Raw genomic sequence first — 144,179 nt, 5'->3', positions numbered from 1 at the left:
GAGCCTGACAGATGGGAAAATGTTATTGACCCACAAGCTGAAGCTCGGATCTCCTGATCTGATATTGGTTAATCGTATTGCTCCTGTCTACATTGCAACTTACTAGATTCTAAACTTTGTATACATGTCTTGCTTATGTCTTGAAAACATTACTCTGTTATCTGGCCTGCGAGCCAGCTCTATGCTATTTACTCTCCCTTAATAAACAGATTTACAAAAAAAAAAAGACCTGATCCTCTGTTCGTACTCCCACCTCTGATGCTCGCATTCAAGATTTCTCTAGGGCTGCACCGTTCATGTGGAACTTCCCTTCTCTGTTAGATGCTCACCTAGTCTCCACTCAAAAAAATCATTAAAAATTAACCTGTTAGCGTCTTTTTTTCATTTTTTTTTTTATTATTCTTTTTTTTTCACTCAATAGACATAGCAAGTGTACATCAACCTTTGGGCATTCGCAGAAGCCAACTTGAATACAATTCTTGGAAACATAATGCAGTTCAACAAATACAATACATGCCCATTCCTTAAAAACCATTGACACCTGCCGTCTACTGAGGGTTTTTATATTTTTATAAGGACAGGCATTTAGGCGGTATGAGTAGCCCATTCTATTCAATAACTAATCTTACTCATGAGCTACCTTGTTCCTCCGACAGTATGATCATGCCTGGAAAGAGAAAAAAGGCCTAATTCCCGAGAAAAACCAGGGAAGGACCAAAAAACTAGATGACACAGGAAAAGTATGAAATTCTAAGGAAAAGAAGAGCTGTTAGTGTATTTTATTTTGGAGCCAGTAAGTCTTCATTGAGTACTATTCTACCAATCTACTTCCTTAATACTTCCCTTACCTTTTGTGTCACCATACCACACTCCCTCTAGCATGTAAGCTCATTGTGCATCTGTTTCTGTGCATCAAACTTGTCTGGTTAGAATTACGTTTGTTAGTCCACCCATTGTAAATCGCTATGGAATTTATTAAAAGGAGGCTCCATACTCAAGGTCTCTAGTCAGTGACAAGGTCTACAGTAGGTAAACAGAGAAACATTAATGGGTGGGTAGTATATGCTGCCATAAATAATAGCCAGGAAAAAAAAATTACGGTAAGTATGAATACATTTTCTGTTTTCCTGGCTAATCATGGCAGTCTATACTATATGGGAATACCCAAGCTGTAAAGAGGGAGAGACCTGAAATAACATGCAAAATATGTTTTTTTAATGTCAAACAAATAAATCTTAATAAGCAGATTAACAGGCTTGAAGGACATGACGTCTGAATTGAGCTTCATTGGCAGCCCTAACATCCAGTCTGTATGTAAAGGTATTTTGTGATGACCCAGTGCCAGCCTTACAAATAGTGTCAGAAGAAATATTTGCCACCAAAGCCCAAGATGCTGCCACTGCACAAATGCAATGTGCCATTATACCCTTCGGTACTGACAGGGATTGGTATTAGTAGGCCTTGAAGATAATTGTCACCATCCATTGATGTAACATGGAAGTAGAGTCTGCTTCACCTCTTCTGGAGGTGAATACAAAGAGTCTGGAGGATTTTCTGTCCTTTTGATATAGAAAGATAGAGCTCTAACCACGTCAATGGTATGTATTTTTATCAGGGGATGAAGGTAAAGGATCAAATGAGGGTAATATCACTTCTTGGTTTAGGTGGAACTTTGATTCCACTATATCAAGAACTCCAGTACAGGATGGAGTAGAACCTTATTCTGTTGGAAAGTGGTTTGCAAGACAAAGCCTGGAACTCACACATCCTCTTTGCTAAGGAGATAGCCACCAGTAAGGGCACATTCTATGTAAGAAGTGTCAATGAAGCTTTATCCAGTGGTTCAAAGAGTGGCCTCATCAAGACCTGTAATACCAAGGGAAGATCCCATGCTGGCATGAACACCTTCGATGTGGGTTGCATCATAATTATAGCCTTCATGAATCTGATCACTAAAGGCTCTAATGCCCAACGAGTACCAGTCAGTGCTGATAATGGAGAGATCTGAACTTTCAGTAAACAGTATTCAGATGAATAATAAGGCATAATTAGCTCACATTTGTCACCAGAAGCATCAAACCATGCTTTCTGATGCCTTAAATTTGGATTTGTGAACCTGACATTCATGTCATTTTGTTCGGGCCGGACTAGTGTCGAAGACCGTGAGGCAGTACTTTTGAGATGGGGCCTTCCTACACTGTCAGAGTGGCGAAGCAAGGAGCTCCAACATTCTTCCTTATGTGGTTTAACCCCTTAAGGACACATGACGTGTGTGACACGTCATGATTCCCTTTTATTCCAGAAGTTTGGTCCTTAAGGGGTTAAGGAATAAAAAAACATGCAGTTTTAGAATATATATTTTTTCTGGTTATTTTACTAATTAGACTTATTATGTAAATGTAATTAAGGGGACACTCCAGTCACCCTAACTACTTCATCTAAGTGAAGCTATCCTTAGTTCCCCCAGGCGGCTTTCTGCTTCTGAATCACAGTTACAGGAAGCGTGGAGTGCCGCCGGACATGTGCGCCGCTAATTGGCTAGAGGTATCAAACTGACTCTCTAAGTCAATCAGTAGTTCCCTATTTATAGAAAAAGAAAAAAAAGAAAGAAACGTAACCTAGATTAAAATCTAAACTAGTCAGCTTCCCCTATCACAAATTATATTGCTCACTGATTGTATGTAATGGAAAGTAATGATGGGCCATGCATGCATCAACGCAGATGAAACTTGCATCTCATTAATTAAAAAATTAATGTGAATTGAAAAGTGAAAGTGAATGATTTGTGAATACATATGGATACAGATTAAAAATTAGTAAACAGATCTATGCTCACTAAGGTTCCCACAGTATGAATTGGAAGAATCTATTTGGATATCTCAGTCAAGAAGCAGATCAGATTCCTGGAAAAACCTTCAGATCAAGGTTATAATTATATTTGAAGTAGATTCAATAAGATTTCATTATTTGATATATACATATATATATATATATATATATATATAGAAAAGGCAATAAAGGGAGCACACTAGGTCTTCATTCAAATGAAACAGAAGTATTTACTGCAGTCCAAAAGAATACATAAACTGTGGTTAACAGAAATCAACGTTTCGACCCTCCTGGGTCTTTATCAAGATCGTATATACAATAATCCAAGTTCCTTGCACACTGACTGTAGCTTTAAAATCCGGGTGCTTGAAATCCAGGGCAGGTTTAAATATCAAAGATGTACAGTATGACCAGCACTCACGGTTTGTGTAGAGTAGATAAAAAGTATAGACTTTATTTAAACATGGTTAAAATGGCAGCTCGACGTTTCAGTCCTCTTCTAGGACTTTCATCAGGAACACTAGCCATATAAACAAACAAACTAAATATAAAGAGGATACAATCATGGAATAATTGGCTTACCCCAGGTGTACTCACTCTCTCCGGTCCCGCCGGCGTTCTGTGGTGCCCCGCGCGCATGCGTGTGCGTGCTCCGCCCATTAGTAACGTGACCACGTGATACAGGTTGCCGTGACAGTAGGACGCGAGTCAAGTCACCATGGCAACCAATACGAAACATAGTGCTAAACAAGCATAGGAATTGTGCATATCATACTGTGTACTAAAGAGTGAAGCACTGATCATTATTGAGACATATAACGTGATAATTAAAGTATATAGCAAACACAATTATTAGATCTAAATTCCTAAAGGATTTGCATATCGATATAGGTGAAATGCTATCAAAGTGCTATTGAAAGTGCCAGTGTCAATAAAGTGTAAAGAGGGTGCAAAAGTAATATCACTAAATATCTGAATATATATGATATATTATCCTGTGCAACTAAAGGTGCATATATAATGAGGTAGATAATATAATATTGCATTTAAGCTCCAAATAGTGCAAATGGTGTAGAGATATCCACTCAAAGTGCTTTCCTAAATGTCTAAATATATTATCCTGTGCAAATGAAGGTGCATGCATGATCAGGTACTTAGTATAACAATTCATTTAAACTCCACATGGTGTAGAAATATCCACACAAAGTGCATAGATAGATTTATATTAAAGTGCATAATGGTAAAATAATAGCACCAGATTTCAAATTGATTAAAACCATAGTACCACTATTTCTGGTATATTCTAAATAAATGGGGCAAAAGGAACATACCGACTATGGGCACAGGGGCAAGATATTTGTAGAACAGCATATAAAGAAAAAAACATATAGAAGACAAAAACATACTACAGGACGTATAAAAAATAGGTACATTTTGTACTACATACAAACAATTAATTCATTATGATAATGAAAAAATTAAAAAAAAATATTTAAAAAGGTTCAAAAAATTAAAACCAATGTGGCAAGCGACTCATATGAATGAATGATATGAGATCATTTCATTCAGTCCTTTGGGGGCTAAAGTGTCCAGTGTAAATATCCAGAATGTCTCTCGGTTCAGAAGAAGTTTGCCTCTATCTCCTCCGCGTTTAGGCTGTGGAGTGTGATCAATTGCTAAAAACTTGAGTGCTGAGAGTGGATGTTGATGGGCAAGGAAGTGTTTAGCAACTGGCTGGTCAGATGTACCATCCCGAATAGGCGACTCGTATGCTTGATCTATGTCCCCTGATTCTTTCACACAGGGGTGTCTCGGTCTTGCAAATATAAAAAAGTCCGCATGGACAAGACAATTTATAAATCACAAATGGAGTCTTGCATGTTATGGTGTATCGGATCTTGAAAGTTTTATTCTTATGTGGGTGCTGAAAAGTGCGAGAAGGTGTCATATGCCCACACGTGACACAACCAAGACATCGGATGCTGCCCCGACTCTGTACTTCAGTATTGGTATCATAGCTCTTTACTGGATCCGTATGGACCAATAGGTCCCTCAAGTTCCTATTTCTACGATAACAGACAAGTGGAGGTTCTTGAAACACTTTAGGAAGTGTGTCATCACACGCCATCATTTTCCAATTGTCTTTGATAATTTTGGTGACATTTGGAGATGCATCATGGAAGGTCATCGGGAAGACTAGCCTTGGGGCTTCATTTTCAACTTTATTGGCCTTAGTGGAGCAGGCAATCTTTGCCTCTTTTTGTGCTCTAACTAGGTCGTTCCGTTGATAGCCACGTTCAAGGAATTTTTCCAGCATTTCCTCCAGTTGTCTTTCCATTATGGTACTTTCTGAGTTATTACGAATCACTCTCATAAATTGAGCTATGGGTAGTGATTTCCTTAGTGCCATTGGATGTGCACTTTTATTGTGTAGGATGGTATTCCGGTCCGTAGGTTTAGTATAGAGGCAGTAAGATAGTTGCTGTTCATTGATGGCTATCTCCAAATCCAAAAATTGGACAGACGTGGTGCTGATATTTGACGTAAACCTTAGCGGACTATCCACTTCATTAAGAAATCGTACCATTTCTTCAGCCTCCTCAGTACTCCCATTCCAGATTAGCAGCAAATCGTCAATATACCGAAAGTAGCCTTGAATATATGGCCCAAATTTGGATAAGATCCATTGTTGTTCGTATATATACATATATGCATTAGCATACATGGGGGCCATTGCCGCCCCCATGGATGTACCCGAGATCTGGAGATACCAACGGTCCTCGAACCTGAAATAATTGTTATTCAGGACAAGAGAGAGCAATTCAAGAACAAATTCAATGCATGGTTCCTTATATGTTAAAGATGAAACAAGGACTGATCTCATTGCCTTTATGCCTTGTTTGTGCGGGATAACGGTATAGAGGCTACCTACATCCATGGTGATAAGTGCTGTAGTATCCTTTACCTCAAGTTGTTTCATTTTTCTGATGAGGCTAGGGGTATCCTTGATACAGGTATTGAGTTCCGCTACAGGAGATTGGAATAGTGAATCAAGCCATTTAGCAATAGGTTCCAATAGTCCATCTATAGCTGATACAATTGGCCTTCCAGGTGGTCTAGCGGGGCCTTTATGAATCTTGGGGAGTGTATAGATAATTGGTGTACGGGGATGATTTTTTAAAAGATGATCAGCTTATTATACTGGCGCCTGCTGACGCCGTTGTGGCCATACAGGCACTGTTGTACTCACCTGCATACCAAAAATAAAGAATTTAAAATAAATAAATAAATAAATAAAAAATATATATATTCAGATATTTAGTGATATTACTTTTGCACCCTCTTTACACTTTATTGACACTGGCACTTTCAATAGCACTTTGATAGCATTTCACCTATATCGATATGCAAATCCTTTAGGAATTTAGATCTAATAATTGTGTTTGCTATATACTTTAATTATCACGTTATATGTCTCAATAATGATCAGTGCTTCACTCTTTAGTACACAGTATGATATGCACAATTCCTATGCTTGTTTTGCACTATGTTTCGTATCGGTTGCCATGGTGACTTGACTCGCGTCCTACTGTCACGGCAACCTGTATCACGTGGTCACGTTACTAATGGGCGGAGCACGCACATGCATGCGCACGGGGCACCACAGAACGCCGGCGGGACCGGATTGTATCCCCTATATATTTTGTTTGTTTGTTTATATGGCTAGTGTTCCTGATGAAAGTCCTAGAAGAGGACTGAAACGTCGAGCTGCCATTTTTAACCATGTTTAAATAAAGTCTATACTTTTTATCTACTCTACACAAACCGTGAGTGCTGGTCATACTGTACATCTTTTATATATATATATATATATATATATATATATATATATATATATGTGTGTGTGTGTGTGTGTGTGTTATTATTATTATTATTAGTTTTGTTTAAAATGTGTGGCAAACTTACCCTAGAGTGTCCCTTTAAGTGTTTTTGTTTTTTTCTTCTGTTAGAGCGCTTTTCTTCTGTATATAATATGCTAACGTTCTGACATTATGTTGAAATATCTTTACCTAAGGATAATCATCATTTGCTTATCTTGAACCTGTCACACTGTTTAATTTCTCTATAACCAAGTTCACCTTCTGGCAACTTACACCAGAGCTGTCAATCTGTCTTCACTTCTGAGTATTTGCTGTAAACTAAATTCAGGTGTGTTAAAGGTATGAAATACTTCTCAAATCTTTTATCACACTTACCTGTCCCTGATCTGCCCTTTCAACTTAAAAAGTTTATGAAGCAATTTGCAGCAAATTACACACAACTTGCCTCTTAGTTCGACTTTTAAAAATAATCTTGGGGTAAAAGTGACCTGTTATTATTCCTTTTTTTTTTTTTTTTAAATTCTTTATTTTTCAATGCATATATTGAAAACATAACATTCGTTCATGTCTTGCCCCAACGGCAGGGACATGGTAAGATGGAACAGCGCATAACAGTTGTGGCAAAATGAAAAAGTAAATGCACACTTTTTTTTTTAAAGGTAAACATCAGGCGTACTCAAAGTGGTAGTCAGAGATATGATAATAATGCAGGTAACATAACACAGGTTGTATTGGCTGGCTCTATGAGTGAGTAAATCAGTTAAAGAAACTAATGCAGTGTCCCTGTGGTACATTGGGCCATTGAGAGTCCTAACAGTTAGCTGATTAATCTTAGCTTGTGCTAGCTAAAATGCATGTAGTTAAATAGACATAATGTTTAATGTTATACATTTGTGTCCTAGCTTTTATAAAGATGCTATGCAGTGTCAAGAATTAACTAAGTCGGGGGGCGGAGCCTGACCTCGTAACTGCACAGACGTGCATGCCGCGAGCGCCTGCCGAGCGGGCGGAATTCGAGGCGAAATCAACGGCTACTGAACCCACAGCACAACCAGGGTGCTCTACCCACACGGAGGGAACACCGCTGAACAAAACGATGCCTCACAGATGCCCGTCGGAACCGGGTAGCCGGCATGCCGCGTGCGGCCTAATGGCGATGGAGCTGGGGGGAGGCGGCCGCTTTCCCCAGGGCCAGACCCAACAATCGACGCTGAGGGTCTCCTATCCCCCCCCCCCTTTGGACCGGTGGGGGTTATCCCGGTCTGCCCTGGAAGCCCAGCTCCCACCCGACCGCCACCGCATACCATGCACAGCGGACATGTGGCGGAGCCCAGACCACACAAGATGGCGGAGGCCCCTATACAGACATCTCAAAACCCCAGCCAAACGCATGAGACAAACCTCAACTACTTTGACTCCAGGCTAGAGGCAATCTTTCAAGCCTTCTGGGACAAGCTGCAGGCAAGTACCACAAGCACCCAACACATAGGAGGTATGAAGAGAGGCCCACTGGGGTTGGCGGGAAAACTTCCCACGCGAGGGACACTCACCCAGACGACACAATATGCCACCCACCGTACCCCCAGGCAGGGAACTCACCCGCCGCATAGACCGCAAAAGCAGAAGATTCCTCACCGCAAGCAGCGCCAAACACCCAAATCCCCACACCAGCAAGACCCCCCTCCTCTTCAGGGCACTACTAAGCTCCACGCTAATGACTCCCACAATATACGCCTTCCCGGGTCAAGAGCAACTGGGCACAATACCCAAAGGTGCCGGCCACACAGGCGGAGAGCGGCAAAACGACGACCCAGCTGGACGACCAAGACTCACCGCACCATCCCGAAAGGGACGACCCTGGACCAGAACGGATCCCAGGCTCGTGGCAGGAGGGCACCAGCTCTCATAAAGATCCGGGGCAAGAGAGGAGACCCGACACCTAGACGCCACGCACCCCCACAGCTGGGTTGGGATTCCGGCATACGACCCAAGCCTGGCGACCACCATGTCCATGGCAGGGTAGCGGCAACTCCGGTACACACTAAGGTCGGCAACTATCCCTGGCCCACCGGTCAAGCTTCCAGAGCCGGCATTGGCTGAGCAGAGTGGACTGAACCAGTAATGCTTGATACCTCACGTTCTCTGTGTGTTTTTTTTTTTTTTTTCTCTTTCTTTTTCTCTTCTTGCTCTATCTACTTTTCTCAATACTTTTACACCAATATGCATAGCTGGATGTTTGAATATTATAATTGTTTTCCGTGTTGCTTAACGCGCTCCTAATTTTAAGCAATAAGCCTCTACTTCACACATGATATACCAATGTAGTTGTCTTGCAATTTATACTTTGCTTGGAAATTTAATGTGCTTGTAAATTGAGACAAACCTACTTAGTAATTTTTATATTCCCCAATTGACATACACGGCCAACATGCTCTGCGACACCTAGAGGCCCGTAATAATTGATAACTATTTTGGCGTTAAGCATAAGCCTATGTTTTACGCGGATATCTCACATTACAGGGAAACTGGTACCCACAACACCTAAAGCCTGTACATCGCATAATGCAATCTAAGACTCAGCCTGTAATGAGCGACCATCATCCATATACTTTACAGCTTAAGCAGTGCTGACGTTGCCTACACAATGTTTCATAACGCTTTACAGCATAGCCAGTTGTTTTTGGTTTGACTAATTTGACTAGCCTGTTCACTGTATGCAAACTCGAGACTTATATACATACCTACCTAGCATGATCCTCTTGTACTTAAAAATATAAAATTGTGCACTGTTCCTACATACCCCATTGTTGCCTATGTTCTGACCTACGCAAGTGGAATGCCTTTGGGGTACCACATGCCTGTATATTATCCTAATATGCACTGCAAAAAAAAAATTAAAAAAAAAAAAAAGAATTAACTAAGTCTATTAGCTGATGTTTTTGGGCTGGTGGTCCATAGCTCTTCAGCATAATCAACGATTAACAAAAAAAAAAAAAAAAAGGAAAAACAGGAAACCAAAGGAAGAGGTAAAAAGACATACATGATACATCAGTTAGTCATGTGTTCGCTTTGTTAGGGTACGCAGATTTGCCTGTTCGGTTACTGTTATTGATGTCTTAGTAGAACAGGTATTAAACGCCTGGGTCATGTGGTTGGGCTACTGCTTAGCAGCTTAAGGTATGGGCTTAGATAAGGTAGTTAATACATAGACTATAAGAATTGGAACATCTGCAGTATCTACAAATTAGGTGAGTATGTCTAAACATTCGGCATTATTCACGTGAGTTATAAGCAGATTAGGTGATGTAAAAGTCATACTTAAGTCACTAGACTAGATCATTTCAGTTTAAACGATAACATAGTAAATTAGAAAAGAAAAACCTGTCATCTATGCCATTTAAGAATATATTAATACAAGTTTACCAAGCTCTCTGATGGGAGATGCGGCAGCTATGTCGATGACGAAAAGTAAGTAGCAAACATTAAAACAAAAAAAACAAACAAAAAAAAAAAAAAAACAGCAACGAAACAGCAAAAATATACACAGCTTGTGCCTATTCACTGTGGTGACCTGCCTGAGTCCGAGTCCGTATTTGTTTTAGTCTCTGCCGCTGCTTGGCTGCGGCTTCTGGAGGTCTGGGAGAGTAGCGGTCGCCCGTGGAGGATCCCACTTGGGGTGACGGACGCTGTGTGGGATGGCCTGATGTCGGTGGTCGTGTCCGCTTCTTGGTGTTGGGGTAGATCCCAGTGTGACTGTGGGTGTTGGGAGGCCCGGGAGCCTCCTTGGTTGTTGGGGATTCCAGCGGGGAAGTAGGGCGTTGAAGGCCGCTTCTGGCTGATCAGCAGGGTTTTTATTCCTTTTTATAGATAATGCATTTATAAATAACTCTAAATAAATGAAACTTAATAAAATAGAAAAATATACATACGTTAAAAGTTCCGTGCAGAAGCACTCTTTAGTGGGTTTGCCTGTAGATTCAAAATACATATATGCGCAGTCTGCGGCTCGGATCTCTCTCCATGTAGAGAGTGAGCTCTGTTGGACAAAATGAACTCAGACAAGTTGGGTCTACACTCCGCTGCCCAAATAGATGTATTTTTTTACATTTAAATCACTATTTAGTAAATATGCTCCAATGAAAACATGCATGAATTGAACCCCTTCAGGACGGAGTCAATAGTACACGTTTTGATCAAAACAAAACGTAAACAAAAACTGGAATTTGCGCTATATGTCTGTTCACCCGTAATTCACCTCTTTCATATTAAATGAACCCACACTTATTATATATCATTTTATTCAGGAGAAACAGGGCTTTAATTTATCATTAACTATTCATATATGAAACATAATTTATTATGAGTAAAATAAAAAAAAAACTGTGAGAAATTAAGATTTCTAAAAACAATTTGTAGTTGGCATACCATTTGCAAAAGTAGACAACCCAAGGTATTGCAATTTGGGTATGTCCATTTTTTTTCAGTAGCCACTTAGTCACAAACACTGGCCAAAGTTAGCGTTCATATTTGTTTTTGTGTGAAAAAAGCAAAAAAGAAATATTTGGCCAGTGTTTGTGACTAAGTGGCTACTAAAAAAGACTGGACGGGGGCGGGGCCTGACTGCCATGGTGGAGAGTCGCATCTTGCATGAGCTCCTCTCCTACTCGGGCAATACAAGCCATTATTAGCAAGTTTAAGCGGAGGAAAACACTAAGCCATCGACTCACCTGCACCCCGACCTGCTCGCAGCCCACAGCGGAGGTTGGAAACGGGACAGAAGCACACGGCCTTGATCGCAACGGACGGGAGATGCGCCCAATCTCCCAGACCAGAGCGGTACAACAGCCCTGATAATGCTGAGAGCGCCCCGACACCCCCCCCCCCCCGGACCGGCGGGGGTTATCCCGGTCCACCCGTGGGAGACTCACCTACTATACTGGACACAGAGAGCGAGACTACAGGACTTGCGGGGAAACCAAGCATGGCGGACGCCACGTGGCACCAAGAACCTGTTAATGAGCAAAGCGACATAACAGCCAGACTCGACAGGATCTTCAATACATTTTGGCAAGATCTGGAGAAAAGGAGGCATCACGCCACCTCCGAGCAGCCGAAAGTAAACTCACCTTCACAGCCAGCCATGCGCCCACAGCGGACAACCGCGGCCTCGGCAGAGGCCCCAAAATGGCGACGCAACAACCCTTCACTTCGCCGAAGAAAACCGAGACACAGAAGACACGTAACCCGAACCAAGGCTGGGTCTCCGAGAGCGTCTAATGTCCACATGCGGCTAACAGCGGGACGAGATACTGAACTGCTGACCGGGAAAGCATCAACCTTACACATCGAGAGATACAGCCGTGCTGGCCCGCGCACAGCCCTGAAGCATCGCAGCGTCCACAGCTGTACTGGGACTGGACTCTCTTCTGGGCTCATCCAGCTGAGTGGCTTCAGCCAACAAACCAACTTGACACAATTACTTCGACCACACTGGACCTTGCCCTAACCCCAGCGTCACTGATCTGGAGTATCCAGCTCCAGAGACAAGGCAGATCGGGCGTCAGCTGATCCTGGGGTCCTGCGGGTCATGGGGACGGATTCTGAACACCCACAACATTTCTGGGACTGGGTTCGTTACAAGCAAACACCCCCCATAGACACACAGACTTGCCTGGCTTATTCTGTTTTATATCATTTTCTATGTGCACACTGGGCATTGCTCTTCCCTGAGACAGTACCACAGTGACCAGTCTATCTAGCTACTCACTCCCACAGGCCAAGGGCCATGCTCTAAGCAAACACCAGATCTTAATAACAAACCAACACTGCATTCTCTACTCTAGATGACGCTACCATATACCTCCACACACTAGTGAGCGTGTCCCTCTGACCTGTCATTAGAGTCTCCCACCATTTATCATTTATCATACAATTACCAAGCATGCTTTCAAACATCTAAAACGCTGAATCTAGCCTGTTAAACCATCTTGTAGCTGTATTATAAAAATGTGCAATGTTCTCTCATGACATTTTCATCTATGCTGCGTCATAGACCGTTGAATATCCCTCATGAAATGTCTTACTAAACCTTTATGTCTCACAAAGAACGCAAAAATAAAGAATTAAAAAAAAAAAAAAAAGACTGGACATCCCCCACTTGCAATACCTTGGGTTCCCTACTTTTGCAAATGATAAGCCATCATGGGGGTAATTATCATTCCTGGGCTACTATACGGTCTCAAAGGCAACATTACCAAACCGGCAAATTTCAATGTGAAAAAAATTAAATGCAAGCCTTATATTTGACTCTCTAACTTTCCAAAACACCATAAAACCTGTACATGGGGAGTACTGTTATACTTGGGAGACTTCACTGAACACAAACATTAGTGTTTCAAAACAGTAGAATGTATTACAACAATAATATCGTCAGTAAAAGTGCCGTTCATGTGTGAAAAATGCAAAAAATTTCACTATTACTAAAAATATCATCGTTGTAATACAATTTACCATTTTGAAACACTAATATTTGTGTTCAATGAGGTCTCCCTCCCATACAGTCCCCCTGCTGGAAGATCCACAGCAAGCTATAGGGGCCATGTGATCGCTCTTTAAGAGCGATCACATAGCCCCCGGGGGCCTGATTTGCCATGGGAGGGCTGCCTAGGCTGTCAGGCAGTCCTCCCGAAGAGGATTGCGATGGAGGTAAGTCCACCGGAGCTCCAGGGGGCTTAAGCCGTTACGGTATTCTATGCCGCCGCAGCGGCTTTAAAGCCCATTATAATGGGGACGGCATAGAATGCCATAACGGCGTTAAGGGGCTAAATAGGTATTTTTTTGTTTGTTTACAGACTTTCTGTGGATGTCTAATTAAAGACCTCCCAGAAGTCTTTGCAAGGCAGGTGCACAGGGCAATTGCCTGTCTCTTGAGTTTAGCTCCATCGAGCTAAACTACCACGAAGTAACAGGACTGGTTGTCAGATTGACAGCCAGGAACACATAGCAAGGTTAATTTATAAAAGTGCCAATTTGTATTAAAACATTAACTTTTCGTAAACTGGGAAAAAGAAAAAATAGACTACAGACTCTTCACACATAAAGAACTTCAGGAACCTAAAGTAATTTAGATGTTTGGAGTTGTCAGACATCCTCAAGAGAGTATTAATTATTATTGTTATGGGCATCTATATAGCACCAACTCATTCCGCTGCGTTTTACAGAATTATAAAGAGGAAAATGTAACAATAAATGCGACAATTACAAAATGTTACAGGATAATATGTTGATGAGGACCCTGCTAAAATGAGTTTACAATCTAGATTTGTGGGTTGCCTGCTTGGCTGCATTAAAGGACCACTATAGTGCCAGGAAAACATACTAGTTTTCCTGGCACTATAGTTATAGTTTTCATGTAAACACTGCTTTTTCCCAATGGGAAAGCATTGGATTGTCTAAAAATCGGCCGTTTTGATGATGTCACAAAGGGGGTGGAGCCACGCCGGCTGACCTGCGCGACGCTAGAAATAATGTGAGTTTTTAACTTTTATAGTTGGACTAAGGAGGGGCAAGCCACCTAAATGGCGAGTCTAGCACTATAGGGTCAGGAATACTTGTTTGTGTTCGCACTATAGGGTCAGGAATGCATGTTTGTTTTCCTAACCCTATAGTGATCCGTTAACATTTAGACCAGTAACCTAATATTTAAACATTTTTCAATTTGACTAATCATGTCTGCAGATTCCTCTTTAAATAGAATACAATTAATAGTGTAATGGCTTATTCACTAAACAATTGAATGGGCTAAGATAGCTAATCTATAAATTAAAGAATTTGACCAAAATCAGACTTTCTGTTTATTAATTCAGTGAATTCTGGTTAAAAAGAAAGAAAGAACTCATGTTCCAATTGTTCAGTTTTTTTCATTATTTTGATTCCATAGTAAAGTTTTGAACTACACAGCACTATTGTATTTTGCTCACTGTGTTTTATTTACCCGATTTCTGGAGGTGCATTGCCTTTTCTCATTCTTTCTTGAAATACAGTTTTTATTATAATGTTGTACTAACGTCCAGTAATGCTGGTTGACATTCCAATGTAATTATTTATAGATAAAGTGTTACCTTGAGGCTTTAACAAGCACATTCTATCTTGAACATCAGCAAAACTGATATGCTGACAGTTACTTGACAGTGCTTGTGTGTAATGAATCTACAGTGTGTTATAACAATATTCTACAGCACTTAAATGTGCCCCCCAAGAAGACCTCTAGTGATATGTACTCGAAATGGGATTATGTCACTGGAAATATGTGCTCTTTCCCACTCTGACATACTCCCTAGGTTATTGCTCTCATTGAAAGCACAATTCCATGATTCCATGTAAGTCACATGACCACTGTATGTAAAGTTTGTCTGCACTCATAAGTTGCAAATAACCATAATCCCATTAGCAGTTTTTCATTTAGTGTCTAACCTAACAGCTCTGTCTAAGAAACCAGACAGATATTGGGAGCTTGTAAACCTATTTAAACAGAACCCTCATTACCCTTTTGTTCCTGATTGCTTAAAGGGACAACTTTAGCTTAATGAAGCAGTTTAGGTGTAGAGATCATACCTCTGAAGTCTCACTGCTCAATTATCTTTTAGGAGTTAAATCACTTTTGTTTCTGTTTATGCCAAACTAGCCACACCTCTGGCTGTGACACAAAGCGCTTGCATATACAAATGTTTTTTTTTTCTTCAATCAGATGTTAACTGACTTTACAAGTTTTTATCTCCTCCTCTGTAAATTAAACTGTAATCACATACAGGAGGCTCTTGCAGAGTCTGCAAGCTATTAACAGAGCAGAAGATAAGAAATTATAAATGAAATATAATTTACAGTAAAGTAAGTATAAACATTAGATCCCCCTTTACAAGACGTGTTTAGGAAGGCTGTGCACGTCACATGTAGGGAGGTCTGAGTAGGGTTGTATAAACAAAGTGATTTAAAGGGATACCATAGGCACCAAAACAATTTACGCTTAATGAAGCAGTTTTGGAGTATAAATCAGGCCCCTGCAGTGTCACTGCTCAATTCTTTGCCATTTAGGAGTTAAATCACGTTGTTTATGGAGCCTTAGTCACACCTCCATGCATGTGAGCTGCACAGACTTCCTAAACACTTCCTGTAAAGAGGCATTAATAGTTTAAAATTCCCTTATTGCACATCAGGTTTCATATATAATGTCTTATGCCCTGCTCTTTTGATAACCTTCAAAACCCCACAGGAGCCTCCTGTGTGTGATTACAGTATAATTTACAGAAAATGAAATGATAATTTTTTCATGCAGGCTGAGTGAGTCACAGTCTGGGGAGGTGTGGCTAGGGCTGCATAAACAGAAACAAAAAGGATTTAACTCCTAAATGGCAGATAACTTGGAAATGCTACTGCAGGGGCATGGTCTATACTCCAAAACTGCTTCATTAAACTAAAATTGTTTTGATGCCTATAGCGTCCCTTTAAAGAAACTTTATAGGCACCCAGACCACTTCATCTCAATAGAGATAAATCATTGTCTTTTTTGGCATGACCCACTTTCTGTTTAAAGGGCCATTTATTCATCCCATTTATATATTCATAACCGCAACAGCCTCCCACTTACATACCCATCCCGATACATCACCATGCAAATTATAACCCTCTATTCTAATATCCAAATTTCCCATAAATTCATATTCTCGCATTGCCACTCATCCAAAGAAGAAAAAAAAAAAGATCTGCTCACTTCACCCGTTTGCAAAATTACATCTCTTTCATGTATTCATCTAGATGTTCACTGGGTCTTTGACGGATTAGAACCTGTAGCAGGAAGTATGTACACTTGGCCCTCAGTTCAATTCATTTTAATCAGCATTAGAAATGATTCCAATATGTTACAAAAAAACCTTTTCAAACAATCTATCTACAATAATTCCCGTAGACGTTTATGGTGACTTCTGTAGAAAAATCTATTGAAAAGCTTTTCCAACAGATTGTGATCTTTTAAAAAAAATGTCCAAAGATATTAAATTGGGGTCTTAACTCAGTGCACACATCTCTCTCTGTTGTCTGAATGATACTGAGTGCTAACTATGCATCCTCTTCCATTCTGTTGCTTATCAAAGCTTTGAAAGAATTGTGTGCAGAAGGTAAGTACTCACTCCCTGGTCCCACAAGCAGCTGTACTGAGGGACTAGTTCAGAGGCCAGACCTGCCAATTAAAAAATAGAGAAAATTATTCAATTGAAAAGAAAAATTAAACCCAAGTTTTGTGTCATGCCCTCCGCCTCCCCCCACACACACACCCTTCCCAATGCAAAGGGTCCACTCCCTCCTGCCATTGTATATATTTTTTTTATTAATTATTATTGTCTTATAAAAAAAGGTCACGCGTTGCTGAGCCAGGTGGTCTTACCACTGAATAAGAACTGACTTCTGTGAAAGTCATTAGAGGTCTGATGCTGACAGATATTTCACCTCACCTCTACTGGTGAGAGATGCATCCATAGATGATTGAATCCATATTAACCATTTACACACCAGATAATCATGTACAACTCTGCATATTATTGTAGCAACATGGACACAATCCCACAATCCGTCTGTCAATCTACAGTATCTATCTATGGTTCAATATTTATGGTTATAGGATATTAAAGGAACACTATAGTCACCTAAATTACTTTAGCTAAATAAAGCAGTTTTAGTGTATAGATCATTCCCCTGCAATTGCACTGCTAAATTCACTGTCATTTAGGAGTTAAATCACTTTGTTTCTGTTTATGCAGCCCTAGCCACACCTCCCATGGCTATGATTGACAGAACCTGCATGGAAAAAAAAACTGGTTTCACTTTCAAACAGATGTGTTTGACCTTAAATAATTGTATCTCGGGGGGCGGGGCCGGACCGCCATGCTGACCGGTCGCATGGCGGATGGGCTCCCGAGAAACCCGATCTCTGAGCCACCATAGGCGACCATCCAAACTAGCAAACTGCAGGGGACTACTCACACAGCAGTGGGAAGGGTAGCGGACCCCGAGATCGGGAGTTTCGGATCCCCCCACGGGAAGCACGGGACTTCGGAGGCCGCGGCCTACTCTAGGGGGAGCGGGGTGGACGGCCGCTGCCCTGTCTCCCTCCTATACTGCCCCACGCTGGATAGTAGAATGCCTGCCGGCTCCTGTTCCCGGGGGTCATCCCGCTCCACGCTGGGGCGCACTCAAGCCGACCTGCAAGCAGACTTCAGGGCGCTGGACACACGAGGCCCAAACCCAAGATGGCGGCGGCTCAGAGCACCTGCATAACGGCTCCTGCGATATGGAGCCACAACAGCCGTCTGAACACAGATACAGCGACCGCACCAGACCCAGGACAGAGGGAAAGCTGCAGCCTCTCAGCAAGGCACTTGAGTGGGAGCAACACACAGCACACAAGCGAGATTGGGGATTGCGCCTAAGCGGAGACCTATACTGGCAAGCCACATGTTTACCCCCACATCCATGAGAGCGAAATCACTAGTCCAGTACGCCACACAAGCCACTCACCCGACCAGGGTATCAGGGGAAGGCACAGCTGGTGTACCCTCTCAAGCCACAGCCGCAAAGCAGGGAGCCGCAAAGCTACACACGCTGCAAACGCAGCCCCCATCCTGAGGGACAAAACGGGACTGAGCTCCAGCTGCCACGTTTCTCACAGAGCCATAGCCTCAAGACAGGGGGCCCGAGCAAGCAGCCTCACGAATTCGGTCACTGATCCGACCCAGAACTGGGTGACCTGTGTGCCAGACCCATATCCGGTAAGACTCCCACTACAGCTCCCACATCACCCTTACCCACCTCTGTGGACACCTTCTCAGAACACCCAGTGGCCCCCTTACAGAGTGGGAATTGGCTAAAGAGGACTGCCTGACCAATACCGACCCACACCTAGCCGGGCTTACAAATGGTGGACTCTCGTTGCACGTTTACCTGCACTCCGGACAGCCCTGCGTTTATGACCTCCATGGTACCCGGTCTTGCTGTGACCCGCAGCAACTGGGAACAGCGACCAGTACAGAAAGCACCTTCTGCTTGTTTTATATCTCTGCTTGTTTTATATCTCTCTTGTTCCCCACCTCTCATTCAAATGATAAATGCATCACCTGTGTTGCCTTATGAAGAAATGCCATTATTAATGTACAGGACTGCAATGCTATGTTAGAATTGTCCCAGGTCAGACCAGCACCACTGCATAATTACTCAGGGAGAGTCAGTCCACTTAGCGTATGCATTATGCATAGTATATGCAAGTGGCATGGCATAGTATGACACTAATAATACATTTTCGATCCTGTAAGCTTGCGCGCACATGCATCCACTAAGTAACATGTATAGCCTGCCAGCTCTGTGTATTTAGTCAGCTTTCTAGCAGCATGCTTGCCAGCATCTTGTAACTCATCTGTTGATCTTGGTAATACTCAAACCACTTAATAATGCACGGATGTGAATCTTAACAGGTCTCAGGGACCCACTGTTTGCTAATGTCTGTTAATCCTGATACATAACTCTACCTACTTATATCTTGTCTCAAGCGTTGAATACTCCCTTAAGCTACAGCTCATACAGCTGACCTCTCATAATAATATAAAAAAATGTGCAAACTTGCCTCTGTACCCCAATGTTATTTTTGTCATTAAAACGTGTGTGGAATGCCGTCGGGGTACCACATATGCACTGTTATACCTTTATGCACAACAAAATAAAGAATTTAAAAAAAAAAAATAATTGTATCTCAATCTCTAAATTGAACTTTAATCACATACAGGAGGCTCTTGCAGGGTCTAGCAAGCCATTAAGATAAGAAAATCTTAATTAAACAGAACTTGCAATAAAGAAAGCCTAAATAGGGCTCTCTTTACAGGAAGTGTTTATGGAAGGCTGTGCAAGTCACATGCAGGGAGGTGTGACTAGGGTTCATAAACAAAGGGATTTAAGCAGTGAGGCTGCAGGGGCATGTTCTATACACGAAAACTGCTTCATTAAGCTAAAGTTGTTCAGGTGACTATAGTGTCCATTTAATAAATATGGGTTTAAATTTCTTCATTCTTGTGATGTGCTAAATTTTAATGATATTGTTTTGAACTGTCAGCAAAATATAAACGTTGCAATATCGACTTCATAGTAACATTACTGCCTTTTTTATTTTTATTGACCTCTGATACATTCTACAGAGCAATACATTAAGGAACTAGAATCGCAACTTCTGTCAAACATATTATTAGATACCCAATAATAAACCTTGTTTCTACATTTATAGACAGGTGGGGCCTGGCAAAAGGGGCACCCACATCACTAGAATAGAGGGAATTGTGGGCTGTTGTCTAACAACATAATTCTAGAATTTATAACGTAACAGTATTTATTTATTTTTTTTACTATTATTGTATTCCAGTTTTTGCAGTATCCGTATAAAACGGATCATTAAATAAAGAAAGGATGTGGAGTGTGGTGGGACAATATGTTGGTTCAGTCTCAGATTGGGCTAACTGCATTTGCTTCCCAAACCAAATATCGCCAGCACTCCCCTGTTAATGGAATATATTGGAAATTGGGAAAAGCTCCTGGGAAGTGTGGGGAGTTAAATAATGTCATGTGTGAGTAAAGCAAAGCCATGCATTCCAGGAGCAGACAGAGCTAAGCCCTCCTGTGTTTTAGTGATATACTGTATATAGCCCCCAAGAGAGAGATTCTGGGATCTGTGCTTCTTGTTTTTGATTCTAACAAACAGGCATTCTTCCTCTGAACTGCAGCTCAAGAAAAATCCCAGAGCAGAAAACAACCATAAAGGAAAATAGACTGTACGAAGATCACTGAGAATGAACTACTGACAAAAATCCCACTTTAAGATTGTAAAGCATTTGGAAATAATGGGAATTACATTATCAAACCAAAAGTATATGTTACTTGAAATCTGACATCGATAATAGTTCAAGGCTGACTACACAATATACATTGGTATATATTCTCTTGTATTGTATTGTATTGTATTATATTATTGTATATTGGTGTTTAATAAATGTGAACACTGATCCTTTATGATATGAAGGATATAAATTAAAATTAGTGTATTGGGGCACACCAGAAATACACATTTCTCAGTAATGGTGCTGCCGCTGAGACCAAAAATGTATACAAAATACACTCAAAGACACAGTTCTAAATTTTACAAAGCTACTTAAAATCACCTGTTTCAACAAACAAATATGGGGATTCAGTTCCACCATATGACCTTATCGTGTGAAGTAGTGGCGGGCTTTACACAATATGTTAGCTGAGATAGGGGGTTTTAAGTAGCCTTGTAAAATGTAAGACTGTATTTTTGTGTGTGCTGTTCCTTAATTTGATATGCAGGATATAACAATAATATTTGGGGTATTATTAACAATAAAAAAATTTTTTTAACAATCAAGTGTAATCAGAATTTTTATTTGGTTTTTGTTCCGTTAATTCACAACTGAATACTTCCTTATTATATGGAATGTCAATGTAAGGTGATGCTCAAGATTCCGAAGGCTCTCACTCTTTAGCAGTACATCTCTCAGGACTATAGAAAGAAAACTGGTTGTGAGATGTTGAAGAGGAACTGTCACTTCCCTATATTTTTATCATTAAAGCAACACTATCATGTTAGGCATACAAAGCTGTATTCCTAACACTATAGTTTCCCTCTGCCCTTTACATTGTGCCTTCTATGGCAGTTAATGGATTAAAACCATTTCAAAGACTCACCTATTTCCAGCTCCAAAGTCCCTTGACGCTGGCTCCATCTATGCCTCCTCCAACGTTAGCACCAAGGAGGAACCTAATGTGCATGCGCCACATGCGCATTAGGTCTTTTCCATAGGAAAGCTTTGAGTCAATACTTTCCTCTGGGAGATTTTAAGACGCTGGATGTCTTCACACACAGCATGAGGACGTCCAACGTCGTTTCACAGGGTTAAACTCCGTGAAACAGAAGGAAGAGCCTCTAGTGGCCATCTGGTAGACAACTGCTAGACGCAGTATTAAACTTGCATTATAAACATTGCGGTTAAGGGGATAGGGACAGTGCACCTAGACAATGTCAATGAGATTAAGTGGTCTGGTTGCCAATAGTGTCACTTTAAATGTTCTGATACCCTATATTTAACAAATATTTATTTGTGAGATGTGAAAAATAAAATAAAATGTAGAAATGAACACCTTTTTCATCCTTCAACTGGGCTCCTCCTTCATAGCACCCTTTCAATCATTGTTATAAGATCTGTGCTCTGCACCTGGCACACAGCATAGAGAAAGCCTATAGAGAAGAAGAGAGGTTTAAAAAAGGGGTTTCTATTTCTCCTATTTATTTGCAAAGTATGCCCTGGCTGTGCCTGCATTGAACTGGATTATGATGCCTTTTGCTAAATCTTTAGAACGGAAAAGAAAACTGAGCATCAAATGAAAAAGGATTAATTAAGGATTATTATTTGTCTCTGTTATCCTCCTGACTGAGAACCTGAGCTCAGATGTGGCTGTTCACATCCAAATTAGTGTTGAAATTCTCCTGCATTCGTGAGCTAGGGACATACATAAATGCTCTAAAATGAACAAATAGAAGATGTTCCAGGAGGTTGCTGAGTTGTACGTATGAACGTCACTGACTTGACCCTAAGTAAATTTTAGTATTTTGGTATTGTGATTATCCAGGTTTTTTTTTATCCACCATATAATTATCACAGGTAATGAAGACTTAAAAAAAAGGGGGGGGGGGGCGCCAATTAAATAACCATAAAAATGTGCCTGACCTACCATGTACCTATGTGTTCAATTGTTTTAATGCGCTAGAGGACTGCCTTTGGGGTACCTCACATGCAAATGTTATCAACCTACGCACAACAAAAAAAAAGAATAAAAAAAAAAAGGGGGAATTGAATAAATGAACCATTAAAAAGTGCTGCGGAATATGTTGGCGCTATATAAATGCCAATAATAATAATAATAATAATAGAGGCTATGAAATGGGAAAATAAACCTCTTCAACATCCAACATGAGACTCCATTCTGCAATAAGATAGCCTTATTGCTATGGCAAAAAAAAGTATACAGGGGCGGGGCCTGGTAGCCATACTGGATGGTTGCAGATCAGTGGAGCTCCAGCCAGGAAAATAAATTAAAGCAACTTTAAGGGTGATCAAACCCCATTAACAGACGTACCTGCACTGGACCCGCGCTCGGTACACACTGGGCGACTCTGGAGTGAATTCCGGGTCTCCTCACATCAGCCGATCAACCATTGCGGCCTCCAGTCACTCAAGGCCTGTGGGCTCCCGGCGGGAGAGGCGGACGCTCTCCTGGCCTGAGGTGGCCCGGGCTATTTGAATTGTGGAACATCAGAGCCCCGAACTCCCCCCCCCCCCTTTGGACCGGCGGGGGATATCCCGGTCCCCACCGGGTCACTTTGGTGGCTAAAGCGACGGCACAGTAACACTACTGAAAAGCTGGAGGGTTGTGGCCTACTTCTTAAGATGGCCGCCACGCCGGGGTCTGATGCCTTCCCTCAGCCTCCTCCGACACACGTGGACCCGCTCCTATTTGCCCGATTCTGGAAGAAGCTATCTGCTCGAGAACATACCTTGCCTGCCACCTTTACAAGCCAAGCCAAGATCCCCCTGATAGGCATAAAAGACAGGGGATGCAGAGCTGGGCCTCCACCAAGCATCCCCCACTCGACACCATGGAGGCGAAGACGCAATCGGCTGGCGCCTAAACGCCAAAGACAAAGCACACAAACTTGCTCCCGCTCAATTAGATGGTGGAGCCTTTCTAGCCCACCCAGGCAAGGGCCCCTTGGAAAGCGAGACCGGCCACAGGAAACAAGAGGCTCGGGAGCGCAGCCCACGGCCATCAGACGTGGATCACAGATGAAAAGCCTCAAACTGCAGCGACTAGCAATTGGAGCCCAGCAGGGTCATCCCTCACATAGAGCAGTGGACAGACTTCAGCACCCACCTGCCATCAGCCTCCCGTCTCTCGGCATTGGTTGAACTGTTCCACCCTTGGACTGCACTCACGCACCACCGGTACACAGCGGCGCGGTCCATGCGGAATGATCTCCCGGCGCTGGCTGATGGAGATGGAGGCGATGTTTTATTACCTTTAGGCATCTGACAGGTGGACACTGAACTTTGCGGCAACCCGGCTGATCTTGTGAGGTTCCTGCGGGGCATGATGTCTGATAAGCTTTGTGGTTAAATATTTTAGTTTCCTTTTTCTTTCAGATATTATAGAACATCGGCTGGTTGCCATGTCCTGCAATTATGCTTGCCTATCGTTTATGTGCTGATACACACTAGTTCGACAATAGTATAACATTTAACAAGCAACATGTCAGGGAACTAAACCCAATATTTTAAGCATGAACAAAACTGTAATTTTGATATCTGTCTCACTACTACGTTTAATAATTACTGAAGTGTAATAATTACTAAAATGTGCCAAGCATAAAGCAACAACCACATGTTAATAAGCCTAACTTTTGAGCAACTTACATACTTTTAACATTGATCGCATGTATTCACCTATTAGTCCTCATTTCTACTTGTAAAAATGTGCAGCTTAATCCTGTCATGACAATGTTTACGTTTATAATCCTGTGACTGCTGTCGTGGCATAACGGGCATGTTTGTAGCTCATATTGCACAATAAAAATAAAGAATTTAAAAAAAAAAAGTATACAATCTCAAATGCTATCCAGTAATGAATAGGAATTAGTCAGATGATATATTCTTTTTTATAGTCAATCTTTCTTTATTAAGAAGTTTTCAAGGGGTACAGAATAAAAGAAAAAGGAGGAGGGGGGAATACATGAAATTTCACATTTTAAATTATGCTTGTTCAAATTCTACATAGTGAACAGGTAATTATGCAATCTCAATATACAACATGTTACACTGTATGCAACTATGATAATAATACTTTTGTACAGCCGTCATTCGTATCCTTTTCTATCACCGCTCGACATTACTAGCTGGAGTTGTGGCATCCCCACAAGAAAAGTCATACATCAATCCCCTAAGGTTCCAGTTTACCGGGCCCACTTCCCGTGTCCGTTCTCCCTCTCTGGGATAAGGTGTACATTCAGGGTATGTATCGTGATTCCCTGTCTTCGGTCAGCAGGCGTATCTACCTTTTGTGAGCTTGTTTCTATGTCTTATGTGTGTGCTGGAATGAGCCCATTACCCCTCAGTGTGGTGATATATTCTTTTTTTATTTATATTTCATGATTATTTTGAGATTTTTCATGGTTAACTAATTTGGGGGATTTTTGTGATGGGGCATTTTATCTGTTGAAATGTACCGTGTAGTAGCCACTATTCACAATTGTAGTGTAAGGAAGGAATCTGTTTAGTCTTTAAAGCATCAATGCTCAAGAAAATTACAACAATGCAGAAGGATTAATAAATATTGCCAAGCACGGAATGATATTAGTAGATGGGGGAATGAGCTGACAGCGAACCAATAATCAATACCCGATCTACTGTATATATAATTATTGCATTTCATTTACTTGTCATTGTTTTGTATTCTCACAGATCCATACCCATGCATAGATTGTTGGAGATCTTGAAATAAAAATGAAGATTGTTAAACAGTAAATAAACAGGAAGGAGGTGGGAGATGTTTCTCAGAAAAAAATGGTCCGTGCCTAAATAAAGTTATGGCATTTTAAAATCAGAACAAAATAGAACCTTCGTGATATCTAATGAACAGAATTACAATCCGAAACCTGAGATAATTCACATTGCTGGTGGTGCTTTGTGTAATTAAATGAAAACATAGCTTCAAGCCAATAAATTTACATTAGTATTATCTCAAAGTAGTAAACATTATTATATTTTAATGAATGAGTCAAGGAATATTTTATTAAAAGATATTATTCTTAAATAGTGCCACGCAGTATTCTGTAGTTGATTAATGAAATGTGACCCCCGCAAAGGGTAATAACAAGGAAACGCAGCGCTCATTGTCTTTTGTGGTGAACATCCCTGATTTTGTCATATATAAATTGTGAAATGCTCTAGTGATCATTTAAAATTAAACTATATCCAAACTGCCTATACCAGGACCATTCATAAAAATAAATTAAAGCTTCGTGTATATTTTGCCTTTCTGGTAAAAATCATGATAGATGAATAGTTAAGCAGTAAATTGAAAGGCACATGTACAAAACACCTAAAAATGCCTTCATTTAACTAATGAGAGATTAAACCCATATAAACATTTAAAAAAAACGCAATTAGATTTTACTTATAAATCTGTGTTATTACAATTAGTTATATACTTATAAAGTTGTAATTTCATATTTTATTTAAAATTGCTATAAGGAAGTCTGAAGGAACAGAATTACTTATATTGTTTTTTCTTTTTCATCATATTATCGTCATGTAAATGGTAGTTTTCTAATTCAGATTTAAAATTAAGACTCTTGCCTTTTAGTATGGGTAATATTCAGTATCTTTGAGATCAACCAAATCAAAGAAAATAAAATGAATTAAAAAAAAAACCAGAAAAAAATAGAAACAAACCCCTTATTTTCTACAATATTAGCAACAAATCCCAGAACCCCAAACAAATATATATATATTTTTTTTTTATTTGTATTTTATTGAATTTTATGACATAGGCAAACATTCACGTCAGAGTATTAATGCTAGGAAAGATTGCATGTCATAACAATACATATAGGGTACTCTGTGCATACTCCAGTGACTCTGAGTCCAGGTGGTGCTGCCCTCTATCATGTGCCAGGGGTATTGGCAAGTCTGTCGTACAGTGCCGGTGCTAGGTGAGCTTGTGTGTGGGTTAGGGTTCGGGGTGGTGACAGGGAATCAGAAGTCAGGGCAGTCCTAGGGAATGGGTCTATGTTAGTGGCTCGGGTTGCTCTCCTGGCATTCCGATGTTCACAGTCTGTGGCTGATAATCCTGAGGTGGGTTCGCAATTTGAACAATTTAGTTTTTACCCAATTCTCAATCTATTCATCAATTATTGAAAACAATTTTGACAGCATAGGCTGCTGGTATAAAAAAGAATGTGTTGTGGTCCACAGGACTCTTTATTAATTATGATCGAGCCAGTATTTACTCTACTTTTTTTTCATCTGATGTGTGTCATGAGGTTATTAAGTAAAATACATGGACACCCAGGAGCTCTCGTACAACATGAGGAAGCCATAACTAAAAGGGGTGGCAAGCCTTCCAAAAACAAATCAAGCTAGAGTTTCTACATCCCAATAGTAAAAGTAATGATATTGATATTAGATATTAATTCTCTTCATGTGCTGGGGGTGATGGGTAACTATTAGGAACATCATCCTCCCACATCCTTCTCCTCAAAATCACATGGTGGTATATCAGCATCCCACAGTCCAACCTACTTGGGATTTGTGGGCCTAAGTCTGTTACAAACTTTCTTATCCACATACACCTCTCCAATGATCCCAATCACAGGTAACCCAGATTTACCATGCTATTCATTCAGATAGCCCTCCAATGTGTCTCTGATTTAAGAACCAACTTCTTAACTCCTCTTGCTTAAATTGCTTAAATTGGGCAGATTAGATGGGCCAAACGGTTCTCATCTGCTGTTAAATTCTATGTTTCTTTATAGGACACCTTAAACATAAATTAATTCCCTGAAAAAAATCTAATTTTACACGTGACTCCTTTCTCCATCAACAGCTCACACGTTTTTCCCTCCTTCCCTTCATCTGAAGGCCTACATTCTACCCCAGGGGTAGTCCGCCTTTTAGTAGTATTGTGCCAAAACAAGATCTTGAAGTCCCTCTGTGTTTAGGTCCTATTTTTTCTAAATTGAGGTGTGTATGTTGCCATATTCTGCTTGTGTTATTTATGGGTGCTCCAGTTGCATTGCATTGTATTTGTGCGTATGTGGGCTGTTTTATTGTTCATGAGTAGTCTGTGGTATTATGTAAGTTATCTATGAATGTAGGCTGTGTATGGGGGCTGCTTGTGTAATTGTGTGTTTGGATGATATGTCACATTGTGTGTCTAGTGGGGTGTGTTTGTGTGAGGGTGCTTGTGGTATTGCATGTGAGAGGCTGCTTATGGGGTTGTGTGCGTGTATGTGGATTGTCAGTAGTGATGTGTTATTCTGCAGCTCTGTGTATATTTAGCAGTGTGGGTGGCTTCCTGGGGTCCAAGCTCATGCCTGGGACTTGGCTGACCAGGTACATGTTCCAGGCATGAGCTGTGGCAGCTGCTGTGGGCTGCCCTACTCCAGTGCAGATTCCTATTAACAAGTGCTGGGAGGAAGTGTTCTGAGATCACGTCCTCTCAGTGCTGCAATGTGTAAATTAAGGATTGTCCCTCACCACCTGCAATCACGGCTCAGGTAGCAGTTATCTGAAGTCCCACTAGAACGTCTGATAGGCCAGAGCCTGTTTGGCTCTGGCAGTCATGAGTGCTGTGCAAAGGCACATGCCATAGTTTGCAGGCCCCTGTTCTAACCATTTTCAAGGATACATACATGTCAAAATTCTGACAAAATAATGTACTGCTTTTACAATATTCTACTCTCTGTTCCTCAGTGGTAACTTCCTGACCATATTTTACCTGCAACTGGGAATCTGAACTTATCATCACCCCTTTCTACGGTTGTTTGTGTGTTGCTGCACGATGCTCAGTGGAACACTTCCACCACATACGCACTTCAGCTCATTGAACTTGTGATGAGGGCAAGAGTTGAACCCTGGCATTGGTCCCAGAGTCAGATACTTCTGCCCCCTGACTTCCTTCCTCTGGCCATCTCAGTATGCGAAAGGTTTTGACGGCTGGCCAGTGATAGACTGAAAGGGTACCACCATGGAGACTTGACATGTGCAATTTGTTTCGTTATGAATGTACATTCGGACGAATTTCATGCCATTCGGATATTCACATGCTTACGAATGTCCGAAGTGCCGAAGTGATTCGGATTTCTGAAATGTGGCAAAACAAGAGAGAGGGAGGGAAAATTACATGAATGATGACAGGAATCTTGACCAATAAGCTAATTCCTTTTGTGCAATGTAATGCTTGCTTGCCCAATCTGTTTCACTATTTGCTGTCCAATGAAATGAGCAATAGACATGTGCAATTAGTTTCGTTCTGAATGTACATTCATACGAATTTCATTCCATTTGGACATTTGGATGCTTACGAATGTGTGTAGTGCCGAAGTTCTGAAGTGACGACGTTCTGCAGTTCCGAAGTGCCAAACCAAAACAAATGCCATTGGTCCGAATCGCCAAAGCAGACAAATTTTTTTACTTACCCAAATTTATGAACCGAATTGAACCAAAATTTTTGCCAATGCACTTCCCTAATGGAGATTCTTGTGGGATAGACAAAGGGCAAGAAGAATTGATTGCCATACATTGATTCCACTTTGACTGTTTCCCGTAAATCCCCGAATTTTATATCCTTTTGGGAGATCAAGGCAAATTTAACCAATGCAGCAAAGACTCTTAGGCACCCAACCCCTTGCTTCCTCATGCCTGGTCTAGCATCATCCAATGATGTCACATAATGGTCATCACATTTGACCTTTGTGCTCTCTATATTGAATTCAGATACATGCTTGTTTAACCTTTTCCCCGTATGTTATACTATAGTGCAGCTGTTTACATTAAATTGTGACAATAATTAAACACAGTTTGGGCCACAGAAGACTATAGAAACGTTGATGGGTGTCCTTTTAATTTTAACAGTAAGATATTTTAAAGGGGTCCTCTCATGTCAATGTGACAGAGTCCAGTTTTGTAATGCTGCCAATTTCATCTTTACATTTTGCTATTAAAACAGCCAGCAAATACATATCAAAAATATATATTTTGAGCATTTTCTTTAAATCATATCCACTTTATTTAAACTGCAAGATACACATAGCTTTGTCAGATTTCAAGGAAACCCTGATGTGTAGCTCTTATTATTATCTAACCTAATGGTTTATTTCTAATCAATCATACAAGGAGGAACCTTCAACTCTGAGTTTGGACAGCTACTTACAATGCTACAGTTATGGTACTAACCACCGAAACATCAGAGATTAATTTTCAATACAAGTCAACCATTCACTGGTATAACAGTGTGCACATCAGCATAGTCCAAAAGATGTTAATATATTTGATCAAAATCAAGATATTAACAATCATACTTTTATGATTATATACCTATTGCAGAATATGGCCTAGATGTAAATGACAGACAATGCATAATAAATATACACTGCAGGATTCTATTCTTTTAATATCTGGGCCAGACAGGACAACGCCTGTAATCTGATTAAGACAAAGATAGTGGAGCACTAGGCTGTTCCCCAGAATTTGACTTCTCCTACTGGTTTGTGGGCCTCAGTCTGTTTCACGCCATGCTATATTTAGATTTTAACAAATGCAGATATTTTCTATGAGGTCTCTGTCTATTTCACCCCATGCTATATTTATATTTTAACCCGGTGAAGATATTTTCTTTTGGTAATGTATATACCGGTAATTAAATATTCTTTTTTCAAGCAAACATGTCTCTTCCTCTGCTTACCTTGCACATGTGAATATAACCCACTTCCTTTCGAATTTAGGTGGAAAGTAAAATCTTCATTAGATTCAGTTGGCTCTGAATGCAATACATGTACAAAGATGTCTTCAAAATAAAGTTAAAAGAAAGTCTTGTATAAGAATAACAGACACTAAAAGAGAGATCTAATATCACTGAGTTAAATCTTCAGAGATTTGGTGATCACAGCGTTTTCACACTGGCTATTCGTGGGCCCGTAGCCCCTCAATACGTGTGAATGCTACTATGTTTATTTAATATATCTTTGCAAAAAAGATTTCTATTTTGTTGTTACTGTCACACTCTTCATTACTGTAAATTAATGTCTATGGGTTCTTATATTTTCTGATCACCTACTGTTATGTCTCACAGTTTTTTTGTATATTTATTTTATCTATTGTACATCATTGCAGCATATGTTGGTAATATGGTCTAGAAATTATTTGGAACGTGCTGTGCATAACCTGCACAATTAGAAATATACGAGTTTCTGTTTTTTCCCCATCACACAGGCCAGAGTAACACAGCCATTAACAAAAAAAAAAAATGCATCAAAACACACTTTCTTTTCTCAAAATCACCAGGAAGCATTACATAGTCCCATTGATCTCATGTCCGATTACAGGCTTAAGTATCTCACCACCAGCTGAGCTCGGAGTCACACTAAGGTCATTCTGGTTTAAGATGGCTGTCACTGGACCACCAGCCCTGAGTCACAAATGCACTTCTCTTAAGGAATATACATAATTGCACAAAATCAGGCCTTTTACCCTCTCTTTTTCAGAGAGCTTATACCATCTATTTTTCACAGAGCCTTTACATCAGTTATCACTTTTTAAACAGGTGTGTTTAATATCTACCATAAACAATCCATGATTGGTAAAATACACAACATTCAATAAAACAACAAGAGTAATTGCTTTTAATATGGGCCTGGAACAGAGGGCTGAGCTACGTAATCGCTGTGTAATCCATATTAATGTATACTGCATGACCCCATTATCATACATAAGAAAGGCTGATGTTTATTGCAACTGTAAACAATGATTTAATATCAATATTATAACACGTGCGTATTGAGACCTTTGACCGCAATGCAATGACTTGTTAATTATTCCAATGTTTTTAAATTCCTAACCAGAAAATATAACTGTGTGCACCTTCTAGCACACATTTTTATATTTATATATATTTTTTTATTATTATTATTTTTATTCCCGAAGAATTGCAATGCTAACTTTGAATATGCCATTTATACATTGCAAACAAATATACCAGAGTGAGAATAATGTCTCTTCTATTCAATCAGGAAATATTCTCTCAGTGTTTAAAACTACAGCTCTCCTTGCACAAAAATGTGTATTTTATTTAGTTAAGTGACTGTAAGCACTGTGAGTCGTGCAGGATCTCACCAACTGAGAGTATTTGCTAGTCTGTGGAATGCATTACAAAGTCCATACAGTATAACTTTGGAGCCATAAGTAGTTATCATTGAAGACATTTCTGACAGAACATGTCTCTTCCCCGTCTGCACAACGTGAAGTGTCCTGTCAGCAGTACTGATATCACACAGTGATCCTCTGCTGCTAAATTTTAAATAGCCACTCCATCTTAAGAGTATGCTTTCTACCTCTTATAGTAGAGTACATTAAACACTGATCAAGAACATCTGTTTCAAGGCTTTTCTTTACCTGATTCGAAGTGGCCAACGGTTGACAATGCAAGGGAAGGCAAACGTCTAAAAAATATTTTAGGTATTTAGTATATCTTTTTTTGTATATTTGTAATTATAACTTGGTATATGTAATGTTGTGGACTGGTAGGTGAGTGGGTACATGATTATAGTTTAGCAGGTTTTGAGAAATACACACACGCACACATTTATAGAAATATATAGAATTTGCATTTGAGGTTTATAATTCATTCCCTATTTAATTGATTATTTTTTTTTAGAATTTTTTGCAAGGTAGTTTGATAGTAATAATAATGAAACAGACAGCTGTTGTGAGTTGACTTGCAGGCTTTGTGGCAGCATTTTTGTATGAGCTAGAATTGAGTCAGTTTGATGTATTGATGTTCAGTGACAAAATCTTGCTGTGTTCTAAAATGTAGAGAATAAATGAGTGAGTTTGTGTTTTTGTGGCATCTGTAACTAAATTATAAATGCCCTTTAGGTAAGATGTGAAAATGGTTAAAATCACACAATTATTATATACCTTATTTGAAATAATAAAGATTTTTTTTTTTTTTTTTGCATTGTCTCTCTTGCAAAACATACTCTGAAACGTACACAAAAAAAGGATCTCCAGCTTAGAGTTGACTGCTTTGTTTGTAAAACTGCATAGTATGTGTTGGCATTTGTTCAAGTACACACAGCTAGATAAACAGAATTTTATAGCGCATGAGAGAAAGTCAAGGAAGACAATGGGAATATTAATTTGGGGGCGATGCTGTACAGTGGTGCCTATTTAACGCCCTATCAATGTATTATCCAATAATAAATTATGTTGGGTTTGGATGTTGTGAGAATCAGTTGCCTGAAGTCTCTGAATTACATTTCTAAATAGAATTTTGAAAAAACAAGAGCAGATGTTATTATTTTATTATTTATATAGCGCCAGCAAATTCTATAGCGCTGTACAATGGGTGGACTAACAGATACGTACTTGTAACCAGACAAATGGACGCACAGGAACAGAGGGGTTGAGGGCTCTGCTCAATGAGCTTACATGCTAGAGGGAGTGGGGTGTAGGGACACAAAGGGTATAAGTATGGGTAATGAAATAGGTTGCTAGAAAAGTATTCACTGAGAACTTAGTAGGTTATTTTTGACAGTTGCAGGAGAAGAGTCATGGGGGGATGAAAACCCGCTAACAGTTTAAATGAAAGTTTTATAAATGAATAATGGAGGTGGACCTTCAATGGCATAGTCATGGACAATGGAATGGTCCAAATATTTCTAATCTATATGTTGGTCTTTTATAGAGTAACAGTAATAAATGGCCCTGAAATTCCATTTTTGATCAGATTGCTATGGGACATAGATTTGTCGTAGATGTTGTCCTGTGGAATAAAGAAAATAAACATATTTCTGTTATAAGAAGTGTTTTTCTACATGTCCCGTGGAGAATTTCTTTAGAATAATTGTGCCAATTCCGTTGTTACTTAAATTTAAATTGTAGTTATTTATTGTAGGCTTAATGTTTGTTACGAATTACAAAACCATAATGCCATTGACTTACTGGGTATGATTTTATATCGAAAATAACAAATCATTGTTTCTATGTTGTTCATTATGACTCCTATTCACTGGAGGACTAATAATATACTGGTGATGCAGGTCTCATTTGGGGATATCTGTATAGATCTGCTGATAGTACGCACACAATAAAGCTGAGAGATATAGAACCCCTTTGGTGGCCTTTGGTGGCCCCTTTGGTGGCAAATTTAATAACATGCTTGCGTTGTGTTTGCTTGAAACTTGTCTCAGGGGTTTCCATAATTGGGATACTCACGGTATCCCATTTATGGAGACACTATGTGTTTGCTTAAATGGAATCTAGTGTGTGCATAGGGTATCCAGAGTGTGTATGTCAGAAATGTAGTGTGTGTGTAGGTGGGACAGCGTCTGTGTATAGGGGATCTAGTGTGTGTGAAGGAGTGCGTATATGAGTGGTGCAGCGTGTTTGGGGGCTGCTGTGTGTGTGAGGGGTGTAGTGTGCATAGGAGTGGTGCAGCGTGTTTGGGGGCTGCTGTGTGTGTGAGGGGTGTAGTCTGCATTTGTGAGGAGTATAGTGCATGTGGGAAGGTGCAGTATGTGTGTGTGAGGGTGCAGTATATGTGTGTGTGAGGGTGTAGTATGTGTGTGTGAGGGCGCTGTGTGTGTGTGTGCTATGTGTTAGGGTGCTGTGTGAAGGTAAGGTGTGTGTGTTAGGGTGCTGTGTGAGGGTTCTGTGTGTGTTAGGGTGCTGTGTGAGTGAGGGTGTTGTGTGAGTGTTAGGGTGCTGTGTGAGTGTTAGGGTGCTGTGTGAGCTAGCGTGCTGTGTGAGCGTTAGGGTGCTGGGTGAGTATGTTAGGGTGTTGTGTGAGTGTTAGGGTGCTGGGTGAGTATGTTAGGGTGCTGGGTGAGTGTTAGGGTGCTGGGTGAGTATGTTAGGGTGCTGGGTGAGTTTGTTAGGATGCTGTGTGAGTGTGTTAGGGTGCTGGGTGAGTGTTAGGGTGCTCTGTGAGTATGTTAGGGTGCTGTGTGAGTATGCAAGGGTGCTGGGTGAGTATGTAAGGGTGCTGGGTGAGTTTGTTAGGGTGCTGGGTGAGTTTGTTAGGGTGCTGGGTGAGTGTTAGGGTGCTGTGTGAGTATGTTAGGGTGCTGGGTGAGTGTTAGGGTGCTGGGTGAGTATGTTAGGGTGCTGGGTGAGTATGTTAGGGTGCTGGGTGAATGTTAGGGTGCTGTGTGAGTATGTTAGGGTGCTGGGTGAGTATGTTAGGGTGCTGGGTGCTGGGTGAATGTTAGGGTGCTGTGTGAGTATGTTAGGGTGCTGTGTGAGTATGTTAGGGTGCTGGGTGAGTGTTAGGGTGCTGGGTGAGTATGTTAGTGTACTGTGTGAGTATGTTAGGGTGCTGGGTGAGTATGTTAGGGTGCTGGGTGAGTGTTAGGGTGCTGGGTGAGGGTGATGTGTGTGTTTGCAAGGATTGTGTATTGGGGGAGGCAGGTAAATGCCAATAGTGAGGTTTCTTTTTTTTATTATTTAAAATAAATAGATTACATCCCCCCCCCCTTCCCTTCTTACCTGTAGCCTGGAAGGGGGGGGGGGGCGCTGACATCCATCCCTGGTGGTCCTTGTGGTAAGTGAACTCTAGCCTGTGGGGCTAGAGCTCACTCTCAAGAGACCGGGCCGGTTGCCATGGCAACGGCCCGGATCTCGCGAGAGAAACCCGGCGGAGCTGCAGGTTAGAGCTCCGCAGGGTCCTCTCTCCAGGCAGGCTGTCTCCCTCCCTCTCTCCCCGCCGGCAGCCGCATTTGACAGCATGTGGGCCGGTGAGGGAGATCTTTGATCTCCCCACCGGCCCTTCATGCAACACAGCGGGGCCGGCGCTTGGATAGCGCCGGCCCTGCATAGACCGGCTGGATCTTCCCGGCCTCGGCCCGTGGCCATCGCGGCCCACCGGGCATTTGCCCGGTTTGCCCGATGGCCAGTCCGTGCCTGGGACACAGTCACCAGCACTGAATAACCAGGTTTGTGAGAGTCGACTGCAAGTGAGTAACTAGTCTCTTATTTTACATTGTTTCTTTATTTGAAACTTTCTTTATTGTGGAAGCAGAGCCTTTCTCCTGCGGTTAGTTTCAGAGAAATCGACTTAATGTCAGTTTTTAAATGCTCTCTGACCTAAAGTGGCTGTGCCTGGCTGAAGGACCCTGTCATATACTATAGGTAGGAATGAGTTTTTCTTTATTTTTTTACACATATGTAATTTTAAAAGAAATCTATTTCCTCAATACTTGATAGGATTATTTTTAAAAAATAGTTATAAGGGGTCAGTTGTTCTTTAAGTTTGATAATTATTAGGGTACTTGCTAATTTATGGAAATGTGTTGTCAGTGGTGTGTATGGTATTTTTGATGTTGAATTTGATCAGGGAGAAATGGCTGAATTAATATGTCAATAAATTGGGGGGAACGGGGCCTGACTATCATGCCGTATAGAGGCAGTTAGTGAGAGCTCCTCACTCATACCTTAGTAATAATGGTTAAAACGCTCTTTCAGCTATGAAATGACTAGTGCGGACATTGGAACAAGGGGGCTTTTCTCTTATGAGTTTTTAATCTCTTTACTGTTCGGAACTCTGGTCTTTCAGATCTAAGGCCTGCTTGGGCAGGAGTGGCGGCTGACCTCCTCGACAAGGTTTAATGTTTGGACCTGTGAGGGCATGTGGTGGAACATGTAATTCCAAGGAGGAACATATAGCCACATCTTTCGACATAGCTTCCCATAGTGAAGCACACCATGTGGATCCTTGGCAGGTAGATCTTGGGGTGATAGCTTGGCATTCTCCAGTAAAACACATCACTGAGTCTCTCACGTTCATGTTAGTTTTTTCAGTTATATCTTATTCTGATCCCTTTGGTGAGAAGTACATCTTTATATTATATTTTTACCAGTTCATAGACTTTGTTTAATTGGTGTTTACAGTAATTACAAGCTGGAATTCAGAGCCATATTCCAGGCGTGACTTAAGGTTTATGTTGCCCTGTGACAAAGAGAGGAGTTTATCGTCTTATTAAAACAGGCAGGATTTCTGTTAAAACCCACTAATATTAGTTTCACTAAATCTTGTATATTTACTATATATAAGGAAGACTACGCCAGAGTTCTTCATCCCATGATAAAGTCGGAAAAAGACGAAACACATTGAGAGAAGGATCAGTGATCCTGGGTTGAACTGATGTTGTTGCATAAAGTAATAATATATGGTGAATATATCTTGTCTTACTTACAATATAAGTTCTCATTGTTACAATACCACCATGTACTCTATTTTATTTGTTCAAGGGTCACTCCAAACAAAAACAAATGCCCCCAACCAAAACAAATGAAAGAAAATATCTTAGATCTTAAACTTAACTTTTTCCTCTCAGCCCTATCCTCCTTGTCTGATGTCAATCCCTTCACTGTAGGGGAAGAAGGTCAGGGAGGGCAGACTGAGGGGAGAAGAGGGGCTGAGCTGTGCGTGCTGGCATCAGATGCCAATATTACACAGAACTGACAATAGCCAAAAATGTTGTTCTGAGCTGGCTACCAGAGGTGGAGTTACACCTCAAGCAGCTAAGGTTTTAATTACTGTATGAGTAATGTTTTAAAGCAAAAAGCTGAACACACAGACTCCAGGCCCCATGGTCACTTCAAATAAATGATGTAATCATGGTGCTTTGATTAACCCTTTAAGCTTATGTCGTTGCTGAATTGCTGTTGAAACATTGAAGTTCTTGATTACCATATCTCTGTACGTTCTTTCATCACTAGTGATAACTAGTACAACATTATATTTAAATGAACATTCAATTTCTTCCCTATGGTTTTCTGGCTATATACATCTGATTTTTGATTGGGCATGCTTTGTCGGGTATAGTGTAAGAGATCGTCAATTAAACCTTATATAACTCAAATTTTTTTATCTTTTTTTTAAATTTATTTTTATTGGAGTATTTCCACTGACTCTATTTTGTTAATATGTTTATTCTACATTATGATTACAATTATCTATATAGCACCAACATATTCTGCTGCGCTGTACAATAGGTAAACAAGACAAACAATTCTAGCAAAACATGTTTGATACACGGAACAGTAGGTGAAGAAGTCATTGCCCAAATGAGCTTAAAGGGACTCTTCACTGCCCAAACACAAAATAAATAAAAATCACTCTTTAGTAGATATACACCAAATGAAAACATACATGAATTTCATTATGCATTTTTTTCATTGTGATATATCTAAAAACAGCTTGGAAAACATGCTTTGCAAGCCCTCCCCTTCTAACCCAACACCGGACTTCCCCAGCTGTCCAATCACAGATTTCCCCTTGCAGCTCAATGAGAAGTCATTGCAAGGCAGGTGCTCTGGGCAATTGCTGCCTTTTGAGTTTAGCTCCACGGAGCTAATAAAATCAGGAAGTAACAGAACCGGCGGTCTGCTTAAAAGCCAAAGGGGTGCAACCAGGTAAATACATAAAAGTTTCAATTTCTGTTGAAAGCAGCACTTTTTGCAAAATGAAAATGAAAAAGAGGACACTTGATAATTTTGATGAGAACATCTCTTGCTTGTTTTAAAAACTAGTCAATGAAATCTGCATATTTTACACTGGGCACTCTCACACTAGCTGCTATGTTGTGTATTACGCAGCTATCCAATAACGATATAAACAAAGAAAGAACACTAGCAGTCTACCCTGCACTTTAGGCTTCTTTAATCTAAGAAGAGATGAGAATTAAACATTGTAATGCTACTTTACAAGCCAACCTGAGTTTAACTGTCCTACTATACTGAGCAGAATTTATTAGTAACGTTATTATTTACATTTATATAGCGCCAGCATATTCCGCAGTGCAGTACTTGCTCAAACGAGCGTACGATCTATGAGGATTTGAGGTTAGCAGTTATATATCATTATAAGGCAGTGGTTACCACTAAGCTAACCAGCCCTTTTGATTAGTTGACTTTTAAATATATTTTAGATTGATAATAAAAAAAAATTATGAATGTGTTTCATGCAAATTGAATACAATTCAATATACAGATTTTCATTAGAGTACAGCTCCACGTTTCACTTATTGATTCTCAGCTAATTCAGGAACAAAGAATCCAACAATTTTAGGATAAGTCTTCTGTTGTTCTGCACTTCATTACAGCAGGTAGTTACAAAGAAAAAAAAACACACATGTATAAAAACAAACAAAATGTTTTAATAAAATGTAAAACCCGTATAAGGCATGTGAAATTTCTGTGGCCTTACTAGCTTAGTAGTGATCATTCACAAGGGCGAGCCTCACATGGGATCTGGCTTGTTACTTCGTTAGCATGAGAAAAAGGTCAAAAGGTGACGAACTCTTACAGCCATTTAAATTGCATTCATGTCTTCAACCTAATGTCAGACTACCTTTCTCTTTCCATTTATTTTTTTATTATTTGTGCAATAACAAGTTTGCTTGAAGCAAAGAGTACCCACTACCATTCTGGACTCAATCAAACAAGCCCATTAGTTAAAATTGTTTGAGATATATTTTCTTTAGATTCCTAATCTGCTCTCAGCAACAACAAAAAAGTTAACTTTTTTTTTTTTTTAAACTACAGTGCCCTTCTTTTTATTGTAAATCAGATAAACAATACAGTAAAGTGATGACAACACCACAAACAGACAAGCATGAGATAATTAACAATGTAATATCCAAACATTACCAATATTCACATATCAATATAAAACATTAGAAGTACTAAACTATGCTGTGACACGGTCTGCGGTACGTATCCCTGTAGTCTTTTTGATCGATAGATTTGGATTTATATTCAAATACGAATTACTGTTTGTTTTGTGTCTGTTTGCGTGTTTGTTTTTGTTTATGTATTTGTTTCTTTTTTTAAAACATATTAGTTTTATTAATTATAACATGCGTTCTCTAATATAGTTACATAGGATAGAAATGTGTGTTTAGAGTAAAACTGAATGCATTCTTCTTTGGGGATAAAATGAATGTATCTTTATTGACTTTTTGTAGTGTTTAATCAGCTGCCAGATTCGCATGAATAATGCAGATCTGTACAGCAGTCAGTCAGCTAAATGACAAACTTATGCCACCCACCAGAAGGCTCTGAATTCTAAATATCCAGAGCATAAAATTCTGGAGTAGGCTCTGCTCCTTTGCCAGATATATGACTTATAGGAACACCTGTAATAAATCTTTCTAGTTGGGCAATCATTGGAATAGGATTGTGTTCAGAATATCCTTAAAGAGGCTTTGTCAGTGTTCTGAGAGTAACAGTTTCTAAACTCCAGTAAATACTAATGAACTGTTTACTAGGGTGAGGAAAGCAAAAGGGATACCTAAAAAACACACCTCCAGAGCCCTGCATCTCTGTGTACCTGTGTACCTATGTAGAAATGTACATTGTATGCCTTGTATGAGCCAGGACAAAGCCGAGTGATGTGTAATATAAATAAACAAAATTAAAAAAACAAGCCAAAAAAAAACCAACCTGATTTTAGTTAGTTAAACCACGGATACATTAGATAAGTCCACTTTAACATGCAAAACATACTTTTGTATAGTATGGGATCCGATACAGTCCCTTTACACCTAGTATATTTGTAAGTTGAAAATGTAACTGTTGTGTTTAAAGATTGGAAGATTTATATATTAAACTTACATAAAATTATTAGGATTTTTATTATTCACTTTTAAAAGCTGGGTTGTGCAGTTTTAGGGCACATGATGTTTGTTGTTCTGTATGGTTAACTATTGGTTTTCAGTGCAAGGCCCTAAGAACTGTAATCTCTGTACTGTATACTAAAAATTGTAACTGAGGATCCAATGGTGGAGACTAAAGTTTACTGTTATAAAAAGTGTTAGTAGGTAGTCACAAGGGATGTCACCAATGGAATGTGTCTGCTGTTTCTATTGGTTTCCATAGTGATTGCCCCACTTTTAGTACTTTAGACCACATTTTAGATCAGAAAATGTGATAAATCTCCCCCATTATGTCTGAGAGCATATTGTATCCTAATCAAATGTATGGTTCCGAATAATCACCTTGATTCTCAGTTTATGCATTGAAATATTATGGTTTATATCCTCATTTATTATATGCAAATGTTAATTGGAAGAGGAGAAGCTGGGATACAGTGATGACGTCTACAAAGAAATAGCATAGTTTGATAAGATAGGTTTCCATACACTAAACACTATTCGCTATTCACACACCTACAAGAAATGTAGGGTTTTTCACTAAAGGGAGAATTCTAGGTAGATTCAGAGAGGATCTCACATTTAAGGTAAAAAAAAAAAGCCAAACAGGAACATTCTCGGTCAGCTACACTTTCTGTGCGTCTACTCCAGTCTTAAATTCGAAATCCACTTTGAATTTATTTTGAATTCTTACTTTAGTAAATAGGCCTGTAAGTCTCCTGCCTAGTCCTTATGAGAACGTTGAAAGATAAACTAAGACAGGGTTATCCTCTCTAAAATGAGAATCAACAGTAAATTCCACATTTAAGGCTAAATTAGATGAAATGGAAATAAAATGTCTTATTCAGCAATGCTTCCTGATCAGGTATTTAAATGTGAAATTTTAATTCTCACTTTAGTGCACAACCCTGAAAGTTGATGTCAAACTTCCAAAATTGCATAATGCTCCCCCTAGTATATTAAAGAGGAATAAAATTAAATAGCAGAAGTGGAAAAAAAATCTAAATTGAAGAATTTGTACAATTTGTTTATTTTGGTATAACATACGTATATAGCACACAGCAACAATGGCCGAGTCGGGATTTCACATTTGAAAATTGTGTAAATTTCAACATTGGTAATATGGGTAATTGTCTGTTTCATGGGTAATTCTTTTTTTCCTGTCATTATGCTTCTTGTACTGCAGTTCCTGGAGTGTCCCTTTAATGTCAGATATTTGAATCATGCACTCCAGTTAGCAGCAATAATATTTGAAAAGTAGATCGTGGTACAGTGGTACCTCGGTTAACATAATTTTCGGTTTACAAATGAAAATCCATTGAAAATAATGCCTCGGTTTACAACTTTTTTTCGCAATGCGAAGCCATTTTCCCCAGGATGCATTGCGCCTGGGAGGTTTATAGCGCCGCCCCTGTGCCTGTTAAAGTCTGTGGGTAGCACGTGGCATCGAGTGTGGAGGTATTGGAGTGGTTTTTGCATTGAGGTTTGGAGCCATTTTGGAAATTTTTTGCAGCGGTTTTGGGACTTTTTTGAACTTTTTGGGTGCATTTCTCAGGCTGTGGAAAGGTAGGGAGCTGAGCTTCGTCGTTTGCATGCCCTTTACCACTGTATATGATACTCTGTTATTTCATGGCCAATGGCCATGACTCTGTTTCATTTCATGGCCAATTTGATAGAATTGTTGGATATTAATCATTTATTATTTGAGGTTGAATCTATAGCTTGAGACTTCAGATCAAACAGGTGTTGCATGTCTGAATCCACTGCAGAGTATGGGGGAGGGACAGAACTTCAGCATCATCTTTCTATGTCAACTTTATAAACTGGACCATTTTTAAACTGAGATACTAAACACTCCATAATATATTCCCTGGGGCTTTCCCCCCATGTTAACATGTAGATCCATGTGTCCATTTATATTTGTATGCAAATGATTAAATTACATTAAATGTCTCTGTGGCATTCAAATAGTTACAGATTCATGATTGACATGTGTCTGTACTCTTAAATGAAGTGATCCAGAGATTTACATCATCTTAACTCTTTAGGGGTTTGACCTCTCCAGAAAACTACATTTAGGTGAATCTCTTCACTGTGAGTAGTGTGTGAGAGATACTTTGTTAATTTAGCTGGACCTTGGGATTGTGGATATTGAAAGATTAACAGCCTGATGAGGGAACTGCCTTCAATTTAGTCTTCAAATGGTAGGCAGTGATGAAGAACACATGTGGTATTATAAAAAAAACTTTGCAAAACCTACTGTTTACAAAGATCTGTAGCCTTCAATGTCTTTCACCAAGTGGGTGAGGTACAGAGGCACATACAGTGCACAGTGCTGGGCTGCAGCCTGGACTCAGCTCGAGGGTTTCCTGCAAAGTGTCTGTCAGTATACTGACAGGATTTATTCAATGGCAGAAATCAATCTATGTGCTTGCTGAAAGAGCCAACATTGCACGAACTTTCATGCAGACACTAGATTGCCAGAACGCGTTATAATAACGCGTTGTTATTCCTGATCCTTTATAACCCATTTTCCCCATGGGTTATATGATGCCATGCTTTATTTTAGGATTATTTATGATTATGGGGTTGTTATTTGTTTAATATCTAAATACAGATTAGGGGAGATTGATTGGTTTTGCTGTTGTCTCTATATAGTCTAGGACAGTTAGTTTAGTTCACCTGTCCTGTCAATTAAAAAAATAATGAATAGAATGAAAGATTTCTAGTCGCAGTCTGCAGAACGAAACATAATGGAATTCTTTAAGTAGGTGAATATAAATTCTGTCTCGGGTTCTGTTTGCTCCATAGTGATAATTAGAAGGGACAGAGCGATGTTGCTAATCAGGAGTGGTGGGTAATTCAGCGTTTACTGATCTCCCGGATAAACCTTTAGAATTGGCTCCTAATAGGACCTACTAGTGAATGCTTGCCTTCCTGAACTCTCTGTGAACCTGAGATTAAACAAGGGTCGGCAACCAAACATTTTGTTGCTAGATGCCTTTTCAACAGTCCTTTTAGACTAATGTAAATATTGATCAGTTCCAATCTGAATACCCAAGAGGAACACACCGGAGTATGTATTCTTCTCAAGAGAAAACTTTTCAGGAGACTCCGAGGAAAGCTATAAGGCCACATCATCATATCATACAAGATCATTTCTTTTAACAAACTAGACTGGAAATAATTAATGAGATTAGCCATTTTATCCTTTATATTTTAGCATAATTACATTTAAAAGTTTTTCTTAATGAAACAACTAAACACAAAATAATAAAAAATAAATTAAATAATATATAAAATGTGTGTTATTTATGTATAAATAGGTGTGTTTTATTTGGTAGGGTAAATTAGAGAAAGAAAGGACTTATGGTGATGTTTGTGTTTACTAAATATGCTAGTAAATTATTTTTCAAAACAAAAAAACTGCATACTTGAATAGCTTTTCAGACGATTTAAATTATTTGTTGACAACGAATTAAAAACGCACCTTCGTATAAATAAAAAAAACTGTAAATGAAAGAAAAGCCCAAACTATCCCTCAAAGTAAAATCCCAAATATTTCAAAGAAAATCTATAAATGAAGTTAAAAAAACAAACAGATCCCTCGTGTATAAATGATGTGCGATAGATAGATTACTCGATTAAACACGTTGCTGTGTGCATAAGGCGAATTGTCAGTATGACTATAGGATATCCGTTATGTAATACAATGTGTGTCCTTTTGCTGACCTCCCTGTCTTTGTACAATTTTCACGTTAGTTTTTGAGAGTTGCAGTTGCTGAAGTTCGCTCCCATTTACATACATGCACTATCTCCTTTAATGTTAAGTTCCTACTTTGAAGTTGCATTTTCCCCACTGCTACCGTGTAGCCAGTTCCTTTAGATATCATTTGAAATAATGGGACCGTTTTCTTGATATGCAAATTGTTCTGGAACAAGAAAGTACAGTACAAGGAGAAAGCCATCTGTCCCACCTTGCCTCTAACTTCAATAAACAAAGGATACATTAAAGAAGTGAGAATGAATGTGAGGAGTCTCTGGTTTGGCTTTGAAGTTTGGCAGTGCTCACAGAGCTATGTGATCCTAAGTAACAAGCAGTTACTCACATCATAAGAACGCAAAGATTGCGCCATGACGCTAACAGCTAATTATTGCGTTTTAGAATTGAGCTTGATTTGCCTGCAGAAGTGAACCGTGAGCCTGCTCCTAGATTAAAAACACAAGGGATAAAATGTAATTTTATAGTTCTGAACTTATTATACATCTAGATTTTTTTAATTTAATTTTTAATATATCAATTATTTCAGCTCTTTTTGCCCCGATTAAGTTAAAACTGCGGTTAATATGAAAGCACAAACTGTAAAATAAAAATACAAATAATAGCATAGCAACCGGTTGATATGAATGCTCATGTTTATATGGAGCTATGTGTGGAAAGACTGACTGAAGACAAGTCTCACATATTTGTCAGCCTCTCTCTGTTTACACATGTCAACATTCTGTTTGAGTTGAAAAGTTCATCACTTCTTGACCCAAGATGTGCTTCTATTAGAAGGTGCCAAGTGGAATAGACTGTTTCAAAAAAAATTAAAAAAACATCTAAAATGTGTCCTTTTAATTAGTATATATTTTATTTTGTTGTGTCTTTTTTGTTTGTATGTTGGTTTGTGTATGTTTTTTTTTTTTCGTGTTTAATTGTTTAGTTTGAATGAACCATTTCTTTCTCTGCAATTATTGTCAAGTTATTAAACTTTTAGGCTATCTACAATAATTCATTTTAGAGTCATGTTTTATTAAAGTGACACAGACACAGTAATTAAATTCAACTCTCCATACTTTTATTATTATACTTTTTAGGACCCGTATTTGCCCCTGAAATTTCCAAAAGCAATCACATTTCGTAGGGCCATAAATTGATCTATCGAAATATGTTGTAAACCACAAATTGCAACTGATAAAACTCAGTGTATATTATACACATGGAAGCATTTGACATGCAAAGACTTGTACAGAAACCTTATCATACAGTGGCTCAAAATACAACACTTTCAATTAATCGTCACAATAAGTTGTTTATGACAGTGAGTACCTATAATCACATTTTATGTAATTTGGTTATGTCATTCATATACAGTAAATCGGGAATGGAGTCTATTCACTAAATAGTGAGCTATATACTGAGTTGACAACCGACTTACAACTATAAATCAAAGTAGATAATGTCAAAAACGTCTCTCTCAAAACTGAGTTGTTGTTTTTTTTTCATTTTAATCTATTTTGTTCTAAATTGTGGACTTCGGTCCCCAGTTCAACGTTTGCTGAATAAGATCCCTTAGGAAGAATTTGTTATGGAAATGATGATTGAACAGCTATGGATACCCTGTCAATAGTTTATGGACACTTCTGTTATATTTCTAGGGTAAAAAGATTGCCCCATTTTTATCTGATACAAAAATAAATAACATTTTTACTTTTGATACACTGTAACAACTTATTGTATACCCTGCTAGCACTGTGGAGGTTTACTGATATATCAAACATTAGATTTGATTGTGCTATATAACATGTTGAAGTTACCTTTGATAATACCACCACCACCTTATAATTATACATAGTATCTACAAAAATGCTTCACAGATAAATTCTGTCCAACAATTATTTACACAACATAAAGACACATAATAACAAAACATTAAATTAATCATTAAGTCTTTCAACTTTTGTAAACGTTAATCAATAGTGCATCGCTTTTACAGCGTGTTGTACCCTGCCTTGACCAAACAACACATCCCATTAGAGATAATATTTCCCTTTAAATATGTCCATGAGAAAGCTGTTTATAATAAGAATATTTCATTTCCTTTAACACTTTGTCTGCTACATCACCAGTAAATCCTTCAATTTTATGGAACTCAAAGGAGCTTATGTGCCAATACTGATAAATAGTTTGTTGTCTCTGTTTTGGTTGCTCAGCTCAAAACACAGTTTAAAACAGAACATTGTCACATGCTGCTATCATCTCATAGAGTATGTAACTAACACTTCATAATGAGCAATAGCAACTTAATTGGAGGAATTGAGGTGATCAGAGGTAGAAGAGGCAGGTGATGGGACACAGGGAGAAGGACTGGATTTCTCTGAAAGCTCCTCTGATTTTTCATCACTTCCTGTGCTGGCTGATGGGGATATTGGCAAGAGACCTTCTTTCTCCCTCTTTTTCTGCTTCATCCTTCTGTTCTGAAACCAGATTTTCACCTGGGTCTCGTTGAGTTGCAGGGCAGCTGCTATTTCCACCCTCCTGGCCCTTGTCAAGTACTTGTTAAAGTGAAACTCCTTCTCCAACTCAGTGAGTTGCTTAGTGGTGAAATTGGTCCTCACTGTGTTGGGCTGCCCTGCATAGCCATACTCTCCCACTTTACCTGCAATAAAAATAAGTAAATGTCAGTGACATCACAAGCAGGCTGGTTGTCATGAGATTAGACACAGATAGAGCCATTCTCACACCCTGATACATCATCTGATACAATGTAGCTTGTAGAACACCTGCACCTGTGTAAGTATCAGAATGTATCAACCCATAAGCACAGAACACGCAGTTTGCCAATAATAGATTATGTCAACATAGAATCTCAAGAACACAGTCAGTTGCAGGAGTACTTTACCTGTTTTAGGGGGGTTTCTCTTCACTTTCATCCAGTCAAATGTCTGGGCAGGTGGAGATGACTCTGAGGAAGGGGAGCGACACACTTCTTGGTGGTTGAGGTGTATGCTGGAGGCATTGCTGCTGTACCCTGCAATGGACAGGTTCTGCTGATCTGGTCCATAGGAGTGATGGATGTAGTGAGCTGTCCCTCCAGTACCTTCCACATAAGTGTGGTGCTGATGGTGCTGGACCACTGAGGAGGCGAGATTCCCAGTGTACACCGCAGCAGTGCACTGGGGGTACCCTGCACTGACCTCTGAGTCCTGACTGATGGGGAAGTGAGAGTAGGTAGTGTTGAAATTCTGGATCCCATAGCCCACAGAGCAGCTGGGGTGGGAGTAGGTCATGCCCAGGTTGCTTGGGTGTTGGAAGGCACCGCTTTGGTGTGGGTGGTGGTTATGGTGGGAACTTATCTGGACCCCTCTGGCCACCATGAACCGGTCCTCGCTGGTACAGTTATTGGCAGAGACTGCGCAGGACTGGAAAGTTGTAATCCCAGCATGGTCAGGGTGGAAGGCTCTGGAGGAGCAGCTTCCATGGTCTCCTCCATTTACTAAGCCTGGATAGTCCAAGAAGGAGCTCATCCTCGCATGGTCCATCTGTCACTCAGGTGTCTCTCTCTGTATGTCTGTGTGTGTGTGCAGAGCCCGCCCGTGCCAACTTTCTCACTTCCTCCATAGGTCCAGCAGGGAAATGATATGAATGTACAGTGAAGGTGGGTAGGTGTGGGGTCACGTGCTCCGCTCAGCCAATGGGCGCGCGCCGCTCTGATAAAGTTTGACTGCTCGCGCTGCGGGTGATGGATCGCCCCTTCCACAGCCATTTAAATGGCACGCGACGCTCCCCCCCTCCACCCTCCGTCCCAGTGCAGTGCAGTGCAGGCGGCGCGCGGGGAGCTCGGGGCTGCGAGTCCGGGTACACAGACACCGGGGAGGACGTGCCGGCACCTCCACCGGACACACCGAGACCCTGGTAAGCTATGACAATGGGCGATATATGGGCTAGTAATGTGGGCTAGCAGTGTGGCTATAATGTGGGCTAGTAATGCGGGCAAGCAGTGTGGGCTAGTAATGTTGGCTAGCAGTGTGGGCTAGTAATGTGGGCTAGCAGTGTGGGCTAGTAATGCGAGCTAGGAGTGTGGGCTACTAATGTTGGCTAGCAGAGACTGGGCTTTCATAGCATTCAGGAGACTGCTGGGTTATGTCAGTATACGCTAAGTACAGCTATACAGTATACTGTCAGGGCTTTCATACGGGTAAGGCTGGGGTGTGCTGTGACCTATTGTGATTTACGTGTATGGAGAAAACAATATGTATATATTTTTATTTATTTATTTTACTACTATTTTTGTATTTTTTTGTATTCATATGTATTACTCACATACATATTAGTGCACACACGTGTATACTATATTGCTTTACATTACAGTGTGTTCTTCTGTAAGAGCTACATACACACCGTGTGAGAGCAGGGATATTGTGTTCTCTGCATAGTACAATGTATAAGCCTTCCCTTTAATGGAATGCATGTGTGAAAGCAGTTTACTGTAAGGCAGTATTGGGATCAGTGCAGCCATGTGCTGATACATTGTTAATTGGATCGTGTATTATAGTATGGTACCTTGTCACTGCACTCCAGTGTGGTGCTGAAAGGGTTAATGTAACACAGACATATGTCCATTGTTCCAGAGAACACGGAAGCAGACTGTGCCAGGGGAGATAATGCTCGCTATTGCCATGGTAATAAGAGAGAGAGAGTCTCATTGCAATAATAGGGCAGCACTCTTACCGGACAATATAGATCTAACCATTCTATGAGAAAAACAAACAATCTCAGTACCAGGGGGGGTGCAGTCATTTTCACTGTGTTCCTGAGGGGATAAAAAAAAAATCTCTTTCTAGTCTGATACACAGGTTATCAAGGTTTCTCTGTCAAATCCCTATCAATATAAGCTGTAAATGAATCCAGCTGTCTGGAGAAACACTTAAATCGTTAATGATCAATCAAGCTTCCTAGTCAATAACCTAATATGCTGCTATTATTTTAAATGTCCTATTATAGCTTTGCCTTGAGAGTCAGAGGCTTCTGGTGAGAGAAAGGGTTAATAGGTTCTATAGCTTTAAATAACTGCATTCACATGAAACATACCTACACTTCAAAGAACTAATGTAGTCTTCAGAGTCATTAATCACCTGTATTTACAGTAGAAGATTGGCTATTTTCCAGGGAGAAGAGGGAGTGACCTCACATTACCTGTAATAGCTCACCAGAAAAGGTGCTATCACATAGTAATGCAGGTCACTTTAAATTAGTATTGTGACATAATGTGAGTCTAATTATACCTAATATTACAATGCCCCTCTGAGATGCAGGTGTCTTCTCACATTTTAGCTAGTTTTTCGTTATGTAAATGGATTTAGTTTAACTGGATAGCAGTATTTTGTTGTTATCTTTACAGGAATCTACATTTAGACATTTAAGTGTGTATTTCAAAGCAGTGGGACTTTTCTTTTAATTTCCACTTCTGTTTATAAATCATTTTATAGCAGTATGTGTGCTGTCATTAGTGTTTGTCCCTTCAGCACAATTTTTTATTATCTGGTCACTGATCATAATTTGTATTGCAGCCAATTAGCAGAGTATTGCTGCAATAATAAATGTGTGTATATCCCCTCTGATTGATGCAAATTTAGAATTTCCTGTAGTTCATCAATCACATATCTCAGATTAGACTTTAAGAAAAGTTTTTTGCTTGGTTTGGTTTAAAAAGTTGCATTTCAAATCAGCACTGAGTTGCTAAGAAATAAAGGATGTAGTCAGAAACATGCCTATCTATGCTCATTTGCATTAAAAATATATAACTCAATATTTTAGAAGGGCAGGTAACCCCCTGAATCTGAAGTCTAGTACACAGCACACGTTTAAGATATGCATGGGTAAAGACAACGTTTTGGCCATTATGCAAGCCTTTGTCGTGACTTGAAATTGTGCTCATTAGTATATCTGCATAGTGATAGATATGAAAGATATCATATAGATATCAAAAGATTGTGTTGAGACCAACCCCTCCCCCAGTTCAAATGAAAAAACAAAACAAATAAAAAATACTTGCATATCTCAAGTAGATTGATTGATTGTGGACTTGGGCTTTCATGGAAGAATCACAATTCAGACGAAAATTGACTCATATGTATGAATTCCAAATGGCGCAATTCAAGAATGAACCAATGAACAAATCGCACAAAGCAACAATCTTTGTTCAATCCGTTTATTCTTCTAAATTTATAAAACTGGTACCCTTATGAGGGATTACCAATCCATATTTAAGGATACCACTACAAAATTAGGAAGCTGTTGTTTTTAGTCGATACCAAATAAGGGCACTATCTATTAAATAGCGCCCTAATCTGGTATCCTTAAATATGCCAATCCCACATATGAATAACAATTTTATTTAGGAAGTTCTACTAACGAGCTGAAAGCAGATTACTTAATTTTTATTCTTTCAGCCGCTTAGTAGATAGCTAACTAATTTAGTATCCTTATGTGAGATTGCCTTATTTAAAGATACTAAAATAGGAAGCTATCTACTAAACACAGGTCCCTCCCTAATGTCGTAGCCTTAAATATGACAATCACACATAAGGTACCAATTAGGGACTTATCTTCTTTCTAAACCACTGAAAGATTTGTCGGCAATCACAGCATTCCATTCTACAAATGGAGAATCAGAAAAAAAAAATTCACACAAATTACATCTGAAATTATTCAACTAATGTCCAAAATGAGTTTTGGACAAAACAAAATAATTTTTTGTCCAAACGTATTCAGACAAACCGAAAGTTTGCGCCATGCATAAGTTTAATAGATAGATAGATTTTCTATCAGAGCATGTAAAATACACGTATATGAAGCCATTTGTGGCTTTTCCCATTTCTTAAAATCTTAGTTCTCATGAAATCACCAAACTGGTGTAAGAAATAGACACTGGAAACATGGCTATATTAATTTCACTTAAAGGGACACTATAGTCACCAGAACAACTACAGCTTATTGTAGTTGTTCTAAAGTCTATAGCCTGTCCCTGCAGGCTTTTAATGTAAAAAGTGTCTTTTCAGAGAAAAGGCAGTGTTTACATCACTGCCTAGTAACACCTCCAGTGACCACTCCTCAAACGGTAACTACAGGTGCATCCTGGGTCGGTGTTCCACAATGTGCAGCACTGACGTGCTGGAGGTACCAAATGTTCCTCATAGAGATGCAATGACTCAATGCATCTCTATGAGGAGATGCTGATTTGTGCAGGCTACATTTTTCCATGCATGTGTGGAGGAGCTCCCTGTACCCCGGCTGTGACCTCCGCCAAAGGACTGCTTACTAGCTGGAACAGGATAGGGGACTAGCTCTATTTACTCCCAGGCACTGGACGACACACAGTCCTGGGAGCTATAGTCCTTACAAGGACTTTCCCTGCTGAATCCTCCACGAGCTGGAACAGTGATTAGCCCTTTCCCCTCCCAGTAACCAGACGACACATAGTTCTGGGAGTACAACTGGAATGCTTTAATGGGACATGGTACAGCCAATTTATACACAGCCTGGACACAGTCAAACCCGCCCAGAACTCTCCCACAGCTCGAGGGGGGGTGGCTTACAGATAGCCATCTCCCGCTCTTGTAGATACAAACAGTAAAACAATTCCATACAGTAATACACATAACTGTATGTGTATTCCGCTCCCAGTGAAGGGAATGGGGCACACACATAAAACCTACATCCCTTGATAGCTTCTGGTCCCAGTCATGATCCCTGCAAATAGCGGAGCTATCGGATGTATACAACCTGAGCAATCATTGTATAAAGTCTGGGCTTGAGGCTCTGTACATACCCGCAAATAGTTTAACAGAATCACTTGGTTTAGGCCGATAGATTTAAACTTCACACCTAAACCACGCAGCGACCAATCAGCGCCCGGGGAGGGCCGGTGTTCAGAGCTAATCCCTTTAACTCATGCCAGCCTATCGGGAGAAAGAGAGTGAACCAAGTTTGCATAGTAGCTCCTTCTCCTATTGGTCGGCATGGACTTCCAGGCAGCCAGTGGGACTCTGCGGCTGTGACGCCGACTCATAGCCCCAAAGGATCTGCTAGTGCTCACGTCTCTATCCGGTGGATATCTCCACTTAGGTAGCACCGGAGAGAGCGTTCTTTGTGCAGCTAATAGCCTGGACTCGTAGATCCCGGGTAGGGAACCATTGCAGTCTCTGTGTGCCTCGCTGACAGTCCCGCTGCAGACATGAGACTCCTGGACCTCCTCTTGACTGTGATTATAGCTCCTGTAGGAGCAGATAGGGAGATCCCCGGCATGATGACCTGAAAACAAAGCGCTCGCAAGCAAGTGGGCACATGTGGGAAAGGTACTCCGTGATGGCATTCTGTCACAGCATGCATAGCCTCCCAATGCTTTCCTATGGGAAACAACAAACACACTACAATAGTATGTATAAAATAAAATGTTAAAACAAACTTAACTTAGTGACAGCTTCCCAATGGCAACTTATCCACATAGATGCCTGGTTAACACATGTATACAAAGGGTAGAGGGGAAATCGCTGTCTATACCTATAAAAAAGAAATTAACAATACATAGTGAAGATTGTTATGAGCATGTATAAAGACACGCTAACAGGTACACTCACAAGATGTCAGGAGTGATAGGGATTCTAGGCCACCACATCTGCAGGGCAAGAGGTCACCTATTCTTGACCTAAAAAGGGAAATGTTGCTGAGGTGTTATTAATCCAGGTACATTCTATCAGCATCTTGCTGTAGTTAGAGGCATGGAAGGGTGCTTGTCAATAAGTCAAACCATTACCAAACGGTTTGACTACTTACATTGGGGTGAGGCACCAGGCCACTCCTGGCACCATAACCACTACACCATATTGTAGTGGTTATGGTGCTTGGAATGCTCTTTTAAGCCTAAATTTTGCAAGAAATGTTAAAACTTGTCATGCTTGTCCAGTGAATAAAATCCCTTTATGGGGGGCGGAGCCAGCGCCTGAGCGAGCAAGTCGCACCATTCGACAGCTCCGTGCTCGAAACCCGCTAAGCCACTTATTTCAGCGGCCAAAATACACCCCGAGACCCAAAAACCGGTCCATCGACCCCGCACACCATGGGGAAGAAGGCGAAGAAGAGCCGATCTGGATCCCGGTTCCCAGGATATATGCTCTTTTATGCGCCAGGCACAACGACACGCGCCCGCCAAGATTGCGCCGCAGGAGGCCTATACCTCCCAATCCTCAGACGAGGAAATTATACCGGGCTTTAAGCCCGCTCCCGGGAAGCTACAAACCTGACCTCTGCCGCCACAAGACCTAATGGCGAGCATGGAGGACAGGGCCAAAGCAAGGAACCTGAGGATCCGTGGAGTTCCTGAAACGGTTACTACTGTGGAACTGCCACATTATTGCAGGAGGCTCATAGCCACGTTGCTAGTCCCAAAGCAGGCAAAACAAGCAGGTATGGACTCATGCTTTCGCCTTCCTAAAGCGAACAAGGCACCCCAGGAAGCTCCTAGGGACGTGCTCATTAAGTTTGTACGGGACTCAGACCGAGGGGCCCTAATGGGAGCTGCAAAAGGCTCACCTACAGTTACATTTGAGGGTGACACCCTAACGCTATACAGGGACTTATCCAGGCAGACTCTCATGTGGCGCAGGTCACTTCGCCCTGTTACCATGCAGCTAAGGGAGAATTCCATCGCCTACAAATGGGGCCCACACCGCCTTACGACGGAACGTGCAGGAAAGCAGTTATCCATGTCACACATCAATGAGGCATCTACCTTCTTACAGTCGTTAGGACTTTCATTGCCGGCAGCACCAGTGGGCGCCCGCCCAATGTGGAACATGGAAGACATCACCCCGTTCGCCCCCAGAGCAGTGACACCGAAGGCGACAGGCTCCTTAACCTGAGACTCCTCTAATGGACATACCACCCACAATTGGACTCCGCTACACACTATTGCAAACCCGCAAAGTGGACTCGCAGTCTAAACCCACATACTGTTTATAATTGATGACTATGTGTGTATAATGTGTTTAAGGTTTGGTTTACATAGTTAAATTTTTCTTTAAAAATGAAACCTAGACTGCTCACATATCGCTGATAGCATGGAAAGTCTTAAATTGATCGCAACTGGCTCCGAAAGCAACTAGCCGGTAATTATGTGCAAGATGACACTCCCCCCCCCTCCCCTTGACCACAACTACTCCCCCCCTCCAGCCCTCCCCCCCCCCCATACCAACCTAGAGCTCGCACGCAAAAGTATTCCTGGCATCCTACACCCGAGCTCCTATAGCTGGGTACAAGCGCCCTCCAAGATCGCAGCACCGAATTAAACTGCCTAGCAAGTGGGGGTTTAGAAGCCAATGTTAAAAATTAAAAACGGGTTGACTAGCAAAGGTGCAAATATTTTAAATATGTTAAGTTTTTGCTAAATGTGTTAAGTGCAGATGGATTATATGCAGTTGTATTATATACATATGTTCATCTATACACACCTGATGTAAAACAAGTTCGAATTACTGCAAACCCACAAAAATAAAGAATTTCAAAAAAAAATCCCTTTATGTGGAGAAACTTGTACTGAAATAGTAAATAAACTCAAATAAAACTATATATCAATAGTGAATAAAATTAGCAATGAGTATTGATTAATGCTCAAATTGTCAAATTACCACCTATTAAGTGTTACTTGTTCCCTAAAGTAATGATTCTATTGAATATTAGTAGCAATTTTATTCCAAACAGTTACCAAATGTATCTTTTCACCTGATACTAGTCTTCCATAGTACTACGAAATGTTGAAATTAAAGTGGCACTGACTACCTCTTGGCTGGAAGGAAAGGTACAGGACATGCGCAGCCCACCTTGGAAACCCCTTCATAGCTCTTATCGGTATAAAAGAAAGCAATGTTTACTAAAACTAATACCACATCATAGGCATGAACGAAGGGGTGTGCCAACTGTACCCGAGCACACCCTAAATCAAGGGCTCAGTTGTCCACATTTCCCCCATTTAAGTCCCTACCTGCCCTTATGTTATGTATAATTATATTGTCAGTGACGGAGATTATCTTAATTTGTCTTGGTAAATAACATTCATTATTAGATCAAATATGTTCTTGTTTTATTTCTGAAGTTTGTCTTGTTAGGGTTCGGCTGGCAATGTATAAAATGGTTTAGCTATGTTTCAGCTTGTTTGATGAATAGAAATAGTTCCTATAATGTTGAGTTTGTAATAAATATTTTACTTTTTGGAAGTATGAAATGTGTGCACACCTATTAAGCAAAGTTGTCTATTCGCCATTGGAGGCTTATACAATCTGGGTAGCACTCCACCACCTTTCGTCCATCCATTGTTATTATATACTGTTTTACTTTCACCTGTATTTTTATATAGCTCAACCAGCTTTGATCAAGATGATATGATTTTTCACATATAGTTAAAGTGGTTTTCCTTTCCCCAATGCATGTTTGTGTATGTTTATTGTGTTGAACAGAGCATAACATCTCATAGGATCATGAGTGTCCAGTGTACACTAGCGGCTCACCACCTTAAACTTCACCAGCATTCACAATTATTTTCACTAAACAATGAGGTGAGGTGAGCTGACTATATACTTTTTAAAATTAGTGATCAATCTTTCACTTAACCAGGTGGTATTTCTTTCCAGATAGGGTTTTTTTGGCTTATAATTTGGACAAAGGTTTTCAAATGACCATAACTATCTATTTAGTAAATAAGCCCCAAGGTAAAATGCTCTACCATTTGTTGATAGAGGGTGATGACAAACATGACTGATCACTTAGTTTGGGATTTTTTATAAAGGCTGTATACAAAAGACCCGTAGTAGTTTTAATGCAAATAGCATTTCCGTTGTTTCCCAGATCCCCAGGAATGTCTCATTAAGGGAGGCCTATTCACTAAACACTAACGGGGTTATTTTCTAAAATCAGAAAAAAAAAGTGAATGTCAAAATTAAGGACAGATTGACCACAATAAAAGCATAGCTGATTTATACATCTTATTTTCCAGCTCAACTATTTTAAACTTAAATGTGAAATTCAATATGAATTCTCACTGTGAATAACCCTGCAAATTGTAGTGAGTTCAAAGCTGAATTTCTAAATTTAGGTAAAGTTTTTCTAACTCTACTGTAGTCTCCGCTTATATATGTTTATATTTCAAAGTATATTTATATATTATCATCTGGAGTTAAGTTAACATTAATAAATTAAGAATGCCATGTTAATAAGAATTCAGTGCACCCATAGTGAAAATGATGCAATAGAATCATAAATTAAATTAATTCAGGAATGATTCTAGCCAAATACATGTTCAGGTTATAACTGATGAATGTATTCCTTAGGAAAGTAAATATAATACAGATAACACATTTCCATAAATATAAAAATATATGCATCCTATATGTGTGGGGGTGTAATTCTGTCTTTTTTGAAATACCAGACATGAAAGTTAAAACAGTCATATGAACTGACTGGTTGTGATAAGAGAGGAATTTCACAAAAAGGTCTGGACTGTTTAAAAGTGGTCAGGGGGAAAGAAAGCACTCACTATGGTCTGTGAATGTAACAGTAAGCTGTAGTGAGCTCAAAACCAGCTTTCAAACTTTACACCAAATAGTTAATCAAAGCTAAAGATCTTTTTTTTTTTTTTTTTGTTCCACTAAACAATATGCAGTGGTTGTTTGTAAACTGACTTTGGGAAATTTGGGCATAAATTTAAATTTAGGGGAAAAAAAATAAAAATGTTCTGTTAGGCTAACTCACCACCTTAAATCCATGCACAACGCTTAAGGTTTGCAAACTTTCTCACCAGCTCTGGCAAATGTAATGCTCTGAGCAAAGAGGAAAATAGTACAAATGCTGTTGTGCAAAGTAATATGTGCATTCCAGATTGTTTCTATAATGATTCACTTTCATTTTGTTTTGTTTTTTTGCTTAACAGTGAATTGCAAAACTAAGAGATAAAATAACCGAGCAGTGATTGCAGCTGTTTATTTTTATAATGTTTTTGCCTACGCTTTGCAGTAAAATTGTATTCCACTGTAATTCTCTGTTTAGTAAATAAACCCCAGGCTGTGTGAGGGGTCAAACACTGTTGTTTACTGAACTCCTAATTGTAGTAAAGTAAAATCCAGATTACAATTGCATAGAAATGACTGACCTCTACAAATACTCTTAACTCATGTAAAGGCCCAACTTGGTTATTTAAATCTGAAATTAGCCCTGCTGATTTAATTCGCTGAAACCCCGAGTTTATTGAATAACCCTGCCTGCTTGCACTGTTCCCACACTTCACCAGGCCTGAATAGCTAGAGGAAGCCGTGCTGGTGACGTCAGAGGAAGAGGCGTGTTCTATGTGAAAGAGTCATGCACTAAAACTTTTCCCATATCCCCAGTGTCATGTCCACAAAGGATTAGTTTGTATTGTGTGTATGTGTACTGCCTTCACTAACATGTTAGAGGCTGAGATCTGGCTGGGGATAAGGGGGTTTAACTGGTCCAAACGCTCTCCATGTTTAGGAAATGTTTGATTGCATCAAATGCATGTAGTTAGTATGATTGTTCTAATATAAATAGCATCATAGATAAGTAATGGTAAACAAGGTGAAGGAGGGGAAAAGTGAAACTATTCTGGACATTTCTAGACCAATGGGAAATAAACCCGGAGAAATGCACAGAAGGTGCTTTCACGGATAATTATGGTAATAAATGTAAGAAATTGGTCTGAGTCTATGATTAGAAAAATGAAAAGCAAATAACAGCATTTATTATATAGAATAGATTTTTTTTCTGATTTAATTCTGGCACTTTGCTTTTTTTTCTTTTTCTTTTTTTCATTAATACGTTTTTCGAATTAAAAAAATAAATAAAGAGCATATTAAAAAATATTCTACAATCTGGACAGGCTAATGTTACAGCAGTGGCGAGGCGTTATGTGATGGAGGTCTTTATTCACTATATAAGTCCATAAGGCATGCCTTTTAACATGACTTCCACATGATATTAATTAGCATCCTGAAGGACACTAAACCCACCCCCTACTCTGAGATCTATTTTCCAGGTTTCATATAGTGTGCGCAGGATGTATGAGGGATTTGGTGCATAGATCATGGATAAATATATGTATTTTATCGAAAATACAGAATGGCCTTTTTGTAACAAGCAGCAGGCGTGCCTGAGTGAGAGAGGATTCCTGGTCTTTTTGTCAGACGTCTGTTAATTGATAATCTGAACGCAATCTGCAGATATCTCTAACAACCACCACTTAACACAACAGCAATTTTCACATCCCAAGATTTAAAGTCTTTTTATTTAACTTAATTATACTAGTTTTATGATACACATAATTCCATCATACTGTAGAACTAATACTGTAATAATGTTTTTTTTAATTGTTGTTGTTGTTATTATTATTATTAGATGTTATTATAGTTATTATTATTATTATATCTGTTTGTATAATTAGGAAATAATAATATCACCACGTGTTTTAAATAAATTCTTCATTTAAAAAAGAAAAAGATTGTAAATGTAAATAAAATGCATACATAAATTAAATATATATTTTTTATAAAGTACAGAGAGACTGGGAAAATGTTAGACAGAAGGCTGTGGAATTACAATAAAGAAAGCTTTCACTTAAACTTTCTTTTTTCAACATTTGGTAGAAGATGTAGTGACATAGTTTGAGTAGAGTATTTAAACTAATCTTAATTTTACTTTGGAGAATTTATTTCTATTTCAAATAGTTTAAAATGAAAAATACAGTATTAGAAACACGGTAGAAAAGCTAGTGTTTAGTGTTACTGCTGGTGTGCTTTGAAAAAAGGGCCCAGCTTTTGTGTTTACTGTCACTAACAAAGCCTCCCAATCTGCTACTACAAAGTCTTTCACTTCAATGCGAATTAGAATGGATTTTGCCTATAACTATGCAAAGAATGTGTCTTTTTATACTCAAGACCCCTAGGAATTCCATTGTAAAATAAAATGTTTCAATCATCAAATCTTATTATTAGAAAAAATCTGCAACAAAGTGTCCTCGTTGTGAATTTGTAACAGAAAATATAATCATGTGTTATCTAAAAAAATAAATAAAAGCATGTTGCTTCCATTACTGTTTAACGTGATAAAACTTTTGCAGCTATTTTTTTTTCCTTACGTTGTCTGTTTTCTGATTACTGCATTTATTTATGTAATAAAAGTTGTAAAACGCTTCTCTGCATTTGCCAATTGCTTTGTATTTTAATTTCGAGCTGGGATTATTTAAAGAAATCTTAGCTGCAGATTCAGTCCTCCCCCACAGACAGTAATGGTGAGATTGGTGCACGCTTCTGTCGTATTGCTACAGCCTCAGTAAAGTCAAGCTGTTGTTTAAATAGAGCAATAAAAATGAATTATGGCTAAACGCCTTCAAGCCCAAACCTTCTGGATGGAATCCCCAGTCCAGACTAATACGTAAGAGTTCTTTTTTTTTTTTTTTTTTTTTTTTTGTGTGCAAGTTACTGCAATTGATATAGATGATGACATTTTCATTCATAGAGAGCATTTGATTTATGAGTTTAGGAAGAATTGCATCCAGTCCGTCTAGTTATTGTAACTGCCTTCTAACGTGTTGTGTTCAGCAATACATAAACAAACAGCTTCTGAAAACGCATATATATTCACAAAATATTGCACACATAAATATATGTGTGTGTTTGTGTGTGTGTGTGTGTGTGTGTTCTGTGTAATGTGGGCACCTGTGTGTGTGTGTGCTCGCTTATATATGTATGTATAGAATGTATGCATATACAATGAGGGTGTTATAACTTGTATGAGTGAATTTTAACTTTCCATCCTGCAAAGGATTTGGAGTAACAGCCATATAAACAATATTTTATGTATGTTTTTTGTTTTGTTTTCTTCCTAAATGCCCATTCACAGCAGTTTAATCCGTTCAAATATTTTTTTTTTATTTTTTTTTTATTATTTTATAGGTTATTTTGATCGAGATCGTCCGAGAGAAATTAAATCACATTAATGAACAAGAAGCCATTTTGTATTTGCATAGTACTATATATGTATAAATATGTATGTATGTATATATATATATATATATATATTAGTCCCATCTTCTTTTTGCATTAAATAAAACCATGTTTAATTTTCCAATCTTTATCTGAAATGTACCGTGTTAACAACATATTAATAAAAAGTTAAAAACATTGGTTTGGAAAAAAAATATTTAATGTCTAAACTTTTTTCGCAATTTGTTTTTTTGGAAAAATAATTATAAAGAATAAAAAATATATACATATATTATTAGATAGATCTATAATAAATATTTTTACACACTCAACAGTCGTAACCGTTCGGTGCAAGTTGTGATTGTTTTTTTTGGGGGGGGGAAGAGGGGGGTTCAATGCATAATGATGGCGGCGGTTTGAGACTGAGAGGGGAATAAAAAGAAAATTAACTTTTGGGAAATCATTATTTATTCTACCAAAAATACTTATATGACAACGCATTCTAACGCAGTACAAAAATAAAAAGAAAGTGAGGATACATTGTAGTTATAATCACTTTCTTAGAGGCCTCAATTATTGCTTTCAATGCTCTGTAATTAAATAGGGAAATGGCTGTTGGGTGCAATTCATTAGTTTAAAAAAATTAATTAAATTAAAAAAGAGAGAAAAAACAACTCTGACCAGTAAAACCATGGTAATGGATGGGGGGTGGTGGGGGGGGGGGGGGGATAATACAGTTTAATCTTAGGATGTTTCAGTAATTGAGGTGTTGCAAGTCGATTGTGGTAAATGTATCTGTGAAAAAATCAAAACTGTCTGCAGAAATGTCTACTGGACTATCGAGAGATCCTGGTAAACTGGGAGATACTGTGTCTGAAAGCTGTAAGCAGGAATCTGTGGAAAATACATTGAAGTCGGTGAGAGATGCAACATCATCTAAGGTATCTGGGCTGTCGTTGCTGAGCCCAGCTGCACACTCTGGTACCATTGTTGATAAAGAGTTAGGAACAGTGGGTGATTGATGTTGAAAATGTCTCAGATTTTTGTCATTGCTGGATAGTGGGGAAACTGGGAAACTTTGAGAATCTCCATTATGTGAGTTCTGACCCTGCTGCTGGGACAGAGCATTTTGCTGAAAACTGTACCCTTCCCTTTCTAGCAAAGCTCCAGAGACATTATTCAGGGCTTGCTCAAACAGAGACTTTTCCTTATCATCTTCACTCTTTTCAGAGTCTTCCAGGTTTTTAAATTTCCCCTCTCCATTCTGATTCTCCTTACACTGGGTCTGTCTTTTGTGCTTCATTCTCCTGTTTTGAAACCAGACTTTTACTTGCCTCTCGGTTAAATCCAGCAAAGCAGCAATCTCTACTCGCCTTGGTCTGCACAGATACTTGTTGAAATGAAATTCCTTTTCTAACTCTAGAAGCTGAGTGTTAGTGTAAGCTGTCCTCAGTCTCCTGGATCCTGAGCTGCTGTTGTCCTGAATTTCAATGATTTCTGCAAAAAGCACACAAACAGTCACCCATCAGATAAGAAAAACAACACAATTTCTAGATTTCTCTTTCTAAATACACTCCAGATCTCTCTCCCTCCACTGCAACAAAATGGCCGCCCTGTATGCAACACTCTCTTTGTGTAATTTTGTGTGCTAACAAAAAAAAATGTATTTTACACTTATAAAAATACATTTAAAAATGTAGAGAAAATAAATAAAATAATCCTTAAAAAAAATCAATTCCATATCTACAAATCATGAAATTTTAATTAACCACATATTAGTAGTTATTTATTTTTTTAAACAAATTAGCAGAGCAGTAACCATCTATTAATTGCTGCAAGATAAACCTAACTTTCAAGGCATGCTGTTGTGGTTGGGGTAGTGGATAGTACAGAAATAGCCACGTAGTGGCAAGTTAAAAATAAAATTAAAAAAAGAAAGAATAATTAAAAAAGCATCCAAAACAGTGAGAAAATAATAAAAAAAAAATACTTTCAAAAATAATAATAAATAAAAATAATTTTAAAAAAATCGCCCTCCCAAAAATCTCCTTAGCTCCTGGATAATTTTGAAATCCCAAATCTTGGCTGGGGAGCTGCAGGCAGGACACTGACCTTTGTGGCTGAGGCATGCTGCAGTGTTGGTGGGGACAGCAGAGACTGGAGGCAAAGGAAGCTTTTTGGAGGCTTTTTTTTCCTTCATCCAGGGGTACTCCGGAGGCAGGGATCCTGCTGGCACTGGGCTACCACTGCTCCCATTTGGGCTCTGTTTGGGTCGGCTGTGGCGAGGGTGGCTGCTTGGATTCAAGCTGGGTATGGTCTGCTCAAAAGGAGGAGGAATATGTGTCGGGTGTGCAAGCGTAGAATTCTTGATTGATGAACTTTGAAATGTATCACCGACAGGGGGGAAAGATGTCAGACACTCAGCAAGCGACGGCTGACTATTGATAAAACCAATCTCTCGCTCAAATTCGTAATTCATGGCCCTCTCCTCAAAGCCTTTTTAAAAAAGTTAGCCCCTACTTTTAGGTTTAAAGGCCCTGCAACAATGAAGTAAAAAAAAAAAATCATAAAAATCCTTTGCAGTTTTTTTTTCTAATTCACTGATTACAGCCGTATGGGGACTGTGCTACTATTAAACTATTGAATTCATGGAGACAAGGTTGAAATTGGACCGAATTGGCTGTCACATGATTGCTCCTGCCCAATGACAATTTGGGGTTTAATCAAAAGAAGCCACTGTCTGTGTGATTGATCCAGAAAAAAAAAAAAGTCTTGAAGGAACGCCTCATTGTAAGCCAGCAAGGTTTTATTTACATGCAGGAGAATGTAGAACCTTATGAAATATATATATTTTATATTTGTGTGTTGTTTGGTTTCTCTTGCCTGCCCCTGCTTGTAACTCCTGTCCCTTTGCATTGTTTCTACCAGAAAGGCGTTCTAAGCCTCACAAATCATTTAAGAACCCAAATCTGACGCCTTAAGTCATTAACAATGTAATCCATTAATCTTCTAAGTTTTGACACCAAAGACCCTACCAATAAAGATAAATAAGGCGTTTCACTCAAACAGAATTTACAATCATTTGCTGCACTTTACCTAGAGATTGTAGGTTTAACTGTTAACTGCATGGAGTGTATGTCTAGATATATTTATATATATTTATATATTTATATATTTCTCTACTGTACACTCAGCAATGGACTAGGCACAGATCCCATTGTAAGCAATGAAAGCACATATGGGAAGCGAGAGGAAGATTCTGACTGTGAATTTAATAGACCTCAAAATGGCTGAACAAAAAAAAACCCCATAAGGGAACTTGCTTCATAATACTAACAAACAACAAAAGGTAGATGGGTGTTCTGTGAATAGACAGTACAAGGTGAGTGCTTTCATTAAATAAATGCACTATTGTCTCTTTATGCTCTATCTGTGCCGCTGCCCTTTAATTAATTCATTACATTTTTTTTCCTTTTGTGTTTTCTTGAAAATGTTAACTTAGTGTAGCTTTTAAACCAGAATGCATGGCTGTTATTTAACACACGGTGTCAGGTTTCACACCCTATCAAAAATATGTGCATGTTCCTTAATTTACTTCTGTTGCAAAAATATTGATAATAAAATATTTGTATGCTAATATTAACCATTAGCATACAGATATAGACATATACATAGAGGCATATACTAATACACAATCATATATTCAGACACACAAACACATGGATATGTGTGTACTAAACATATAATTATGCACATGCTAATATTTCTCAGACGCAATCAGATATAATACACCAATATATATATACACATACACACTTCATTCAGCTTTATTCGATGACCATAAATAATGCACTGACTGTAAACATAAGATAAATAAAGGTAGGTGCCATATTAATGTTTTGTGTATGTATACATAGTATGACTTAAACACATTTATACCTGGTATGAGAAAAAATATAGGTAGACTTCCTCACAAACATAATCCTCACTATATATACCTATACACACTATATATGTATATATGCATATATATATATATATATATATATATATATATATATATATATATATATATATATATATATATCTGTTTGCATTCACAGACACTAGCATACAAATCTAGGTAGGCAGACAGTTATTAAGTGTAAACATAAAATGCTGAGATATTTTAAACATTGGAGAGATCCTAGGCTGTGTTTTAGTGAAATAAACTCTTTTTGCATTTTTGTTCCAGGCTTTGGAGAGAGAAAGACAGGACTTAGATGGAAGGTTTTTAATTTTCTTGCTTATACTCCAAACAAAGCTGGAAGGAAGTCTGTGTGTGATCAATCTTGCTTGCCAAATGGCTTGACAGCTTCTGGCCTTAAAGATCACATTTAAAGCTTCTTGTTTCTTCCAAGATCATATGTTACTGGGAAAGCAGTTTGAGTAAGAAATGCAAGTAGAGAAGAGAATATTTTTACTTTTCTTTCCTCTGTGAGCTCGGATATGTATTTGTCTCCCTGACGCACAGGTACTGCACCTTTGCCTTTGTCTTATATCCACACACATTCTAGGAAATAGGGGTAATAATGGTACTTACGATTATTTTTAAAATGTGGGTTATTGGAGGGAATGGGAGATAGCCTGATCATTTGAGATTTAATGGTTGCTTTGTTGACTAAATGAGTGTGGGTGTGGGTATTCTTGCAATCTCTTCTTTGCTCATTGGGTCTGTGAAGCAAGGAACAAAGGATTTTACTATACACACAGACATTCACACACACACACATCAAACCTAATGCATTATTCGTATAAAGAAATTAAATATTCGAGTAAAATGTATCTAATGTCTCACTAGACTTTCAGATAAAGAACAGAAAACGTCAGAGGTATTATATTTGATTGAAACAATGTAAATTGTGCCAATGACATATGGTAGCCAGGTATATAGGCATATAACAATGCAGTATGTCTGTCAATACGAAACAAACTCACTAGATTATTTGTTTATATATATATATTGGTTTTGTTTTTGTCTTTTTATCATTCGTTCATATTAAACTGATTTTAGTGTTGAAACTATTTTTATATTTTATTTTATCTTTGTTTCCTTCAGTCCTTTTTTTAAGATTTCGCTTTTTTTTTTCTCTCAGTAGATTATATTATCTGTAATTCAAGTAATTATTCTGTTTATCGGCCATCGCTTACTAAATCATATCTTGTGTGCGGTCTATTTTTAACAACTAATATCGTCATCAAAAATAAATGCAGTTATTTCACATGTGAAAATAGAGTAAGTGAAATCATATGTGAAATGGAAAATAAAATATACGGATTATCTAACGCAAATACACTCAGTGCCACATGCAAATTTAATAAAATATACATTTTACATTATTTAAATATATTGCCTGTATTAACTGTTTGTAATGCTAATCTGCTGTATATCTCTTTTTTAGTATGTCTAATTATAATTTTTAATTTCCAATAAATCTCTTTGTCAAAAAATATTTTCAACTGCTTCCGTTGCTTCTGTGTGTGAATGTTTCTAATGCTGATATGAATATATTTATTGTTTGAAATTATGTTTTTACATAATGTGTAATCTGTGTCGTGTTTGTGTGTTTGTGTGAAAGAGAGAAAATATGTCTGTTAATATTTAATTAATAAATTAAACCTAAACAATTGTGTGTGAGTTCCTATATACACACACACACACACACACACACACACAGACACACAAGTCTGCATATGTTACATTTATACTACATTTATAGGTGCAATTGACTTGATTTTCTATATTTGATTTCTAAGCATGGTCCAGAATAAGGGTTGTGTCTCTGAATTTAGATTTTGCTCATTCTTGAGTGTGGGAGTGTGGGGGAAGGGATGATTAATAGCAATACCATATGAGGAGACTAGTTAATCAAATTCCAAATAGATCATTTGTGATCTTTTGTGCTTTCAGTTGTTAGAAGAGCAGATGTAAACCTCACTTCAGTTTGTGCTTTATAAACGAACAAATTATCAATCAGAGAGAATGGGGCAGCCCTATAAATGTGTTACTTTGTCACTCTGTATGTGTCTGCATGTATGTATCTGTCTCTTTGTGTGCATGTGCATGTGTGTGAATATGTGTGTGCGCCCACAGTCACATTTCACTCAGAAACCTATTTTAAGTTTTTTTTAGCCTCCTGTTTGATAATAATTAAAACCACCCACTGAATCGCCAGTGGAAAGAAAGTGTAGGAGGAAAATGCTTAGTTTCTTTCATATATCTCCAGAAGGAAGCCATTCCAGAGGAGCAGATGCTGGGAGAGGGGGCTGCAGATTGTAAAATAAAACTGATCTCAACATGGAATAAGAGGCCATCAGCACTAAGCTATTACCTACTGCACCCCCATTATCAGGCATCTTATCAATCACTAGCAACTGAAATCAAAGACAATGTCTACAACCCTGTGCCTTTACCAGAGGATAGTCTTCCCCATGACATCATTATAGCTTGCTCTACAAGGTAACAATCTTTAAAATGCAAAAATCTCAGCCATTTAACCTAAATCATGTTTTCATATGATTGTGATCAATCCCATGCTGTATTAAGAATTATCTTCAATATTTTTCCTTATTTTTATACGTCCTAAGTTCCATTCAAAAGGCAGAGATGTAGATTCTACCAATAGAATTTTTAAAAGCAAGTATACAAATTGTCTGTCTTGACATTTTTTTTTATTATTATTATTTCTCTCAGATTTTATTGCATCTTTCAAGAGACTTATTTCAAACAGCACTCCCTGTATAACGCCATCTAACAGAAGGCTAGTACCACGACCTGAATATTTAAGATATATATTGTTTATAAATATAAACGATGGGATAAATAATATGTAAACAGTTTGATATTTCTGTTTGTAGAAAAAAAATCAATAAATTAACCAGAGTATATGCACCAGTATACACATATTAAATGACTTACAACTATAATTATGATCCAAGATGACCCTGCCCAAGCGATTTTTTTTTTATTTTTGTCTATAAATGTAACCACTTGAGAGTCAGATGAATGACTAATGATTTGCAAGGGTGTTCTACTGCAATGTTCATTCGCCTGGGCCTCAATAGGTTAAAAGAAGTGCAATAATAACTCGTTTCCCAGCTGGGTAAGAAATGTACGAACAAATTCACATTTAAGACGTTTTTCTTTTTTTTCATATAAAATATGCTTATTTACCCTGTTTGATAAAAGTGTAGAATAAAATACAAATATAACTGGTCCAGGAGGAGATTTGCAGGACAATACATACCAGATAGCAATGCAGATTGCCCAAAATAAAACCAAAAACAAACAAACAAAAAAACTGGATAGTATAAAATTAAGTCATTAACTCAAAATTAAGACGTGGATAAAAAAAAATATGTAAAAAAAAAAATAAGTCAACTGATTTCCCAATCTAATTACAAATGTGTCAGTTTAGGTGCTTCCTGAATTCTTCCCTGAGAGCTATGATGAGAAGATAAGTCTGTGTATGTTGGATGTGTGTCACATGGTCCATGGTGGTGGCTGCTATTCATTGGTCCTGGGCCACTGTAGTCCATGTTAGAATTAGCATGGGGGAGGTGAGATAGACCAAACATGGAGGACCCAGAATTAGTCATGGTATCCACATAATTGCCCCCTACATAAACGGGGCTTCCCTGTACGTGAGGATTCCCATAACCACCGCTATTTTGGAGAGGGTGGGTGTCATACTCAGGTGTGACTGCAGAAGTTCCTGTGTACCTCTTCTGGTGGGGTGGGCAGGTGTTATGGGGGCTGGGGTAGGGTGCAGGTACACCATAGGCATTTGGGTGGGGTTTGTTAAACGCAGGAGGGGACTGAGGCTCATAGGGTACACTGTTCACCAGTGAATGCATAGAGTTTAGGTATCCTCCAATAGATGGTGGTGGTCCAGGGCTCCTGCAAGGTGATTGTCCTCCTGAAGAAGTCATCATGGATTTTCCCTTCTGATCTTTTTTATATTTCATTCTCCTGTTCTGGAACCAGATTTTGATTTGCCTCTCTGTTAGGTTGAGCAAGTTAGCCATCTCCACCCTCCTGGGCCTGCACAGGTATCTGTTAAAATGAAACTCTTTTTCCAGTTCTACCAGCTGAGCGCTTGTGTAAGCGGTGCGGGCCCTCTTAGAAGAAGATTGCCCGGGAGGGCTTTTGTCCCCAGCACAGCTCTCACCTGCAAGAGAACACACAAGAACAGAACATCAACAAACGTTGATCTGGATTTCTGATTACACACACACACACCCTCACCTGCACACCTTCATATACACAGACAGCACTATCAGCCTGAGTCATCATCTATCATTAACTGGTTAGCTGCCAGGCAAGGGTCTACATGAAAGTGTCTTGGCAGAAAAAGGGTAAAGAAGGCTCAGGTTAACAATGATATAGTGTAACTGCACCTCACATCATTCAATTACCCCTTATCACTGTCAGTTAATAAAAAGCCAATCATTTTGATATGTGTCACATTTATCAATATACAAATACAAATATGTGTTGTATGATGATCCAGTACTCTATTAGATACCTAATGATTAAATATAGGAAAATACCATGGAGGAAGCTCACATCATAACATCATACATTATCATCAATCATAAATTATATTATTGCCACAACTAATGTGTGTGTTTTTGTTTATTCTGTTATTTTATTTTCACAGTTTCTGTACAATTCTCTAATAAATGTACATGTTTCTAAAAAAAATATCTTGAACTGGTTTCCTACCGTAAAAATCATAATATAAACGACCTCTGTTTGAGAACCATCAGAGCTACAGCCTATAGCAGAGATACAGCTTTGGCTTTGTGAACGCATGGGAACAACAGGAAGACAATGAATGAACTATTACCCAGTTTACAATATTCATGAGCCCTTCTGGTTCATATATGTAGCTTTTAGGGAATGCTTATATTTTTTTAAAGTAGCCATCTAACTATTGGCTAACTACATATTCCCATGATTCTAAACTAAACTATCAATAATAACATTTTCATAATAAGGAATATCTGGCTCCCTTCATGTCTGTATGAGCAATCCTTCATTCCAGAGTATATATCAGCAGTCACAAAGTTCCAGCCATCTCCAATGACTTTATCATAATGACTTGATCAAGAACCAGAGAGCTGGTCAAAACGTTATCACTGATGAAGTGTACACTCACAAATAAATGACTGATGGACAAGAGGGCTTGTGTGTGTGAACGTTCTACACTAGAACTCTGTATACTGAGTGCCTGACCTCTTCATAGGTAGAAAGCCAGGGATAAGCACTACTCATGGCATGTATTGTTTACTTAGAGGAGCTGGTGTAATGATTATACAATAATAAAATGTAAAAATACTAATAATTAAAAAAAAAATCTATGCTGAATTTACACAAAACTACTTCATTAATAAACTATTTTTTTCAAATGGGAAAACCATATAATGCTATAATGCAAACGTTTTAATATTCATGAGTTTTTCATACATTAAAGATAAATATGATAATGGGATTTAATATATTATTGTAGACTTAGTTACAGTTTATTCTACACTTTATATGCATTACTATAAAACAATGCATTTTCTGGCCACTAAATCCATTCAAATAAACCCTGAATTAAGACACATGAATTTTATTATTTTATTATTTATATTGCGCCAGCAAATTCCGTAGCGCTGTACAATGGGTATTTATGACATGTATTTTAGCATTTAGTATATATATTAAATTGTAAAGTAGGAATTCTAGCCTCTGTAACAGCACTTATTACAATGCAGATTACTCTCTCTCCCCCCCCCCCTCCATATTGTTGTATGACCGAATAGTGTGACCGAAGCTCCATATTTATCAAAAAAGATATGAAGCCATTAAATATTCTAAGCTGTACTTTGTGCTTGCACTGATTCCATTTTTTTATACTCTAGTGTATAAGCCTCTCTAAGAGTCCTTCTCCATTATCTGTAAGACAGAATAGGCCTCTGCATATCATTTGCCTAATGCAGCCATTTTGGAGGAGTGTGGGTGTGTTCATCCACTGCTTCACTGTGTACGCCCAGCCCTCTCTTTCTGAGGAAGGTAAGCAGTGCTGGCCACATAGTTGGCAATAAAGTACCATGTTCTGTGCAAAGGGTTACTTCCCTTTGTAAGCATTAAGGGGGAGAAAGAGAGCACAGGAGGAGCCAGGAGGGTAAATGTGTATTTGAGTGAGTTGGGAGAAGAGGTTAATGTATATTGAATTGAGAGGCAGGGGTCGCAAGAAAGATTAATGGTGGGAAAGATGGAACAGAGAGGAGCAATTGGAAAGTTTGAATTATTTTCTCAGTTTTGAGCAAGTTGCAATATGAAAAGGTCACTACAACAACGTTACTATATTCACTAAACAGTGAATTATGAAGAATTGATATTTGACTTCCAAAAATATAGGACAAAATATTAGACTGAAAAAAATATATCCAATTTGATTAAATAGATAAATAGATAAAATAATAAATAATAAATCTTGTTTTGGACCCAGTTCACAAGTCAAAAAACATAACCTTATTTTAAAATTCCCTATTCTCAGCGATTGCAGGGCTGTGCTAATTATCAAATAGAAGAAATACAGACAATGGTATCAAACAATTACCACCTTGCTAATATGTGAATCTGGGTATTATCATAATCAAAGCCTTGTCACATTTGATTTCCCACCTCTAATGGTCAAATTAATATTTTTCTGTTAGTAAATCATCCAAGGTGAGGCTTCAATATAGTTCCAGTTTGGTGTGAATCTATATTAGCTGGAATCTAATTACTCTAATAATTGTATATAAATTAATTGTCCTTATCACAGCTGGAAGTCTGACAACGTGTTGTCTGGCTGTATTTCAGTTCCACATACAGAACCGGTTTTTTACTTTAGACCTATTTCAAAGAGTGCAATATTTTAATGCTGTTTGGGTAAATCTGAGATATAGTGTCTTATTGTAACATAGAACATAAACCCTCTATTTCATTACTTTAACTTTATTTTAAATTACCCCTTGGTTGCTACAAATCTTCTAGGAGTCCACAATGTTGTGAAATCATTGCTATAATGAGATAATATTGACAATAAAATCTGTCAGGGTTCATCCAAATAAAATCCAAAAAGGAGCATATTAACTCTTAGTTCAAGGATTTAAAGTGGTATCCACTGTCAACACTTCAAAGATTTAGACCAAAGTATTAAAACTGACAAAACTCTGGTCATGACCGTTTCCGTGACTTTCTTTCAAATATGTCTTTTGATCTATATTTTGCTCAATAAATAGTCAATTGGCACTTCCCATAATTCGCCGTTAAGAGAATAAAGCCCTAAAAACATACTTTTTAGAATAAGAGAGCGTTACACCTTCAAATATTTACAGCAACTCATTAAAACATGCTTTTAGTGAGTATATACCATGCACCACAACCACAATCTGACAACTTCCTGTAGAGCCACACGTCATTACAGCACCATTACAGCACCACAAAGTCTGAACTGTGGATTGGAAGACATAGAATGTTGGCTGAACAATTTCATTTCAATTCAGATCCTGTTCGAATGTTCGAAAACCCAGTCACAATACTGCTCCATTACAGATAGCTGATAGGGTCAAATTACCAAGAACGAATTGGAAGCAACCCTGGATTTGCATATCCTCATGCAGTGTCTGCAAATTCGTATTGAAACCTAATGAAATCATTCTTTCATTGGGTCAGTGCAAAGGGACTCAAGTACATTTCTTACTTCATTATACATGTTTAACCCTTTCCATCCCTTGAGGAAGAATGAGCTACAGCACTGCATTTGGGCTACAGCTCTTCCTATCCATGTAGAGCAAAATGCTAAATATTTAACATTTTCATGCGTGTGTGTGTGCAGTATGTGTGTGTGTGTGTGTGTGTGTGTGTGTGCAGTATGTGTGTGTGTGTGTGTGTGTGTGTTTGTGTGTGTGTTTCTCTATGTGAGTGTGCAGTGTTGCAGATCCATACGTTAGTCTCCAGCCTGGTATTGAATAGGTTACAAGCCCTTAACTCAATCATCACAGTGACAAAAGCAGTATTCCATCATCCCCTCTAAAGTTGCAGAGGTTAACAGAACTTTTCAGCCTCAACAGCAGGTTTTACAAAGACCCTGTCCCCTTACAGGAATAACCAAATGTAACCCCCCCCCCCCCCCCCCTTCCCTTTCCCCTACCATTAAGTGTATAGTGGCTGCAGATTACCTGAGCTGGAGCTTCCTGCTTTCTGTTTAGTATTTTGCCGAGATTCTTTCATCCAAGGGAAAATCTGCTTTGACATGGTGGGTGAGGCAATGTTTGTGGCCTTGTTGGTGGAAGCTGTGGCCGGGTTACTGGCATTTTGAGGTGGTGACACAGAGGGAGGGGGCCCTTGTGGTGTGAGCTGCTGCTGCTGCTGCTCTGAGATGACCTGGGATTGGCTTGATTGACTGTTAATGGTTCTCATACAACTTTCGTTGATGTCATTGGCCTTGTGATGTGGCACAGTGCTGCCAGGTGACTGCAGGGAGCAGGCTGGGCGATGATACTCTGTATCAAGCAGTGATGAAGGAGGAGGATATTGCTGCTGACTTGCATTATAACTGAAACCATTTGCTCCTTGGTAAGGGTATCCAGCATAGATTGCAGAGCTGTCGTAGTAGGTCGCTTTTTGCATTTCGTTGTTTCCCAATATTTATTTCACAAACTGACAGGGTCTTGACACCCGTAAAGAATAACATTGGCACCCCTGAGTCACGTGGCTCTCCTCCTCCAATGGGCGCCCTGGTCAGACCTGTGTGTACAAGAGGCATACTACAGTGAAGAAATAGGAGAGATCCATCTTACTTACAATAGCTCAGTGACATGAAAGCCATAAAGGAAAAAGTGTTCAGCAATATTGAGAAGTGTGTATTAAGATGATAGGGCTTCTCACTAACGTCCAACTAATTCACATTTGGCCACAAATTGCAGTTAAATGTGTACTGAATAACTGCATCCCAGCCTGCATTACTCACATTACACACAGGCATTCTGTCATCTCTGCTGGGATACAGTGTGTGTAAAAAGTAATACATTATCTGCCCACAGTGCATCTGTGTCTGATATACATATAGTATACATAGATCTTTAGAATTAAAGAAATAAATAAGTGTGTATATTAAGATAGATACATAGATACACAGACATCAAAATACACACACACACACAGAAATATACGCACACATATTCATTATATATATATATATATATATTTTTTTTTTTATATATTGTATATATAGTACTGTATATATATATATATAAACAATATAGACTATTGATTAATGTAATGTACACTTAGCTGAACATATACATGTTAGAAAATTTATATACACACACATTTTTATATATATATATATATATATATATATATTACACAGACACACACACACACACACACACTTATAGATTCCCTCTAGATAGATAGACAGACAGTGAAGCTATTACTGTATATTATTTACAAGTTAAAGTTACACTATAATAAATGGTGCAATTGTACACGTCCAAGGATATGATAAATCGCTTTTTAAGATGATAACCCCTGCTACCACAGCTCGTTCTAAATAAATAAAAAGTGGATTGGAAAGCATTGCACAATATTGATTCAGCTAACAATCGTTTATCTGCCAGCAGATACTGCTTTCTAAGCACAAGGCCCAAAAGATCATATTTGTATTTAGACCAACAGAAAAAAAAGCCACTTATACAGTAGGTATCTAACTGTAGCCATGCAACGGCTGTATAGCAAAAAATAAAAGCAGCTATAAACTCAGGACAATAAAAAAATATACTGAAAAGATAGATAGATAGATAGATAGATAGATAGATAGATAGATAGATAGAAAATCAAAATGCTTACATACCCCTAATAATTTCCATATAAATCAGATCGATGTAGATTTATTCATGATTTTAAATTCGAATACAAAGTTCTGTGATTTAGGGCAGCCCTCGTCAAATCTACACATTCTACCTGTTAAAACATGATGGATTTGAAATAACACCAGGAACCAGAAAAACCAGCGTTCATCTCCATGACCACGGCATGAACTTTCTGTGCAGCCCCTAACGATAATAGGTTCTGTCTCTGCAACTGCTCTGCAATTTGATGTATGGGGGTCATTTGGCTAGCGAGAGACTAGATGATGGAAACACAAACCGTAAAATACTCGGCAGATCCTGTCTATCTATTGTTAAATCTCAATGTTTACCTATCTCCAAATAACTATTTAAACTTAGCCAGGACACAAAAAGCAGAGCAGGCAGAATGTCCCTTAAAGTAAATAAAACGATTATTAACAAACAAAAAACAAACAAAACAAAACAAACTACATGTTAGTGAGTTTACATCTAGCTAAAAGGGAATTATAATATTATATATTTTTTTATAAAATCATTGATGTGTAATCCTTATAATGATATCATCGTTATTAATCATTTGAATTCATTTTATTAAAGAATTATTGTTTATATATATGTTTAATGTACATAAGGCACAAATGGCATTATAAAATTATGCTCTTTATGCATAATTAAATATGATAATTCTTTAAGCCACATAAAGAGTTGTAACACAAAAAAGGTTTTTTGTATAAGCAATATTATTATTTTACAATAAGCAATAGGCCCAAAGCGAATATCTGGGTTTATATAAATGTGTGATTTGCTTTAGTGAATGAAAATAAAAAATACAATCTCAGAATTAAAATATTATTTAAAAATAAAAATGAAATCAGTGTCTCTCTTTGGGTGATTTATATGAGTATATGAGTATTTATATGGGCTGGTAGACAGAAAGTGTAAATAAAAAAATATATTAGCCATTATAGAGGCTATGGTACACACACTCAAATATATGCAAAATAAAAAATAAATGAATTCTGAAGGAAAGCCAGTATAATGAAAAGCATATGGAAAACAGATATAATTAGCCTAAACTACAATGAAATGAAATATCGGGCCTCTATCAACAATAAACAGAAAACTGAGAATAATACAAAATAATGAATACAAATCAGATTTATATCAATGTAAGATAGATAGATAGATAGATAATTAACCATTAAATTATTATTATTTAAAATGAAGGAATCCACAAAAAAAAATGTGAAAATTATGTGTGGAGTTTGAAAAATTATATATATAATTTATATTTATTTTTTTTAAAAAACCTCACACATAAGTATCATATTGTTTTGCTCAACACTTTCTAAAACACTCTGCATTCATTTTGGCAAGTCTATTATGTTTTAACTTTTATAATCTTGCTTCCATTTATTTAATAAACAATGTATCATTCAATGTCAAGTGGTTATGCCACTGGCCAGTTAGTAGTGTGTGTTTGTTTGGGCTTTTAAATTCCAAAAAAAAAAAAAAAAATAGCATTCAGTAAAAAAAAAATATTTTTCGGAGTTTAAAAAACAAAAAGAATACAAATAAAATTAAAAACATAAGAAAATCAATCCCTCCAGATTTAGTAGGATATGCAGGGAAGCTGAGAGGAGAAGGAAAGCAGTCTGAATTAGCAAACTATACGTATCAGTCACTTTTTTGAAAGGAAGCTTCAGCATGTGAACTCTTCTTGAACCGAGATTTAAGACTATGGCCATAAATCACTAGGACATAAAGTCCACCATTCAGCAGTGATATAGGATTTTTTTGGCCTGCTTACCTTAGTTTCTGACGACTGACGCAGAACACAACACTCTAGTCTCCACTTTGACTCCAGAACCAGCATATCTGGGTCTCCCAACTAATTCCTAGGCATGAAGAAAGGGGTCCAAGGATAGATGTCTAAAGCTCCCTCACCTACGGGCAACAAGCACAACAAGGACCCCAGGATGGAAACAGCACTCAGGAAATCTGAAGAAGAAATGTCTGCCAAAAAAAATTGGACAGCCCCCTAAGGTTACATATGGGCGACCCCGGTCACAAAGATAAGAGATATCAACTCACTGGGCACTCCAAATATACATCCATTAAAAAAAGGGTAGGTTTCTTACAAATATCTTGTGCTGAAGTATTCTAGGTTCCAAGGAGTATATTCTTGTGGGAACAGGGATGTGGGAAAGGGCGAGAAAAGAGAAAGAAATTTAAAGTCTAGGGAGATGGGTTATACATGGAAAGAAAAATAAAATAACATGGAAAAAAATGCAGGGAGGAGGTTCTAAGATCCTGTTAAAGGAGGCGTCACTGGTATTCGGGAAAATTATGCTAATGAAGCCAGTCAGAGACTAAAGGTCTTTTAAAAATCTGTTTTCCAAGTCTTGCTTTACTTCGTCATATTTTCTCCCTTATTTTGCAATAGAACAAGCAGCTTTCGTTTTAACGTGTTGTGAGATGCAGCGATTTAGCCTAGTCACTGGGTTAATCCATTGAATTATTAAACCTTGTGCACTTGAACTGAATGATATACAGCCTATTGCAGAGTAGGGACTGTTCCCTCTGTACTGGGCACTATAGCATGTGCATCACATATTTTGAGTGAGCAATCTGTCTGTCTTATCTACTAGCACAGTAATATTTCACATTTCATCAATTTTTTTTTTCCCCAAGAGCCAGTCTTACTTTGAAATTAAAACCACATCAGCTGGTATATCTGTTTAGTGGGCCAAAATAAAATACAATTCTTACGGTTTTTCAGTATGGATTAGGGGGATTGAGGGATATTTTTCAGATATTATATGCACAAAGCAGATACGATTTCCTCACTCCAGGTGCTAACAACATAACATAAAGATTTGGGAGGAAAAAAAATAAATAAAGGAATTATTTTAAGCCATTATAATCATAATTGAAAAAAAAAATTGGAAAAAAAATCACAATGCATTGAACAAAGCTAAACCAAAGAGGAATATAAGACCGGGTGGCCTTCTGTGCATACCAAAGGCTTTTTTTTTTTTTTTTTTTTTGTCATTTATGGTCAGGAAAGATTTATGGCTTCGTGCACTAAGGCTGTTAACGGGATACCAAAGAAGAGAGGCTTGCTCCTTACTGCATATTGCAATAGGACCACATGAAAGGGGGGAAAGATCTAGCGTAGGAGGGGGAAAATAGCCAAAAAAGTGCCCGTGTGCATTTTCATTAAAGCCAATACTCAGCGTTGTATTTGATGAAAGCCCGCTTTGGTCAATCATTCACCCCACTACTTCTTAAATTGCTGATCTGAGTTTCTTTTGAGTCCTGAGGTCAGCTCCTAACATGCTAAAGCAGAGCAGATCAGATCCTTCCAGACTGAGCCTTTACTGGTTCCCAGTTTGCAGCTTACAAATATAAGGCTGTAATGTACTTGGGAAAAATATAGAGGATTACATGGTGAATAAAACTGTGCATGCGAATTTCTACATTTCTTTCTACGTTGTTACTATTGTTGGGGGGCTGGTGAGGGGAGATTTTTCTTCTGGGCGGATATGATGCACTATAATGGAAAAAAGAAACTGCATGATAAATCAATTCATCTTTAGCTACCCATGATGTTTATTTGACTGCATTTAAATTGTCCTCCCTTTCAGTTTTCGGTAGATATTATTTGCCCTGAGCCCAGCGTTCTATTCTGTAGAGGTCCATAGATACACCTTGCTGTGCCTTATCCTTTGTGTGGGGTTAGCTGGGGTGCGTAAAATGCTAGGAAGAATGCTGGTTCCTATGAATTATTTAGCTAACATGTGTATGTTATAAATTAATCAATGCACATATAGGTGTTGGTGTTTAGTGAAAAAGTAAATAAACTAGGGAATTAAAATTTGCTTTATCATTTGGTATATATATATAATACCATACAGATCTATAATAGATAGATATATAGATATATAGATAGATAGATAGATAGATAGATAGATAGATAGATAAACCAGCAAATACATTTCAGAAGCCATTAAGAAAAAAAAATCTCTAATATGTGTATTATGTGACCGAAATGCACATGTGCCAGTCAGTGAATGGGTTTGTACGATATTGTTTTATAATAGCAGGTTTAATTTCGCTCCATGATCCGAGCCTAGAGCATAGAATAAAGACCTTCATCTATAAAGCGTTAGTTAAAATAATAATAATGACACGAAATTCATTGAGAGAAAACAATAATTTCTCGTGAGTACAAAAACCAACAATAACAGAACCTAATTCTCACTCAAATATGAAAAAAGAACAAATACTGGCTACAATATAACAAAGCAGGGTGCTGCATACTATCATAACACAGAATATTGAAATCAAACCAGTCTAAGTTGCTAACAGAAACATTGTATCACACCGACACAATTCTGTATAAAGAGAGTATATAGTGTATATCAGTACTAAGTGCCACCTTCTGTGAGGCAGAATAGATAAGCATTTTAGAACATCATCTTATCAGGATCCTCTGCCCCAATTCACCAGCAACATAAATCAAATCTCAGCACTCTGACCTCTCCTCAAGCGCCACTCATTAGTGCGTGTACACAATAACCCTTCAGACAACGTTTCGAACATAAACATATTTATTTGCTATTTTCCTCACATTGAACACTATCAATAAAAAAAAAAAAATCACTGCTATGAATATACAATTAGCATATGTGTCTTAATAAACACAGGCTGGCCATTTTCATTTGCTTCGCGTTGAATGCTCAGCTTAAAGGTGTTTTAGTAAAATTACAAAAAATGTGGGTGTTCTTTCTCTGTTTAATTTAGAAAATATATGTATGGAATCAGAAAAAAAAATAGCAATACGATCCATGTTAGTCATTTTACAACAGCACACGCATATGTATATTCATACGGATATAACAATGCTAAAAATACTATGTCCTCATTAGAAATATAATAAAAGGCACATAATGTGTATGTGCATTTAATGAAACTGTAGCCATAACAAATGCAACAATAGTTGCTTAATTTCTTATTTGTTTTATAAAATGTATATATATCAGCATCACCGGTTTTATCCTGATTGCAATTGCATAATAAGCATAGACAAATCTGAAAACACAGTTTAACCCATGCCAAAAATATATATATAAATATCTATAAAATAATAAACATCAAAAATATACCAGAAAACACAATTGATATATAACAAATACATCTATAGATAGGGAGACAGAACTAGCCTATTATCACAGAGAAGCAAAAAAAAAAAAAAAATCAAACCCTTAAGCTTTGCCACTGACCTTTGGCTGAACAGCAATAACTCACCCATTTAATGAACATTCAAGGAATATACTTTAAAATAAAATCCATCCTTGCTAAGGAAGCATTGGGTCCTAGCAGTCTTCCAGTGAGATATATATCCTTGGTGGGATCAGGGATGGTATAATAAAGAAAACCCTCTTGCAGAAGGGGTGATATCATAGCACTTGTTCTTTAGATGGACTGGAAAGGCGTAATCAGAGGCATAGACTAGCTGTGTCTCCGCTTCAAATGCCACAATAATGCCTGTATTATATGTTCACGTGGTCCCACGTCAACTTAAATCCTTTTATTTCTAAAAGGCAATGGTAAGGAATGGGGTTTGCTAAACTGCAACAATTCACCTTCTCAAATATTATATTAAAAATATATATATATTTTTAAATTGTTGTTGTATAGAGACAGGGTGGCATCTTAATTATTTAACCACTAGGTTACCTGGAAAGATCAAGTGATTAATCATTGTTATACAATGTGCTTGTAAAATGTGGGGAGATCTTAATCTTAGACTGGAAATTTGGCATTGAAAGTATATAATAGGTATTGTACATGTGTACAACTTACAGTAGTAGATCAGTCCATGGAATCCCAAGATCCAGATGAGGACCAGAGTGTTTGATTACTGAGCTCTGCACATTGCATCCATTAGAACCCCTTAGAGAAGATTTGCTCACTCCCACGCATTACATGTGTCCTAGCTGGAAACTAAAAGGGCCTATAATTACTTGACAACAGCAAAATGGTGTTTTCCAAAATATATATATTTAAAAAATAAAATCAGAATGTTGCTGGGTCCATGATCTTGGGTCTAGTTTTTTCTTTGGTCTATTGAGTCCAAAGTCCAAAATGTGAAATTAGGAACATCCTATCCTATTAACCTATAACACAAACCTGCCAATTCGCCTCTTTCCTACACATTTTAAGCAATACATCCATGTACAAGAAATATTCTTATAGGTGGAAATGTAAATATTTATCAAGGTGTTAAAGTGAAGCGTTGAGCATTATAGATAAAAAGAATGAAAATACAATTTAAAAAAACTAAAAGGAAACTAATCGATTTGCTAAATGCTGGTTTAAACCTTCAAAATCCCATTTCTAAATGCCTAACTAGGTCTACCAGTATCTATGAGGATTTGGGGTGGGTGTGGGGCATCTCTGAGGTGCACTTTGTAGTTTAAGAAGCTGAATAAAGCTGATTTTCTGGCTTGTGCATATCATTTTACTGCTGGTTAATGAATATCAGGGTTAGAATGGCCTACCCAACACAAAAAGCTAAGCCTAGCACCAGAAGAGTGATCGAAATTAATGGATAATTGGACAGTTGTTGAGATCCTCAGTAAGAAAGAAACACTTAGAACTCTTTTTTCCCCCTGCAGCTTGTGAGAGTCACTTTAGAAGACGTGAAAGGGGAGCCAGTATTCTCAAACAACTCTGAGATGTCCTGCTATGTGAGAAATTCAAATTGCAATCACTTTTACAAGTTCTGCCTCTGAAATCAAACATGGACCCAAGATTACTGGGGATCAGCAAGCTGATACATTGAAACTTCTCAAACTTCCCTTGGACTTAACACAACTTGTTTCAATTCTCTATGGGCTGTGTGACCATAACAACTTCACACAGGGACAAACTGACATCTTCTGATTGAGGACTGACTGCTGTAAGAGTTTAATGTGTGTTACTTGTGGTAACAGGTAAATGGCGTAACTACTTAATAAAGGAAGGTGGGTAGGTACCCCTCATGGTAGTAACTGCTCATACAAAGTGTAAAAACAAATAGCAATTCTTTTAATGGGCTCCATATTGCATTACTACGCTTGTAGCACAATAGGTTCTTTATCTAGCCAACATTGAGTGCGTGGGAGACTGGTGGGATGTGGTCTTGCATGAATCTGCAAAAATAGTGTATTTAGTAAATGTGTCAGAAATCTATTATGTTCCTATTTTATGTTTTGTTTTTTTCTTTTTCACACAAGCAAAGTCGAGGGTTTAAATAAGACTGCATTCTTTGTCATGTCATTGTTTCTGTATTCGGTATAAGTTGTGTTAATGTTCCTTACTGAATACAAATGTCAATGGGGAAATGTTTTTATATGTGTTCTTTAATTCAAGCATATAAATGTTTTATAATACACTACAATGTATCCCCTATTTGAGGTTTATTCACTAAACTTTTGGTTGGGCTAGCTAGGCCTAAGAGGCAAAGTTCTAATAAAACTTTCGGCTCTACACAATGTTACAACCTCATCTATTTTAACTTGAATGTTGAATATATAATCTAATAACAGTGAATCCAATTATTTGTAATCAATAGGGGCAGTTTTGCACCCAGATTAAAGAATAAGGTCAGGCTGCAATCTTTAGAATATTTAAACCAATAAATATATTTCATGAGTGTCTTAGCCATGCATCAAACTAATATATGGCTTTTTCAGTTTTATGGATTTGGGGATAAATATCTTGATTATTAAGATATCAATAGCCAAGAAATATTTATTTTCCCTGAATGTGTGCTTGAATTTATAGCTTGTGATTACTTATGATTAGAGGCCAGGTGTGAACAAAAAGAATTCAATAAAAATGTCAACGGGTGTACTTAAGGGTTTTATACCTCCGTGTTTGAAGGTCTATTTTTATCGCTTATTTAACTAACATTCTGAAAGACAACAGCCGATTTGGGTACCAAGTGATCCTGTAAGAAGTTTTTAAATGCAAAAATATAGATCACGTGGGACAGTACAGGAACAGATTGGAAAATAACCAAATGTTCTGCAAATTAGTTTTTTGCACGCTGTGTAAGGAAAACTACACAAAACAGAGCCTGGACAAAAACTAAACACACAACATCTAAACAAAGCAGCATGAGATTTTGCGTTCTAATTTGAAAAATATACTAAATTATACTAAATATTCCATTAAAAGAACCCTTGGTTGGGGCACCTCAAGCCTGTGCGCTAACTCCTTATGCAGTGCAAAAAATAAAAAAAAGATAAAAAATATAATAATTAGGAACCCTTGGTGTTGAAGGTTGTCTGTATATTCTACTATTTGTGACTTTTCTTTAATTATGACAAGTCTAATGATCAACAGTGTTTGAACTGGACCTTTTACCACGTTACATCAATGAATGCGTTTTAGCTCTGATTCAGGGCCTACTATTACTATAATAGACCACGGAACTTCAAATATGATTTTTAATAGCAATAGATACATCACTTTGAGTTTTATACATCACTTTGAGTTTTATATATCTTTTTAAGTGTTTTTATCGGTTTTCTGAAAACTGGAAGCTTTCCTGCTCTTTTGGGTTTGAGACCAATAATGTTCCCACTACATATACCCCATTTGTAAAATTCTAACCGGGTTAAATAAACATAGGCTATTCAATATTTATCTTTCAGTGCATTTTCTAAATCTTAACTCCAAGTTAACTATATATTCATACAAACGTGTTTTGTTGAGTGATTTGTATTCCAGTAATTGTAAATAGCGACAGACTCGGCTTAAACTCGCATTACTTAGTAAATACACGCATAGTAACACTATTTGCAATAGTCATAATAGTGAATTCTATTTTAAAATGCACATCTATTCAAAGAGCAGAATACACCTAATGTGATTTATCAGAGGAAAACATTATCCAGGAATATATAAATGCTGTTATCGATCTGAGCTGTTTTCAATGTATAAACAAGTCTCTACACTTGGAGACAAAATAATATATTCACCACAAATGTGCCTCAGTTCAGGGAAGTTGTATCTAATTTTTAAGTAATAAAACCCAAGTATTGTGAGAAAGGTACAAGATGTGGTTCTATTTTGCCAAGATAAGGTAATTTATGAAAAGGTCTGCAAGGAGCTTAAAGCATAGAGCACATTTATGGGACCATGTAAAACACAAATCACTACTTTGAGCATTTTCTCTTGGGTCAGTGAGCCCTCCCCCCCCCCTACACACAGAGGCATCACCAAAACCGCCAAAAAAATATGTAAGTATTAAAGAGACCAGTGAACCAGTGACAGAAACAAATCAGATACAAATCAGAAAGCAGTTGACAGAATTTAAATCCTTGGACAAGGTGTTAATTTCCTCGCTATGTAATATTCAGAGAGACACTTTTACCTTCACACATACATAAAGCGATCTGAGTAATGACACTTCCCAAGTATTTGGTATGCAGGATTCTCCATTGCCCTATAGGCCTCAGGCTCAGAATCCGGTGATTTATTAACACCAGCGAAGTGAGCAATGCAGACTTCTAGGTAAGTGACAATAAAGGTGACAGCATTATCTGTTCTCAATCATATATACAAGATATCAGAGTGACCCAGCATTGCACACATTAACCCATCACTTGCCAGAGGGGCCTGCAATTCAACATCAAGAGGAAAACCACGCCCCCTGAAAAAACAATTCTTTTTTTTTTCCTCCACAGCATGCAAGAGGTTAATAAAAATGTCTACTATTCAAATACTGATACCTGTTACTTATCATTCTATATTGTTTCCTTTTTGGTCAATATTTAAACATAGTCACACTAACTAAAGATTGTGGTTTCATTTTGATTTTTTTTAAGAGTGGGTGGGAATGTGACACAAGACCGAAATGTCTCGTGGTTATATTTAAGGTCTGTTCCAATCTTCAGATCAGCAATCAGTATTGAAAAAGTCACTTGGCAAGGACTCCATGTTTGATACTTTGGGAGACTACATCTAGTACACCTGTGTAGGATCTAACCAAGTATACAACTTTTTTTTCATCACAACTTAATCTTTTATTAAATGTACCCTGGCCTCTTAAAAACTATAACAATAATCAATATTATCTTCCCTAGAATTTCACTAGGAATAGTTTTGGCTGACAAACATTCAGTTTCCAGGGGTCACAGCCAAAGTTTGCAGCACAGATAATTTAGCATGGAGAGACAAACAGACTGACAGAGAGATCTGATATATGGCATGATGTTATATACATATAATGAGTATTCTTAGTAGGACAGCATGAACCCTGAAAGGGTTAATTATTTCAGAGCTTGATGATTTGTTCATTTGTCCAGCAGAAGGGTAACACAAATCTTGCATTAAGCATCCCCAGTGAGATGTACATTAATTGGCAGATGTATTCTCTGAATATTGCTTTAGGTGAATTAAAAACCGAATTTCAAAATCTATGATACAATCAAACGTGGAGAATTCTTTTGCCCCAAATTTTGCCATTATGTTTGGCAAGTAGCTACAATTCACCGTTTAGTAAATAAACCCCACACTATAGGTATATCTGCTTTGGCCTAATTTTTGCAATTAGGGTTTCATTTCACAGCACTGCAATATTCAGGGAATAATTCTGTGAATAACCCACCTCCCCAATCATGAGACATAAATCAGAGCAGTATTCTCCTCCAGAATGTAAATAGATAAAAATGACTGCCCTATATTTCCAGGCAAAAATAGATCAGAGCATTATCTTCAAATGACAGTTATTTCTTTATATTCCCAGCCAAAACAGATTACAGCTTTATTCAGGGGTTCCAAACCAGAGGAAACCACATAATTATTTCCTTATATTTCCTAACTACAATATAATAAAATTGATTACATTTACAGACATAAACAAATCACATTACTATACTGTGCATTCCCTAGCTATATATTAAAATATGACCTTTTTATAACCAATCTGGATGTTGTTTAGGGGTTTAACCACACAGAATGCAATAGCAAAACTAATTATAATATATATGTAAAGAGCACAGTTAAATCACAGTTAAATCACAGCTATATGCTTTATTTTCTTTAATGATTGCTACATCCCCATTTTTTTATGTATCTGTAAGTAGCATGTATCCTGGGTCTAAACAAGTCATGTAAAAGGGGGAGATCTCTGAACTTTGAGACAAGGATAGGTTTTATGTGGAAGGAAAACAAAGGATTTATGTATTATCAAAAATGAGAGTTATCTAGGATAGATAGATAGATAGACAGACAGACAGAGATAGAGAGAGAAAGAGAGAGAGAGATAGACAAAGAGAGAGAGAGATAGACAGACAGACAGAGATAGAGAGAGAAAGAGAGAGAGAGATATACAGGCAGACAGACAGACAGACAGATAGAGAAAGATAGATAGATAGATAGATAGATAGATAGATAGACAGCCAGCCAAAGTGATAGACAGAAAACTACATACATATACAAATAAACACATACAAAAGGAGTGTAAAAAGAGAATATAGTTATTTTACAAAGACCATTACATTACAAGTAGGACTGAGATCAATATCAATATAATAAAAAGAACATGGGTTAAAAAGGGAGAGGGAGTAAAGAGGGGTAGTGAGAGATACAATAACATGGATAAAGTAAGAGAAAGATCTATGGAGAGACATGATCAGAGAGAGAGAGCGAGAGAGAAATAGATTGGAGAAGAAAGAGACACAGAAAGACAGAGGCAAAAAGCGATAATGGAAGAGATAGACCATGGAATGTATTCACCAAACAACGTGTTGTGTTTACTTGAAACCCTACCAGATTTTTATAGGCCAAAAGAACTGAGCTAGTGGGAGCATCTCCTATTTTACTGTAAGTTCTGTTGTTTGTGTGTTTGTTTTTACAACCTATTTTGAGCTATATTTTGCTAATCATTTCTAACAACTCCAGTTCAATGTAATGGACTGATCCATTGTAGAACAAACACTGAAACTTGCAAATAAAAACAAATAAGTGAATATAAAATCTAGCATATGCAGGGGAGAGGCAGAGAAAGAGAAAGACAGAAAGTAGAAACAAGGAAGAAGAGAAAATTCGTTAAATAATTAACTGAGAAGCTTTCACGTGTCAAGTTGAGAATGGTGGCCTGTTGGGTGTGTAATTTTGTGGCATTGGTTTCAGAGATAATAAGAGGGGGATATAGATGACATAAAGCTCTAAACAACACAGCTACACAGAAACAGAAAGGCTTGGCTTCACAATGCTTCAAAATGCTGCAATGTCTCTTTGTTAGAATTGGAGCTCCACCTTCCATACTGCTACATTAATAATACATAGGGGGGCAAGAGCCCCCCGTTTGTTGAGTGAGATAACAAAAAACTAAGCACATATACCCAACACACTATCCTGTTTGCATTACAGTCTTGTGGTTTTCATGCATTTTAACTTTTTTTTTTTTTACATATATATATATTGAAAATGCAAAAGCAGATACAATGTAAATAGATTTTATGTGTTTAATTTTCAAATCTGATTCAAACAAATCAAAAGTTGTAACATCAGGATCTGAGAGGATTAGATTATGTTTTGCCATAAACCCCCCCCCCCCCCCCCCCCAAAAAAAAAAAAACCCAACAAGAACAAACAAAAACCAAAAACATTTATACTGACACTAACAAAATAACCTAAACAATACAAAGGGCAACAAAACTTATTTTACCTGGGCTCAGTCTCCTGATTTATAGCGAATATTATAACAAGGATGGAATAATTAGTATTGTGACTGTAAGGCAGAAATTTACAGAAAATTGGATTTCTCATCTTACATGGAATTCTACCCTAAAGGTCAAGGGTTTGAGGGTCAGCTTGCATCTCTAAAAAAAACAATCAATAGACAGAATCCGTGTCCTCTCTGTGAACCCTGGTTGCCTTAGAAAAGGGCAGACAATGTGAGAGGGTAAAGAACAGGCACACAAATCTTAGGACTAAAATGAAATATATCAGGAATTAAAGTACATTGGGTCAGTAACCATTTTCATGATTATAGACACGTTTGCAGTGAATACATAAACACACAGACAAACAAACAAACACATGCATAAATCCAAGTAAATGACTTTACCTTAGTTTTCATGGGACATCAGGATTTATCCTTCAATTTCACAGAGAACATGTTTAACTGCTGCATATAATGTTGACCCATCAGTGATAGCTGCATTTTTCGAAGCCATTTCAGCCCACTTCCACAGACATTGTTTTCCAAAGGAAATCCTCCAAAGTTCTGGTAAAGTACAAATATGTTATCAACAGAGCAACTATTGTTGGCAAATATTACAATGTTAATAGAATACAATAACACGTTTAGCACATTAAAAGTTGTCATTAGCTCTCAGACAATATGGAAAAGTGTGTAGCTACACAGATGGCTCTCCCCATGAAAATCTAGCTAACTATAAAGTAAAAGCTGATAGCAACTTATTAGAAACTTGAGCAGACAAACTTAAAATGAGAATCTCATTGTTCCATCACGAAATCCTAATTTAACTTGCCTTGTAATCATTGTATTTACTGTAACGACAATGTATCCACACACGTTTATTGAATAAGAGTTCTCACTAGGACAGAAATGTAATATTAATTGAGTTTCTCCCTGTTAGACTGCCTATCTGTTATCAGTTTATAAAAGGAACACCAACTATATTTTCAAATGCCTAAATAAAAAAATAAAAAATAATAATAAAATAATAATAATAAAAATAAATTAATATATATATATATATATATATATATATATGTATAAAATTATATATATATTTATAATGAAAATATAAACATATAATTATATATATATATATATATATATATATATATATATATATATTATTATTATTTTTTTATATATATATATATACTTTCTGAAATATATTTTCAAAAAGGGCATCCACATTAATATTGTTAATACTTAATACCCTACAACTACCCCTCCTAAATATTAGGTGCTTAGAATTTACGTTAAGGTGAGTAAAGGTTCAAAATATTTAGTTTTTTATCTAACCATATCGTCAACGTTTGTTTTTATCCCAATCTTTACTAAGTTAAAGAATATATCACCGTGTTTCAGTGGAGGTTTGAATGCATAAATGAGATACAATTTAAGTACTCTCCCAAAACAGTTTTTTGCAGGTTTTTGAAAACTTTAATTTTCACAGAATAATCTTCGGTACTGCCAGAAGTTAGCACCACAATATACAGCACAAAATCCACAATATGTATAACGCATACTGTATCTACACTATGTCATCGCCTTTCAGACGATCAAAGGCCTTCTACCGTAATGCTAAGATTCTAGAGACATGTCAAACACATATTGGCCTCAGATAAGCAACTAAGCAAGAGACAACAATTTTGTGTCTAACATAAATGCAATTACTCTGACCAATATTTACAAGTCCAACATCTTAATGTCCGTAGGTGAGCAGTTCCAAAGGCCATTAAATAAATCATAAAAAAAGTTTGGTTTCTTAAATACCCACAACTATTTAAAATAATAATAATAATAAAAAAAAAGTATAATACAATTAAATGGCCCATATAATTCTTACATAGCATTTCATAGACGTATTTGTGTTCTTTTGTATTTTGTATACAAAATAGTTCGTTACCTATGTAGCCACTCAACAATATGTCAATATTCATATACACATATACCCCTTAGTTATATTATATGGAGACAATGACTTAAATAGCACAACAATAAAAAAAAAAAAAAAAAAAAAACATTGCAAGTCTCAGTTGAATTCCTTAATTAAGTGAACATTTGTCCTGGTGTCTATCCAACTCTAGCAAGGAGATTTTTCCCCCCTCCACAGTCATTTGGTCCAAATGATTACCAGCAATAGGAATAATACAATCAAGGATTATAATAAAGGGTCAGTTGGCCCATCTGTGTGCTGAAGACCCTGTACTTTGGTCAGCTGACTGGAAGATGGTGGGTTTGCAGAACGCATCTTGGTATTGGGCAATTTGTGATCTTTCTTCCATTTCATCCTTCTGTTTTGAAACCATATTTTGACTTGACGCTCAGAGAGACACAATGTATGTGCTATTTCAATACGCCTTCGTCTGGTAAGGTAACGGTTAAAGTGAAACTCCTTTTCCAATTCTAATACTTGCTGTCTGGTGTATGCAGTCCGAGACCTTTTGGGCTCCCCTCCAGTGTAATTTGTAGAAACTAACCAAAAAAAAAAAAAAAGAAAAGAAAAAAAGAAACAAAATAGAAGATAATCATTCGTTAATGACTGGACACCTTTGTTCAGTTGAGCTACATACAGTCTGAAATGAAAGTGATTCACATGCTTCTGACAAAAGGAAAACAACAGAAAGCCATAAAATATGTTGATGGGGCTTGGGGGATACTGAAAACATCAAAGGCACATGGCCCAGTGTCATTGGTAGGGCAATTACATTTATGTGATCTGTAATTACTTTCTAAGCAGATTGACTCTAATAAATCTACTAGTTTAAAGACACTTTGCTATTAAAGTGTGGCTCTCTGCTCCCATGGCCAACTCACAACCCACCTCACCCCCGCCCCCCCTCCCCTATGGCATGGTGTATGGTGAAACTGGTGGTGGTGGTGGTGGTGGTGGCGGTAGTGGTGCTATCTCACCTGTGTTCACATGGATCTTCTTCATCCAAGGGTAAACCACTGGCTCTTTGCACTTGAGCCCTGGAGCAGTTTTGTCAGTGTGGATGGGGTCACCACCAGGCACAGCCATAGCCTCACAGTGCTGGGGTGGCTGCCTGAGGACGTGGCTCTGGAGGAGTGCTGAGGCTGCTGGTGGTGGTGGTGCTGGTGGCTGTCCATGTGTCTTGGCTGTGATTCCATCCGGGAGGGAGCCGGGCTCGTGGCTGGGGGTGATGTGGTTGTATCCATAGCTGGTCTCAGGGTAGGTACCCGGACCCTGGTACAGAGCTTCGGGAGGAGCCTCATAGCCGGGCTCCCTCGGCCGCTCGTAGTACTCGGGAGACTGGCTGTGCAAGTAGTTGTTTTGGGCATACTCTTCGCAGGGTGGGAATTTGGGCTCGATGTAGTTGGAGTTTATCAAAAACGAACTCATGGCCATTAATTTGTGGAAGGGCAACAAAAAAATACTAATTTTTCTCGCGTTGTCGTTTTTCTGTTCTGCTCAGAACCCTCCTACTGCCTGTCAAGTGTGCAAAGTTAGCAGGGCACGTGACCCAGCGGGCCAATCACAGCGCTCCCCTGGACCCCGGATAAGGAAACACAAGGATGATAAATGCTGTGGCAGCCAGATCCTCATATACTTAACTGGAGCCTCTGGATCATCCTCACTATTAAATTACAGCCAGAGGTTCAAGGGGGGGGGGGGGGGGGGGGGGATACACACACACACACAAAAAAACACATTAATATATATATAATAAGGGAAAACATAGCTATGGGTCAATAACATAAATGCTAATATAAAGTAGCAATCACAATGATCATAACAGCTATAGGCAGAGAAGCAAACATGAACTAAGCCATCAGTCATATAGAAATCTAATCCACTAGTCAGGCAACCCATACATGCATACATGAACTGGGGAGGGAGGGGTCCCTATTAGACAAGGAGTGGATCCTTAATGATTCTATAATGGAATCCTAGAGAACAGTTTCGTGCTTGGGCTGATAACACATTCTGTCTTCTCAAAGTAAGATACCAGAAGCCAAAAGCGTTGTGGGGGAGGGGGAGCAAAGGACAAATACAGTAATGCTTTATGGCTGTTATGTGTAGTCATTAGGTGGTTGGGAGAGAAAGTCACTAGATCTTCAAGTCTTTCTATGTAACAGGAATCCTCTGGAACATTTGTCTGTACCTGAGATTTCTTTTTGTTGCTGTTTTTTTTTTTTTTTTTTTTTTTAAAGAAAATCCATAATCAAGTCTTATACAAATACAAGGCGTTTGAAAACCAAGCTCCACAGGTTATGTTTTGATAAATATTGCTGAGGTCATTCACCTTGAATAAGGGAAAGTGTTGCCTGTGGCATACTTTGTAGAAGCACACCCAATAAAATGTAACATTTGTTTATTTGATTGTTTCTTTTGTAGACAATGGCAAAAGCACAATCGATGTGTTTGGCAATATCAGTGCAGCTAATATGTCATGTCTGAAGTTTAAATTTGCACAATGGATTGAAGGGCAGAGCTTAGATCTGTACCCTGCGAGCTAAATATTTCAAAATATGTCACCCAGTCTCTACAGCACATTACTTGGTCAAATGAATAGTACTTTACCTTAACTGAGTAAATATTACTTTTACTATCTTCATCAGTCTGGTAACAAGGGGATCAGGTACCCGAGAAGTTGTTTTTTTCATGAATGCTAATTTTTTTGACAGCAACAAACGGCCTGTGAGTTAGCACTCTCCAAAGTAAGGGAGGCTTGTGTAACCCTGCAATAAATTCCACAATGCATGAATTAGTTATCTTCCTTTTTCATGCTAGGAGGATTACATGTTCAGATGAAAGCAAAATCAGTTTGAGACATCCCATATGCTGCAAGAGACAACCAAAAATAATTGTGCACATATGCGTTTTGGGGTTATCTTAAAATGCAAGGGCTACTTACTTTTGCTTTGGTATTATAGTCATATAACCTTGGCTTTTAAAGCAAGGCACTCATGATTAGCTGTAGGGTGGATAAAAAGTACACACACACAAAACCTCTACATTTGCACAAGTATGTATTTACACATAAAATAAATATAACATTTTATTTCGGGGGATTTAAGAAGACAGGCAAACTATGAGCAGTTTTCTGACAGCTGAACTTATAGACTCGTTTAGCAAGAATACAAAAATCTTTTAAATAAACTGCTTTGTGAAATGGGAAGGCAGAGTATATTTAGAACATTCCAGTGTTCAGAGCATGTATGTAAACTATTTATAGACAGTGAAAAGACATGCAAACGATTACTCTGTATCATTATGGTAAAGCCACTACAGGCCACTTTTGTGTTAAGGAAAACCCTGGATTTCGGTGTGTAATAATTTATGAGGTATATTATTTACATTAATTTATATGACAGATAGATAGATAGATAGATAGATAAAGAGAGAGAGAGAGAGAGAGAGAGAGAGAGAGAGAGATAGATAGATAGATAGATAGATAGATAGATAGATAGATAGAGAATGGATATTGATCTTGCTATGTGAAGCATAGATGCCACAGATGGTGCATTATATTTAAGTAATATTAATTTACATTCTACTGTGAAGACAGTATTTTATTAAAAATCAATTATTTGTGCTATCTGCTGTTCTTCGATGTTGATGAAATAACTGAGACAAAATATAAGTAAATATATATTTTGTTTTTTAAATAAATAACTGAATGTACTAATGAATAGATTTAAAGAGACAGCGAAGTTTGGGTGTTAATAACCTTAAATTTTGCATAAAATCTCTTTCTGTGAAGAGCACGTGTTTTCTGGGAGACTTTAACACGCTGAACCATTTAGAAATGGCATTTGCAGCTGTATTAAATAAAATATTATTAAGGTTAACAAGAAGAGAGAGTGTGTGAGACTGTGAGGACTGAGGTTAGAAATTGGATTATTTGGGGCAATAAAACCATCAAACAGTAAAATAACTGTGGGGGATTATAAAGAACCCTAGATGGCCACACAGGGCAGTATACTCTGCAAAGCAAAACTCTGGTTACTCCTATACGATATATATTTCCTTTTAATATGTTTGTATAAACACAAAATTCACATCATAAATAAATGCCTGTTTACTCCAACGTTCTATTGCAAAAATTGTGTTTTTTTTAACCATTTGTGCTTAATTCTTTATTTCTTTTTATTTTTTTACACCTTCACAGTGATGGTTCTCGTTTTATTGCTGCCTTAAAAACACACAGAGGTCACGATTTCACAAAACTGGGGTGATCCTGCCTTTCTTGTGGGGTGTTAACTCCTTATTACAAAATACAGTTTCAGAAGGCCTTTGTGCGGTTTATCTTGCTTCGACAAAAATGTATCTTGCAGACCAACATCTAAACATTGCACTGCAAGATTTGTTGTTATCTCAGATTGTATTAAACAACGAGATCAGACCTTCAGAAAACATTGATATCTTGATTTTTACAGAAACCAGATCCCCTTTAATTAAAAAACAAAACAAAAAACACATAATTTATATTTTAACTGTTGTTTTATTGTTAACATTTACATTTTTAGTTTATTGCGGCATCTGTGTTTCTCTACCCTCTGAAATTATTGCAACAAAAAGAAAAGTGAATTTAAACAAAGATCTTACCTATATGCCAGGAATATCCCCAAATCCAGACTTCTCGTGCATGTCCGCCTTTGTTAGACATTTGATTTTTATCTGCAAAAAAATAATAATAATAAATACAAAGTAAACTAAAACTGAAAAAAAAACAATGCCTGTGCTTACAATGAAATACTATCGATGGTTCTGATCGCTGGTGTTTGTCAATCGTTTAAAATATTCTAGATTTCTGTATATTTTTCGTTCTGTTATTTCGGTTTTCTACATACATCGTGCACATTTCTTGCATCAAGGAGCCCACAGCTCGTTCAAGTGACCGAGAAGTGACACCGTGTGCATTTTTATTTCGTATTAATCTTCCCCATTGACAGTCTTTGTTAAGTAAGGAGGATTGCAGTTCACCAGGCGACATTTTCATATTAGTTAGACTCGATGACCTGAAGTTCACCTCAGCCTTGGACTTAACTTTTTTCTGAAAGGTCCACCAAGTGTTTTTAAGACAGCAGGGTGTTTCTACCATGTCACCTCTCCTGACAGAAAATTAAGAATAAACAATATAAAAAGTACACATTAGAGAGGTTATGAAATGTATCACTCTTGGTGATTGGAAGCCCATGTATGCCCAAGTGACCTCATTGAGGAAGATAGCTGGTAGGGGGGCATGGACCAGACCCTGTAAGTGTTTAGTTTGTTACACTATTGCAATATTAAACACGGTATAAGGGCTTTTCATTAAAATTCACCATCCAGGCTACTCAAAAATGCCTCGAATTCCCTTCATTATAGAAAATCTGGAAGCATTTATTTCGTGATTAATGGACATCTGCGGAGGCCAGGGAATAAAACAAGTAATTTATCTTCAAAACAAACAAAAAAAAAAAACCACAACAAAATACACAAAGTACTCTAACATTTTTACGTTACATATACAACAAAAAATATAAATGATCGATTTAGAATTGCTTTTAAAATGTAATGTTTATATCAGTTGAAAATATCCTTTTTTCTTGGGACAATAGATTTTTATTCTATACATTTCGTGAATATGATTTTTACATGACTTTCCTTTTAGAACATATATGTTGTGTCTTAATAAAGGTGATATTGACCATCTCTTCTCTTTCCTTAACTCATAGGCTGGTTTATATCTTACATTTGGAGAAAAAACAATATTTGCAAATAAAATTCTGTTTGGTGAAACGTAAATCTATGATCTCTAAATATGAATATGTTTTATTTGTTTTAGCAAATAAACCTCAATACATAATTTTATCATAATTCATGGCATGTTTGAAATTGAATATTATATTAATATTCCCAGAAACTCCATTCCTGACTCAGATTGATGTTCGATTTGGAAATCAAATTTATTTATTTAAAAAAAAAAATTATATTGCACTATATAGAGTTAAATAAAAAATAAACTTGCTCATATTGATCAATCTCATTCCATCTGCAAACGAAAATGGGGCCATATTGCTGGAAAGCCTGTGATCTCTTATTTTAGAAAACAAGTTTTATGTCTACCTTCTACAAATAGAACAATTTCATTCAAGCCATGTAGCTGATAGCTCATGTTGAAATACGATTGAAGCTATTGAAAAGACTCATTTTTCTAGCCTTGCATTTGTAATTAAGGTCACACAACCGCTGGAGTTCACCAGGAGTACAATCCTGGTTGCCAGTGTACCTAAAGCACGTTTTATCTATTGTACTGATGACCAAGATCTCCACTATAACATTGACATCAAACTTAGGCTGAATAGATGACTTAGACTAGCGCAAAGTGTAAACTTTTGACCTTTAACTTTTTGACTTGCAGTTGTACCATTGAATCCATGAACATACAAAACCCTTCAGTTTAAAGAGATTTTTTTTTACCTGTTTACCACTCTATCTGTTTGATCAAACACAGATCTCCAACCCTGAAAAATCTATCTTTACACTGTTACAAAATTACCATCAAGCATACACAGACATTCACAAGCTGCCTATGAACAAGGACTTTTAAACAAAAAAAATATTAAAAAAAAGGAACAATAACCTTCTTGGATGTATCTGCTTCCCCTAATTAACATGAAATCTGTAAACTGAGCCCAGGCATAAACATTCAAATGGTAAACCAATCTTAGCTGATTATTCCTGCATTTCATTTACTTTAATATACTTGCATGGTAAAAGGCAGTACTTTTGTTAAAATAATAATAATAAAAAAAAATAAAAAAAAAGCTTGCATAGGCAACTGTGTTGTCGATGAACTTGGTCTAAAGCGAGCTCTGCTGGTGAGTTGTAGGGTTTGCAGATTTATCTTTTCTGCATTTACTTAACCTGGCAGTGAACTGGGGGAGCTGCGATTTGTTAAGCCTTGACAGTCTTCACCTTAAGCAGGGCTGTCTCACAGAATCGCAATTGTTTGAACAGCAACGTTGAGTAAATATTATTTTCAAAGGGCAAAAAAGCTGAAAACGTTACACAAAAGCAACTTAAAGCATGCCATTTGATAATAGATAGATAGATATATGGATAGATAGATACATGTTTTTAATATAATTGATACATTAATGTGCATTAAAAACCGCCAGACAGCAATAAACAATGTAACAGGAAAAGTGTATTAAAAAAATAATAATTCATAAATAGACTATTAGCAATATATAATGATCTGGCTGATTAGCAATGTTTAGAAATTGATTTTTCTTCCTTATATTCTTTTTTCTTTCTCTCTCTCTCTCTCTCCCCCTCTCTCTCTCCCTCTCTCTCTCTGTTTAATGCATTATTTTTAGACAGTATTTAATAAAGAAGTTTATGCCAAGTTTAACCCTGATTACAACCAAACCTGTATGTAACACATTGTTCTGGCACTCAGATGGGTTAAAAGTGGTCACACGCCATTCTTAAAAAGACAGGACATGAAATATGATAGTGCTTAGTGATGTATAGGAAATGATAACAAGTTTACTTTTGGGATGTTTTTGTCACAGTTACATTGTAAGAAGTGCTGTGGAAATAAAGTAACATAGTATAAGAGTGCCCCCAGAGTGTATTAATGTCATACCTAGGATTTCATTCACATTAACAAAGTTTATTTAATTCATTGTTTATGTAGTTTTCATAGATGATGGGGCAGAGTTATGGTGTGGTGATTTAAGCTAATTTGGCTGAATAGTCTTTGTTGTAACTGTAGATTTTTCCCAGGTCTCTAGTGCGTTCTAAATATTACAAACCGGTTCTTAAATCCTGATAACTCACTGTTTAGTGAACAGCTCCCTATTTTGGATCAATGAGTATAATTAAATTGAAATATGCATTTGCAATCTGAGGTACTTCAATATATATAGTACACATAAGTCTGCGTATTATACAATTACAAATAGCACCGAGATTTATACATATGGGGTCTGCTAACTAAACAGAGAATTGTAGTTCGTTGATAAATGAATTAAGACATACGGTATAGGCCACAATAACCGAATTGCAAAACAATCTCCAATTCGCACGAATTTCGTCTGTTTGGATTCCATTATAGCGTTCTTTATATAATGGACTTTTTACAAAATTCATCATGTAAACTATATTTTTTTAAATAATTATGAAGCTAGATTGAGATAAGTAATAGAAATGTTTGTTTTGCAATGCTTAAATACTAAAAATAAATATTTTAGAACCCCAGAACAATTGGTGGCGTTCCAGAACTACATTTTAAATATGACGTATGCACACCTGGATGTGATATAAATAAAATAAAACAATGAATTGTATTATACGTGAAAAAAGTCTTTCCTTACACAAGCGTGAACTTTTAGGTTACAGCTGTACAATAGACATGTGCTTTGCTTACAGACAAATCCTGATGTGAGATGTAATCTTTGTATTGTCAGAACATTAAAAATGAAAACACAAAAAATAAAATAAAATAAAATCACAATATTTTCTGCAATACACGTTAGAGATGTTCAGGGTCTTTCTGGATCTATGTATGCAGTGAGATTGCTATAAAGAACTTATATTATCACATTGATTGAAAACAGACCCCATTGCCTGAACTACTAGAGGTAATCTGGGGGCTTACACAGCTTTTTGGTTTTGGTTGAAGGCAAATGCAAGTGGATGACCCTGTTGGAACCATATTGGTCTTTGAAAAGGGAAAAAGCACAATGCCACTTGGTCAGTTATATTGTGGGTCATATTTTATGTTAATTTGGGGTGTTTGATCACAAAGAGAACCAAGACTTGGGCAGGAAGCCTTCAATGAACCAAATGTTTTTCTCTGTCACCTATAAAGGTTTACAGCTTGTTTGAACTCTTGTCCTCACACCACCAGTACAAATAGCCCGTGAGGATACAAACAGCTTGCTAGAATAATTAGGATGTATGGCTCAAATGGTTATTCTACCTGGGCTTAAGAAAAGTTAAAGAATATTGTTAGGTATTATGGCAAATCACAAGGATGAAAATGTAGCTTCAATACACCATATTTCCAAATAATTTCCCCCCAAGTCAGGCAAATGAAACTAAGGAAACTAAGGACCCCCTTCTGCCCCCAAAAGAACCCCCTCCTCCCCCCCTTCACCCCCTTATTTTAGCACTGGCTCTCAAAGGCTAAACTAAAATCCGGTCAGAAAGTTCATTGCTAACTAATCACACTGCAGTGTGAACTCAGCTATGGACTGAAACACAGTGTTTAGTTAAACACAGCTGGGGCCTATCCAGATTCCATTCTAAGCCAGAAATGGGAAAACTCTGAGCATATCTTTAGGATATTTGGACGTGTTTGTTTTTTTCAATATCATTTGCTGCTTGGAACAGCTGCCTTTCAAATGACCCACTTTCGTTTTTTTGGGGGGGGCAGATAAGAATCTTGTTGTACTGACTACGTATATTGTAAGGTAAATACTGATCTTATGAAGCACTTCAGGAAACCTGCTAATCTGTTTGCCATAAACATCTCTTCAGATTCATCTCAAATCGTGCATTAAGAGCAAAGTCACTTAGAACAAACCATGTGCCTTGATGGGACTGGACCAAAATACTTTTAAACTGTCCACAATTCAAAAAAAGCAAAAAAACTACTAATTGGATAATTTAGTTTAGAGCCCAACTGGGCATTATTGCTAATTTCATTTTGTACAAGTAAGGCCAGTAAAATTAATTAAGAATGGGCCTTATTGTTAATAATTATTTCTCCAAATAAATTGCAGTGCTAATTGTTAACTTACTAAATACATGCATAAACACAAATAAATAAATACATATATACTTACACACAGATATACATATATAAACACATACACATACACACAGCAAATACCAAAAAAAATATATAAGGACATGAAGAAAACTTACCTTTCTTTGTAGTGTGACAGATACCAGGTTTAGAATATCTGAAGTGGAAATACTATACTAATATTTAATAGGTGCTGTCTGCCAGCCTTACGTGTCCTGCTAAAATCCAAATGATGTCCAGGATCAGTGAGATTATATGATATGTGGTATATAATCGTGGATGTCTACTCCCCAAAACCATAAAACTTAGTTTAATAGCACCACGTGACTTTTTTATAGCCAGTGAGCCTATCTGTCTGTGCTATGGACGATTTTACGATCCTAATTCATAGACAAAACCCTATTCATTTGGCATCCAAATGTCACATAGCCGGAACTAGGGCTTATAAAGTTTACTGTCATATAACTTAGGCCAGGCAAGAATGTAAGCACTTAGCAAAGGGTTTCCTTTCACTTGCATTACATACAGGCTGAGGAGTTACACGTCCAAGGTAAGTGCATCTTTTAAAAGGCTTGGGAGGGTTAGGTGTGCTGGTGAAATTTGGGCATGATTGGTGAAATTTCTGATCATTACAGAAGTATATTAAAACAAAGCCTCTGGGTTATACTAATACAATTAAGCAGAGTCCCCAATTATATTATAAGTGATTTTACAGTTACACTTTGCAAAGTAACCCTAATTCTCCCCCCATATGAGACATTAGGCTTCTATAACACCTATATAATATATACATTTTAAATACTGAATACTAATCGTGCCATTGGCCTTCTATCTAACTTTTACAAAGCAATACAGTTATCCATCAATCAACATGCACACAATAAAAAACAAGTTATAATCCCATTCTTCTCAGATAAGCAAAAACAAAAAGGATCATTAGAAAGTTTATGTTTTCATTTATTTTATTTAATGTTTTTTTTTTTTATTGTTTTGATTTTTTACTTGTTTCCAGTCATGTGTATTTTTTTCTCCTTCATTTTTATTTTTTTTTTTAAAAAGGAATTAAAACAAGTACAAAAAAAGTTTTAACAACTGCTCAAACAGCCAAGCTAGGACTAAATCATTAGCTTTATGAACAAAACACATATTAACATACATTAAGCTGCGACCACAGCCACTTTAAGGGGTCGTGCAGAGATTCACTGTATACAAAGGCACAGATAGGACAGACTGCTTGTGGTAACAGTTTCTGAAACATCATTTTTAACTACTCACCACACGATCACAAGATAAATTGGATTGAACAAGTCACCTCTACAACATAGTTATTTTCACTGGAATTATAGGTAGTTTCATGAAATTTTGGCTAGACGTTTTTTTTAATAGGCATTCAGACGTATTCACACTGTACGAACATATACCGATTTTGCAAATCCAATGCAACACTGAACAATTGTAATATTAAACATTTTTTTTACAGTTACTTCAAGTAACAGAGAGCGCTTTACATACTCAAATAATTTAAAACATTTACATTTCAAGACATGGCAAAAAAAAAAAAAAAAAAAACAACCAAAAACATTTACATAAAGCATTTTTTTTTTGTTATTTTTTTTTTCTTCTGATCCTTAGCTATTTCACCCAGATAAAAAGCTCATGGCTAGAATTGGGGTTGGGGGACAAGAACATGAGTAAGTGGGTAGGGGGGTTGCTTCACAGAAGTCACAAGGAAGAGTTCTAGAAAGTCGTGTTAACAATATACATGTTAGCTAATACTAAATCAGTACTTTTCATTGATTTGATTTTTTTTAGGGGCGAAAAGCCCCCCCAGCAGCAGCCATGCTCATGCTTTTCAATTTGTTGTCCTTTTTCCACTTCATCCTTCTGTTCTGAAACCAGATTTTAATTTGTCTCTCAGAGAGGCAAAGAGCATGTGCTATTTCAATTCTCCTTCTGCGTGTCAGGTACCTATTGAAGTGAAATTCTTTCTCCAACTCCAGAGTTTGATAGCGAGTATAAGCTGTTCTGGCTCTTTTTCCCTCTGGACCCCCTATGTTATCTGGAAAAAAAATAAATCATAAATTAAAAGCCCAAACCAGGAAAGATTTGAGGAGAGATATAAAAGGAAAATAGGGGACAAAGTTAAGGCAAAATTCATATTTTTAAACATTTTTGACACCCCATGATAAGAGTTATACATGTCCAATTTTTGGGGGGTAACTGTGATTTTTATTCTTTACTATGCCTGTGTTTGGCAGTACTATATAAACACCCCAATGATGTAGCTAAAACGATATACATTTTTCATGAAGATATTTAAACAGGCTATGTGAGTTGACACTGTTTTGGCTTCTAATTTTAGTGCAATCTTCAATTATGCATTATCAATGTCGTAAATCAGACTTTAATTAGAAAGTATCCCATTGAAGTATTTTACTAAAATTACTGACAGTCACACATTGACATCCTCCTCCCAACCTTTCCTTTAATTTCAAAAAATAAAATTACATTTTCTTTTAAACCTGATATATTTAACATTTGCCAAATACCCCCTTCAACTTGTTTCTTTACACATTGTGAAGTCCCCCCTACTCCCAAATAAAATATCTAAACATTGAAAATCCAAGGACAACTTTGACACCTCCTCCTCACCCTATCAATACACACACTTATAGCCTTATTCAATATTTATTAATCACAAGAAAAGAGGGGAAGGAGGAAGGGGTGGGGGGTGGAAATAAAATCATACACAAAAAAATATATATTTTTTTTAGTATTATTTACCATGGCTTATGTGCAGTTTTCTCATCCAAGGGTAGATCTGGGGTTGGACTGATGTAGCTGGGCTTTGGCCATTCTGTGAACTTGTCTGGTCGCTGCTGGCTGGTGTGTCATCTTCAGCACCAGATGAAGAAGCCCCCAGCCCTTCTCTGTTTATGTGAGTGTTGTTGCTATTGCTGATATTGCTGCTGACAGTGTTCGAATTGTTGCTGCTGTTGCTGCTGTTGTTGTTGCCACTGTTGCCGTTTGAGTTTGTTATAGAGTTTTTGACTCCTGGGTGACTCTCGCTGACAGCCGAATTGGCCACAGCAGTGCAAGGGATTGGGTCAGGTGGAGGAGAGTGTGAGGAGGTTGCAGGTTGGTTGTACCTCGCCTCAGTGGTGGAGGCAGCATTGGGTGGGTAACTCCTTGCTCTGTCATTGGCACTAAAGTGGTTGTTAGCTGATCTCCCCACGCTAAGGTCCATGCCATTGTAGCCGTATCCATACCTGCTGGAATGCATGGTCGCCGATTCCCTGTATTGCTCGCTCACCGAGCTGTGATCTCCATAATTATGTAACTGGTAGTCCGGGCCATTTGGATAGCGACCGCAAAATGAGTTTACAAAATACGAGCTCATTTGTTTTTTGATGTGTGTGCTTGATTTGTGGTTCTTGGTCGTTTTGTGCGTCTATAGCACCCTTTGCACAATTTATGATGAATTATGGAAATGACTGGGACATGTACTTGGTTCCCTCCTACGTAGGCACCCAAATATGGGGTACGACTTGGCATCACGTGCTTTTGTTGTCCAGTCGTAAATCCTTCCATGATGACCTCTAGAGGTAAACTGGTGTACTGGTGAAGAGGGAGCTGGGAGGCTGCAACGTGGGAGCGAGCGTGTGGGCGCGAGCCCGCCTCTCGCTGGAGAACTTCGCGCAGACTCGAGCGCCACCACCTGGCCAGCCGCGTGGTACTGCAAGCCTTTTGCAGCCAGCATTGGGACTGAGTTTGGCAGAACTGGGGTCGAATTGAGGTTACATCCCATTACAGTAAATTATTGCATCCCCCCCCCCACCCCCCTCTCTCTCACAGTTCCCATTAGTGAATACCAAATGTACCGGCTCTCAGACAGCTCACAGTTCACAAACTAGCACATTAATACCGAAATATTGGACAAAAAGGGTGCAGCTTTAACATTGTCTTTCAAAAAGCAAATGTTTCCATCAATATATATATATATATATATATATATATATATATATATATCACTCTATTTTATCCGCAATGTTTGTATTCACTAACGCATTTCCTCTAAAACTGTCCACACATTTGCATTGTCAGCGGTCGATATCCATAGGAAGAGGCGATACTGTGAGCGCTAATTTTGTCAGAGCCATTGTAAGAGACCGCTATATATGTCAACACGACTTTGGGGTTATTTTGTATTTCCACAGCTTTTTAAAATAACCCCCTTTTTAAATAAAACATCGTATAAAAGGCCACTGTTCCCATTAAACATTAGGGTGGGTGCATTTCCTTATGTTTTATATATATGTTTAAAATAGCAGGAAATAGCACCGAACCTTTTGTCTGGGCTAAAAGATATTTGCAGGATCTAAATATATTTGTTTCGACATTAAAATCAACACAATTTAACTCAAATGGATATCTACCTAACAAAACCTGTAAATGTTGTAGTTTGCAAGGTGCACCTATATGTCCATATATTAGATAGAAACAAGCAGTCACACAGTGTGCATTTCTCGTATTAAATATCACACAGAAATTGTTGCTTTTCAGATACCGTTAGAAATATTCACTGCCTTTCAAACTCTATTGTAAATCAAGAATGGTCGGAGTTGACATGCACATTTTGTCCAGAGTCTGGGAATAACAGGATGGCTCAGACTTCCGTTTTAGGTAATTTTTTTTTTTTTAAGGGATTTTTGTAAAAAAAAAAAAAAAATTTAAGGGAGTTTTTTTTCCTATCACAATGTGAATTTCTTTGCAGAGAGTGCAATAAAAAAAAAAAAAAAAGAGATGCTGTATTGTAAAACGTTTAAACGGTAAATCCTTATTTAATGCCAATCCAGTTTCTGCATATACCTTGCAGGACACAGTGCAATTTGCAGAAAATCTTAGTATTGTCCCTGCTCTTGGGTTCACTATAGTGCAGCCATTGGTAATCATCACATATACAATAAAATAAAATAAAATATAATTAAATAAAATAAAATACAACCCAGACTTACAGTGCATTATTTTTTTGCATATGTACATGGCCAGCTGCTTTTTTTTTTAACTTTATACAATTTAAATTAAAATCATATACATGCTTAAGCTACCAGAGGAGTCCTACATTTACAGCTGGGTGTGAAATAAGGTGAGTCTTATTCTTCTGGGATTTTAATTTACAAGATGGGGGGGGGGGGGGGGGGGGGCACAGAACATCAGGGTACAGCATTTAGATCAAATACTGGGAGGCCTGCTGGCTGATATTAAGTGTTACTGTGCTCTCCTGTTTTTTCCTCTCCTGTGTCATTGTTGGGTTCGGTTGAATTTATAAGTTTGCTTTCTTTTTTCCATTTCATTCTCCTGTTTTGAAACCATATTTTAATCTGTCGTTCTGTTAAGCAGAGTGCATTTGCAATCTCAATCCTCCTTCTCCTAGTCAGGTACCTATTAAAATGAAATTCTTTTTCCAATTCTAGAGTTTGATATCTGGTATAAGTCTGTCTTCCTCTCCTGCCGTGGTTCCCATACATAGTTCCTGAAACACAGCAACAAACGAACATTTATCTTTCTGGATCATTTTCTAGAAGCATTGCTAAAACATATTTTTTTTACACCGCCTGCAGAATGCACCATAAACACACACATAAAGTTATATATATTTTAATGATCATGCAATATATTTCTAGTTTAAAAATAAACTATTTCACATTAAACAGCTGTAGAAAAATCAGTGTTTTCCAGACAGCTTCTGTCTCTCTGTATAGTTTATTACTGTGCTCCAGAAACGTTCGAAACGTGCAAGCTTTAGTTTAGATCAATACAAATCACTGCACACGTATATTGAGTGTTAATCTTGGCGTACTAAGCTCCTTGGTGTATGGGAGCAATAGAGTTAATTCTAGACTTAAATAATTTTTAGCCATTGGATATAGCACAGAATAAAAAGTGATTAGGTTTATATGTTGCTGTATCATAACTCAATATGTATTCTTTGCTCATAAATATACCTTGTATTTTTCAGTCGTGTACAGTACACATTTGTTTTTGTTTTGTTTTTGATTTAGAACCATGTGTGTCATGTGAGATTTAAAAATAAACATTTATTATTGAGCCTCTGCTGTATAGCCCTAGCAATCACAAGGTACTTTGTTTACAAAATGAAGAATGCATGTTATTTGGAATGAAGATACATTTAATTGTAACAGTTAGGGTAGTGTGGCACCCTAGGTGAAGCACAGCATTCTAGTACACATTTTACAAGTGGAATGTTCTGGTGGACATTTACCAACATTCCATCCCCATAGTCTGCTAGTTACTGTGTGCATTCCACATGCAGGGCAGAGCCACGAACACTTACCTGCACAGGAGTTCACTCTCTGCATCCAGGGGTACACAGGGCTACTATACTTCCGGTCACTGGCATCCTCATGGAGCATCTTGCTTTGTACATTGGCGCATTTGTACTGCTGATCTGCAGAAAAATTGAGAAATTCCCCAGCATGAGCCCTCTGCTTGGCCCCATAGGGGTTAGGGCTGTCAGAGCTCTCCTTGTCCGTATAGAAAGAAGAGGTGCCATAGTCATAGGAGTTTCCATTGCAGGCAATGACTGTGCTAGATTGCTGATAAAAGCAAGGTGAGGGGTAGGCTTTATCCTGCAGGGAAGATGTCCCATAAGAACCTGGAAAATGTCTCAAAGCTTCATAACTAGATGAGTAGAGGGGGATCTGACCCACAAACGAATCCTGGCCATTGGGCAGGCTCCCAGCAAAAGTGCTATTCACAAAGTAAGAACTCATTTGCTCCGCACTCTCTAGAACTGTGATTTGTTGTGTATTAGTACATCTGGCTATAACTATTAGTAGTCATCGAACTGGTTTGTTTCTGGATGGCCGAGCGCCAAAAGCGACACAGGCAAATATAAGCAGCTGATGGCTGAGTGGCCAATAGGATTGCGTTCTGATGGTGTTCCCCTGGGACTGGGGACTGAGCCAGCAAACTTCCAAATAAGACACAGCTTCCCAGGCAGCACATATACACCAATAATATGCACTCCACATCACAGGGGACATCCTCTGTACACAGGCTGTTTACTTTTTCAAATCATCAACTATTATCCCCCATATCTCCCATTTTAAATTAACTCGATATGTCATATTTATGCTTGTCTACAAGTATCTGTCTGTGTATGTGTGTGTGTGTGTCTCTCTCTCTATATATATATTGTAGCTTATATTATTGTTACAATATGTGTTTTTTATGAATGCTCGTGTTTCTATGTTTATATGTATTTATATAAATACAGTAAATATATATATATATATATATATATATATATATATATACATTAAAAAACACACACACATAGATGTGTGTGTGTGTGTGTGTTTTGTGTAGTTATATGTAAACACACAGGCACTAGCATCCATTTATAACCCATTTTGTACTAATATAACCTGCAATTTATATGTGTGTGTGTGTGTGTGTGGGTGTGTGTGTGTGGGTGTGTATGTGTGTGTGTGTGTGTTTGTTTATATATATATACATATAGACACACACACACACACACACATATGTATATATAAATAAAAATAAACACATCTATATATAAACACAGAGACACAGAGAGAGCATCCATATATAACACATGTTGTAATAATATAACCTACACCCTAATTACCCAATATTTTATATATTTTCTGCCTGGGAAAGAGCACACATCAGCTTTAAATTAAACGAATTCAACATAATGACCTAATATGTTCACCACACATTTTTTTTCAGCGAACAAAGACAATAAAGTGTTCTACTTCAAGGGAACACAAATAATCTTATGGTGTATCTCACAGCTTTCTTTAACGCCCCCTTTCACAGTATCTCTCCTTCCCTATCTAACACCCAAACACACATGTGACGAATATTATGATGATAATTACAGATCCGAGATAAATGTCTGTAAATTCTACCAAACAAAACGATTTGAAAACACATAAAGAACAACAAAATAGAGAGACATAAAACAAAACATACACAAACATGCAATGTATATATTTTTTTAGTTTTGAAGAAAAGCAAACAGTGTTCAGGATTCAGTTTGATTATTATATCAAAATATTCTGTTTAACGTAAGATCTCCCATCCTGGTTAATAAAATCTCTTAATTGCATCTAAATAATCTGAATGCCTAAAACTCAAATAGCCACAACTTAAGGTGACACATTGTAAGCCAAGTCAAACCCATCTATTTTATCCAACATAAGAGGAATATACTTTATTTCAATAAAATTAATTTAAGTACACCTCAGCTTATCTGTATACTTTCTGGATGCATAAATAGGACCCACGACCCTCAACAGACACATAAAAAAGCAACTGTTATTTACACATATACATTATGATACTAAGGTATTTGGTCGGTTTATTCACTAAACAGTAACGTGTGAGAGTTGAATTATCTGCTTGAAATCTGCAGGCCAAATTAGCTTGATTGCTTATTTTTATCCCCCAACACAATTTTTAGCCTATTTTGTTTTTTCCAAGTAGGTTTTCAGTGAACCATATCTCACTGTTTAGTAAATAATCCCCTTATGAGAAGTAGTTTAAATGTTACTGGTATGTCATCAGCTTAGTACATCTCATATAGAACCCTATTTGGACCATATCAATGGAGAGAAAACTCCCAGTTCAACAATTATAGGGCCCGAATTGCTGAGCTCGAAATCAATTCTCTCAATTCGGTGGAATTAGTGTATTTTTCTATTTTTATTCGGCTGTTTTTATCTATGTTTTGTTAAATCGGTTTTCAACGAGGCATAACTCACTGTTTAGTGAATAGATCCCACATTCTCTCTTTAAATGACCGTTAAAGTCTTCACACCCATAAGTCTTCACCCCAGACACAAACCCCAAGTCTGAACTTAAAACGCCTTCTCTTATCTCACAGTTATTTACTGTTTTATGGCCCATTCTCAGGAATCCAGGCATAATGTCTCCATGGCTTTATAGATGAAGAAAAAAAAAAAAAAAAAAAACAGAAGAAGAAAGATAGAAAGATAGAAAGAAATAAAGAGGGAAAAAATGTATGCTTTGGAAGAATTTAAACAATCAGTGCTGCAAAGCCTTTAATAGGTTTCTGAAAGGACACAGTGTAACTTGATTTAGAAAATAAAATGAGTCTAGGAATTAAGCGTGTGACTAGTCATATACATTACTTTTTTTAATCCTCTGTCCCCCTTTTAACAGGATACTGGGTGGATTACACTAAAACACTGCCTGTTTGGATACAGGGAAGTTCAATCAAGCTACAGAGAGAACAGACATTACTTTACAGTTTTATGACAAGAGTTTAATGTTCTAAAATACAGGAAAGGGGCGATCACACCTTTGGAATTTCCTGTCATCAAAAAATGTAAATATAGCTTTAAAAAAAATAAATATGGAAAACAAAAATGTCATTCCAAGTAATTGGTTCTATTTGAAAATTTAAAAGAAAAATATTTCATTAACATTGTTATAACATATAGGTAAATATATATTATTACAAGTATCATTGCTCATCAATGTGTCTGGCATGTTTTATCAGTAATAGAATCTGCCCAATAAGTCATATATTCTTTTAAAAAAAAAAAAATGCCAGAAAGATAGTAAATTAAAAATACGTATAGAACCTCAAAAATCTGAACAGAAAATATATACAAACATTGACTGTGTGTGGGTGTGGGATTTTTTTAAGTGTGCATTTTACACAAAGGAAGGTTAAAAATAGACAAATAGTGTTTGGTGTTTATTTTGGCCAAGCAGTTAACTGGAGGTTTGTGAAATTTAGCAAAGATTCCCAGACAGATCAATGAACTAAAGACACTCTCTTGTTTGTGTGCCTTTAACTCCCACTTCCTAGTAATGAATCTGCTTAACTCATTAAAGCTTGGGGTCGGCAGCCATTTTGAATAGAAAGTAAAAAAAAAAAATGTCAGACAATATTTCCTCAGCAACAATGGAACGAATTCTATGAATGCATTGCTTAAACCTGACAGCATACATTTACTCCACCCCCCCCCTCCACCCCCCCAATAAATCGTGATAAAATATTCAAGTGTAGCAGACTCCAAATCCTCATCTAAATCAAGTAAATGTTGCGAATAATTAAATTCTAAACAATATCCAATTTATTGCTTTTTTTTTTTCAAAGGAGCGTCAAATGTATACAATATAGTTTATACAGCAGTTGAATAATAATTCATAACATTTTAAAATTCTATTATCCAAAACGTGAAGGGGCGGTGTAGATGCCTATAGTTTAGCCTACAGAGGCTAAATATTGACAAATATTATATATTAGAATATCATTATTCCATACATATTTCATGAGGAAAAAATCGCTTCGAGTTAAAGACGTACAGCTAAAAACTAGGTTAGTAAATGATCATGCATTTAATATTATTTGTATTCATTGCGATAGCCATATTTTGTATTGCACATAATAAATCCCAATGTAGGAAGCCTTTCTATAAGACTCTGGTCATTACCACTTTTCGCCACACAGTGGCAGCACTGAAATCCACTTTCCACAATAAATCGTACACAACCCTGCCAGGCAAATAGAGAGTACAGTACTGCAATGTAATTGAAGTGCAACACTTCATCAAATAGCACGGCAGAAACAACACTAGTGTAACTTCAAAATAATTCAATTATCCGTCTTAATTATCATTCATGATTAGCAAATACTCAAAACACTGATCATGCTTTTTTTTTTTTTTAACACGTTTTCCAAAGGCACAAAAAAATGACAACATACAACGCAAACAACCACAGACAACAGTCTGAAAATACAATAATATAAACAGATATCCAGATAGATATAGATAGATAAATAGATAGATAGATAGATAGATAGATAAATGGATAGATAGATAGATAGATAGATAGATAGATAAATGGATAGATAGATAGATAGATAGATAGATACTAGCAATTACTATATGAAATGCTCATTTTACTATAAAATAAACACATTAATCGCCAGTAATTATTGTTTTTAAATAGTCATTTGAGGAATTATACAAGTGAGATCAACTGATCTGTTTTTTTGTATATTTCCTTTCTAACAGGTGACATGAACAGGTGACAACTTTAATCACGTTATATGTTAGAAAAAAAAAATAACCCATGATGTGTTGCACCTATTTGCAAAATAAAATATACATTTTCACTTAATATTTTCTACGATAGTGCTTATTTCCTTTAAATATCTGTCCAGGCGTGCGTGTGTATGTTCGACTTTGTGTGTGTGTGTGATTAGAATGTGTGTTTTATTAAGTGTATGTATCAGTGAATTAAGTGTTTTGGATCTACCTGCAATTTAAAATCTTGCTCGTATATAGAAACACCATAAGGCCATATGTAAACATAAGTGGAAATAACAAACCATTAACACATGATAAATAAGAGTAATAAAAAAAAAAATGTACAAAAAATAATAATATTTAAAAATCCCAATTAAGGACATTTCATATTGACTTGGCTAGTGATCACATAATAAATACATGTTGAATTGAAATATTTTTTTGAGAACTAGATTTCCTTTCAAGATGTGAGGGTTACTGATCTCTCACCTTCTTTAGGTAGGGGTTCATTGAAATCCTTGCCACTGACAGCTGTCGCTTTGGCTACACAGGAGAGGAACCGAGCTCCGTTTGGTGCCAGGAGTTGCAGGAAATTAGCCAGGCTGCGATTTGAAAATCTGCCACTCCAGTGCTGTGAATCCAAAATGCCACACCTTCCAAGGGAAGGACTGGATCCTGCTGCCATGGTCCTCTATAGGACTCTGCTCCTGTAGAACCTTCATTATTAGAGATACTGCTGCTATTGCGTTCCATAGAACAAATGATGCCTGTGGTTTGGAGCCCCAGAGATCCGAAGCAGCACTGAGCACAGCTTAAGAATGCAGCTCTATTCTTGCAAGGGAAATTATAAAAAAAAAAAAAAAAAACTTCATGTTCACGGTTACTAGCCACATGACCAGCAACGGCCAATGGAAAAACCGAGCAACTCATAAACTTGTATAGCAAAGTTGTAAATTTTCATAAACAACAACGGATTTATGGGCAATTGCCTCATCACCAAGAAGAGGCAGGACTTAACCAAGCCGCCATCTTAACTCTCAAAACAACCCCAGCCTTCTCTCTGATCGCTGTTATTGCTCAAACAATTAAATCTTAATACACTAATCCAATTAGAAATATATCTGTTAATGTACATGCAAATTTGTTTTGGGGTTCCAACCTCTTAATAATACCTTACTTTCATATAGCACACCGTGCATTTTATCCATCAGCTCTTTTTTATTTTATTTTTTATTATTATTTATTTTTTTAATACTTATACATTATTAAATATATATTTCTTTAATCTCTGATTTTTTTTCCAGTTCTTTAGGAAAGGTATTGTAAAATATTTATAATATTTACTGGATTTTTTTATATTATAATTATTTTTTTAATTTATTTTTCTTGTGTAGTTTTAAAAAAAAATTTTTTTTTATGATTTCTGTTATTTGATCAGAAACCTTTTTCACCCAAAGCCTTTATAGTTTACTATGGGTTTATTTATTTTTTATTTATTTTTAAAATTATATATTTTTTTATTTGATGTCTTAATTGCAATTCCAATTATATAATGCAGATGCAAACTCTTTGACCAAGCATGGATGATATTAATTGTAAGAAAAAATATTTATTTGTATTTTGCAAGATACTAGGACAGAGTTAACTTTAATATTTATTTAATACACATTTTATGTTACCCGGAGGTATTATTAAACATATAAAGAAAAACGAGACATCACAATATAACAAATAATCTCACAAGGCAGCCAACCGGTACTTTTTATACTTTTATTTTTTTTAAATTTTATTTACATAAATATCTCATGCTATGAAGTTTCAAATATGAAAAAATATGGCGCATGTATCAAATGATTAAGATTCTCAGTACAATATAACCTTAATGAGTGTATACAAATACATTATTGTGAAATACAAAGTATGTGGTCACGTCACCGTTCAAATATCACTTCAAATTCATTAAAAATTAAAAATAATCAGACATCATGGAGTAACATAAGAATAATAATAAAAAAACATTTTGTTCACAAATGATTTTACATTTCAGTCTCACAACACCGGTGCTTTTTTATTTTTTTTTTTCCTGTACTAAAAAAAAAAAAAAAAAAAAAACCAAAAAACACACAATCAATTTTTCACATTTGTATGCATTTTTTTTTCTCACAATTTAAATACAATTCTATCTAATACCATAGCATCTCAGTGAAACACAAAATAGGTAGTTTTAATAGGTAGTATAATGTCATTAAACAGCGGTAGTTTTGGATATTTTTTGTTATTTTTATATGTTGTTTTATGTTGACAAGTCTTATTTTGAAAATGTGAATAAAGCGCAAGATATTGTTTAAATTAGTAGGTAGTTTAAGAATAATGCACTTCTATATGTACAATATATGCATTTAGGTAGTTACATTTAAAAATGTGATGTTCTTCCCCTGTGTATTTTGAAAAAATAAAAATAAAAATAAATAAAAGGTTTTTACAAATACACTGCCTCTGCATGTACTGTCAAATAAAACTTAGATTTGTTTTTCTTGTTTTTCAGATTCCCAGATAAAAGATTAAACTGCTCCCTGAATGACTGTCTACGGCCTGGCTTGTGGTACTACCAAAATCTTCAAGAACAAGTTTAAAAAACAAACAAAACAAAAAAACAACACATGTTTAAACAAACATTTTCAAAAAAGCTTTCACAGTCACGTGCAAATGCGAAAAGCACTAAGTGCTCCAGACAATGAGGGGTTAATCGTCCTCTTTCACTTTCTCTTCAGCAGTTGTAGTGGATGCTGTGGTCTCCTCCCCGGTGTCGGTAGTATTGCTGTTGTCGTCTTTGTGTTCCTTCTTCCATTTCATCCTCCTGTTTTGAAACCAGATTTTTATTTGTCTCTCTGTCAAACACAAGGCATGGGCAATCTCTATCCTTCTTCTTCTCGTTAAATAGCGATTGAAGTGGAATTCCTTCTCCAATTCTAGGGTTTGGTAACGGGTATAGGTCTGGCGACCCCTCTTCCTGTCGGGTCCTGGAAATATTGCAAAAGTTATACATTGTATTAGTTCCAGGTCTACATTACAATGTACATTACACAACAAAGACTTCTATATCCTAGATGGTGATCACAAGGCCTGTACTGACACAGATCATATCTTGCCCCCAATTTAACACAGCTATTTACAGCTGTCTGTAGATTATTATCCAACTTCAGGGGGACTGTGTTACTCTCAACATTTTTCTGCAATAATATACATTGAAAAGATGCAATAAATGTGCTGATACTTTGAAATAAAACACCAAATAAAATTGTGTAATCTATATGTGTATATATACATATTCGTATTTCATATACTCGAGTGTGTGTATAAAAACAGACCTAGGCACGCACACACACACACACACACACACACACACACACACACACACACACACACACACACACACACATACATAAAACATACCAATCCACAGGCATTATATTATTTTACACACACACACACACACACACACACGTATATTTCATATATATATATATATATATATATATATATATATATATATATATATATATATATATATATTGCTATATTACACAAATAAACACAGCCATAAACACATAGCATACATATTAAATATATTAATTCAAACACACATTCACATTTATAAACACACACAAACACGTATATTTTGCACTTTATGTATATATGGATATGTCTTGCGTATCCAAGTATTTAAATATGTAATAACTATAATTGTTTTTTTAATAAAATGTCTTGAGAAAATAAACGGTCTGCTTTGTAACATTTGATTTTTTGACATGCTTTATTTTACATTATTTTATGAACTATGCCTATCTACATTTGGATTTAAATGACACCATTATAAAGGGTAATGAATGCAGACTAGCCTGTGCTTTTTTCTGTATGTAGTTATAAAATACCAAACAATCGAATAGCCCCTTAGTTTAGAAAGGAAATGCAATAAATGGCCAGCCCTGAATCCATTAAGAGAGCCATAAAATGTGTGTTCTGCTCATTTCCATAGTGTGCCATAGGCTTTGTGAATCCCGGCGCCTGGTCCCTAATTAGATCCATAAAGCCTGCTCTGTTTGCTGGCTGTGTGCATAGCTGGCCTCCCTCAGTACCCCCTTCCCAGCAGCTTACCCGTACCTGAAGATCTCATCCAGGGGTAAATGCGAAAATTGCTGTCTGCCTGGGAGTGCAGGGCTGATTCCTCCACCTTGTCACAGGCTGCCTTGGCCAGGTCATTGCAAAGCAGAGGGATGTTCTGATCAAACGTGGAGCAGTGTAGATTGTAAGCTTCTGAGCCCAGACTATAACCACCGAAAGGGCTTTGATACAAAGTGCTGTTCACATTGTAAAGACCGGGCATCGAAGATGCAAAAGCCCCAGCACTGGCTCCATAGCTGCTTCTCTGAGAGTTTGTAGGAAATGAACAGGAGCCTGAGTCTGTGTTTTGGAACAGAGAAGAGCCAGCTGTATATTTGCTGAAAAGAGCATTCACATAATATGAAGAACTCATATTTTTGACCTATGATTTGTTGTCCGGCAGGCTTCAGTGTCGGTTTTTACGAGGTAGCTTGATATATGATAACATTAAAACCTTAGATTTACACAAAACCCCATTTTCTTTTGCACTGAGCTGCCTACTGCACGTGATCAGCAACCATATGACCAGCCCATCCAATCTGCTCCTGCATCACAGGTGGGACAGAGGACTGCAGCAATGGATCCACATTCTCTGCTACTGGCTCTGATATCTGTATTTATAAACATCTATTGCTACAATGTAGAACGTAGCCTTCACTGGATACAATGTGTAGAATGTTGGGCAGCTAGAGGCTCAGTGTCAACATCTGCAAATGATCCAAACCTCACTTAGCAACAAGAAGAAAGGATCCTTGCAGCCATTGGCTGAGCTTTTATTGATTATTTAAATATCCCTTTCTAGAACATTATTTTTTTTTTCATGGAGAATTCATTTTAAAAAAAATCTTATTTTAAATTTACTGTATAAAAAAAATTATAGACTAATAAATAATATTTTTTAAATTAAATAGAGAATAAATAAAATAAATGCAAATAGTAATAATGATAATAGTAGTAATAATAATAATACGAGTAGTAATAATAAAATAACAGTAGTAATAATAAAATAATAACACTAATAATAATAGTAATACCCATAATAGTTTCTACAAGCGTAGAAAATATTTAATTATTGAATGAGCCCATTAAAAGATGGGGGTCATAATAAATAATAATGTCTCATACTGCATTGGAGTTATTTCATACAATATATATATATATATATATATATATATATATATATATATATATATATATATATATATATATATATATATATATATTATTTTTTTTAAGTTTGAATTTAATTTTTTTAATTGAATTTAAAAAAAAAGGCAGATATGGACAAGGATCCATTTTTATCTGTAAAATATCATTCATTTTAAATGTTATTTTACCTGGGGAAAAAAAAACACACATAGAGCCACCATAAATATAAATATATATGCTATCTGGATCAGTAGTGAGTAGATAAAGAAAAAATATGCCTATCTGATTTTTTTTTAATGCAGTTTTTTATTATTTTTTTAATTTCAGAATTAGAACGTTTTAAAACAATTTAACCCCTCAGTTGCTGGTAATTTCGAATCACCAAACAGTCACCTACCTCCAAATCCGTGTAGTTGTGAAATGATTATCACAGGAAGCATAAGATTCTTAGAGCATCAAATGAAAGATTCTATCTGCTTCCAGCAATAAATGGGGTTTCTGTTGAAAACAGCACAGTTCTCTCATCAAACGTCTGGTAAAATAACCCCCATCTACTAGACAACAGACTGGGGTGGTGAGATAGGCTTTACAGCCCTGCTATATTGCACACCATAAACTTGAAACACTGAATGGGGTTACTCCGGAAACACTACCTTAAATTATATAGTCTGTTCATCTGTTGTACAAAGAACTTCCCACAAGCTAATCTGGTTTTTTTTTTTTAACCATATCTTCCAGGACTGTGGGGTAAAACATAGTGTTTTGTGCACAATAATATATTTTTACTATATATGACATTGATTTTAGTACTATGTATTTTTGCTATGTCCTTCACATTACTTTATATTAGCAATAATATTTCATGATTAACGTTAAGATTCCATTATATATTATACTAGTTAAAGAATGTAGGCTTGAAATGAGATTTTCTTAAAATGCTTATGACAATTATTTGATTGGGGGAAAAAAAAACACAGAACAAGCGAGAATTTTATTTTTTTAAAATTGTTGGTGTCATTTTATTACATGATCCTTCAGAGCAGGCCTGGCTGGGGTTAAGGAAGCAAGGAACGTTTAATAAAATAATATCAATAAATGCCATCAGTGGAAGTGTATAAGGTTAGGGGGCCCACACACTAAGCCAATAAATATATAAACAGAAGAAGGAGGGGCTTTGTTTACGAGCTCTTTCTAGGTCTGAAATCCTTGAATAAACCTTAAACCATAAAACGAATATATGACATTGGTTGTGACCCACATTTTTATTTTATTTCAGATAAACTGATTTAATGTGCAATGAAATTAACGTTATTAATGCATATCGGGAAAATATTTAAATACTCTAGCTTGTCTTGTAAATTCCATCTATGTATCAATACTTATTACAGGAAAAGAAGAAATAAAAATAAAATTAAAATTTAAAAAATATCTTTCACTGCTCTCAAATATTTGCCCCATGTATAATGAATGACAACTTTAAATAAATATATATATTAATTTACATATACATATGTGTGTGTGTATATATATATATATATATATACACACACATATATATACATATATTTATTTTAAGTTGTATATTTTTAAATTAAAATACATAGTTATATTTTTAATCTGTGTGTATATGCATTTATATATGCAATATATATATATATATATATATATATAAAATAAATAAAGAAAAAACATAATTAATACATTTTTTTTATAAATTAATCAGCTGAATGATTAGATAGATAAATAGATAGATAGACAGACAGACACAAACGTACACGGTTAACATAAAAAAAATAATAATATTAAATTCAAATATTCTGATAGATGCTGTGTAATTTAAATATCAGATTTTACATTAAAAAAGCAAAATAAAAATTAACAGGCCATTGAACGCATTTTTAGTAAATAACAGAAATAAATGAATAAGAAATGCATAAATACAAGAAATGGAGAGTAACAGGGCTCAATAAAGTGTTACATATTTCTGGAAATGCATACTACCAAGAAGTTAAAATTATCCTTTATGTTAGCGAAAAAGGTGATATATATATATATATATATACACACAGAACTAGGGAAGAAAAAAAGCTTGGGGAAATATAGCCAGACAAATATGGAAGTGAGGCATGCCGAAACAAAGAATGGAAGGCAGCTAGAAACCTTAAAGGGCTTAGCACTACATCTGCTTTATAGTTTATTATACATGTTGTTTTGGATTGTGTACACAACTGTCTTCTAAGTACCCGTGGGCAATATAAATAGTGTATTACACTATGTGGGGCTACAGACAATACTGGCACTTCATAAATGAAAATTGTTTAGGAGCTTTAATAAATTAGCAAATAAAAAATATCAAATTACTAAAAATAATTCTGCACCTATATTGATTATATTACATATGGCTGCAAACTTTTATTGTGTGCCTGCAATTCAAGAAAATGGATGCAATCCATATTCATTTGGGTGAGGCTGGCTGTGCAGTGTCCAAACACTTAAATAAATATCCTCACGAAATTATGAAGGGGAATATTGTTTATTAGGGAATTAGGTGTCAAAGATGTAAAATGAAACGTGTGTGTGTGTGTGTGTTTCTAGATAGCGTTTGTCGCCATTATTTTGACAATATGACCACTATTTTTGCTCACTATGTATTATTGAAATTCTAAGAAAAATGCAGTAGCTACATTAAAAAAATGGATATCTCTGACATAGCATAATTTAGATTGAATTCCCCACCTTGATGTAATAGTGTTTTCTGTGTTTTCAAATCTGAATTCATGTAGATAAATAAAACATTTCCCAAGTATATTCTTATATTCTTATTAACATAAACAATGTGGTCCTTTGATTTTTCCAAAACCCCAGCAGTCAGCTATTTAATGGTTTAATGCTGCCATCTGCTGGCCACACATATCAAGTGCAGCTCTTTTGCCATAAAATAATTTGCTGCTTTGAGGAGTCTTTGTTTTAGAGAAATGCCACAATGTTTCCATTAATTAATTAAGCTCATTGCAAATAAATAGCAACCTCCACCAGTCGAATTACAGTTTTCACTTAGAAAATCCTCAGCAAACATGAGATTTTAGTGATGAAAACTAATAAAATCGACTTATTTCCGTTCACTACATTATCAGGATCCGCCAGACAAAACAAATGAAAAGGCTTCTGTAGAAAATGTTAATTGTGGCCGGGCAGCTATAAACTCATTAAAAGTCAAATTCCAGACAGTTTGCAGACCAGCCATTTATTACACACTTTAGTGTGTCCATTCTTTGAAGTTTCCTTCTGTCTGCAACAACAGAGGGCGTTTAAACAGTCCGGTCCCCGGAACAGGAAAAAAAAACTGCAATTAAATTCTTTTTTTTATTTTTTTTTTAAGTGCAATTACAATTGCAAAGAAAAAAAGAGAAAAAAAAAATATCTGCTATTGTTTTTTTTTGTTTGTTTGGTTGTTTTTGTCACTTTAGATTTTTATTTTATCAAATACAAGTCAAGTTGTAACTAATGTTTTTTTTTTTTTTTTTTAGTTCTAAGTTCCACCATAATTTCTTTGCAAAAACAAAATCAAATTTGTACAAGTTCTGAACGTTCACTCTCTGGAAAAAGCCTGCAGCATTTCAAACACTATAAACGGTTAGAGCAGTAATTTTCTTTTATTGCCCTATATGGCCCAGAATTTCCCTAACAACATCCTCTGCCAGGACATGAGTCTTAGCTGACTTAACTTGTTTTTTTTCCCCCCTCTTCTTTTCTAACTATGAATTTTCACTTATTTTGTTAAATGCAATCCTGGGCGTCTAAGAGGAAATTGGAAACTGAAATTCATATTGAGACACACGATGGACCGTGAGTAACTAGAGGCCACTTTAACACAATGTATAGCAAACCTATAGATTTAGAGTTTGCCTGTTAATAATAATAATAAAATGCTTTGCATAACCTAACTTTTAAAAAACATGATAGAATGTTATGCTTTAGGTCATTAAAAAAAAGTAGTTTTTTTTTTGCTGGTTTTGAGGGTTTTTTACAGAAAAGAAAATATTTAGAACACCAGTTTAAGCCTAGAATGTATATCATCTTCACATCATTGCTTTTGTATACATGCTTTTTTTTCTAAGATCCAATTTGTAATGAAGTCCCTTCTTCATATCACTCTCCCAGCTGCATTCTAGTGTACAAGAAGACAAATCCAAAATACACTGTGAACTGTATTATCTATAATCAATAAAAGATAAATGAAAATTAAAAATCACAAATAACAAAAAAAAGATAGATTTTATTATTTTTTTTTGAAAAAAAACAAACAAAACAAAGACCAAAACAAAATTAAAATAAAACATAAATAGAATTCAAACACAACAATTTGGTCAACAAGCCATGAGGTAACTATTGTAAAATATAAAGGATATGTTCTGCATAAATTATTTTTCATTTATTTATTTATTTTTCAACTGTGTAACGCGATAGAAATATACTATCACCCAATTTACTTTTATTGTTTATAATTTATTCTTAATAAATTTAAGTTCAATACAATGAGCGCCATATTTTATTTAACTAGTTCATAACATAAACCATAGGTAGTAGAACAATTATTTCTCTTCTACATAGTCTAAGACCAGACTGGCTCACTGGTGCAATCCCATTTTCCAAACTTTATTTTATCTTTATTTTTTTATGTTTTTTTTTTAAGTATTTTTTTTCCTTCCAAATTTCTGTCTGTCCACTAAAGATTGTATTTACAACTGACGATCACAGTATACAACATTCTGTATACTATCAATTTTAATTCTAACTTACTGAAACCCTCTGATTGCCAAACAATCTAGGGTATCATTTTTTTTTTTTACAGCTTAATAGGACACCACTATCGACAATAATAAGTGTCTATATACTGAAACAACGATAAACATTGCAAGTATGTAGCCTACGTCTATATTCTTTCCTATTTAAACAACCTGAGATCATTTCAATACTAGCTTAAACAATCAGAATTTGATCAAGCACACAAACCGAGTCACAAATAGATTTACTACAATAAAACACATTATTCAAGTATACCAGCAGGCAGTCCTGCTCCAACAAACAGCAAAATAATATTACCTAAGTCTCAGATAGAATATACAGTCAATAAATGTTTGTGCACAATGTAAAAGGTAGTTTTTTTTTGTAGAAGAGAACAGGTAGCTTTTTTTCAATGCCAGCCCACCCCTAATGCCCCTTTTTGTTTGTCTTACAGAGAATTGATGTAATACAGTACCTCTTTGATAGCACAGGCATAGCAGCTATGTGCTGATACTGGGATTTGTTACAATAATGGATATTTGTTTCAGGGAAATAAAAAAAAATGAGGCCTTGCTATAGTAGTATCGCTTGTCTGAGACGATGCGTTTAAACAAGGGGACCCAATTATTCATCCTTGGAGCGATCTTTATTAATTTTTTTCATTTTCATTCTTCTGTTTTGGAACCAGATTTTGACTTGTCTTTCTGTTAAATTAAGCAATCTGGCCACTTCATATCTCCTGTCCCTTGTGAGGTACATATTAAATAAAAACTCCTTTTCCAATTCCAGTGTCTGGTGTTTGGTATAAGGGCAGCGTTTTTTCCTAGTTGATCTTGCGTGTAACCAGTTAGCAGATGGGTTGTCTAAAGATGAGAGAGAAAGAAAAACAAAACATTTGAAGTTACTTTTTATATTTACCATGAAGGCAATGGACCAATCTATTAGCATGCTGGTCAATGGATGCAAACTCTACAAGTCAGGATAAAAGCTCACGCATCCCTGCTATGGATACTGCACACAAGCTCACGCCTCCTCCATATCTATTTCACTACCTGGTCTTTGATTTTAAGACTAAAACATTGAACCTGATTTAAAGGGGTAGTCACTAGTAGACATGATTACCTATATGTTGTGCACAGCAGGGTAGAATTTGCATATCAATGGACTGGATGGATTCAAGAATATTATTTTTTTACGAAAAAAAAACATGCAATCTCCCCTTCACCATTAATAGTTAATAAATGGGAATTTTTACCTAACTGCAGTCTTTGTGGGGGCTATATGGTTCTATAGGGTCTAGGCAAGCACTATGTAGAATTGGAATGGGATATTTAATATTTAAGCCCATAAATGCAGTGACATTTAAATCACTGGGACCCCAGTAAGATGGGAGCTACTTACTTGGGTCAGCAGGAGGCTTTTCAGCGGTTGTTACAGGATCTCCATTACTGGTGGCAAATGCAGGCTCGTTGTTTGGCTTTTCCCTCTCAACAGGAGAGGGACATGTATAATCAGACAAAGACAGAGTGTGGGTTTCAAAAGTGGTGGTGCAGTCCCCCCTCCTGCTGGAAAGTGGTTCAGGTTTAATACCATAATGCCTGCTTGTAGGTAAGCCAGAAAAGGACAAGGATCCAGACATGGGCTCCAACCAGGATCGCATGTACCTGCCATCAGAGGCTGTTATTGGTGCTTGATGATGCACATAAGGGTGGTACACACTGGATACATTGTTTGCAGTCTGTGGGTGCACTGGGTTCCAAGGGCTCCCAAACACTGAAGTTTTTGATTGAAAGCTGCATGGAGTGTATTCTGAGTGCTCCCCTATTGCTGCTTGCCTTGAAGGCTGAGTCAGGGAGCCAGTGGCGTATCTTGACTGCACTAGATCGTCACCCTCGTGAATTATGAAAGAGTCCACATAATAATTGCTGAGAGTCCCAGAAGTCGACATTGCTATTCAACACAGAAGGACCTCCTGAAATTATGAAACTGCAGAATTCATGTAACAACTTAGTCCCACAAAGAACTACAGTCTGCTAATAAGTTGCAGGCATTCTGCCTTCCTATTGGCTGCTAGGGCCATGTGACCGAGCAGCAGAACAATAAGGTATAAATCAGTCCGCAGGCTATTAATGGGTCAGTGTTTTCCAGTCATAATTTTTTATAGCAAAGCCATATGTTTTTATGCAAAGGGATCTTTGAGTTACACTATATAGTTGCCTTTAATAGTGTCCAAGTCAGATTAAAAGATCAAATCTTACTTTGCTACCATCATAGGGACTATTTTACATCATTATTAATCACACAGTAGGATGCAGATAAATTCTCCTTTGGAACTCTGTGATATAAATTCACTCTTCATGCTTGTTTCACGTTTAAAAAGGATTCAAAAAAAGGGGAAAATACAAACACACCCCCCCAAAAAAGTCCCAGTATAATACAGTTAATAATAATATTGGGACCCCCTCCTATGTTATATACAGGGGTGAGGTGATTGGGGTAAATAAAAAAAATATTATGCACAAATAGCTAGGACTGTGAAAGGTACGTGTTTTAAATAGTTCTATTTTGCAATTGGGCTGTGGGGTTTTCTTAAAGGCATGTAACACCAACTTCTATAGATCACAGCCTGCAATGCACTTTAAATGCAAATTTTAGTGTAAATGGCTCTGGAGCTGTTCTGCACTCAAATTCTGCACAAGGAGATCTAAAGACAAGACAGGCATCAAATCAATATGCAAATAAGAACATTTTATATCCCTCTACCAGCCAGATCCAGAGCTATGCACACAACAAAAGTATATCAGTTTTTAAAAAGGATACTTTGCTATTAAATGAAGACATAAAGGTACTTAGCATTCAAACCTTATAGAAAAAAATGTGTATATATATATATATATATATATATATATATATATATATATATATATTCTTCTCGTCGGCATAGAGAAAGTCACCTTTATGTAAATATGTAACTAGTTATTACCATGCCTGAATGAAAAGAAAAATACAAATTAATAAGAATAAAAAAAAAGAGACAAACAAGTATAAATACAAAAATGAATACTTATATGTGCAGAACAGAAAATTAATTTAATTAAATATCTAGAACTATATGTGCGTTTTAAAATGATTGGCGTATATGTGTGCGTTTGTGTGTATGCATATATACAGTATATTAAAATATTGAAATATATTTGGCTAAAAAAAAATAATACAACCCATATATGTGTTACTACACAGATTGAGAATGTATATATTTGTTTTTAATAATTAGCAATTAGCTATCTATCTGTCTATCTATTAATTATTATCTTGTGTATGTATTTGTGTATGCATATATACATACACACACACACACACATGCATTTATATATATATATATATATATATATATATATACATACATATATCTCTCTCTCTATATATATATCATAAATGTTATTTGTTATTACATTATTTTTAAATGAAATTGTGAGAAATAAATCAGATTTAATTATAAAATAGGTGCAATCCAAGGTAATACAAATAAGTCAGATAAACATATCAGAATGGGGGCTAGATATTCTAAGTGTGGGGCAATAAGGGCGTGGACTAGTACAGAGAGATACATAAAATGCCCACCATGTAACACTGTTTATAGCTCACCCCAGTTAGCAGATATCATAGATGAATATAAGGAACAGTACAATTAGTTCATACACACAACAGCAGCCTTAGTGTTACACCTGGTATACCAGCACGGTTTATACAAATAAATATGTATAGGAGGGTGATTGCATTGGATGGAAAGGGGCAAGTAATTATATCAAGTCCATTGTTAGGGGTTAAGCAGCCTAAGCTAGAATTAGTATGGGAAATGCTACGAACTATTCCCAAGTGATAGCAAACTTAGTACATCATTTAGACAGGCTAAAATACAAAAAAATATATTATTTGTTCCTATTATGCACCCATATTTTCTAGATATACTTCACAAACACACACACGTGTGTATATACACATATATATGCAATAATATTGACCTGCATGTGTGTGTGGCTTTGTATTTGTTTTATACAACTCACAAACGCAAAGATGTTTATGCATGGCTCTGTCTTTTTTATAAAATTATGTTTCTGTGTCTGTGCATGTACGTATGTGTGCATTTTGCACAATTACAAATGAATGGATATTCTAGATGCAAATGTGTGTGTATTTACGTACATCTGCGATGTGTGTGTTTGTGAGTAACATACGATAAAGAAATACATGTATTATTATGATTATCAATATTATAATTATTATTATTGCTACTGTTATTATTATGTGTGTGAATTTATATATACACACTAATCGTTTGGTACAAATCCATGTATTGTGTGTGTGTGTGTGTGTGTGTGTGTGTGTGTGTTTGTGCGATGCAGACCTTTCCTTGTCCACGTTCTATATTGTTCCCTGAAGTCTTTAGATAAAACATTATCTTTTAAATGTTTCTTAACATTTTCTTAACTCCTCTCCCATACAGCTGTGTGTATTATTTCCACCCTGAGTATTATTTTCGCTTTAAGAAAACATTTTACTGTCATGAGCTAAGAAATATGCCACAACAAATCAGTAAACTGCCCTAAAGGTAAAATAATCCGGTTTATAATAACTAGGTGGAGGAGGCATATTCTAGACCTTACATACATCAAATATTATATATCAAGTTAAAACGTTACCTCGGCATGCATACATAGAAATAAAGACTATTCAAGTACTGCACAGTGAATTCAATATCAAGTCTGCTTTGTCTATAGAGGTATTTTCAGATGTGAAATCTCTATGATATCATAAATGTGTGTGCTGTTTACATGTTGTTGTTGTTGTTGTTTTTCTAATGTATGTGCATGTTGTTATAAATCCCTATATATGTGGATTTGTTATGACTAATAAACCTGGCAATCTTAACACGTAGAGTGGTAGGAATATAAAATGACTCTTTTGTTCCTATAGGTTTTTTAAAACCTATTATTATTATTATTATTATTATTATTATTATTGATGATATAGAGTTCACATTTATTGTAATAATTAGACATTTTACTTTTTTAATAAAAACTTTGAAACTTGTAAAAATATTTGAATTATTTTCACACGTTGGCCAAGAATGTCCCATTGATTAAATATCTAACCCCTCCCACTTTGAAACTATTCATCTGTCTCTTTTCTGTATAATTTTTGTTTAAATTAAGCAGCTGCTTATTATTATTATTAATACTACACACCTTGGTTGAGTTGCATGGTTTTATTTCAACTCCATTTGCCATTTTGTTTAAGGAAAAATAAAAAAACAATAGAAAATTCCCTTTAACTGTATGTGTGTGTGTATGTTTGTGTGTGTGTGTGTGTATGTTTATGTGTGTGTTTGTGTATTTTGTGGGTCTTCTTTTTCTTTTATTTTTTTGCTCCGAACCCCACATTTTCTCCTTAGGTGGTAAGCTATTTTTAATAAAATGGAGGGACTCATGTAGGTCTTTTGAGATGGTTATTGTATGGGGTGTGAGATTAGGTTGGAAGGGACAGAGTAAAGGGGTCCATATTGTGTTTCTGCAGTGTATGTTTATTTGGACAGCAGTCTAGCTTCTCCCACAGCCAAAGTCTCTGTTGGTGGTACAGCTCTTAGGAATGCAAGCCTCTGTGGGCACATTGTAATAATGATCATAACCGAGGCCTTGTAATCAGGAAGCCATTATGCTGAAACCCATGCTACAAGTAATATTCCAGTAAACCGAGCAGACATCTATCCTAGAACGGTGTGTGCTTTAGAAAAGCCCACTAAATGGAAATGGCTTGAGCAGCACTTCCGGAATGGGAAAGGGGTGAGGCAAAGTCAATGCAGACAAAGGATTTGTGAGCATTCTGACTTTGAGATCACATATAGATAGATAGAACATTATTTTTATACACGTGACCTTGAGTACAGCTGCATATGTACAAGTGATAGTCTGATGTGATTTATATGATTAATAATACACTATAAGCACACTGATTTATTTATTATTCACACTCTCAACCACACAACTATCTATCTGTATAAATATATGTATATACAACACACACACACACACACACACACAGCTATATATGCATGTATGTAATAAATATATATATATATATGTAATATATGTAATATATATATACACAGCTATGTGCACAGCCATACATACACAGAAAAAAATGCACACATTGATCGTTACAAACACAAGATTTCTTTTAAAGATGTATTTCACTGATGTGATTAAGGCAGTTTCGTGTTGTAGAGAAAGCGTAAGCCCCAACAACATGAAACTACCTAAACCACAGGCCAGTTCTCTCTCTCTCCTAATACTTTGGGATTGGCGATCTCCAGTTTCCTCGAAGAGAATCCGCTATAAAGAAAATAAATCCCAGAGGAAACAGTTTGCATAGACCTCGGTCTGGGAAACGTGCATGTAGTCCTGGTCTCATCGCGAGCCAAACATGTAGAAACATTGTATCCCAGAAATCAAACCATTGCACAAATAAATCTAACGGACACTCGTTGCACACTGAGCATACCTGATCTGTTAGCACACATACACAGAACATTCCGTGTCAGTATACAGTCATTACACAAATCTATTTAGTTATATCAGTGAAATGGAACAAATTAGAGGGAAGGACAGACCTGATTAAGGATAGAAAGACTCAGATCAGATGATCTTACCTTGAGGATAGCGTGTATGTCATCAATATATCGGTAATATCTGTAGGTATTCCTGTTTGGAAGTGAAACGGTTTCTTGTAGATTTGTTTTTGTTTTATAAAGCAAGTAAATTCCTTCTTCCCATGGTATTTGCTTCCTCTGCCTAAGCAGCTCCTTACACAACTGAAAGCTCTCGTCTAGCTCTGTAACTATCCAGATATACTAGCAAGTCATAAAAGTGAACAAAAGCTTGCAAAGCTTACAGCACTGCAGCCTTATAGCCTAGACAAATTACGACTGTCTAGGTAATATTTAAATAGATTCCTATAGTAATTGCATGGGGGGTTTGGACAACTTCTCCTGTTGTAAAAGTTCTAGGGGAGATAGAGTAAGACTTAAAGATAAACAGTCACAAAGGAGTGGAAAGAGGAAGAATTCATTGCATTTTTTTATTATTCTTCATTGAGAACATAAACTTGGTCTGATCACCCACAGCAGCAACATTGCAATATTAATTTATCTGGATAAGGGTAAGAAGTCACTGAAACTAAAAACTAGCATTAATATTAAACGTAAAATGCATTCGCCCTTAGAATCATTGGCATTTTTTTTAATAATAAACATTTACACATATTTGTATCTATAAAGTTCAATTTTTCTGTACTTTCTGTACTTAGAACGTGAAAATTAAAGCATTTTAAATTCACAGTATTTTGGGAATGCCGACCTCTCCCCTTGTTTCAATGTTGTATACCAGCTTTTAAAAAAATATATATATAAAAAAAATAACAACAAAAATAAAAAAACAACAAACCAAAAAATGCAATGCATTGAAACAGCAAAAAAAGTAAACATCAAAATCTGAACGGTGTGCTTTTCAGTGGTTACTAAAAGTAACCAAATAAAGTCAACGACATTTAACACATAGACATGTCTGCCTCGGTAAATTCTCTAATCCCAGCAAAATACAGAAGTGAGATAATTCATATAGTCCGTTAGCGACAAGTTTATCCTTTCTTGAAGAATAAAACAGTTCATTATTTCCCCCCCTGGACAAATTAAGACTCTTAATTTCAACCCAATAAAATGTCCTATGGAGATTTTCTTTAACCTGTCCACGCTTAAGCATTTCTTATTAAAAAAAAAAAGATAAAAAATAACAGAATTTGATTTTAAAAAAAAATACAAAAAAAAATATAGACTTAAAGTTAAAAGAAGCATTCCAAAATAAAAAAAATAAAAAAAAAATTAAATAAAATACAAATCATATATATATGACTTTTTTTTTCCTATGAAAACTATTCACTGCGACTGGATTTCATAACATTATTCTTAGTCTAAGAAAGAAGAAAAACAATTAATAAAAAAAAAATATATTTGAATGAATCGTTCTTAACAAATGTGTGCAACTATGGCTTTAAAACCCAGATGAGAAAGACTGGGTGGCAATTTGGGCATACTGATAAAGTACAGAAGTGTCCATCCATATAGGTTAGGATAAATTAAACCATTTGTGGAAGGTTACTGGCTCTTTCATACAGGACTGAAAGATGTTACAGGGTCATCAAGAGAAGTTGAAATTGGCTGTGAGCTCCCTAATTCGGTTTTCTCGATTCATTTTCTTGAGTTTCATCCTGCGGTTCTGGAACCAGATTTTCACTTGTCTGTCTGAGAGGTGTACACTGCGGCTGATCTCTAGGCGCCGCTCGCGAGTCAGGTACATATTGAACAGAAATTCCTTCTCCAGCTCCAGAGTTTGGTGCTTGGTGTAAGGACAACGTTTCTTCCTACCGCTTTTTGCAGTCAACCAATTCGCAGCGTTTTCACTTTTCGCGTTTCCTGAGAGAGTCAACACACGAAAAATACATAACGGAGAGTTTTAGACACATCTAGACTTATGGAGATAAAAAATATATCTCACATCAGTATCTAACACATACACTCCTCTGAGGGTGTAGGCATGCAAAAAAAAAAATCATCTTTATCCTTGCATAGGTTTTATATACAAATCTACAGAAATATATAGGCATGGTAAATATATATATAAAATATATATAAAATCTAAACCTGAATATATATTCAATATATTCAATTAATTTAGAATATTTTGTATATATTATACTATATTTAATAATAAATAGCTTTCTGACATTTAACCATTCAATTTCACTTCATTCATTGGTTTGATATCAAATTTAAATGTATTTTTTTTCCTAGGGCATGTTATTTTTTTCAGAATAAAAGTCCTTGTTATTTCTATATCAATAATTGAACATTTTGGGTGGATATGGGAGTATATGTTTTTTTAAAAACATCCGTGTGTCTGTGTGTGTGTACCTTGTGTGTGTGTATATATATATATATATATAATTTTTTTTATATACATATAATGTCACATTATATAACTAAATGGATAGATTGACATTCACAAAGAAGGAATGTATATATATGTGTGTGTATGTCTGTACGTGCTTTTATGTGTATAGATAATCTCAGGGAATTATTTTCTGAGTATTCTACATGTATAACTTAACAGCATAATTTAACACTTCAGTGCTTAGTAAATATCAGAACACATATTAGTTCTTAGTAAATATCAGAACATTCATGTTCTGTAAGTTAAAATACAAAATGAAATACTAATACTAATAAAAAAAATTCAATTAATATTAGGAAGCGTTTTGCCCTTAATACACAGATAACTGCATGGGATTTGTGTCATTTTAAATCCTTTAATTAAATAATTATTCAAATTGTATTATAGCAGATTATTAATATTCTAGAAACATACTTTTAGATTCTATATATACAGGTATATATATGTATATTCTACATGTTTACACAGGTTTTCCATGTTTCTATGTTGTCATGTATGTAAGACTGTATGTATGTATGTATGTATGTGTAACATGCTGTCTGTTTGGGCCTGTGATCTGGATACATTGTTTAGAACGCTCCATAGAAGGTTCGGAGTGGATCCTATAGAGTTTACAGCACATGCAGGGCTGATATTTTACTGTCATATTTTGGATACGTTGCATGTAATGGCGCCTGCAATGCTGCTCGATTAAGGACCTATAAATTAGCGTGCTATTTTATAGTGCATACTAGCTTCCTGTAGGACAAAGCGAAGCCACAGTTAAGCATGTGGTGTAAAGTTTTAGGATGGAGAGGATTTTATGACATACTCACGCCCAATTATCAAATAGTTCAAAGGATCATAATAAAAGGAAGGTTTCCTCTGTGATCTCTAGGCAAATTCCCCTTTACTTTGAGAGGCAATTTCATGTTCATCATTGATTTTTTTGTTCTTTTTTTCAATAGTTGCTCACCTACAGAATCCTTCTCAGGAGAGTGTTTGCTGCTGTCTGAAGGGGCTGGTGATGACTCCTCAGCTCCAGAAGATGTGTCCTCCTCCCTCTGGTGGGATCCAGGGGCCAGTTTGTTGCTGTTGGGCGATGGCTCGCTGTCTTTTCGTGCAGGGTGGGCTGGAACTGAGGACAGAGGAGAGTCAAAACGATTTTGGGACTGTTGTGTAAACTGGGGAGCCCCAATCTGAACAGGTCCATAAGCCTTGGAGGTACCATATGCCTGGGATAGGCGGAAGTAGCCAGGTACTGGGACAGAGCTGATACTGTGTCCAGGGCTGGACTCACTGTTAACCCTTGGGAAAGTGGACAGGTCAGTTGCAGAAGGAGTCTTGGAGCATTTGTCTGAGTCATACAAGCAGTAGGAGCTTTCCTCCTTAATACTCTGTGTGAAGGAGCAGGAGTTATCTGCTGGACTCTCAGATGGGTCCACTCTGCAGGACCTTGGGTTCTCCAGCCAGACCTCCATCCCCGGAGCATAGCTCTGAGTGGCTGGGGCTGTGTTACTCTGGGGGAGACCTTCATTGCGTTTGCTCAAAACTGGAAAAAGTCCACAGCTCTGCAGTCCATAGGACACCTCGGAGGCTTGGGGCAGGTAGACCCCACTGGCTTGGTAATAAGCCCCAGATTCCCCTCTGCCACCTCCACTGATCAGAGAGTCCACAAGGAAAGAGTTTGCTGCTGCACTCTCCGAGCATGACATTGTTGTGGAATAATTTGGCGAGGAGAGCAGATATTCCTTTCTGGCTGACATTTCTTGTGCAAAACATGCTGAATATGATTAGAGTTACCCCTGCACCACGGCAAAAGCATGCAACCAATGGAAGCTCGCTCCTACAACCAACCCCTCCCAGTCCAGTTTCGTATGCAGAGGTTCATCTTAGCTCGACCTCAATATATATATATATATATATATATATATACTGTTCGATATATATATATATATATATATATATAAATATATATATATATATATATATATATAAATATATATATATATATATATATATATATATATATATATATATATATATATATATATATATATATATATGGTAATCGAGTAGAGATTGTATGTGTGTGTGTGTGTGTGTGTGTGTGTACAAATAAGCATTGTTTCTTATATATACATATATATGAATACAAATGTGCACATTATCTTGTTGTATATTATGATTTCATATAAATATTTAACACATGTGTATGAATTCCAAATAAAAATATGCTCACAGACCAGTTAAAAAATAGAATAAAATAGGAGTGATGGTTAATAATTAAGTCATAAAGTCTTGCAATATTTTCCTGTCTGATTTTGAATACATGTAAAATGTAATCTAGGCCATTGCCAATACTATTATAGACAATTATCGATGCCTATCCCTAAATAGATCTATTCACAGAGAGGTCTAGCATGCTTTTCTTCCCATTTATTTTATTATTTTTTCCAGACTAGCTCCCCCATTGTTTAGAATTCCAGAGCAATGAACATTCTAAAAACTTGTTTGCAGGTTAAGACTTTGAATCAAACACATTTATTAGGTAGGATTACAAAAATGCAATATATGATGGATTTGCAATAAACAGAAATAGAGTAATTATTAGCACTATTTCAACCAAAATTGTGTGTCAAGTAAATTATGGAAAACAGCAATATTAAACACTGGGTGTGAGAAAAAAACAGTTATTTTTATAAAGCGCCCAAAACGACACAATGCATTTGTTTTCCTATGTTTATGGTTCTACCTAGTGTCTAGTGTGTTGTTTGTTATACAACTTTCATTGTTCCTCTGTATTTAAGGTAATTATTAAGTTCAGTTCTTGTGTTGGAGGAATTATAACCCACTGACTGTTGTTTACAACACAGTGTGTTTAGTTTTTATTTATTATTATTTATTTTTTTCTTTGCAGATGTTTGTTTGTGGCATATGTTGAGTTTGAACTCCACAAGCTATTTAATAAAGATGTAACTATTTCTAAACCACACTCTGCATTTCGGATGTGGTGTGAAATGTCAGAAATGAATCAGAGGGGTTTTTATTAGTGATTTAGTAAGTAAATCAGAGCACCGTTTAAACCACGCAGTCACAAAGCACTTACCCTTGGCTTCTAGACGTTCTGTAGACTACAACAAGCAAGTCTGCCTTTGGAAACTGCAGGGAAATATCTGCTTTTTAAACTCTACATTTTATTAGCCCCTACTTCTGGAATTTTTTTTTCTGGGAAGGGCATATGAAACAAGAAGAGTTCAGATGTTTCTTTAAGAATAAAAGAAAAAAAAAAGCCTAGGGGCCCCCTTGCAAGGTTTGTGAGAGCTGGGCTAGTTGTATTATACAAGAATCCTTCCTGCTTCCTGCACCCCAGTAAAATATTTACTGAAAAGCTTCCTTTCTACTTTTATCAAACTTGTAAAAGCCATTTCTTTTACACAAGTGCAATAAGAGCATAACACTTCCATGTGCTAGCAGGGAAACTATTTTAACAGATAGCCACAGTTGTTGGGAGGGAGAAGAGAAGGGGGGGACCTTGTGCACATATAAGCATTTTTTTTTATTCCCAGAAATGCTATTTGTGTTTTATAAACTGAATTTAACATAGTAGGTCTAACAGGAGTTCCCAGTGTCTGTCTTCCTCTGTCCATAGCACCGCCCTAATAACATGATTGCCATATTTGGGACAATATGAATCTCACATACATTATTCACAATTCTTTGTTTGAAAAAAAAAAAAGACAACAGCAAAAAAAACTTATGTGTCTGTTTCATTGGTATATTATCAGAAATTTAATTGTGACACTTTTTTTCTTGCAGATCTAAACATCTTTAAATATGTAATAAGGCGGCTCTGATTTTTGTATTGTACATTTTATAAACAAAGCCAGGAAAATACAATCCCTCCCACAGTCACAGTTAACTCTTGCAGAGGAGAGAGACATTGATGAAAGACTGGACAGTAGTAACCATTTCTACCAGATTTATTTGTTTACACATTAAAAAACAACAACCACGTATACCATCAAAATAAAATTACAATATAATAAAAAGAAAAATACTGAGATTTTATTATGTATATTATTCATAGAAGGAATTTTTTTTTTTTTTTTTAAATGGAAGGGCATCAAATGAATGTAGGATTGTGTTAAGTTTTGCATCTGGGAGCATCTATAAAGCTGACTTGCATCTTTCAAATTTGATCTTTGCATGAATAATTTGTCAGATAATGGAATATCATCACCCAGTCATGCTTAGTGTAGATTTGGAAAAGTGAATCTGTGCAGATGTGTTTACACAAAGAAATATCGAATCCTTTTATAGTCAGGCACACTTCTTGATCATGCAGTTTAAGAGCTCAGTGGTGTGCATGATCTGCGCTTTGTTTAGCCACTAATAAGGCTAATGTGTATAGTAAACCAGTACCATCAAATCCATTCAAGTAAGACTAATACAGAACATTTAAATCTTAACTATAAACGATAAATGGTCAGTTGGAAGCTTAGAGGGGGGACCCAGCGAGGGAAGAGGGGTGCATTGTGCCAAACTACTTTTTAAATACCGAATTAAATCTCTTTTCAGGAACAAATGGGACTTATTTTGAATAGAAATTGCACTCTCGTTCTGTTAGAGCAAGGGGGGAGGTGTGGAAGGAATTCAACGTGAAGTTTAAAACCTAGAAAATCTTTCAAATGAAGGATATTTCCCATCCATGTCAGGCCAAGAAAAAAAAGGGGAAAAAAAAACACCAAACGACAACAATAAAACACAACTCAAACCCATAAATGTGAAGAAATATATAGGCAGGGGCCTATTCACTAAGTGGCGAGTTTGAGTGATCTAAGCAACGACATGAGCATTTTAACCTAAACTAGCATAGTAAAAAAAAAACAACAACAACAAACAAATAACTCAGCTCAGATAAACTGGATATAAAATTGTACACTGTATGCTGTCTGTCTGTCATTTACCCAGCAGAAGGTGCTCTTTAATTGATAATGCCCTTATATTTTTAAAATATATAATTATTTATTCTGTATGATTTCACGTAAAACTTAAGATAAAAGAAAAACACTATATTATAATTGGCTAGGGTAAATAACAATATAAACATAAAGAATTGTGAACATTTTAGTTGTAAATATAAATCAGATATCTTTCTCTGATAGCAAAACAAGCCATAATAAAAGAACTAGCAACAAATCTCAATCTTCGTTGAAAGTGAGATTTTATCCAACATGGCCAATTTAGTCTGACTTCAACCCTAACTCACTGTTTAGTGAATTATCCCCAATTACCACTATACACCTATTGCTAAGAACGCCTTACTATCCACCTAAACCAAAAGCTTGTGTTTGCATTCACTATACGATTTGTGGAGGGCTTACTGCTCCCTATTTATTTACAGGCCAAAATGATATGGTTGAATTGGATTTTTTTCCCCCATTTTGCAATAGTCTTGCCTACATTTACCATTTTTTCTGTATCTATCCGTAATTCAACAAGTCATCTAAATTATGTATACTGTATACTAAACAGGCAATTATTGTAGAATTTTGAGATCATACTATTTTTTTTAAGCTCACCAAAAATCTCTTCTACCTTCCTCATGTGGGTGTGCTCAGAGAGAGAGAGAGAGAGAGATTTTATATTTTCAATATTCAAATGTTATTGGAATAAATTAGAGTAAAAATAAACGAAGGTTGTAGATAGATAGATAGATAGATAGATAGATAGATAGATAGATCGATAGATCGATAGATAGATCGATAGATAGACAGATAGATAGATAGATAGATAGATAGATAGATAGATAGATAGAGATGTAGAACCATACAACAAACCCTAGAGATATTCAAAGGTGGTGGTTTAGAAATTAATTTTGTTCTGATTTTCTTTCTTGACAACTGTAAATGGTCAAGAATGTGTGTGGTTTGCCAAATACTTTGTTTTTTCCTCTGGACTTGATCCAAAATGGTTCTTTGAATCAGATGGAGGGCTTCAGAAAACTATTCAGTGCCAAGGCTGGTGACAAATGCCTTTTACATCACAAAAATACTTACAGACCTAGAAAGTGTAACAATTATTATGGATGAATACAGGAATATGTATTTTAAGGCCCATGCATCTGGGATCTATCAATTTTACAGGATTCCTAGAGGTTTTATGGTATAACTTCCTATACAGAGAAATCAGTGTAACTGGACTCTCTTAATTCTCTACTGAGAGGCAGTATATGTAAATAAAGAAACAGAAAGATTTACATGTCACACTGTACTATATAGACCTTTTATAAGTGTGATGGTGGGCATATACCATAACAAATATAGTTTAATAACTAGCTACATACATTTTACTTGTATGATCATTGAAAAGGAAAATTGAATTCAACAACCCCAAACAATATAGTATGAAAAATGATTCTGAAATAGAAATGTTGCAACATATCAGACATGAAAATTTAACACACAAATAAAAAAGATTTTCCTAAAGTAATGGAAAGCTTATTGAAACCAGGTAGGCTCAACACATAAATAACAGGTCCAATCACAATCAGAATATTTGGTACACATATAAGACCCAATATGTATTAAGAAACACATACGTAGAATTATATAGACACACACACACACACGCGCGCGCACACGCACACGCGCACACGCACACACACACACACACACACACAATCCTAGGTTGCATAACAATGTGGTTTTCAATTGTAGATAGTCAGATTGTGGCAGACAGTAAAATGAGTCATATTTGAAAAAATAGAAGGATTACCACATTCATGGAACTTCGTTTAAGTAATATTTTGTCTTCCTTTAGCCTATTCAGTGATTCTTAGAAACCAAGTTTTATAACATATACCAAGTTTTGAAAACCCCAGTATTTATCAATTTCAAGTGGTAAATTTATAGTCACATCAAATACCCAGCAACCTAATTCAATGTCGCCTCAGAGGGCAGTTAAAATGTTAACAGCATACATTTTGTTGCTCAGTTAGTTTAATATTAGCTATTAATTATACTGTTACATTTGTTTTCAATATTTCATAGAGAGTCATACATTATTTTTGGCCCTGTGCTTACTGGCACCAGTGCAGAAGTTCTACATTCTTTGGACCGACTTAAAAGACAGTTCAAATCTATATTGGATTCTGCATGTTTACAAACCAACCACTATCGAACAATTAATACTTTATTTTTATTGTTATAAGACTACAGGCCTTGAAATAAACGCACATTTGTGTTCATTGTTACATTAGTGGCAATTAATTTCCAATTGCCTAACTAGTTACTCTGTAAACATGCACAGCAGCCCAAACACACGTGTTAACTCTTTAACTCCCAGACCTATTTAAGTAAAACCTGTATCTAGACTTCTAGACTGAGATTCCCCGGGGGGGGGGGGGGGGGGGGGTCTTTCTGTCTGCAAGCGGATTACACGCATACTATTTCGAAACGTAAAACGTCCGCCATGTTTATTATTTGTTTTTCCAAAGAAACAGAATATACTTCCATAAAAATGTTTTACTGTGAAATCATTGGATACTCTACAATTTCGATTAGTTTCGCCTTAATCTTGATAACTATGATAAATTGCATCTAAGTAATGTGGGTTTGCTCGCTAAACAGTGATTTGAGTCAAATTTACTATGAACTAGCAAAAAACACCTAGAATGGAAAAAAATCTGCATCTTCAAATAGTCTTATCAGCTTTTTTTTTGGACACCCTTTACCTGTTTTAACTCCTGGCGAATCACAGTTTAGTGAACAGACCCCAGTCCCTGTTTACTGCAGTGCTTTATTCTTCAGACATCATTTTTGTGTATTTAAATAATTACCATAACTCATACACACATAGATAACCGAAGTACTAGGGGTTTTGGGCCTATTTACCTTTTGCTTTTTTTTTTTTTTTTACATTATAATGAGATATAAAGATAAAAATCACAGCTATATTATAATTCAGATAAGTGAATACAGGGATACGGCTGCATGTGTATTTGAATTATTATTCTACCATTCAATTTTGATTTTCGTATTTCTTTCTCTCTCTCTCTCTCTCTCTCTCTCTCTCTCTCTCTCTCTCTCTCTCTCTCTCTCTCTCTCTATATATATATATATATTACATTTAGTAATTAACTCTATCGCCATTATTTCTTGAGAAGTTAAATTTTTGCCATTTTTATTTTCCTGTCCTATCTTTATACATTTTGAGTTTGCTACATTGCCATTCAATTTTTTAAGACCATCAGAATTAAAAATGAACGTAAGCACTATACGCTTCCTTTGTACATCACAGCTATCGCCACTGGTCAATATTTAATTATGCGTCTCTTTTTTAACATATTAGATTGTATAATCAAGTACCTACCTTAATGAATCTGCAACATCCATCAAAGATAATCTTTTCAGAGATTGGGTTTTTAGAGCTGGAGAGAGTTTTATCCAGTTTCTTTTAAATAATTAATTAGTCTTTTTTTTTTTTTTTTTTTAAAGTATCATCGATAAAACAAAACAAGTTATTTTCTTTGTAAGTCCTTCTTCAATATGATAACAGAACAAAGGCCAAGACATTGGAGCTAGATTCTCCTATAGTCTCGGCTTTGACATTGATCTGTACAACGCCACCTTGTGGTAGTTCAGTTCCTTTGGAATTGATGCTAGATATTTTTTTTTTTAACGTTTTTGTTGTCAACCTAAAGAGATGCTTGAATGTTCATTCAGACAACTGTTGGATAACACTGATTGTACCTTCTCAGAAATGGCTGCCTACCCTGTATTTAGTTTATAGCCCTGCATTCCAAATATGCAAATTGCAACTCACAGACACGTTTTATAACCAAATTGCCTTAGCAACAAAGAGTATGTGCTTTTTATTGGGTCAGAAGACCAAAGCTAAACTGCAGGCCTCTAGGGTCTACAGCATTTGTAAGGGAAACCAGTTAATAGTTAACCCAAAAAGGAAATATCCTTGTAAAATTCTCTCCCCCCTCCCCCCCAGTCTAAAACCATCCTTTTGAAATCTCTCAAGTGTTTTTTTCCTGTGTCTCTAAAATTCTGGCAGAGCTTTTAGAATCAGTAATTCCTATTTTTAAATAATATGAGATGTAAATATTTATCTCAGTGGGGATACACAGAGTTTGACATTTCTAGAGCAAGAGAATAGATATTACAACTAATAAACAATATAAACAATAGACAGACTAGATAATGTATTGAGATCCTTTCAAGGTTATGTGTGACGAAGAACAAAAAGCTCCAGAGAAGTTCAAAGCCAGCTAGCCCCCTATTAAGAAATAGGATAAACATAACATATTGGGATATTAGAAATGCTTCAAAGGGTGAAACAGATCTCATCCTGTAATATGTTACTGGCTTCATACAGATACTGCAAAGGACAAATCTCTCACTGTACACACAAGACACGCTTCTGTAGCAACAATCCATCCTGGTTGCTGTGTGACACCTACGTTTCCTGTAACTGTGCCTTGAAGGAATAATATATTAGGATATTTGTGTGAGGCCAAAGAATGGCCATTCGGGTCACAATCAATATTTGACTGTCGTAAAAGCCATTCCATTTCAAAGAACAAGCAGCTCAGTACCTCAGCAATCTTACACAATCAATGAAGTGAGAGCAAATAAATGGTGTGTGTTCTTCTGGTTGTGTGTAGATATTATATATACTATATCTTATAAACATACCAGAATACCACACATGTCTAATATATACATGTCTAATATAAATAATTACACACACACACACACACACACACAAACATAGACACATGTAGTCCACATGCAGACTTAACAATTACATATACATATATATATATACACACACACACACACACAAACAAACATATATGTAGACTATACAATCACACACACACACACATATATATATATATATATATATATATATATATATAGAGAGAGAGAGAGAGAGAGAGAGAGAGAGAGATACATATATATATATATATACATATTATAGACGTGTAGTATATGTAGTCTAGTATATATATATATATTTATATATACACAAAGACATATATAATCCATATGAAGAATAAACAATGACATAAATATATACATACATATGTGTGTGTGTCTGTGTGTGTATATAGAGTGTGTATGTACCCATTTTATTTCTTTTCCAGAAAGCACCACAATGTGACAATGATGTAGTTTGAGCCTTGTTTATTCGTCTTCTTGTGCGCAGTCTTGTTGTACATGCAACTCATTTGTATGAAACAAACCATATATACATATAAAGTATGGATCTGTAGGTATACAGTGACATGTGATGCTTTATATTGTGAACTGTGCCAAAAAACACCAATCCATGAAAAACTCTAACCTTTGGAAAAATTGGGTAATTAAAACCAAGCACCTTTATAATTCTTTCTAAAATTCATCTCACTAGATGTTTAAAAAGGTATTCAAAAGAAATACGAAATGACGTCTATTTACAAGCTTAGTAAAACATCGTATGAAATATACATTCAAACGCAATTATTACAAATAGGATCCTCTATCCCGTAAACTCATATATAATTTGAAATAGTTTGCATTTGTTTTAATAATTGCATTTATTAACTTTGGTTCTTTCTTGGACAAACAGCATATATATAGACACACACACACACACACGCAGACACACACACAGACACACACACAAGCACACACACAGAAAAACACACACATACAAACACATACACACACATACTTATATGATAATAAATCTAAACATAAGATAAATTCTGGGCATGTAGATACAGATATTAAACTATCTGATGCCATTTGGTATGAAAAAGATATATAATATGTTGATTATTTTCTTTTAAGTTTCTTTTATTTATCACCGTCTGGTTGTCTTGTTGACTCAAGCTGGTCACAAATGGTGATGTATTTTGTCTGTTTTTTTTTTTTCGTTTTTTTTTAAGCTGATACTCTTAGCTAAATGCCACAGACAGGGAATTGGACTAGCAAACAAAGTGCATTATATCAGAAGCTCCACTGAAACAGATATTTGTAAATACTGATAGATTGAAACTTGGAATATCTTTCAAAGAGAGTTGAAGATTAACTTAACCAACAGCCTCTCCCATTACTTGAACCCTGTACTTTGAAAAAACACCGTCATAAACCTGTTAAAGCAGTACTTGGCATAGGTGCAAACGCTAAAGTGTTTTTTAAATGAAGAAACCAAAACGGAAATATTATTTTTGTACAATCCCAAAATCCGAGTAACGTCATCACAAATCAATTAATTTTTTTTTTCAATGCATTTTCCCATTGGTCCTCTGAATTTGCGCCACAGTTTGCGTCTCTCTCTGTTTTGAATTTTTTTTTGCGTCTTTTTTTTTTGCGTTGAGAAAACCAGAATGTCTGCAGGTAATTGGTAGGAATTGGTATGAAATACAGCTTAGGTAATGCAAGGTGTAAAGACTCCTTACATCATAATCGCCCATTTCCAGTTAATACCAAAATTTAAAGGTCCAAACAAAAAAAAAAAAAAAAAAAAAGGGTTTTCGTATTAAATTATTCTCCCGAATGTTCCAACTGAGCAACACATTGGCACATACATGTAACCTTGTGACATGACCTTGTCATGATCAGGCATGATGTGGGTCTGGTCCAGAGTAAACAGTCAGCCTCATAGCAGAGGGTTAGCGCTGTAATACTGAAGTCTGTCCCTGTTAATTTTTTTTTCTTTCATTCTTCTGTTTTGGAACCAAATTTTGACTTGTCTGTCGGTTAAGTTGAGCATCCGTGATAGTTGGAGGCGCTTCTCTTTATTGATGTAAACACTGAAGAAAAACTCCCTTTCTAGCTCTCTAATTTGATACTTTGTGTAAGGGCATCTCTTTTTACGTGTACGCTGTCCACCTGTGGAATTATAACAAATATGTTATATTGTAACAAAGGCCATACAAGGTTCACTATCTCCAGAGAAACCCGAACATTCGCAAGCGAATGTACCCTACTGATGGCTGATCAAAACATTGGTTCTAAGTCACTTAGCACCAGATTGTAAGGAATTCAAAACTGAATTGCAAAATATGAGCACAGATCACCAATATGGATGGATTTTACATGACAAATATAGTCAAAATGTGGTTATATTGCCTGCATTTTGCAATTCGGTGTTCAGCTCTCCATAATTAGATGTTTAATGAATAACTCATTTTTACGTTAAAGGATTGTCTACTTCTAAAGGAAGCACATACCTTATTACCAATAGGATAACCTGTAAACTGCATGGGCTGTGTGCATTCATTTTAAAGCAAGCCCTTTTATGATATCATTTTTGTAATTGCTATTAAATCAGCAACTCTTTGCCTTGCATTATAAAAATCCCCTGGAGAAGCAGATTCTATTACTTTTGTAATTACACTATATATTGCATGCATAGAATCCATATACCCCTAGCACTGGGAAAATCACTTTGACTACATTAAAAGAATACATATTTTATATTAAGATTTTAATTATTTTGACACGTAATGACCTTAGCCTCTCTGCCATACTATCACTTAATTTAATTAAAACACACAGTTCTCTAAGTTTTGTCTAGCATGCACAATATTGGCTAAAAAGAATATAATAATGCTAAAAAATTAAAAATAATTAAAAGTAATTAAAAAAAAAACCTCACTCTAAACATTGCAAGGCATTTGGCGTCATCAGCCAGTATTGAAATAACTGTTGACCATACCTTGCATTGTATATAAAATATCCAAGCGGAATTTAAAATATTTCCTTGTTTAGCCCACACACACACAAAAAAAACAAAATTTAAAAAACTACAAGTGTCAGAAAAGTTCCTGCTGTCTGAGGCATGCACACATCACACTGATATCAAAGCATGCAGCTTGCTTTTGTGTGTTAGTTTATTGGTTTAAATTCTTCCTTACTCTATTCTCTACAAAAACCGACCCCAGAGTTTTTTAGAGGAAAAAAAGGGGAAAGAGAGTGGGGGGAAGGATTGTCTTAATGCATCCATTGGTCCCTGTGTTTCACGGCCAATTTCAGTGCTAAACACGTGATCTCGCCTTTTATAACAAAGTTTTGTTGGGGGGAAATCTAAAAGGCCCTCTATAAACCTTATATGCTTATAAAACAGCATATAAAATTTTAACAGCGGTGCGCTAGATTGCAGAGGCTTTCATTGGGGCAGGAGCAGTCATACATACTGGAGCTGCTGGCTTTGTCCTCATTGTTACCGGAAGATGAGTGGGAGCTGCTACTTCTGCTGCTGTCTGCTGGCCTGTCCTTCTCCTCTGGGTCCCTGCTGCAGGCCGGCTCCGCACTCAGAGTGCTGGCTGCACTCCCTGATACCTTGTCGCAGTTCTTCTCCACAGAATAGTCAGAGCTTTGATTCTCAATGTTGCCATAGGCAGTCTCAAAGAACTGGTCAAAGGCTTGAGGAAGGACCCCATTCCTGCCCACTGTGCTATAGAAATTGGTGGAAACGTTGGCATTGGGATGGTAGACATTAGAAGCATTTTTTCCAAACATTTCCCCCATGCCAGCAGGGTTGGAGGCAGGAAGGCAGTCCCTGTGCATGATCTCCTCTGCTGAATAGCAATGGGGCAGATTGCTCCTGGGGTGATGCCACTTACTGGAGGTGTCTATGGCATATTCCCTGAAAGTTACCTCCCTCACTGGCTGGACCTGGGGTAGGTTTGAAGAATAAGGATAGGTCATGTTACGAGAGGATGGGGTCTGGGGTAAGAATGAAGGAAGGCTGGAAAAATCAGGAGCCGAAACGTAGTAAGTGCAACTTGGCAAGTACATGTTAGAGGAGCAAGGAACACGTTCATCAAAATCCATCATTGGGGGCTACCTCGGGCTGTCCGCATTAGCTGAGCTTAACATGATTCTCTAATGCAGCTGCCTCTTTGAAGCAGATCCGTGAAGTAGAAATTGGAAGACGTAAGCTGACGTGGAAATCTAACCCCGTCCTTAGCAGGGAGGTGCTGGTCATGTGATCAGATGTTGAAATTGACAAGCTGCAAGTATAGGTCCCTTCTCTTTGTAGGCATCTCAAGGGAAGCAACAGATCGTCACTTGCAAGTTTCATAGAAGCATGTAATCTGCAATGTAACTCATGCCTTTTCTTGGTCTCCTGGAGGGGAAGAGAACCTTGGGGAAGGCAACGTTCTATTTAGAACCCTGGTGAAGAATGTGGTTACGCGCAGCGTGCCTAGGGGACTCCCTCAGTCTTGCAGAGAAGGGACTCCCGGTTGTATCTCATTTTATTGCTTCTGAAGATTCTGCAGCATTTGGTGTAAAATAAAGTCTTTGCTCCCTGGCCAACAACCCCTTCTCCACCCCCCCTTCCAATTTCTTCCCCCTCTCCCCCCTGACACTTTACCTTTCTTGGAAAACCTCTAGGGAGAAGATGTCTCAGTGAAGTGCAAAGGAATGCATGGAATCAGACGGCTATAGGGTTCAACTTCATTGCTGCACAAACAAAAATCACAGAAAACACAATGCCATGTGTTCCCTCTGTCTGCTTGTTCTAGGAGCAGAGGCTTGTAGGGTGGGGACAGGGGATATGTTGTAGCATTGGATCACAAGGCTCAGTGTACCCACTCCCTTCCTAACTGAACAAAATGCTTCACTGATCACTGTTTTCTCTGCAGAGCTGAGAGAGAATGTAAGATAGTGCCCAGCAGATTATCCTTCCTATAAACCTGTACATGGATTGTGTTTTCTCTTGGTATAGGTTGGAAGGTGTTCATTATATAACTGCTGATTTAAAATTCCTTGAAATGTAAGATATTCTCTCACAGACCTTTGTGCAATCTTCTTTACACATGCACTGTGTTCTGCTAGTATGCTGTATTTAAGAATACAAATTAAAAGCGAGACAGTGTAGAAGTGTGAATAAATGAGTTATTTCCAATACATTTAATGTACATGTGATGATTATTTATACATGGACGAGAGAGACACACAGAGAGAGAGAGACAGAGACAGAGACAGAGAGGCAGAGAGAGACACACACACAGATATACAATCTTATAACAATACAGATGAAATGAAATAAATACACTCTGTTGGTTTGTTTTTTGTAATCAAAACGTATATGATTCTTAATTTTTATATTAAGAATCACACACGTATGATAAACAGACAAGCACAATTACAAATGCAAAGTAACAAACTCATACATATTCTGAAAAACAAACAAACAAAAACACATAGGCATATTTTATGTGTGTATTTGTTCATTTCTGCTCTCCTGTTATGTGCATGTGTGTGTGTGTGTGTGTGATTGTGTGTGTTTGTGTGTGTGTGTGTGTGTGTATGTGTGTGTGTGTGTG

General features: G+C 36.8%; 10 protein-coding genes and 1 long non-coding RNA gene across 14 annotated transcripts; 1 reads left to right on the top strand and 10 right to left on the bottom strand.

Moving 5' to 3' along the window:
- Window positions 1-45,454: 45,454 nt before the first annotated feature.
- Window positions 45,455-47,753, bottom strand: HOXA1 (homeobox A1). Its single transcript, XM_063452352.1, has 2 exons — window positions 46,965-47,753; window positions 45,455-46,721 (listed from the first exon to the last, which is right to left on the bottom strand). The coding sequence occupies exons 1-2, from the start codon at window positions 47,602-47,604 to the stop codon at window positions 46,366-46,368; spliced, it is 996 nt and encodes a 331-aa protein (XP_063308422.1). The 5' UTR covers window positions 47,605-47,753; the 3' UTR covers window positions 45,455-46,365.
- An 85-nt stretch (window positions 47,754-47,838) lies between these two features.
- LOC134609018 (uncharacterized) lies at window positions 47,839-65,438 on the top strand. The gene is made up of 3 exons (XR_010090777.1): window positions 47,839-47,977; window positions 63,300-63,487; window positions 64,340-65,438. It is a non-coding gene; the product is annotated as an uncharacterized LOC134609018 (long non-coding RNA).
- On the bottom strand, window positions 60,828-63,208 carry HOXA2 (homeobox A2). Its single transcript, XM_063452351.1, has 2 exons — window positions 62,218-63,208; window positions 60,828-61,602 (listed from the first exon to the last, which is right to left on the bottom strand). Exons 1-2 carry the CDS (start codon window positions 62,582-62,584, stop codon window positions 60,860-60,862), a joined length of 1,110 nt encoding a protein of 369 aa, XP_063308421.1. The 5' UTR covers window positions 62,585-63,208; the 3' UTR covers window positions 60,828-60,859.
- A 1,844-nt stretch (window positions 65,439-67,282) lies between the features above and the next one.
- On the bottom strand, window positions 67,283-110,490 carry HOXA3 (homeobox A3). 4 transcript variants are annotated; one of them, XM_063452343.1, is made up of 6 exons: window positions 110,190-110,490; window positions 93,381-93,452; window positions 91,353-91,510; window positions 87,173-87,331; window positions 72,364-72,931; window positions 67,283-68,315 (listed from the first exon to the last, which is right to left on the bottom strand). In XM_063452343.1, the coding sequence occupies exons 5-6, from the start codon at window positions 72,812-72,814 to the stop codon at window positions 67,543-67,545; spliced, it is 1,224 nt and encodes a 407-aa protein (XP_063308413.1). In that variant the 5' UTR covers window positions 72,815-72,931; window positions 87,173-87,331; window positions 91,353-91,510; window positions 93,381-93,452; window positions 110,190-110,490; the 3' UTR covers window positions 67,283-67,542. The 4 variants fall into 4 exon arrangements, with proteins under 4 accessions (XP_063308413.1, XP_063308414.1, XP_063308416.1 ...); XM_063452344.1 differs by lacking the exon at window positions 110,190-110,490 and adding an exon at window positions 93,626-93,672; XM_063452346.1 differs by lacking the exons at window positions 87,173-87,331; window positions 91,353-91,510; window positions 93,381-93,452; window positions 110,190-110,490 and adding an exon at window positions 79,909-79,946.
- On the bottom strand, window positions 87,996-90,410 carry HOXA4 (homeobox A4). Its single transcript, XM_063452341.1, has 2 exons — window positions 89,720-90,410; window positions 87,996-89,281 (listed from the first exon to the last, which is right to left on the bottom strand). Exons 1-2 carry the CDS (start codon window positions 90,174-90,176, stop codon window positions 88,968-88,970), a joined length of 771 nt encoding a protein of 256 aa, XP_063308411.1. The 5' UTR covers window positions 90,177-90,410; the 3' UTR covers window positions 87,996-88,967.
- On the bottom strand, window positions 99,594-102,536 carry HOXA5 (homeobox A5). The gene is given in 4 exon segments (XM_063452342.1): window positions 99,594-100,639; window positions 101,365-101,990; window positions 101,992-102,044; window positions 102,046-102,536. Coding segments are annotated over 4 exon segments (1,056 nt in total). The 5' UTR covers window positions 102,172-102,536; the 3' UTR covers window positions 99,594-100,388.
- Window positions 103,631-105,421, bottom strand: HOXA6 (homeobox A6). The gene is made up of 2 exons (XM_063452347.1): window positions 104,936-105,421; window positions 103,631-104,113 (listed from the first exon to the last, which is right to left on the bottom strand). Exons 1-2 carry the CDS (start codon window positions 105,372-105,374, stop codon window positions 103,842-103,844), a joined length of 711 nt encoding a protein of 236 aa, XP_063308417.1. The 5' UTR covers window positions 105,375-105,421; the 3' UTR covers window positions 103,631-103,841.
- A 1,761-nt stretch (window positions 110,491-112,251) lies between the features above and the next one.
- HOXA7 (homeobox A7) lies at window positions 112,252-114,397 on the bottom strand. The gene is made up of 2 exons (XM_063452348.1): window positions 113,862-114,397; window positions 112,252-112,720 (listed from the first exon to the last, which is right to left on the bottom strand). Exons 1-2 carry the CDS (start codon window positions 114,232-114,234, stop codon window positions 112,443-112,445), a joined length of 651 nt encoding a protein of 216 aa, XP_063308418.1. The 5' UTR covers window positions 114,235-114,397; the 3' UTR covers window positions 112,252-112,442.
- A 4,994-nt stretch (window positions 114,398-119,391) lies between these two features.
- HOXA9 (homeobox A9) lies at window positions 119,392-121,866 on the bottom strand. Its single transcript, XM_063452339.1, has 2 exons — window positions 121,197-121,866; window positions 119,392-120,658 (listed from the first exon to the last, which is right to left on the bottom strand). The coding sequence occupies exons 1-2, from the start codon at window positions 121,741-121,743 to the stop codon at window positions 120,420-120,422; spliced, it is 786 nt and encodes a 261-aa protein (XP_063308409.1). The 5' UTR covers window positions 121,744-121,866; the 3' UTR covers window positions 119,392-120,419.
- A 5,925-nt stretch (window positions 121,867-127,791) lies between these two features.
- Window positions 127,792-130,699, bottom strand: HOXA10 (homeobox A10). Its single transcript, XM_063450703.1, has 2 exons — window positions 129,813-130,699; window positions 127,792-128,319 (listed from the first exon to the last, which is right to left on the bottom strand). Exons 1-2 carry the CDS (start codon window positions 130,600-130,602, stop codon window positions 128,045-128,047), a joined length of 1,065 nt encoding a protein of 354 aa, XP_063306773.1. The 5' UTR covers window positions 130,603-130,699; the 3' UTR covers window positions 127,792-128,044.
- Window positions 130,700-139,063: 8,364 nt separating this feature from the next.
- Window positions 139,064-142,718, bottom strand: HOXA11 (homeobox A11). The gene is made up of 2 exons (XM_063450702.1): window positions 142,041-142,718; window positions 139,064-140,733 (listed from the first exon to the last, which is right to left on the bottom strand). Exons 1-2 carry the CDS (start codon window positions 142,681-142,683, stop codon window positions 140,501-140,503), a joined length of 876 nt encoding a protein of 291 aa, XP_063306772.1. The 5' UTR covers window positions 142,684-142,718; the 3' UTR covers window positions 139,064-140,500.
- Between the last annotated feature and the right edge of the window lie 1,461 nt (window positions 142,719-144,179).

Source organism: Pelobates fuscus, chromosome 4 (genome assembly GCF_036172605.1).
Source record: "Pelobates fuscus isolate aPelFus1 chromosome 4, aPelFus1.pri, whole genome shotgun sequence".
NCBI classification, from domain to species: Eukaryota; Metazoa; Chordata; class Amphibia; order Anura; family Pelobatidae; genus Pelobates; species Pelobates fuscus.
This window is presented reverse-complemented; position numbering and strand designations above follow the sequence as displayed.

Bases quoted from the DNA above. Each gene is read 5' to 3' on its own strand.
- HOXA10 (XM_063450703.1), bottom strand. From the start codon at position 130,602: ATGTCAGCCAGAAAGGAATATCTGCTCTCCTCGCCAAATTATTCCACA. The intron at 128,320-129,812 runs GTGAGCAACTAT...TGACTCTCTCAG, and splicing joins TCCTGAGAAGGATTCTGTAG to GAAACGCGAAAAGTGAAAAC.
- HOXA3 (XM_063452343.1), bottom strand. From the start codon at position 72,814: ATGCAAAAAGCGACCTACTACGACAGCTCTGCAATCTATGCTGGATAC. The intron at 68,316-72,363 runs GTAATCTGCAGC...GTTCTCTTGCAG, and splicing joins AGCAGGAAGCTCCAGCTCAG to GTGAGAGCTGTGCTGGGGAC.
- HOXA7 (XM_063452348.1), bottom strand. From the start codon at position 114,234: ATGAGTTCTTCATATTATGTGAATGCTCTTTTCAGCAAATATACAGCT. The intron at 112,721-113,861 runs GTACGGGTAAGC...CAATATTTCCAG, and splicing joins CCCCTGGATGAGATCTTCAG to GACCCGACAGGAAGAGGGGT.
- HOXA6 (XM_063452347.1), bottom strand. From the start codon at position 105,374: ATGAGTTCTTACTTTGTGAATAGCACTTTTGCTGGGAGCCTGCCCAAT. The intron at 104,114-104,935 runs GTAAGTGTTCGT...GCTGTGTTTCAG, and splicing joins GAGAGTGAACTCCTGTGCAG to GAACTATGTATGGGAACCAC.
- HOXA2 (XM_063452351.1), bottom strand. From the start codon at position 62,584: ATGAATTACGAATTTGAGCGAGAGATTGGTTTTATCAATAGTCAGCCG. The intron at 61,603-62,217 runs GTCAGTGTCCTG...TGCTTTTTGCAG, and splicing joins AGCATGCCTCAGCCACAAAG to AAATCATTGAAATTCAGGAC.
- HOXA11 (XM_063450702.1), bottom strand. From the start codon at position 142,683: ATGATGGATTTTGATGAACGTGTTCCTTGCTCCTCTAACATGTACTTG. The intron at 140,734-142,040 runs GTATGTATGACT...ATAATTCCACAG, and splicing joins GGACAAAGCCAGCAGCTCCA to GTGGACAGCGTACACGTAAA.
- HOXA9 (XM_063452339.1), bottom strand. From the start codon at position 121,743: ATGTCGACTTCTGGGACTCTCAGCAATTATTATGTGGACTCTTTCATA. The intron at 120,659-121,196 runs GTAAGTAGCTCC...TCTCATCTTTAG, and splicing joins AAAGCCTCCTGCTGACCCAA to ACAACCCATCTGCTAACTGG.
- HOXA1 (XM_063452352.1), bottom strand. From the start codon at position 47,604: ATGGACCATGCGAGGATGAGCTCCTTCTTGGACTATCCAGGCTTAGTA. The intron at 46,722-46,964 runs GTAAAGTACTCC...TTTTTATTGCAG, and splicing joins GAGAAACCCCCCTAAAACAG to GTAAAGTGGGAGAGTATGGC.
- HOXA4 (XM_063452341.1), bottom strand. From the start codon at position 90,176: ATGGCCATGAGTTCGTTTTTGATAAACTCCAACTACATCGAGCCCAAA. The intron at 89,282-89,719 runs GTGAGATAGCAC...TTTTTTGGTTAG, and splicing joins GAAGATCCATGTGAACACAG to TTTCTACAAATTACACTGGA.